Here is a 114,082-nt window from a genome sequence, read left to right as displayed (position 1 = left end):
AAAAAAATTCTTGAATGAGAAGTAAATAACTGATAACCCTGCTGGCTTCTGGAGAAGGGAACAGTTTTGCTACAAGAGATGATTGGGAAGGAGATTGTCACTTTACATCCTTTTGTATGTTACAAATTTTGAATTATATGACTTTATTATCTATTAAAGAATCTTTACAACTATAAATATATATATATGTTTACTTGTGTGTTAAAAAAGCAACAACTTAAATTCAGACATACAGAGGCTCATAAAATAAGGTAGTCATCTGATGTTTTAATCTTTTAAAATGTCTTCTTCAAACTGCAAAAAGGAAAAGTGTTAGATCTGTCGAAAATATAAGAACTCTTCAAAATCAAAACAAAAGAATCTGTCTAAAGCAAGAAAGTATTTTTCATGTCATTTTTGAGAATCACTTCAATTTGACAGGGTGATAATCCCACAGCAGATGAACTGAGATGCAAACCCTCAGCTATACTAAGTTTAGCATATCAGTCCACTTCATTTCACAGCACACCACCTCTGTACTTTTAAATGACTTCTCCTGATATGTTTCCCTTGTAAGACCTCAGTACTAAAACTTATTGCTGAATTCTTTCATCTTTTACATTTTATTTTAATTGCATTCAATGTTTTCTCTTTTTCGATGTTCAGGAACATTATACAGTTAGATATAGCTCATTCTTATTTCTGAAGTTTTGAAATAAAATCTTCAAACAATCAAGTAGAATCTGACCTACTTGTTATGAATATGGAATTTGAATTTGTTATTAAATGCATATAAAATCATATATATGTATGAAACCATACATCATTCAAGTAACCAACACAAAATTATCACTTCAGCTTTCCCAATATCTAAATAGAAGCATTGCTCTGTGAATGCATTCATTCAATCCCTCCTAATAGAATGGATTTCTGCTAAGTTTGAAACATTATAAGATGTCCCTCTCATCACTCCTATTTAAGATCATACTGGAAGTCCTAGATAATACAATAAGACAAGAAAAGGAAATACAATGTATACAAGTTGGGAAAGTAGACATAAAAAGTGTCTTTGTTCACAAATGATACACTGTTTATGCAGAAAGTCCCAATACATCAGCAAAAGACTCCTGGAACCAATTATAACTGATTATAGCAAGGCTGTAGGATACAAAATTAATATACAAACTTTAATTGCTCTACTATATACTAGCAATGAACAACTGGAATTTGAAAAAAAAGGTACACCATAATTTATATCAGCATAAAAAATGAAATATTAGGTATAAAATAAAATATGTATAAGATCTATCTAAGGAAAACTACAAAACTCTGACAAAAATATAAAGAAGATCTAAGTAAATATATATTCTATGTTCATTGATAAGAAGACTTAATATTGTTAAGATGGCAATTCTTCCCACCTTGATCCATAGATTCAGTTCAATCCCAATCAAAATACCAGCAAGTTATTTTGTGGATATTGACAAGCTGATTCTAATGTTCATATGGAAAAGCAAAAGACTTAGAATAGCTGAAACAATACCAAAAAAGAACATAGCTGAGGGACTAACATTACTCAAATTTAAGATATAATATAAAGCTACAGTGTTCACAGTGTGATCATATGAAATAACAGACAAATAGATCAATGGAACAGAAGAGAGAGCCCAGAGTAGACCCACATGTATAAACATCGACTAATCTGTGACAAGGGGACAAAGGCAATTCAATGGAGAAAAGATAATCTTTTCAACAGACGGTGCTGGAGAAACTGGAAGTCCAGAGGAAAAAGAATTAATCTAGGCAGACACTTCATCCTTCACAAAAATTAACCCAAAATGGATCATAGGCTTAAATGTAAAATGTGAAAATATACAGCTTCTAGAAGATAACATAGGAGAAAATGTAGGTGACCTCGATTTTGGTGAGGACTTTTTAGAAACAACATCTAATACATGATCCATGAAAGAAAAAAATGGTTAGTTGGACTTTGTTGAAATTAAAAACTTCTGCTCTGCAAAAGATACTGCTGAAAGAATTAAAGCAGAAGCACATAATCAGAGAAAGTATTTGCAAAACACATATCTGGTAAAGAACTTGAACCAAAATATAGAAAGAACACATAAAAGTCAAAAATAAGAAAATAAACAACCCATCTAGTAGAAACCTCACCAAAAAAAGATACACAGATGGCAAATAAGCATATGAAAAGATATTCAACATTATATGTCATTAGAAAACTGCAAACTGAAAACGACAATGAGATACACTACACACCTGTTAGACTGGCTAAAATTCAAAACACTGACAACACCAAATGCTGATGAAGGTATAGAGCAACAGGAACTCTCATTCATTGCTGATGGGAATGCAAAATGTTACAGCCAATTTGGAAGACAGTCTTGCAATTTCTTATATGATATAGACTTACTATATGATGCAATAATCATGTTCCTAGGTGTTTACTCAAATTAGTTGAAAACTTATATCCACATTAAAACCTGCACACTAAAATTTATAGTAGTGTTATTCATAATTGCCAAAAATTGGAAGCAACATGGTATCCTTTAATAGGTGGATGTATGCAGAAACTGTGATGTAGCCATACAATGGAACATTATTCATCTATACCAAGAAATGAGCTGTCAAGGTCATGAAAATACATGGAGCAACCTTAAATGCAAATTACTAAGTTAAGGAAGTCAATGTGTAAAAGTTAAATACTATATGATTTCAACTATATGACATTCTGGAATAAGCAAAACTATAGAGACAATTTAAAAAAAGAATCAGTAATTGCCAAGGGTCTGGGGGATGGGGAAGAGGAATGAATAGGTGGAAAACAGCATGTTTTGGTAAGTGAAGCTATTCTTCATGATACTCTAATGGTGGAAACATGACATCAAGCATTTGTTAAAACCATAGAACTGGATGAGCTCCTCCTTGCACCCATGCGGAGCGGAGTACTCATGTGTGGTGGGGAGCACAATCACACTCCGGGATGCAGGAGAGGGGGAAGGAAAGGAAGAAACAGTGCGCGGAAGCCCCAGCTCGCCCACCTCTGCGACAATGTCTCTGGGGTGGAAGTCCTCTGCTTCCAGCTGCCTGGCCATGAAACCGCTGGAACATGAACCAGCTCCACGCAGAGAAAAAGTTCTGCATTGTGGCCTACAGCCTCTAGTTCTGGCCACGAGATCATCCTAGCTGCCTGCTAGCCTAGGGGCGGAGAGCAGCCTGAGGTCCCTGCCCAGCGCTTTTTTTGGGTAGGATCCCCTGAAGAACATCTAGCGCACCAAGTTCCAAGAAGCCTTCCAAGGCGTGCCTGGAAGTGTTTCAAGGCGTAACCGGAAGTGTTCCAGGGTGTGGAGAAGTTCGTCTCCCCGTGCGGAGGCAACACTTCATTATCATGAAGCAAGCAGTTCAACCACAGCAGTGACCTCAACCACAACATAAACTTGTACCGCAGCATCAAGCCGCACTCGTGTGGCATCTGCAGCAAGAACTTCACAGAGAAATCCGAGCTGCGCGACCACCTCAGCCTGCACTGGGGAGGTGGGCCCTACAGGTGCTTCTACTGTGACATACACTTAGCCACAAGCCTGCAGCACCCCAGGGAGTAGTAAGGTAAGTCCACGGGCGAAAACGTGCTGGAGGCCAGAGTGGCTGAGATCAACGTCCACATCTGCTAGTAGGCAAGCACCCAGAGCTCGAGCCCCAGGCTCCTGGGATGAGTGGAAAGGGGCTTCTGATGTCCAGGAAAATGCGGGTATGGGGTGGGGTGGAGGTGCTGGGATAGGGAGGAACTTGGCAGACATACATCCTGACAGAGGAACAGAAAATTTCTTAGAGAGAAGACCCTTCCTCTTCAGAGCCAAAGAAAATCAAGGAGATGGCCTTTAAGAAGGCCAGGGGAATACAGGGTTTAACTTCTCTTAGAGGAGCATGGATATGTGGAAAGAGGAGAAGCATCCTATAGGATGAAGAGGAAAAAAGATAGGAAATTATGTTATCTTGGACTGAAGGCTACCCAGGAGGAGGTTCTGACATTTCTTGTGTAGGGTTTGAGTGGCTGGGAATCAGGAGGGAATTTGGCATGAGGCAGTTTACATGCTCCTGTTGAGAATAAATCCTCCTGACAGGGAGTGACGGGGAAGAAGATTACTGACTCCTAGAAAAGGAACTGGGAGACAGTGCTTGAATACTGGGGGAAGGGAACTGTGGGTACAAGGCTGTCCACAATTCTAGGGAGAACAAAGGAGCCAGGTAAGAGAATATGGAGATAAGCATCCTGGGTAGATATTGGGGAGCAGGAATACAATAGCAAGAACAATGTGAATAGTCACTGGAGTTGCAGCAAAAAATAAAAAATTATTTAACTCTGCTAAATAATATTTTCAGTGATTGGGATTGGTGATCAGTAGGAATGAGAGAATAGTTTAGATCGACAAAGTTTGAAGGTGACCAATATCACCTGAGTAAAGATATTAACCCTGGTTCTGTTAAGGTATGGTCCCTAGAATTTCGAGTTCTCTAGAAATGCTGGAGGAAAAGAAGATGAAGAACTGGGAAATTTCATCAGCAGATGTTTTACATGCCTGCTGATTTCTTTTACAGATTTCCAGTAGAATTAGCTTGATGGAGATGCTCTGAAAGTTGTGGTTTTTTGTACACAGCTAGTGGGACCCTGCCCATAAATTACACCAGTAAAAGCTAACATAGAGTAGCATCAATGAGAAAGACATGTAGGTGTGGAAGCACAAAGGTTTTCAGAGAAGTGGTTTGAAAAATGAGAGATGTGGTTTTACGAGTGATATACCTTCCCTCTTAGCTTGTGTCATAAAATGAAAATCCGAGTTAAATCATTATCACGATCTTCCTCAGTGGGCAATACTTCTAAGGAAATTAGGTAAACTAGCATTTCTCAGTAATATACCACGTGTGTGTGATGTGCATTTCTTTTTCAGAGTTATCTTGTATGGTGAGTCGTATATTTCTGCTTTATACATGAAGAAATTGTCCCTCAGAGTAATTGTGTAGCCTGCCAAGTGAACTCCCCAGGTCAGATGGGAGTCCCATAATGTCTGCCCACAACACCTGGAATTTTTCCTTTAAGTTAAACTATCTGTAGAATCCAAACACTGTTTCTTCTCTCCATTTGCAATTAGAAACAATTTTATAGTGATTAACTTAAGAATTTTTTAATTTAAAGAAACAGACAGCATGGCTAAATGTGACTTAAATGAGTCCAACGTTTAATTATCTCACATTGAAAGACTTCTTGAGATAGATGGTGTGATGAGATAAAGGTTTTGCAGTTGCTCAGCTGATGTTGTCAAAGACCCAGCTCTTTAATTATCTGATATACCAACCTCAGCATGTTGATAAGTTATGCTTACACTTGTCCCTGCATGGCCATATCCCTCATCCCAGGCAGTTTACCCTCACTCAGCTAAGTTTACAAGAAGAGACAGTTTTCATTGATCTTTTCTTTTGTTTGTTTTTTTAAACAGATGAAAATCCTTCTTAGGAATGTCCAGTGGCCATGCTGGATCATGTGACTATTTTTAGACCAATCAGTTACTGGAAAAGGGGAATTGTGTCACCAAGCTTGGCTTAGACTAATCGGTTTCACTCACCAGGGCTAGGCAATTAAAATTACATCTACTTAAAAGCAAAATGTGGAGGAAATCCCTGGGTAAGTAATCGACAGTGTCTGCCATAAATATCAAATTACAGAAAATGCATCCTTATGTCAACTTTTGATTCAAGGTGTTTGGTGCATACTTTATTTTTTGCAAAAGCATAAGAGGCAATTGCTTGAATATGGCCTCTCTTTCTCTCTAGGCCCAACTCTACAGGTGGAATCATTGCCCTCCCCCTTGTGTGGTGTTCAGGGCAATGTGGGATGTGTCTCCTAGGGAATGGCCTGGCCCTGGTACCGTGGGATTGACAATACCTTCCTGACTGTGGTTGGGGGGACAGAGAAATATAACAGAGTAAGGTATCAGTGGCTGGAGGAGTTCAAATAGAGTCAAGGGGCTATTCTGGAGGCTACTCTTATTCAAGCTTCAACTAGATATTGCTAATTGCCATGGTTTGCCAACCCCCAACTGACATTATTCCTGTTAACACTAAAGAACACCAAGGGCTCTGAGATCCTACAAAAGTTGCATGCACTAAGTTTACTTTTAGAAACCTAAAATCTTCAGATTGTTTCTAGGGCAGATAAGTCCGGAAAGCTAGAAGTGCCAGTCTGTCCAGGAACATCAGCTAGTTCTATACCCTCCATCGCATATTGTCATCCCAAGTGGGGTACCATTTTTAATGTGAAAAAAACAAAGTTAGAATGGGCATAACCCAAATATCCCTAAAGATTGGAAGAAGGATGAAAGGAGGAGGTGTTACAACAGCGAAGTTATGATTTAACAAATAAATAGGACTACTGAGTCATTACACTGATATTTCTTTTTGGTCTCCAGTATCTTGGAGCAGCAAGAAGGAAAACCTGAAGTTGTGGAACTGTAATCCACACCAAACTTTGAAATCAGTTTCATGACTACTTCTTAAATATACTTTGAAATATATTATTTTTTTTGTATGTATGCTATATTTCATAATAAAAATGTAAAAAAAAAAGAAGCAAGTAGAGACTAAGACAGGTTGATTTACTGAAAACAATTGATAGATATATTGATTTGGGTGGTACATTTAAGAGTACTTTTAAAATTAAGAATGATGATATTTAGATGAACCTGATTCACAGTTGGGTTCTCCCATCATAAAAACAACCCATTTAACCAACTATTAAACATTTGTGAAGATATGTAAAAGTAAACAGTTTTTTGATACTAAAATAGCATGCCAAAATCTTTTGGTACTATCCTGTCCACTGTCACTAATTGGAGATGCAGTTTCAAATTAATTTAGTGAGAAGAGTTTAGTGACTCAGATGCCTCTCTTCTAATGGGGAACTGGAGGAGCAACTGTGCATATTAAAGATTTCATTTGATCTGGGTGTGGGTGATACTGTTTCCAGGAAAGCAGAAGCATGGGTTCTTTGCACACTCTACTTCCTAGATTGGCCATGGAGAGATGTGTCTGTAAGTGAAAAGGTGGCATTTGATGTCTCTTTTTCAGACTGTCATTTCACATATAGGGTGACTCTAATGAATACATAAAATGGGCATAATAGCGCTATCTTACAGGGTTGCCCTCAGGACTTAGAAAACATGAAGAACATACTTATTAAAGGCATACATATTCAATAAATGCTAGCTAATAAAATTATGAATATCATTAATGGAACTTTGGCTAGTACAATACTAAGTAATTACAGCATGTTTTAACAATGGTCTTCGGCAACTTACCATAATATTTCTAAAGTTTCTTCCTCATCAATAAAATGAGACTAGTGATTCCTAATCCATAGGGTTGTTATGAGGATTATATAAGAAAAAATATTGAAATACTTAATACCTGCCTAGAGCATCTAAACATCCATTCATCCATCCTCTCACTCACCAAGAAAAAATTTATTAAATGTATACAATGCTTTTTGTGCTATTGTGTTAAATGTTGGTGAATCAGTCATAGATAAATCATAATCCCTAATTTCACAGACCACCATATTATTTTAAACTCTTCACAAAATATGAATATTGATCTAAACAAGAGTTTATTATGTAGATAAATTAAGGTTCTGGTGTGGAACTTGTGAATGATGATGAATAGGAGATGGCATGTGAGAAGGCAGTAGTGTGTACTAAGCTGAAAGTATTCAAAGACAGAGAGACCATCTAGCAAAGTAGTAGTCAGTGCAATGAGGACTTTCAGTGATATTGCATAAGCAGATGACAAGTTCCCCAGCAAAGGCAGAACCAAATTAACAGGCAGCTTCTGGAGCTATACTGTTAAGAACAATGCCTGGTGAAATAAACAATTGTTGAATGGCTTAATAAATTCATCCATGGAGAATAAATGCACTCTGGAGATACAGCAGTCAAACCAGGAAGGAGACAAAGGTGAAAGTAAATAGGAAGCCCAGAGATTTTTTTTGAATAGCAATGAAACTGTTTTTGGGTGCTAACCAACCACCAATAAGTCTTTTATCTTTCTTTGACAAAAGCTTGGCATTATTTGAGGAACTTTCTTGACTTCTTACTTGAAGAGGAGTGTTGGGTAACCAAAAAAACTATTACTGGTAATGAGCTCTGGGCTAAGGTCGATCAGGTAAGGATACTGCCTGGAAATGAGGAAGCCAAATCTGTAAGCACAGGGCTACTAAAGGGAGATGAAGCCAGAAAAGTCAAAAGCCAGGTGAATGTAGAATGGAGGATGAAGTAAGAAATTAAGGTTATAACCAAGAGAGAGTAACAAGACCATTTCTGTTAACAGTGTTGACGTGTCTGAAGCTTATTATAATTCTTTGCTTACCTGTAATAAATTTTCTTGTGATCCACCTTACCAGATGAACTTCCAAGTCCTGTGTTTTACTGTGAGTGTAGAGTCTACATATTTATTAATAGGGCTGGTAATTTAAGTTATGACATGTCACCAGAATGAAGGTTAAGTATATTCATTAGACACAGCTTATGTGGCTTTCAGCCAGGCATTTGGAAAGGTTTCTGTTGGCCGTATTGACCTGATGGAAGCTCATGATGAGTGATATTTGGAGGATAGTTCTAGCCAGAGGACACCCATTACTGAACTGTTTCCAAACAGGGAGCTTTTGGGTTGCTGGTGAAGGACTCAAACCTCTGTTCTTGTCTTTTGGAAAGTTTTTCACATATTGAACGAAGGAGCAGATGTCAGATTGCTGGAGCAAAGTAAAGTTTAGTAAAGATCAATGCAATGGTCTTCTCTTGGGTCCCCAGACACAAGATGGTGGAAGTTGTGTCTTGTATTCAGCACTTCAAAAAGCACCACATAACGAGAGACATCATTTCATACTGCAAGTGTTAGACACAGTTCTGGCTGTCACCCTTTAAAAAAGAGGAACTTAAGTAAAGTGAAGGATACTGAAAGCATAGTGACCAGGAGGATGAAGAATCATCATCATGTGAATACTATTTTAGAAGTTCAAAGCTCCAGACATGGAGAAGAGAAGATTCAGACTGGACAAGATAAATGTCATCCAGGATTTGCAGAACTCATGGAGAAAATGTGGGCTTAAACTTGTTTTTTAAGGCTGTAATGGAGGTAGATGGCAAGGGAAGGGGTAGATGGTATAGGAAGACATTTAGTTCATAAATAATGAATAACTTTAAATGTCAGAAGATGAGCAAGTAGAGACTCAAGGCTTATTTGAAAGGGTTTTTCCAGTATCAATGAGTGTTTTTAAACACTGAAATTCTATGCTTCAATGTTCCCTCTCCTGCTTTTTAAGTATTCAGCATGGAATCATTACCAATCTCATTCTTTTGTGGGGCTCCAATATTGAAATTCATTCCTTTTAGGTGTTTAAAAAGATTCTTAATATCTTGAGCAGAGTTCAACCAGAGTTTACTTTGTATATTGGACTTAATAGGTGAAAGCTGGAAGTTCACAAACACCATATCAAATTTGTTCCAAATGAGCTTTAAATATGGATATGAAGGTAATTGTTCTGGCACTTATTTCAGTGGGGATGAAACATTGACCAAACATATTTCCGAGTGAGGAAAAGGATATTTTAGCATCATATGCAGGAAAATGAGCGTAGCATGTAAGTAACTTGGAAAAGGATGTTCAATCTTTGAGGTCTCAAGGGAAAAAAGAGAATGTTGGCTCTCATAAATATAATGAATATTATTTGAAAAATAATAGAACTGTGAAAATACTTAGTGTTAAATCACTTTCAGCACTGAATTTCCAGTGGGGCCATTTTTTAAAAATATGAACTTTTATTATTTGAGTATAATGTGACCACCACCCAGATTAAGAGAGAGCACAGAAGCCCCCTTGTCTCTCCTTCCAGTCACTCCCCCTACTCTTTCCACTTTCCCCAGCAATAACCATTAGCGTGACTTATAAGTTTGGCCTGTCTTTAAACTTTATGTAAATGTAAATGCAATTGCATAGTGAATTTTTTTTTAATCTGGCTTATTTTGCTCAATACTGTGTTTGTGAAATCATCCATGTTTTTGTTTGTACCATTACTTCATTCACTTTCACTGCTGCAGAACAATTCTATACATCTCACAAGTTCCTTTTGTTTTTGAACCGTTCTGTTGTAGATCAACATTTGGTCTGTTTCCAATTTGGGACTGTTACTACACATACTCCTGTTATGAACATTCTTGTAACCTTTTTTTGTAAAATAAATCGGCATTTTCTGTCAGCTATATGTAATGGAATTGCTGGCTTAAGGAATATGTGAGTGTTCAGCTTTAGAAGTAAAGCTTTAGTTGTAGCACTTCTCCACTTCCTCTAGAAGTATATGAAAATTCTATTTGCTCCACATCCTCTTCAACACTTGACTTTGTGATTCTGTTTAATTTTGGGCATCTGGTGTATTTTAGGTGGTATTCCATTGCATTTATCTTCATTTCTCAAAAGGCTCATATGGTGAGCAACTTTTTATATGTTGTATATGTTTATGTATAGGAAACCTTTTGCAAATTGCCTAGTCATGTATTTTGTGTATATCACTGTTATTGCATTATCTGTTTATATCCTAATGATATATATTTGATATGAGTCTTTTGGCGGTTATATGAACTATAAAGACCTCTTCCTACTCTGTAGTTTGCCCTTTTATTCTTTTGATGATTTCTATTTGAAGGACATACAATCTTATATTAATGTAATTCATCTTACCAGTCTCTTGTTTTATGTTTAATCGTTTTGGTGGCCTTTAAAAGAAATCTTTCTATATATCATGATCATGGTATCTTCTGGAAGTTTTATTATCTTAATTTCACATTTGGAATAAAAATATATGTGAAACTGGTTTTTAGGTATGGTATGAAATAGGGAGTCAAATTTTTTTTTTCCCATTTGGATGTTTAATTGACCTGGCACCATTGATAGAGAAGACTACAATTTCCTGCACTGTGACCTTTGCAATAAATTGTGTTCATATATGTATGGATGAGTTTCTGGACTCTATATTGTTCAATTAATCTATTTGTTATAGTGCCAATTCTGGACTGTCTTGAAATATTGTTCCTTTAAAATAAATCTTGATATCTACTAATTCAGATATGTTCCTTTCTTTCACTGTCTTGGGCATTTTAGCCCTTTACACTTTCATGTAAATTTTAGAATCAACTTGTTAATTACCACAAAAAAACTTGCTGGAATTTTTATTAGAGATGTATCAAATATAGGCTATTTGGGGAGAACTGACATCTTCACAATAATGAATATTTTTAACTATAAGTAAGCAATAGTATTCTATTCTTTGAAGTCTTCTTTAATTTGTTTCAATAACATTTTATATTGTTCTACATAGAAGACTCCACGTCTTTTAGATTTATTCCCAGAAATTTAATGTTTTCTCATTTGTGATGCTAATTTGGGTGGTATTTTTTTATTAGATAAGTGTATGTATACAGAACAATCATGCATAAAATACAGAATTCACACATACTACCCTAATATTATAACATTGCATCAGTAGGTCCATTTGTTACAATTGATAAAATCATGTTCTTTATAATTGTACTATTAACTATATCCACGGTTTGATTTGGTGTTCCTTGTTTCTGTTGTGCATTCCATGGATATTTTTTCAATTTTTATTCTGGTCTCATATATACAACCTAGTATTTCTCCTTTTAACCACATTCAGATACATATTTCAGTGCTGTTAATTATACTCACAATGCTGTGCTACCATCACCAATATCAATTACTAAAACATTTCCATCATTCCAAATAGAAACTCTGTACATTTTAAGCCTTAATCCCCTATTCTGTATCCCCACCCTGCCCCCTGGTAACCTATGTTCTAGACTCTGACTCTAGAAATTTGCTTATTCTAGTTATTTCATATCAGTGAAATCATAAAATATTTGTCTTTTTGTGTCTGGCTTATTTCATTCAACATGGTGTCTTCAAGATTCATCCATGTCGCATGTATCAGAAATTCATTCCATTACAACTGAATAAAATGCCATTGTGTGTACATACCACATTTTATTTATCCATTCGTTAAGGGACACTTGACTTGCTTCTATCATTTGGCAGTTTTGGTAATGATGCTACACAGGTGTGCAAATATCTGTTTGAGTCCCTACTTTCAGTTCTTTTAGATATATGCCTACTAATGGATTGCCGGCTCACATGGTAGTTCTATACTTAGTTTTCTGAGGAACCACCAAACTATATTCCACAGCAGCTGCACTATTTTACATTCCCACCAACAATGAATGATTGGTATTATTATTAGTTTTTTTTTTGTATGCTGTATGGTGGGGTCACATTTCATTCTTTTTCCATGTGAGAATCCCATTATTGTAGCATCATTTGTTGAATTTTTGTTGTTGTTGTTTGTTCTTGTTGATTTCTTTTGTTTGTTTTGGGAAGTGCATGGACCAGGAATCGAACTCGGAGCTCCCACATGGCAGGCAAGAATTCTACCACTGAGCTACCCTCGCCCCCCCATTCGTATTATTTTTAAAATTTGTATTCCTATTCATTTGTTGTAAGTTAATTTTTGCAAATAAGCACAAAAGTAGTGGCTTTTCCAAATTAACGTGTATTTTATTAGTGCATCTATGAAGTCTTCAGATTTTTTATGTATTAAATAATACCACTTTCAAATAAAGACTATTTTATCTTCTGTATGTATGTTTATATATAAATAGTTCATGTATATTTGCCTGAAATGTTATTATTCATATATATATTTCACCAGATACAGAATTGCAAGTTGGCAGTTATTTTCTTTCATCATTTTGAAGATGTTGTTCCATTTTCTTTGGGTTCCATTGTTATTGTTGGGAAATCTGCTCTTACTCTTTATTATTGCTCATTTAAAAGTAATCCCTTCCCCTACCCTCAACTGATTTTATGGTTTTTGCTCTTAGTTTCAAACAGTTTTGTGTACCTGGGCATGGGTTTTCTTTTTATCTCCTATTTGGAGTTGAAAGTGGTTCATGAGCCATGGCTTAAAGTCTTTTGTAATTATGGAATGTTTTCATTTATTATATATATTTTTTGTATGCTGTATGGTGGGGTCACATTTCATTATTTTTCATGTAAGTATCCCATTATTGTAGCACCATTTGTTGAATTTTTGTTTGTTTCGGTTTTTTGTTTGTTTGTTTGTTTTGGGGAAGTACATGGACCAGGAATGGAAACTGGGTTTCCGGCATGGCAGGCAAGAATTCTACCACTGAACTACCCTTGCACTCCTCATTTATATTCTTTTTAAGCCTTGTTTTTGACCAGTTCTTTCTCTCCTCTCTTCTGGATCCCAATTATGGTCAGATCAAACTTTTCCCTGTGTCCTACGTCTTTTATGTGCCTTTATGTAATTTCATCTCTTTTTTTTTGTCTCTGTGGTTCAGTGTGATATTTTTCACTGACCTGTTTTCCAGTTCTCTTATTTTTTCTTTTCAGCTGTGTCTAATCCATTAGTGCCCCTCAACTGAGCATTTAATTTTAGTTATTTTACTTTTCAGCTTCAGAATTTCCTTTTAATTTTCTATAAATAAATTACTGTAAATATTTCTATAAATAAATAGTTGGGAAAGTGTCTGTAGTGTCATCTAATTTCTTGAAACTACTAATCACCATTATTTTAATATCTATGTCTGATAACTCCCAAATCTGTATCTTCTTGTGGATTTTTTTTTTTTATTCTCGCAGTTTTGTTTTGTTAGTCATCTCTTGGCACACCTGTTAATATTTATTCAGTTTTGGACATTGTGTGTAAAAATTCAAACATGAATTTGATGCACTGAATAGTGTTATTTTCCTCTAGAGTATGTCCTTTTCTTTGGATAGGAGCTGTTAGGATGGTGGCAAATCCCATAATCTAGTCGATGATTATCTAAGGGCCTAACCCATTCTGTTGATTTTAAATAGGGCCTCCACTTTTGTAATGGTTTACTTCTAATTTGTGCCTTCCCTTAACATATGGCCCTTCGGTGGTCCCACATGGAAGCTTGAGGGGGATAAGAAAGGTGCTACCTCCTGAATAAACTCTGGACTCCAGTTTTGTCCCCTAAACCTGGTGCTCTTCACATATGAGCTTCTCCACTTTTTCTTCTCAATTTCAGTCCTCAGTTCTAGTTTCAAATCAGCAGTATCTTGAGGAAAACGAATAATTAAAAATCAGGTTTATGTTTTTGTACTTTCCTTCAAGTTCCCACTGCCTGAACAATTTTCCAAGGCCTTAGCACCAGTAAGTTTTGTACTCTGTCTAGTTTTTTCAGCTGCTCTCAGCAGGAGGACGTGTCTACAACAGTCTTCTTTTTATCGCTAAAATTTGAAATCCTTCTAGCATAAGTTATTTTGAAGCATATCACTCTTTTACTCATAACAGAAAGAGTGCACACCTCTAGAAATTGAAGGCTTTTCAGATGTAGAGTCTTTCTTTTCAAAAAGAAAGCTAAAAGAAAGAAAAGAAAATCAGATGCACTTATGATACCATGTTTGGAATAAGAGATGTGAAAAATAAAAATAAAATACTTCACAAACTTCACCTAAAATACTAGTGCTGCAGCATTGTAAGAGAGACCAGAAATCCACAGAAATTTCCAAAATTATAATCCTAGTTAGGGTCTTTTAGAGTAAATCTAATCCAAGGCCAGTTTCAATTTGAGGCTCCCATTATTTTATTAAATGCAGAAATGTCGAAATAGGGTAAAAAGTTGGAGTATATTTAAAATGTTAACATTTAACACACTAACATTTTAAATACATACTTACATACAACATAATTATGTGATATACAAGGCAATTAAATATTAAATTTATTAAAATATTAATTTATACTGTTGTATTGAAATATATGCATGTTAGAGCATTTTAAGGAACTTATTTTTCTTTCAGTGCTTTCATAGTATCTCTATGCCTCTGCATATAACTTCTTTAGAGATAATGTTAGGAGGCTAAAACAAGCAAGAACCTTTGGACAAATGCACCCCCTTCCCCTACCACTCTGATAGACTCTGGCTGTTTCTTAATTCTTATTAAATTAGCTGATTACAACATTGTGTTTCAGTCTGTTATCTTTCAATGATGGAGCTAATCATCAAAATACAGTATAAGATCAGGAACTATAGATCCCCAGTGGGCTACAGAACAACTCTATAAATTTTCTCCTTATTTGAAGGAAAAATTATATAGATTATTTTGCCCTGAATTCAATACTGGTTATCTGTCCTGTTTTTAATAATATCACCCTGTCTAGTTTTTAAATTCTTTACAAAATCTAGTTTCAATGAAATAAGTCACACGACCTTAATAAATATTTCCTGACGGTTGGTCTTCCTGTAATTTTGAAACTAGTACTGCTCATCCTTACGAGCTTGGTTCTTCAGTGTTGTTGTATTTGAAATTCTTTTTTTTTTTTTTTTGAGGTTTTGCGGTTACTGTTAACCCTCAGGAAATTAAACTTCCTTTTGTTTGCTGAGCCAAGCAGGGCCTTTTTTTTTTTTTTTTTTTGCATGGGCAGGCACCGGAATCCAATCCAGATCTCCAGCATGGCAGGCGAGAATTCTGCCTGCTGAGCCACTGTGGCCTGCCCCAAGCAGGGCCTTTTCTAATGCACACATTCCACGTAACTGCCACATCAGTCTTGCTGTTGGAAAAGAACCCCCTTTGGAATTCAGACGGGTCATTTATCTCTTCTCCCCCTGAAAAACTTCAGACGGGTCATTTATCTCTTCTCCCCCTGAAAAACTTTGCTTTTCAAGGTATGTGTAAAAGGCTTGAGGGTGGAGTGGGCACATGAATGAAAATTATGCGCAAAGAATGTATGCCAAACTTATCATTACTGTTCTAATGCAGAATCTTTAGGCAGCCTTGTTATTAGAAAAACAGCACAACTGCGTCTTTATACAAAGAATTCTTCTTTACCTGTGTAGAACACAGTACTCCGAAGGTGAAACTCTGTTTTTATTTGTGGTTAATATAGACAAAAATGGTTTCAGAATTTGTCAAAAAAGGTACTCTGGCTAAAAACATCATAGAAGACTCCATGTGACCTGCTACTGCATTTGTATACTCAAATGCATTTAAATGAAGTTTTAATTTGTTTTCCATTATAAAATCTTTAAAATGTATTACTGCTAATATTATCAGGTTTAGTTTGAAACCATCTCTCAGCCCTAATCAATAGAAGAAAAAATCAATAGCAATCAGGCAGTTTGAAATTTCTAAGAGAAACATATTCAAAATAACAGATGAAATAATGGTTATTGTAATTCTTTACATTCTATTTTTAAAGGTCTATATGATAGGTACAGTCTGAAAATAGCTGTGAAAAATCACATACATAAAAGTTAAGGGCAACAAGGTCAAATAATGACTTTAAGTGAAATTCTTTCTATACCATCATTTCCTAATTATAAGAAGTTGTGTGTTTCAAATATGTGGAACTGAACATAACTGCAAAGTTTCAAAAAAGTCAGTACTCCACAATCTCAGTTTGAGAGTTATAATTTGCTTCTTTAACAGATTTGTTATGTGATTTTGGATGGGTCACAATTCTTTGAATTTCAGTTTCCTACACAATTGCATACTTTTTATCCAAGGAATTAATAAGTACTTCAAATTATAACCCCTTGTTTGTTTATTAAATTGGATTTAAATCAATCAATCACTTTTTTAATCAATGAGTAGGAATAATGGGAAGACCGATGGATTAGGAATCAGGTGGTACAAATTCTAGTCTTCTGTCTTTTAGTAATTGGCTAACATTTGGGAAATATTATCCAACCATTCTAGGCCAGAGGTTGGCAAACTTTTTCTATAAAGGATCAGATATTAAATACATTAGACTTGGCGGGCCGCGGTGGCTCAGCGGGCAAAGTGCTTGCCTGCTATGCCGGAGGACCTCGGTTCGATTCCCGGCCCCAGCCCATGTAACAAAAACGGAGAAACAGAATACAATAAAACCAGAAAATGTTTAAAAGATGTTTCCCTTTCTTCCTTCCTTCCTTCCTTCTATCCTTCCTTCCTTCTCTCTGTCTTTCCTTTAAAAAAAAAAAAAAAAAAAAAAATACATTAGACTTTGCAGGCCAAGAGACAAAATTGAGGATAATATTTAGGTATTTACATAACCATTACAAATGTAACCATTTAAAAATATTAAAAACATTCTTTGCTTAGAAACTGTATGAAAATAGGAGGTTAGCAAGATTTTGTCTGCAGGTCATAGTTTGTCAATCCCTGTTTTAGTTAAAGATTTCTACAACCATAAACTGGGAGTTGTGGACTAGATCAGAGAACCATAAGGGAGGGGATGCAGGTCTTAATGGTGATCTACCAAGTCCCTGAAATTGTACACAAAATTTTCAGTGCATGTGACTATGTCCACAGATTTCAAGAGATTTTCAAAGTGGTCCAAAACCAGTTAAGGTAAAGAACCACTGAATTAGCTGATTTCTAAAAGTGGTTTCCTAATCTAAAATTCAATGAAACTATGAAATGTTTTTTTTTTGAAACTGTGAAATGTTTATTGGGTGCCGACTATATGTAAACCATTGTGTTAGCACTGTAAGAGACATGGCACATTATTGACTGAAATAATGTGTCAAATTATGTTTTTAAAAAAACTAAGATGCATATATGCAAATCAGCATCTCCTTCAAAGTAATAACCTTGAAAACAATTCCATCATTGCTCAAACATTCCTGAGATATTACTGTGGAAATTATCTTCAATTTTAGTTTATGAGTTAATCAAATTATTTGCCAGATGTTCTTATTGTCCTACCTTGCTTTGGAATGCCAGTGGTATTATTCATGACAACAATAACCAGACTAAATCTAAGCAGGATTTGCCTTCCTTAAAACTGATTTCCGTAAGAAGAGGGAATGTGTCTTTCTGCCTTTGCATTTTAGAACACTATTTGGCACATAGTAAGTGCTCAGATCTCTTGAATGGATGTATGAGTGACTGAATGGATAAATGAATGGATGAAAAAATGAAGACACTGTTATTGAGATTATGTGCTGTAGGTGATGGCGGCTTGTAACCCTAAATGCTCTGAAAACCGTGATTACTAAATCCAAAGATTGCTTCTCTATTCTACTTGGACATAACAATGATTTCAAAATAGTCAACTAAAGATTGCAGTTCCTGGGGATTAAGTCACTTTTTAAAAAGTAAGTGCAGTTTGTTAAATTTAATTCACATGTGAGAGAGAGTACTTCTTTAAACTTTGCGAGTAATAAACTCTCTGGGCTGGGATAACTGGAGAGTGAAATTTTATTGATGAATAGCCACACCGTCAGCCTCCGAGCCCTCACAAAATGTGTAAATAGTAGTTTTTTTCTGGGGAATCTAAAAGTCAGAGGTAATAGAGTTTAGGACACCACTTTGCTTTCTAATAAAGAAGTTCAACACTGAGCTCTATTGCCTACCCAATTATGATACTCAAGTCCAAGCACTGTTGGTGGGGATCCTTCTCAACTACGTGGGGTATGTATCTCCCTTCTTTCGCCATAATGACTCCGTTTTTCTAAAAAAAATCAGTGTATAATATCTGGTTTATGGCTTCCAGGGCCTGTCCTTATTTACTTCTCAAGGGAAGTTTACATTTTTAATATTTTAAAATTTAGAACATTTTAATTAAATGTCAGCACATCTCTGTGTGTGTTGCGTGTTAGGTTGGAACCATCCTTTCTGAAAAGAGTTCATCCCACCTCTTTCTCCTCACTCCCTCTCCACCTCAGAAGCTATAATTATAGGATGAGCCTCTGCAGTATCACTCTATATTAAATAGCATCATTTGCTCAACAATTTTGCAGTTGTGTTGAGGATAAATTCCTGGGGGTTCTTAGGGATTGATATTTGTCCCAGATGTAGTCCAAAACCCCAAACCTTCATAAATGAGACCCCAAATACATGACTCAAATAAATCTCATGATCTGAGTTCTCGCTCAGTTGATGGCAGGAAGCTCAGTCCCTTGTCCAAGGATATCTGAGACTCATTGGCCATTGTTACACAGTCTGCAAATCAAAACACCAACTGCTTCCCAGAGCTCTAGGTGCGCTTCTGTACTAGGCATTACTCCAAATGTGGACTTGACTCTTGTTCCATGTCAAACCCCCTAACATAAATCTATGTCATGCTGTTAACTCTACTGGGGCTCAGCAGGCAAACTTACCTTAACCCTATGGTTATAGTGTGATATTAGCCATAGACAATGCATAAACAAATGAGCATGCTTTTATTTTGATAAAATCTTTATTTATGAAAACAGGTGGCTGGCCCACAAGCCATAGTTTAGTGACCCCTGAACTACACTAAAGGCTTGAAGACAACTAAAAAAATTACAGTGTGGTAAAAGGAAATGTAAACCTCAAAATTAGAGATCACTTCTAGAGGCATTGATATTTCCCCTTCCTGGTGTTTCCCAACAGCCAGCTCTCATTTTCACCCTGGCCTTTGGCCATCCTGGTGGGGCCTACCTATCATTCCTGAATAGGAATCCTCTCTTCTCCCTGCCCCCTCTTCTGTGAGTTAACATTCCCCCTTTTGGAGGTCAAAAACAAGTTCATATCTTCACTGTCTCTGACAAGAGGGAGTCCCCATTAAATAAAGATGTGGTCCATCTAAGTCTGAAGCATATTCGAAACTATGAGAGGGCACTTACCTTCTAATTACACTACTAAAAGTCTTGCCAAAAATGTCCTTTCTTGACTAAAGGGAGAATCTGCCCTAAAGGCAAATTTTTACTTCTGTTTTTGGAGTCACATAGAAAAATAAACTGCCCATCTACCCTGGGTTCCAGATACCTTTAGTTTGGAAATATAGAGATCTAGCCAGAGAATATCCCACCATGTGCCTTCCATTCATTTTCTCTTACTATTGTACTTGTTTTCCCTGCATGAGTTACCAAGGACAGGTTGCTTTTCCCCAACCACGTTGATTGAGAAATTACAGACTGAGCTGCAAGGCAACAAAAGTATTTATTTGGGATCATAGAATTGTGATTCAGGGAGCACAGATTCAGGTCGCAAGCAAAACTGTGTCCCATACTGGAGCTTCCAAGCAAGGGCTTAAAGAGAAGGAAAAATACTACATAAGCTGTTTGTAAAGAATCATGATTGGTGTATACGTGGGACTTTCCAAATGTCCTTCAAGTTAGAAAGTTTGAAGATTTCTTTATCTTGTAAGTATCTCATGGTATCTAGATATCCTCAAAAACATTGTTGCTTTTGGTTTTGTATACCTTGGCAGTTAATGATATTTGGCTGAGATGTGCATGAGAGTAACTTCCTGAGTGGCTCTCCGACTCCACTTTGAATGTCTTCGCCATAGTATATTCATTTTACTTTACCTCTTTGCTCACACACATTCCAATTCTCTTCTTTGAAGTATTGTGATTTGTTACTAGAACACTACAACCCAATGTTCCTCTGTGGACTCCTACTCATCAGACCTGGGAGGATGATACCTCCTTGGGGATTTTCAGGGAAATCAGCAGATGGAATCATGCTATCTCAGCACAATGGCACTCATGTGGTGCATCGTATACTGCCTTGCATCAAAGTTGATTTCAGTGCGGGTCTTATCTTTTCAGTAGATTATGATTTCTTTGCAGTGACTACATTTTCTTCAGTCTTTATTCTATGCAAATGTTACCAGGCAAAGGCCATGGATTCTTTTGCCCTATGCACTCAATAAGCATTTCCCAAGACACCAGGGTTTCGAAGAAAGAATGAGTTTATTACTAGGTAAGTAGTAGGAGGGCAGTTGGCCTATTGGCCCAGAATCTGTCTCCCCAAACTGCAATGATTCTGTTAGTTTTATTAGAGAAAAGATGGGCAGGATTTAGAATAATAAACACAATGACCCCAGATAATGTAATTAGAGGTGATTTAATTATTGAGCACGTGTGGATTGATTACATGCTTAGTCACAGAACATATATAAGAAAATGGCAAAATGAGGTATAGGTGATTTGTAGGTTAAAGTCTAAGATACCACTCGTGTCAGGCCCACATTGTTTAGATTCATTTATCAAGATAACTTTGGCTTTGGGGTGGGTTAGTTCTGGGCTGACCCAAGACCCTTCATTAATAAACATTAGGGGTTGTCTTTAGTGATTGTAAGACTCTAAAGTTGAAAAACTGGATAACTGGGAAGAAAGGAAGGTTAGTTACAAGGTTTTTGCAATCACAGGGCAGAGGATTTACAATCATTATCAGAGATCAAGGCAGCTAGATTACAATTAAGAGATTTTAGGAATTTCCCTCTGTCTACTCCAATATACCTGAAAGCAAGAAGGAATATCTATATAATGATTCAGTAGTCAAAAATTTCCCTTAAATCCTGATAAGCTTAGAAAAGCTTCTCAGTTGAATTGGATACAAGGTACAAAAATTGACACAACGACAACAACAACAACAACAACAAATTTTCTCCTTCATTTGATGGCTTCTCATGTTCTTTCCATACTTCTTGTATATATAATCTAACCTGTAAATGTCTCTGTCAAGAACAAAATTGTTGAGTTGGCCTACTTCAGATCTCTTCTCATGAAATAAGTCTTATATATACCATTTTAGATTCTCTTAAATTTTCAGAAGAAAATGTAATAGTGAAATAGAGATCATTTCCCTGCTTCACTGTTTATATTGTTACAAATAGATAGACATAGAAACATATTTAGAGATGTTTATGGCCCCTGCTGCCCAGGAGACTATACTCCAGTCAAAAAGACAATTTATCCAAGTGAAATAATTGCAAATAATATATCATTATGAAAATCTGTATTTGTTAAATGCTTTATGGCTTACAAAAAAGGAGGTAGGTGCTATAATCTTTATTTTACTATCTTTTTTCCAGAAAATTTGATTAAGAAAACTTGAAAGTTTAGTATCAAATTTGCTTCATGGGAAGAGATCTGCGAAAGGTCAATTCAAACAGTGCATTCCCAACAATCTCAAAAGTATGATTATCTATATAAGGTGGGATTTGAAGCCAGAGCTAGGTGATTTCTAACTACACAAGTTACTAGTCTGGTATGCTGCCAGCCTCTTGATCAGTGCTGTTGGCACCATTGGAACACGTAATGAATTCCTGCCCACCACTCTAAATGGATCGCCTTCGATTTAAAAGGGAAAAATAATCCTTTGACCTGGAAACAGAGGTTGGCAAACTTGGATTTTTGAAAATGTATTTTTTAAAATGTATCTGTTGGATGCCAGGTAGTAATAGTTTTGGTTTCCTGGGCAATACTGTTCTGAAATGACTTCTAAACTGCCATTGTAGCAGAAATGCAGCCATAGATCAAATGTAAGCAAAGTTCAGTGGCTGTATCACAATAAAACTTTATTTATAAAAACAGGTGGCAGACAGTATTTGGCCTTTGAGCTGTACTATGAAACCCTGGTCTGGATTATAAGTAGCCAGAAATCTCTATCAACTTGGATTAAAAAAAATGTATTTTATACTTTGAAGATACTTTTAATAATTAAATATACTCTTTAAGGTTCTGTGGTGTTTTATTTTTGTAGGGGTTTATTTACTTCTTTTAAATAAACAGCCAATTTTCTAGCACAACAGAATAAGGATTGTGTCTCATACCATTTGCTTCTCTGATCCCATATAGCAAAAGCCAGAGCTTGAGGTGCAAAAGTTATATCCAACAGCTGTTCTGTACTTCAGTTCATCAGGCACCGTGGTTGACTCTTCCTTTGGTTATTACTTGAAGTGTTACTCTTGTTAGCCAAACACAAGTTCAAAGATATTGAATAATTTGTCCTCAGTCTTTCAGATATTGTGATAGAACTGGTGTTAAGCTCCAACATTCTTTCCACTATACCTTATTTCTCATTTTTACTAAATTATCAAATGGATATTTCGATCCATAGCCTGGGGCATGAGAAGATCCTCCAACTAGTTTCTGAGTCATGACCGTAAGAAAAGATGATGAGAATAACATTAGTCACAGTGTATGTTCTTACAGTTCAACTTTATGTAAAGTCAGGGTTGCAGAGTGAATGTGGAAACTGGGATTCTGTATCATCGTATTAGGGGGGCATTGCACGTCCATCTTCAGCACGCTGACTGCCTCCATCAACATGGCATAACATAATGTATGCACACATAATCTACTACCACCATTCCAGATTATTTAAGGTGGAAAGATAAGGGAGACTTATAATGGGGGGAGATGTCCTGCTCTGAACCTCTCTAACCATATGCTAGGCACTGCTCTCAGTTGAAAGGAATTTCAAGTAACCAGAAACTCTCATTCTCCAAATATGCAGAACAAATGCAAGTTTGTTTAAGTGCTTATAAGTGTATTTGCATGATTTTATCTTTAAAATGAAACATCTATGATCATTTTTCATTAAAACAGCTTCCAAGTAGTGTAATTTTTACATTTGATGTATATTTCTAGCCTTCTGATATTTCTATGAAGCTATCTCTTTAGGTGATATTCTCTCTTATAAGATTCCAATTTATTATCTTCCCTTCCTACCAAGCCTAGTTTAAGATTATTACTGCTCCAGGAAATCTTTGGTTAATCCCAGCCTAGATGCTTCATTCTTCCAGTCCAACCAGAATTTGTATCCTCAGCTAATACCACAAAGCCCACGTAGATGTGATGATACACGATACTATGGCATTGTGATGGGTCATTGTTTTAATAAATATACTCCTAAGAGTGCCTTTTGCAAATTTAAGTACAATAAAGCTGATGATTCATTTGTGATCTCACAAGTAAAAAAAAGTCCTCCATAAGTGCTCTGGATGGAATATGGAAGAGGAAACATGAGTATTTCCCCTTAGTCTTTTTCTTTTCCCCCCTTTCCAACATCTTACATGTTATTTTTGTTTCATAATAGTAATATTAAATGTAAACAAAAAGTAGTAGGAAAAATGTAGTTCTACATATTTCTTTTCCATGTTTTTGAATAGGTCCTGGGAGGGGAATGGAGGGGACAGTAGTTTCATTACCTAAGGAGAGACCTTTGAGAGGCACAGATATCTCTCAGCTCAACTCTGTTCCCCTTTTATTTCACTTTCTACCTAGAGTTGCCAGACTTAGAAAATAAAAATATAGGACTTCCACTTAAATTTGAATTTCATATCAACAAAGAATTATCATTATTATTATTATTATTTTAGTTTAAGTATGTCCCCTGTGATATCTGGCACATACTTCTACTACAAAAATGTTCATTGTTTATCTGAAATTCAAATTTCACTGGTCACCCTGTATTTTATCTAGCAATACTATCCCTGCCAGGATTATAACACAGCTGTAGACACTTTGTGTGTTGAATATGATATAAACAGATGCCAAACGAAAGAGGCATTCCTGGGTCTGTTTGTGGTGAGACTTTATTAGAATCATGCCAATAGCATTGATTCCTCAGTGTTGTAGCCATACCCCCAGGTAGGTATTTGAAAGTCCTGTTCTGGAGTTCTCTGTGTAATACTCAGTAGTGGGTACCTGCCTTGTACTTGGGGTCCTTCATTTCTTTGATCAATAAACAAATGGTTAGGACTGTTAGAGCAGTATTTTTTTATCCTTGATTCCATTTGATCCATAATTCTGCCAGTATGTCTTATCCATCCTAGTTGAGACAAGTTGGATTTCCCGAATACAAGAAAACAAAAATTTCAGAAGTGAATCAATTAACTTTGCGTAATGCTAACCTTCCCATTCACCCATGGCCACCTTCTTCCTGCCACCCCAACCAAAATCCCACATGAATATGCATGCCAGATTTAGCAAATAAAAATATAGGTTGCCCAGTTAAATCAGAATTGCAGTTAAACAATGAATTTTTTTTAGTATAAGTGTGTTCCCAGTGTTAGATAGAATACTTACACAAAAACCGTCATTTGATCCTATATTTCTCCCCCACTCTTCTGACTTGGTATTGTGATTTTTGTCTGGGTCTTTCTATGACTGGAGCTCTGATGAGTAGCCTCTCTCCTACTTCCAGGCTCTGATAACACCATTTCAGGGTCCTCTCTCTCCTCCCATCCTCTGGTCACCTATCAGTGAATCCCATTGTCCAGAGCCTAATGTGAACCAGGACAAGGGATCCAGGTGATATAACCCCAGGGAAGGAGGACAGTCAAACCAGGGCACAGAGCAGGACTGAGAACGGCAGAGACTGGACCTGGGTAGGCACTGGGGAATCATCAGTGCATCTCATTTATCATAGTAGAATAAAGCTGTAACATCGAGGAATAAAGTTAAGGTGACATACACAAATGAAATATGAAAAAAAAAATCATTTGTTGTTTATCTGAAATTCCAATTTAACTGGGTGTCCTCTGTTTTATCTGTCAGCCCTACATACAAATTCTTAAGACTCAGCGTTTTCACAGTCAGTTTTCTAGTTTGATAGAACTGGATTCAATTTCCTTCTCAGCTACTTATGTGCCCTTAGCAACCCACTTAACTCAGAGATAATAATTCACATCACAGAAGGTTGTCACAGAAAATAACAAGGAGAATGCAAATAAACACCTGAGGTTAGGGGCAAGAATAAGCAGCTGCTCAACAAATATCAATCAAATTTTTACTTCCTTTTTCCCTTAAAAATCTTTTTCTTCCCTTAACATTTCTGGGAAGAATAAGGGGTCACCACATTTTCTCCCACAGCCACTTGTAGCTATTTCTTTTACAGCATTTATTATCCATGGCTTAAGACCTATTTGTTATGATGACAATATACACATATCCATTTCTTTTTTTCCTTTGTTAGTGTTTTTCTGGTATTTTGACTTTTAATTTTGAAATTATTTCAAAATTACAGGAAAGTTGCAAAAATATAAAACTCATAAAGAGAATTCCAATACCCTCAATCTTCCAGAGACCCAGGCCTCAATTTTAACATTTTACCACCTTTGCTGTATCATTGTGTCATCTGTCTACCTATCTAGCTGTCTATCATCTATTTTTTGTGTGAAAAATTGAAGCAGGTTGTACACATTATACTCCTTGAACACATAATACTTTCATGTACATTTCTCATGAATAAGGATATTCATAGGCTATTCATTTATGTAATCACTTTAAGTACAGTTATGAAGTTCAAGAAAATTTGCATTGATATAAAGTTTACATAGTATATTCCAGTTTTTCTTTTGTCCCAATAATATCCTTTTAAGTGTTTCTCCTCCATTTTTAGACCCCATCCAAAATTATGTACGGCATTTAATTCTCTCTATATCTTAAATTTTTCTGTTTTTCTGTTGTGGAAATATTTATAAAATGTAAATTTTCCCATCTGAACCCTCCCAAGCATACCGTTCATTGGGAAAAATTTATTCTAGTGACATATATAACCTAAAATTTCCCTTTTAAGCCATATTCAAATATATGATTTGTTGGTGTTAACTACATTCACAGTGTTGTGCTACCATCACTACCACCCATTAGCAAATTTTTTCCATCACCCAAAGCAGAAATTCTGTGCCAATTAAACATTAACTTCCCATTCCCTACCCCCATACCAGCCCCTTGTAACCTGTATTCTAGTTTCTGAATCTAAGAATTTGCTCATTCTAATGATTTCATATCAGTGAGCACACACAGTATTTGTTCTTTTATGTCTGGCTTATTATACTCAATATGATGTCTTCAAGGTTAATCCATGTTGTCACATGGATCAGAACTTAATTACTTTTTAAGATTGAACAATATTCCATTGTATGTATATACTACACTGTGTTTCTTCATATTTTGATGGACATGGGTTGCTTCATCTTTTGGCAATCATGAATAATGTAGCTGTGAATATCAGTGTACAAATATCTATTCACGTCTTGTTTCAATTCTTTTGGGTCATAGTAGGAGGGGGGGACTTGCCAGATCATATGGTAATTCTATACTTAAAATTTGAAGATAAGCCAAACTTTTGAACAGTGGCTGCACCATTTTACACTACCTACAATGAACAAGTGTTCCTATTTCTCCACATCCTCTCTAACACTTGCTATTTTCCACTTTTTAAAATAGTAACCATTCTAGTGGGTGTGAAATAGCATGTCATTTAGTTTTGATTTGCATTTCCCTAATGTTAACGAACTCGTACATATTTTCAAGTGCTTGTTTGTCATTTGCACATCCTCTTTGGAGAAATGTCCACTCAAGTCCTTTGCCCATTTTTAAATTGTGTTGGTGGTCTTTTTGTTGTTGAGTTGTAGTATTTCTTTATATATTCTGTATATTGAAACCACACTGGATGTGTGGTTTCCAAATATTTTCACTTATTCTCACGGTTGTCTTTTTGCTGTGACCCACAAAAGTTTTTAATTTTGATGGTCTCATTTATCTATATTTTCTCTTGTTGCTTTGCTTTTGGTGTATATTCTAAGAAACCATTGCCTAACACAAGGTCCTGAAGATGCTTCCCTATGGTTTTGTCTAGTTTTATAGTTGGGTTCTTATATTTATGTCTTTGATCAATTTTGAGATAATCATTGTATATGTGTGAGGGAGGGCTCCGCCTTCATTCTTTTGCATGTGGCTAAACAGTTTGTCAAGCACTGCTTGTTGAAGAGGCCATTCTTTTCCCATTGAGAGGATTTGGCATCCTCTCAGAAATCAATTGACCGTAGATATGAGAGTTTATTTCTGAACTTCCATTAGATCCATTGGGTCTATATGTCCTGTGCCAGTACCATAATGTTTGGAGTGTTGTAGCTTTGTAATATGTTTCAAAATCATGAAATGCAAGTCTTCAAACTTCATCCTTTTCAAGATGGTTTTGGCTATCTGGGACTTCTTACTTTTCCATATATTTTTGATAATTGGCTTTTCCATTTCTGCGAAGAAAGCAGTATGGGATCGCATTGAATCTATAAGTTGCTTTGAGTAGAAATGACATCTTAACCACATTTCACTTCCAATCCATAGACATGGGATGTCCTTCAATTTATTTGGGTCCTCTATTATTAGTTTTTATGATGTTTTATAGTTTTCCATGTACAAGTCCTTTACATCTTTGGTTAAATTTATGCCTACATATTTGATTCTTTAAATTGCTAAAGTAAATGGAAATTTTCACTTGATATCCTCTTTAAAATGTTCATTATTAGTGTATGGAAAAGCTACTGATTTTTTTGTGTTGATCATGTTTCCTGCCACTTTGCTGAATTTATTAGCTAAGGAAGCTCTGTTGTGGATTTTTCAAGATTTTTCTATATATAAGTCCATGTCATCTGCAAAAAGGGAAAACTTGACTTCTTCCTTTCTAGTTGAATGTCTTTTGTTTCTATTATTCACCTAATTGCTCTGGCTAGAACTTCCAGCACAGTGTTGAATAACAGTGGTAGGGCATCTTTGCTTGTTCTTATTTTGGAGGGAATGAATTCAGTCTCTTGCCATTGTGTATTATGTGATGTGAATTTTTCATATATGCTCTTTCCTGTATTGAGGAAGTTTCCTCCTGTTCTTGATTTTCTATGTATTCTTATCTGGAAAAAGTGCTGATTTTAGTCAAATGCCTTTTCTGCACGAAATAAAATGATCATTTTTTCCCCTTGTTCTACTAATGTTGTGTATTACATTTGTTGATTTTTCTTATGTTATTACCTTTCATTCCTGAGATAAATCCCACTTGATCATGGTGTATAATTCTTTTACTGTGCTGTTGGTGTCAGTTTGCTAGTATTTTTTTTGAGGATATACTGGTATATTCTGGTAGCTCTATTCTGTGACTTAAATCCAACAATCCTTTGCCTGAAGCTACTTCAATTTATTTGTTTCTTACTCTGTTTTAGTTGTCCACAGGCTATTTTTGCCTGCAGGGCAAGTTTTGGAAGGGCAAGTCAGTGACAAAATTCCTTTCAGTCCTTTAGGCTACAAACTAAAATGTTAGTTTGGCACCAACATCCAGGCTCTCCACTATGCACGTAGGGGTTATTCTCTCAGGGAAATCACAATGGGGGTACAGGTTGACTCCACACCAACCTGGGAAAAGGGTGGTAGCAAGGCCAGCCAGGGTAACACAAGCTTCCCCTAAATTTCTAGAATTACATTTTCCTGATTCAGCAGTTGTTCAGTTACTGCAACCCTTTAACTGTTTTATGGAGTTTTGCAGATGATTGCTTTGCCAATTTTTGGCAGTTGTTTAAAGATTCTGTAGGGGGCACAGCACCATGGAGCCTCTTACACTGCCATCTTGATTAACATGTTCCTCCCTCATTTTTTGAAACATGGGTTTTCTTGACATAGATTTCTTTCTTGGCTATTTATTGCTGTCCTCACTTTATATGTATCTTGCCACTACGTTCTTGTCTTTGATGAGAGATCAGCACTTAATTTTATTTAGTCTCCCTTATATATAACATGTGCTTCTATCTTGTTGCTTTTAGAATTCTTTATCCTTGGCATTTGAATGTTTGATTTTAACATGGTGTGGTGTAGTCTGTTTGGTTTTTTTTTTTTTTTTGAGCATCTTGTATGTGTATATATTCATCTCTTTTATTAAATTTGGGAAGATTTCAGCCTTTATCTCTTTAAATATTCTCTTTACCCCTTTCTTTTTTCTCCTTCTGGTACTCCCATAATGTGTATATTAATATGCTTGATGGTGTCCCAGAAGTTCCTTAGGCCCTGTTAACTTATCTTCTTTCTTTCCTCTTTCTTCCCCTCAGACTGGATGATTTCAATTGTCTTATCTTCAGCTTCTCTGATTCTTCCTTCTACCAGCTCCAATCTATTGTTGAACCCTTCTAGGGAACTTTTAATATTTGTTACTGTGATCAACAGCTCTGTTTGTTTCCTTATCATAATTCCCATCTGTCTATTGACAGTCTCTTTAGGTTCATCTCTTATTTTCCTGATTTACTTTGTCTCTTTGTCTATATTTTCCTGTAGCTCTTTGAGCAAAGTCTTTATCTGGAACGACTTAGGTCTGGTCCTCCCCATTGATGATTTCTAATGTTTTATTCTTCTCATTTGTCTGAGCCATGGATTCCTGTTTCCTTAAATAAATTTTGTAATCTTTTATTGAAACCTGAACATTTTGAATTTTAATGTGTTATCACCAGAAATTTAGTTTTAGGCATTTGTTCCTTAAGCTAGTATCCAGCAAGTCTTATAACAGAGCTTTCCTGGACTTTCTGGACCTAGGGGTAAAAATAAGAAAAAGTTAAAAAGAAAATACCTTTCCCAGTCTCTGAAGATTGACCTGAGTACTCTCCTTTGGAGCTTATCTATACAATAAGTTTAGAGAATAGCTACAGACCAAAGCTTAGTGGCCTCCCTGGTCCTTTCTGTGTATGCATCTTATCTTGGACATACATGACTGGTCTTAGGAATTCTCCCATTTACATAGACTCGAATTCAGATGTCCGCTTTTCCCTAGGGTACAGTTTTCTCATCGTCTGAGACATGGGACTGTATGTCCTACAGCTGGCAATCCCTTGCCCAAGGCAGCACAACTTGACTACTCTCCCACAGCATTCTGTAGGAGACCTCTCTGAGTTGCCTTCTATGGACAAGGAAAGTTTTAGGACAGCAAGTCCCTCAGGCCACCACTAGACAGATTGGACCAGACATACATGCCCCCAGTATGTGTATGAGGGTATTCTACTACCTTTGGAGCTGGAACCAGGGATCCATATTGAGAGCATGGGCTGGCTTCACACTGTGTCAGTGCAGGTTGAGGGGCCTGCCAGGACCCCAGGAAATCTTTCTGCCTCTAAGTAGTCTTTTAATTGATTCAGTTCTTACCTTCTTGAATTTCATGAAAAAGTGACTATAAAAGTAGAAAAACGTGTGTCTGATACCAAATCTCATGTTCCTCATATGTCACACCATTGTTTCTCTATAAGCTAGTAGCAGTGCTTTTTTTTATAGTTTTGTTTTGTGGTTTTTTCATATAAATTGCCCTGTTTGTCCATAGACCCTCGTGAAGAATCTGGGCATGGATGAAGGAAAACAAAAGATACCCCCTTCTTATCTTGGTGGTTCTCCCCGTGCTTCCCTTCTCTGAAAATTACCTTTATCTGGGATTCCCCACACCTCTTAAACTCCTTCTTCCTTCCTCTCTTTCTTTCCTGTGCTTCTCTAATTTTCTCTTCCCTCCTCTTTACCTTCTTCCTGTTAAAATACTTGGTGGTGGAGCTGGCATAGCTGTGGTCAGAACTGTGTGGGATTGCTCAGCAGTGGCCTAACTTCAGTGACTGTGCCCATGATAAAAATCACCCTGGAGGCAGATAGCTAGTCTCTGAATGTCCCAGACCTTCTCCTGTAGTCATAACATCTACCATTTACTGCATGCTAAGATGATTCTAAGTGTTTTTAAATATAGTGCTTAGAACCATGGTTGCACACATTTAGTACTATTACTGAAATACTCTCAACAACCTTACAAGATAGATACTCCTTTTGTCTCCATTTTGTCGAGGAGGAAACTTTAGGCTTTGAGAGATCAAATAATTTACTCAATTGCAAATAGATAATATCTAGATCAAGTGCTAAGCATTCCACTATAATTGAGTTTTCCTAACTATGAAAGTGGCCGGATAGTGAAGAAAAAATTCCTAAATTGAAGCAAATCTTGTAGTATATGACCTCTAAGATAATATATGACCTCTAAGATAATTTGGATTTAGACATTAGTTCATTTAAACCATCACATCAGTGTAGCAAATTTAAAGATGATAATTTTATAAGTGACCACACTGAAGCATGTAAGGAAAAGCGGTCAAACACAGGTACGGAACTAATTTAGTCATTGAACTGAACTCTGAATCTGGTTTCTGATTCTGTCAGCCTTTCTTTCAAACTGTCCCCTGACAAATTGCTTCTCAAAAAAATCGGCCAACAGCAGTCTTTGTTCCAATTAAGCAGAGGTGCTCTTCTTGAAGTTATTTTTGTAACAAGAAGATGCATTTTAATAGAAGTACTAACAAGAAAGCTATTAAAAGATATTCCAACTAATAATGCCATTTTTAGGGAGTAATGACAGCTACAACTGTCAATGTAGGTCTTTCCTAGTAAGACCTAGGAAAATGAATAATGATATCACATCTGAGAGAAAAGCAGTGAATTCAATAAAGTCATATTTCCCTCCTGTGAAAAGGCAGGTTACATCAGGAAACTGGTAACTGGAACAGGGAGGCATCTGCTGGTAATGACCAGATATTGACAGGGTCCTTTACTTGCATAAACAACAACTTCATTATATAAGAGCCAACCAGAGGATTAGATCAACATCAAGATGTCAAAGCCCAAATGCTTTGCTTAAGGTTCCCATTCAAATAAGTAATAAAGATGGCTGCAACCCTGTTTTTTTTTTGCAACACTTTATAAATTACAATGCATATCCTTATATAGTATCTAACCCAAGCCTTCTGAACATTTTAGATATGAAGGAAACTGAACTTAAAGGCTTAAAAAGGCTCTTTCATCTATACTGTCTCATTTATTTCATGAATGACTTTGAGATGGAGGTGTGATTGTTATACTTTCAATTAAGAAAAAACTATATATAATTGCACAAGCCATAGTGCTTATTCTGTATCTCTAAGACTGTTGTTTTGTATCTGTCATCAATGTCACTATCATCAGATAATTCAGAAATATAGAACAATTTTGCATGGTGGGGAATAGTAGAAGAAAAAATAAGTTAAAATATTTTCATGATTATAAAAATTATTTTATTACTATTGCAGAAAATTTGAAAAACATTGAAAAAGTACGAAGAAGGAAATAAAAATCATTTGTGATCCAACTGCCCAAAGCAATTTACCTTCAATAAATACATATATTCATATTGTATAGTAGAGATCATAGTCATAATGCTTATATAGTATTGTCTTCTTTATCAAAAGAATTTTCTGTTTGCTGAATATTTCTTTATGTGCATAATTTTAATGGCACAATAGATCATATAGGTGTAGCATAATTTATTCAACCTATTGTTAACAATCATCTTTCCATATAATGCAAATATGTTGTATATTTTCCTGATATTGTTTTCAGTAATACCTAGAGGAAGAATTATTGCCCCAATTAGCATGACTATTATTAGTGAATTCGCCACAGATTACCAGATTGATTTCTAGGAATGTGGTACAAAAATTCCACTCTAATGAAAAGGGTCACTTCATTTTTCCAGCATGGCAAAATATTTTGTGTGTGTGTTTTAAGTTTTTTTTTTAAACAGAGTTTATTTTTACCACATGGCTCTCTATATAGCCAGATCACAATTTGTACAGTTGCACACGAGTCTAAATGCACTACCCTGACCTCTGAGAATGTGAGAATGTCACAATATTTTAGTTCACTAAATTTAAAGATGAAAAAGAGCTTATTGTTTTCATTTTCACTAATTTGAAAACCATCAATAGGAAGGTCATCTTACCTTGCCATACAGGCATGGTTAAAGAAGCACCTGGAAAGGGCAGTCCTGAATTCCATGTTTCCCTCCAAGGGTAAAAGATCAGAGAGTGAAGTAACAGGCTGTGATAAATTCTTTCTTTCTTTTTTTTTAAAATAGTTTCATTGAGAAATATCCACATACACACAGTCTAATCACATTATACAATCACTGACTCACAATATTATCACATAGTTGTGTGTTCTTGTGATAAGTTCTTAAGTGTGAGAGAAATTTGGACATTGACAACAAATTCAAAAAACACAACCCCAGGGACTAAAGTATGTGCATTTGTCATCTTGCTTCTCCACTGAGTGAACAGTCATGGATGCCTGCTGTGGGCCCAGCGTGCCTTTGCTATGCATTCTCTTAACATTTGTTTCTCAACATGGATTCTCTCTTCATGCTGCTCCCTCTGCAGAGGATAAAAAAAATGGTGAGCTCCAAGCAGAGAAACCAAATGTGCTTGATAATTTGGAGGGAACTCACTGACATCACTTTTGAGACATTGTATTTAATCTTACTTTAGTCTTCATAACATAAAATAGAAGTATATCTATTGTTTAATTTTTTTGGAAAATGTTTTTCTGCTTATTCCTTATTTTCAAACTTCTGATTAAACTATTATTATAGAAAAATTTGAAATATACAGCACAATAAGAGCAATGCACTGCAGATATTCATCATCCGGCTACATTTACCTGATGCAAGGCTGCTCTGATTTGATTTACTATCTCTATTCCCATAATTGAAACAATTCGAATAAAACTGCAGAAAATCAAAGACATACTATTGTTTTAGCCATAAATATGGTATTTATCACTAGAAGATAAAAGTGATATTTGTCACTTAAAAGGTCAAAAAAACTTTTAAAAAGGTAACTATACAACTATTATCTTGCCTAAAATGATATTTTAATATCATCGAATAGCCAATTATGATTCAATATTCCTGATTACCTCGTATTTTTTTTCCAGTGAGTGCAGGTTCTGAGATGAATAGACTCGATGGGATAGAAAGATAGATAGATGGGAATGTAGATGGATATATATAGATTGGAATGTGGATGGATATATAGATTTATAGTTTAAATGTGGGGGCTGGGAAATTTGAAATTTGTATGGCAAGCCAGCAGGCTGGACACTCAGACAGGAGTTGATGTTAGTCTCAAGGTAGAATTTCTTCTTTTGGGGGAACCATCAGATTTTTCTCTTAAGACCTTCAATTGACTGAGTGAGGCCTACCCACATCGTAGAGGGGTACCTCCTTTACTCACAGTCAACTGATTGAGAATGTTAATCACATCTACAAAATCCCTTTACAGCAATATCTAGATTAGTGTTTGACCAAACAACTGGAAGCTATAGCCTAGACAAGTTGCCATATAAAATTAACCATCCCAGGTGGATTGGGACCCAAACAAGATCTGAGCATTACATTTGTGGATTTGTTTATTATGTATTTTTAAATCTATTACTCTCCCTCCTTCCCATCTTTATCCAGCAGGCAGCTCTGGTTCCTTTTAGTAGGAAATGGTATTTAATGCCCACAATCGGGGTGACTATATGGTCATTACTTCCGGATAGCGCTAAGGAGTTAGTAATAGGATGGTATTTTTGTTCTGCCTATACAATTTTAATTGCAATTTACCTATGTGTACAGCAGGATATCTTCTTTTTCTCCTGAACATCAGAACTCCATAGCTGTTTAATCAAATACTCAGTGTCTTCCTTGTTCCTAATGGTGTTCTAGGTTCTTTAGGGTGACTGTGAGACATGATCTGGCATACACACTCTTCTTTTATACTCTGAAACACCATGAATCAAAATAAAAAATCAAAGCAGGGAAGAGACTGATATTATTTAGAGTAAAATCATAGAATGACAGAGCTACAAGACCTACTGGGATTACCCAAATAGACCTTTTTCATTTTATAAATAGATATGCCAAGGCCAGAGAGCTGACTTGTTCAAGATGACCTCAGTGGTTCCCAAATTTTAATGTAGCCAAGAATCACCTGCAGAACTTGTTAAAACACAGATTGCTGGACTTCACCATCAAGATTCTGATCCAGCATGTCTGAGTGGGTGAGGTCTTGGTGAGTTGATATTGCTGACACATTGAGCAGCTTTTAGGGTTGTAGGTCTAGAATTTTTCTAATAAACTACCAACAGGACCATCATCTCGGCTACAGTTATATCAAAGTAAGACAAACCTACTTTGAACTACTTGAAGTTCAAGTAGGGAGAAGATGCTTGAAAAATCAAATCATGGGGCCAAGACCAGATAAATTTTGGATTGATGAAGTGTTCACCTACCTGGTGTGATTTATGGAAAGACTTGACTGCCTCCCAAATCTACTTCCTGTGCTTGTGTTTTCAATTTATCGTCATAGATTCCTTCTTCCTTTAAAGGAAAGTTAACTCCTCCTTTAAAAAAAATCATATTCTTTACATGTTTTAAATTCAAGACAAGAGTACACTGATTTGCTCGAATTGCAGGTTCAAAGCTTGATTGAATTCAGCCAGAAGTGGCAGAGCTTTTGACAGCTCAGTCTTCTCTGTATGGTAAATCGATGACAGATACCCCAAAATGCAAAATAGATGCCCTTCATTTAATAACAGTTCAGGAGTTTGGACTTTAACCTTCTTGGGAGCCTTGTTATTCTCTTTTGAAACAATGTTCTTCATCTCTTGCCTGTTAATTTATTAGTGGTAAAATATGAAAAAAAATCTAGGTCCCAGGGAGATTGGATGTACCATAAAGAGAAGTACTGAGGAGAATAGTGGGTAGGAGGTGTCACTGGGGGACTGAGACATTGGCTGGCTCCAGGACAGTAAGAGAGTGATTGGGCTCCCACCTGGGATCCCCCTGATAACCGATCGAATCTCCTTGTACCTTGCACTTGTCCTAACAGGTGGTATATGCTGTTGCAGGGAGGATGAGCCATACGTAGGGTAGTACTGGCAGTTAAGGGAGTCAGTGTGTATATGAGGGGGATAGGCTGGAAACAGTTATTAATGGCCATGAAAGAATTAAAAAAAAGAAAATAATATGGCAATCAACTTTGACCATTTAACAATTTTGCTTTTGGGCCATCCACAGACATTAGATTTCTACTCATTCCTCACACCTATCTCTGCTTCTTCAGATCAGGAAGACTCTGCTTCCCAGATCATGAATCAAAAACCTTTCTTTTTTTAGGCAAAGGAAAAGCCTTTTTTTAAAAAACAAACAAAAAACCAGCAACACACCTAGTATATTTTACCGTGAAACTATAGAGTATTTGACCTTCCGGTGGCAAAGCATGATGGAGACAGTGAGTGAGAAAATAAGACATTTCTTAAAAACATTATATCTGGTTAAGCTACTACTAACAAAACACTGTGGAAAAAGTTATCCCTAGACTCCATGGCATAAACTGGCAATCGTTCATCCTCATAGACCCTGCTTATTGGTTGAGCTCAGCTGGATGGCTCTGCAGATCGCAGCCAGGCTGGCTCCCATGTGTGGAACGTGACTGTGGCTGGGCTCACCTGCTCCATGTGTCCATCAGCCCCCTTGGAATGTTCTTTTCATAATAATGGCATAGGCATGGGAGAATGGGTGAAAACTCCATTTTTAGCTTTAAGGCTTAAGCTAAGAAATGGCATGGGATGGCTCTCACCTTAATCTTTTAGACAAAGAAAGTCACATGGCAAAACCTAAAGTCAAGGGACAGAGAAACATTCTGCTCCTACAGTGATAGGAACTGCTATCACATGTCAGGAGGTGGGAATGCAGGAAGAGGTGGCTAGCTAGGCAAATAATGCCCTCTAAGAAACAGATAAACTGTGTATTATCAAAGTTTAAATGCTATTACATATAAATACAAATGAAATACCATTGGATTTTGATGCTAATTTAAAATACTTTTTTATAGATAAACTGGTAATAAAATAATCAAAATTTAAGCCAGTGTGTCCAGGAAATATCTGTTTGGTCTTGCTCAGATTTATTTTCCTCTTTTGCTGTCTAGAGTCTTCACATTATTTTTTTTTGTTCCATATGTTATAATGCAGCTTTGACTTGCATTGAGCCTTATTATTCTATGAAAATTCTCAACTTCAATATGTACAGTTGCTTCATCACCTTAAATATAGACTGCCTTCAATGTTGTTGCTAAGAGCCTCCTATTCATTCTGCAAAAATACCCATCAGTTATATACTAATGTGACTGAAACCTTTTTTTCTCTATTTGAACGTGCTGCGTAATTTCATTTACCATTATTAAGAACCTCTTATTCTGGGCATCTGTTTGTCATCTCATTTTACCATCACAGCAGTTCTGCAATATTAATATAATCCCCATTACATAAATGAGGAAACTGAACTCTGGGAGGTTAAATGAATTGCTTAAGATCAAGTAGGTAACAGCATCACAAAGCAAATATAGTTTTGTTTGGTTGCAAAGCCAATGGTTTTTATATTATTTTCTTGTTTTGTCATCCTTTTTATTTCTTGGACGTGGGTTTCTAGATTTTCTTCTGAGATACAGCAGAAGAAGATAGGTTTTATGGCAGAGTTTCAGATGACACACTGTGGTGGTATGCCTTTTTACTGTATTAAGGCCCTGTGGGTTTACCTGGGTATGTATATATTATTATCCTCTATAAAGCTGAGTGGTCTAATACATTGATGTAAAGAGATTTACACACCAATAAGTGGCAGAATTGGTACTCAGTGCTCAGAATGTTTTTGTCCTATATCACTTTCATCCCTATGTTAAATCATGGTAGTTGAAGGAATGATAGTCCACAATTTTGCTAATGGAACTGCCCAGTTACCTTGGAATCCAAAGGATTGTATTTTCCCATAAGGTCCTAGGAGAATTTAAGAATAATAGTAGAATGGATGTTCCTCACATTGTAACATAAATAGTAAATCGGTAGAGGACAGTTATTATATCATCTTACAGTCATAAAGTTCTGGTGCGCTAAATTAGATTTATAGTAGAATATTTTAATAACCTAGAAGTCTTGATAGTTAGTTGCTTGACAACATGTTTTCTTCCATATTAAAGCACCAGTACCTATACCAGATAACCTAAACATCTCTCTCCAAATGGTATTAATATCATGAACTGAGTATGAGTTTAATATTTTGACTTCTCTTATGGCAGTAAAATGACTGCACTATTTCTAGGCCTCAAAAATAAATACTTCACTATTCAAAACAAAATTGGCTTTTGTCCAGCTTTCCCCAAAACAGTCCTGAAATTCATTCTGGTTAGACCGTCTTAGCTCATATTGTCCGTCCTCAACCAATGCCTGTGATTAGTGTGTGTGGGGGGGTGGTCGTGGTGGTGGTGAAATGTATTCTCAGCATAACATAAGCTGGTAATTCTATCCTTAAAGTTGAAAATGGGCGTCAACTTCTTCAGAACAAAATAGATCATGAAATGCAAATTATGGGCTTTGGGGGCAGAATTGGAGTCCAGGTAGGCATGTAAGCACAACTGTCCACAACATTATTTTCTTTCAGTGAAACATCTAAATAACAGTCAAACTTTCTAAGAACGGTGGGGAGAACTGAATAGAACTTGACATAGTTTCTGCTCTGGGTGACTAAATTTTATTAAGGGGAGGGAAGAGCTTAATTAATAACTAATCAAAACTTGAAATGATGTGACATAAAAGTAATGCAAGTAGCTGTTAGGGAGGAAAAGATCATTTCTTTTTCAGATAAATAATGGAAAATTCTTGGAGGAGGTGAACGCTGACTTACAGTTTGAAGGATTTGTTAGAATTTTTTTTTTCTGGCCATGTATGACATGTTGCTGAGAGAAACTGGGGCACAGGAAAAATGAGTTTTGATAGGGAATAGGATAGCGAAGAGTTCAGAAGAGTAAGTAATGAATGGAAAATATTGAGTCTCAAAAGACAAAAATTTTCCTATTTCACTGTTTTATTTGTGACCAGCCCTTCCAATAAGGATGGTAAAAAATTTAGGAACGTGTAGACAAAAGCATCATTTGTTATTGACTCAAAGTGGTAACTCCTATATTCTAACAGAGTATATTAGCTCTGTTAGCTCAGGAGAACAGTACACCACAAAGCTACTTGCTTTCATTTTACATGCTTTCCTTTTAAGAGTTTCTACTTCTGAATGAAGTTTAAATTATACTTATTTACTTATATCTGTTTTCTTCTAAGAAAAGCCATTAGATTGTTAAACTTTTAACTAAATATTCAACTCAAATGCTTTGTATCTACATATTAAGGGGGAGGGTTTCCTTTACAGACTAGAGATGTATAAAGTGCCTCCCATGAGGCCAAGGATATGATGAGCATTTGTTCAGGTCTAACTCACTATTACATGTCACTATTACATGAAGTGTGTGGGATGTTCTCCAGCCAACAGCTTCAGTTTCCCATGATGGATATGGTAAAAGGGAGTAAGGCCAGGTCCAACCATCGGTGCATCGGATTACAGATGCTGCTTCCGAATTATGCATTTCTCAGTCTATAGTTAAGACTTGTTTCAGTTGTTAAACATATAATAACTATTGGTAGAGAATGTGGCCAAGAAGGTGTGGATGAGGACCAGCGGGAAGAAAAATGAGAAGCTGATTTCTAATCTGTGAAAGGGAAATGCTATGCTTCTCCTCTAGTCTAACACTTATGGTCTAAGACTGAGCTCATAAAAGAGAGACAGATATTCCCCTTACTGTTACTTCCCCTCTCCCACCGGGGGAATTAGAGACAACTCTGAAAAACTAGAACTAGATCGTCCAAGTTTGTGTGGAGGCTTCACATTTGCTGATTGATATGCTCATAGATTAATAAAAAAACATGTTCATTAACAAACTTCAGTACTTGGTGTCTTTCCTTTGTGGCTCATGCTATTCCCTCCCATGACATTTTTTTCTCCTCCTTTTTTTGCTCCATCCCCTCTTTGCCAGTCAAGTCCTCTTTATCCTTCAATTCCAATTCAAAAGCAGCCTCTCCTATGAAGCCTTCCTGAATTCCTCCTTCTTCCTGTTTCACTTGTTCTCCTGCCACAACCATGGTCCCACAACATCATCATATTCTACTTTGATGCATTCCTATATACATGCTCCTGCCTCTTTCTGTGGAACACTAGCTATTTGGCAGTGTTACTTACAAGCTTGTAAAGAACTGTGTCTCCTTTTTATTTGTGTCCTTCACTCATTTCTACACAATCTTTGCACATCATTTGGGCAAAACACATGTATATTAAATTGAACACAATTGTTTAAAGGTAATTCATATACAAGGAAACTAGTCCCTTAGTCTCATAGCCTTGCAAAGTACCCCCCTCCTTCTGGACTTAAAAAGGTAAATTATCTTGAAATTCTGCATCAATGGGTTTTCAGCAAGTGAAAGACATTAAAAGCCTTGAGTTCAAAACAGTATGTGCTGAGTGTTTGCTATGGACCCAGCATCATAATCGTGATGGCCTGAATAGTCATGACTGCTGCCCTCATGAAGATTCTAGTTTCTAGAAGAATTTGGTCAATAAATATATAAATAAACTGTGTGTGCAATTGTACATTGTATTCAGTGCTATAAAGAGAGTGAGCAGTGCTTCAGTATAAAATGAAGGCTTTAGAGAAAGACATGACTTTGAGAGTCATTGCTGATGATGACCATTATTTAAGACACAGAGAGTGACATCATCATGGAGCATCATGAAAAAGTCACCGGTGGGCAAAGGGAGCTGACTGTAATGTTTTCTCTGAGCTGCATATGTTAGGAATGAGGGATGAACTGGCACAAGGGCCCTATCCATGTAAATCTTGGCTCTTCTGAGGTCAAACAGGTGATAGAGAAGATGAAGATCCCTCGGACTTGAGATACACATCAGCAACATAGAATTTAAAGATACAGAGTCTCCATATTGGCTCAAATGCTTTCTTCCCCAAAGTTTGTAAAGCCCAAACCTTTGCTTAGATTATAATACCATAAAAGCCTCCTGTTTTGGGCAGCCCTGCCAAGTGTTGCATGTGAAGAGGTGCAGTGCATTATCAAAACATGAAAAGTGGGTTTTGCTGTTTGCACATGAGGAGTTTCATTGGATGATCTTAATTTCCTCCTGTAATCTGGGAATGTTCTGGTATAGAGCACAGCCAATTTGTAAATGTGAACATTTCCATGCAGATCTGCATAAATTCTGGCATTTCAGAGCCAGGGGGCTCACTTGAGTTTTTTCCTTCTGGTGATAATTCAAATACCAAAATTATAATTTCCCTACTTAGAAAACATGGGAAGGGCAAAGAATTTTTATTTTCACTGTACCCAGTATTTGTAGTTATAAATAAATGAGTACATACTATTAAGAGTAATACTAGCATGTCATCTGGAAAGACCTCATCCAGAGGAAAACAATTTAGAACAAATCAATGCCATGGGTTGGAGACCTCTAGTGAATGCCTTTTCCTCTTGTGTCAGTCTTTGAACTGTAAGGCCCAAGTAAACCATTTTAAGGCCCCTTCAACAAGAGAGCAGGGCTAAGGAACATTCTGTGGCCAGATCCCAGAGAAGCTACTAGTACAAGTGTTTGGTAACTTTAAGAAGCTAAAGGGTGAACATAGAGCCCAGAAAGAAATGTCTTTGGTTGCTTGGTTACCAGAAATATCACAAGATAGTTCTGTTTGAGTTGAAGGTGGAAATCTGAGTGAGCTAAGAAATGGAGTAAGATATGCCTGTCAAATCCTAGAATCTTAAGATTGGTCATCTGACCATCAGATTCAGTGCTGAACTTTCTCTACAGCAATTCACCAAGAAGTTTTCCATCCACGTTTGGATACCTGCTACCACTTCTTCTTTCAGACAGCCTTAATGGTTAGTACCTTCTTCAAAGGAGGCAGTTAATGTATCTCATCTTCTGTTTAATACTTTACAAACTAGTCCTCACCCTCTCCCATTGAGGACCAAGATACTCCTAGCAACTTAGCCCATTTCCTCAAAAATATTGAAACTCACGCTTCTCCATACATATCTAAGAGGGACCATTCTAAGAAGGAACTAAATGCTAGTCTTAGAGACCACCTTGCCCCTGGTTAGAATGCACAGCTCAAGGACATCTAGGCAGTAAGTCAAGTGAACGGAGCTGAGAATTAGATTGGAACCTGGAAGAATTAGGAGCACCTCCTCCCACACACCTTGGGGATTTTTGCTGCAAATACTTCAGTCTCCTTTTGGGATAGGGTGAGGATAAGCCTTGGAAAAGAAGGGAATAAGAGTATAAATTAAAGCTTCAGTCTTTCCAGGGATTCCACTAGAAGTAAGACCTTAGAAGTAAGGGTGAAGAGAAATAGGAGCACATCTTGGAAATAGAGACCACCAGGAATAACGGATGAAGAAGGCCTCTAAAGAGTATCCTGGCCAGGCTGGAACCAGTATCTGAAGGTTGGATGGGGCTTGGCAGCAAGGACTTCTAGCAAGTAGAAAGTTTTGGGGGAGCCAGGGTCATCAACTGGTTATAGAGGTATATTTAAACGAGTGTAAGGGCCACGAAGTGAAAGAAAAGAGTGTCAGAGTGAGGGGAGATGGAAAGTGTTCAGGGAATCTTCAGACCCGGAACGGGCTAGAAGATGAACCAAGAACCGGGTGGAGGGAGTCAGTGTAAAGCATGCATGACTCAGAGACCGGCACACCCAGAAAATGGCTGCACCCCAGCTGCTCATCCAGGGTTCCCTGCCCAAGGGACAACATGCACTTAGAGATGCCAGCCCCTCATACCAAGCTGTCTGGATCAAGACTGGTAAAATTAACAGTTTTTTATAATTATCTTCATTCTCTAAAAGGGAAGTGAAGGATTGTGGGTCATAAAGTGAGAATAAATTAAGAAAAGGACTCAGGACCCTCTCCTTAGTACAAATCAAACTTGGTAAATTTTTAATGCGTTTTTGCTTTTCCTTACATTGAAATTTTATGAACTGCTTTTCAAATCTTTTTGGCTCTTGAAAATATTAAGTGCGCCTATTTTAATTATTTCTCCAAGACTCTTGCTATTTCTCTTTTATTCTGCAGGAATTGCCTTTAAAATAGCTCAGTTATTAGAGATAAGAATAAATGCAGTGGTGAAACAAGAACCAACTGTCTAGGAGAATTCTCCCCTCAGAAGGACAGTAAAGGTGGGTCAGGGAAGGAATGCCCATTTTTTTTCCACAGGAGGAATGCAGCTCTGTGATATGGCACTACACTTTTGGATCTTAGAGTTAAGAAGCTGAGCATTTAAGGCTACCATTTGTTAACTGAGCAAACCTGGAGGGTTGTTTAACTTTTCTGAGCCTCAGTTTCTTCACTGGACATTTAGAATAGTAACACCCATGTCATGGGAGCTTGGGAGGACTATAAGTAATGTATGTATATGTATGTATGTATTTCCATCATGGTAGCAGTAATCCATGGGGGACTGAGCACCTGATAGCTATTGTTTTCCACAAATCCTGCTGGAATAACATTACCTATTATTAATGAGTGTATATAAACCTGGAGGTACATAGAAGTGAAGATCAAAGATGGGCTCAATAGATTGGTCTGGCTAATTTCTCAATAGCTTATTCTTGACCAAGGTCTTACAGTTTGGGGTGAACTCATATTACACAGTCACCTTGGAAATAATGATGTTCTCTCACCAAAGATGGTGGTCAGTTCTCCACATAATGACCCGTCCTTCCCTTAATAAAGAAAATCAGCGTTTCCAAAAATCATTTTCCATTCCAGGTTTTCCGTGGCCCTGGCATCTTAACTTGTTGACACATTATAGTGGGCCCCAAGGCAGAGGTCACTTATTTCTCCAGGGGTTGAGCTGGATATAAAGAGTAGGAAATATTTGAACAGGAGAATGGCTTCAGCTTTTTAGGAAGAGTTTTCTTTGATTGTCAGCTGAGTTCACCGTGAGTTGAAAGCATGGTATATGTTTCAAGAAATGAGGAAAGTATTTACCCACCCCTTTTATCTTGCTCTTCTCAGGATTTTGCTGACAGGAACAGCGAGTAAAGATTGCTGGCTGACTGATGTCATCTGGATAAAATATTTTAAAACAACTTTATATTAATAGCCTTAATTTAAAGAGCAATTTGGCATTATGAATCTATACTGACAAATAATTTCATATTATATGATCCACTCTTTTCCAGGACATTATCTTATGGAAATAAATCCAAAATATGCAAAAAAAAAAAAAACTCAGTTCACAAAAATGTTTGTCATTGAGTTATTTGAAAATTGGCTCAACTAGTGTTGGGAGACATTCACTTGATGGGGATGTTATGCAGTCATTTAAAACTTCAGAACTATTAAAGCAAAGTACTTTGATATATCACCAGGTGAAAAATATGGTCTGAAAACTGAAGTAAAATGTGATTATATTCTCAAAACATAAATACAAAGAAAGAGAATACACTAAAATACTTTTAAAAGTAGAAAATTCTGTATATCTCATTTTTTCTTTAGTTTCTTTAATTTAGTTGATTTTTTGTAACAATAATAATAATAATAATAAGGTAGAAACACTGAGAAAAAAGTAGAAAAAAAGAGCCCAGGAGGTATTATGGACAAAAAGAAGATAATGGAGGAAAAGAGTGGACAAGTTGACGGTTACACATAAGAAATTATCAAAGTGCTGAGGAAGAAAAGAAATTCCACTCATGCAATTCTTGCATATTCTGTGTGAATCATGTGAAATTAAAATGAACAAAACAGCCTTCTTAAGCAATATCCTATTCTTGTTTCCTCTGTTTACGCTTCATTGGACTACACAGAGGCTTGGAAGCGAGGAAGTTACTAGCACTGTTGAATACAAAGATTTGTCCATCCTCCCTTAGCCACTCTCTTACACACTGCTTCTCTGACTTTTAGGGTCGGGTGGATTAAACAGGACAGAGCGTGTGGTGAGGGTTGCAAGAAGGCTGTGATGGCACAGGGCACTCAGAAATTCCAGTTATCACAATCCCTGGGCAACAGGATATTTCTGTGAAGCAAGATTTTCAGTTAGGAGATGGGGGACATATTTGAGGATCAGAATTCACTACTCATTGTGATAACTCTACACCTGCATATCTGTGAAACACTCCTCTTGAAATGGGAAAAACTCAGAGATTGTCTTATTTAGGAGGAAGCAGGTGGTGAAATAGTGTGCTTAAGTTCCTTATGGTGCAGCAGCGTGGCTCTCACTAAAAACACAACAGCCTCTCACTTTCCATCTCATAGGCCTTGGACCTCAGCCTTCACTTCCTTAAATAGATAAGCAGAAGTACCGTCACCAAGTTATAAAGTCTGAGGCAATTTTTAACTCCTCAAGTGGCTGGAGAAATAATAGCTCAAATTCAGAACGCTGCTCTTTGGTTGAAATTGATTTTTTTTTGTTAGTGAGGCTGCAGATCTAATTTTACTTGAAACTGCTTAAGCAAGCATTTTTTACAATGGTAGTTGAAGAACTGAAAGACTCCTATCAAATTTCAGAAATGGGTTGTGCAAAGGAAGATGACTACAAGACAGTGCAAATATGAAAAAAATAGAAACTTTTAAATATGTTACTTAGGCATATAATTCTCTCAAATGGATTTCTTTAGAGTCTGTATTTCTTCCTTGTTGTTTTCTACACTGCTTTTGATATTTTCAGACAGATTTTTTTTAGCTACCTTGAGTTGGAACTGTCATTCCACAGTCTTTTCTCATTGTGTTTTGAATAAACAGCTTCTTGATTTTCCCAGAGTGATTAAAACGGCTGTTCCTATTTGTATTCAACAAACATAACAAAGTATAATTTGCTCTCAGGATATCTGAAAGGCAGCGTAGCTATTTGTCCTCCAGCAACCTTCTCTGACTAAATATCAGTCTGGGTTCCTAATTCGTATTCCAGAAGGAGATTTCATGGTGTTGAAAGCATTGCTCTGCCACTTAGAAGCTCTCTTTAAGTTCTCTGGGCCTCAGGAGTCCTCCTATATTATTGCCATGTCAGTGGAATAGTTCTGACTGAAACATAGAGCCAGAGATTGATTGGACACAGTATTCTATAGGTTTCATTCAAAGGCTAACAGTGTGATTTTGCCTTCTGACCCCCTTGGCATTGAGTGGTAATTCAGACAGCTCTCATGGGTCTTTTATTCTTGGAGACAGGAGCAGGTATAGAAATGACAAGGAAAAGGTGAAATGACAGGAATAAGTGCTGTGAAGAAACTGGAACAGGCAGCTGTGACAGAGGGCACTTGGGGTTCCCTCAGGAACTGGAGTCTGAGGTTCCATCTGTTCAAGGTGCAGCAGGAGGAAGCAAATCCAGGGGTGGAGTGGGGAGCAAAGAAGAAGGAGAAACAGAAGGTAGAGGGAAGGTATGAAGGTATTAGGGTGCTGGCCTTCCATGTCAGTCACCCAGCATGCCCTGTTACTGGCATTGCGTCTACCAGGCCATCCCACCAAGGAACCCTTGAGCATCCTTCACTACTCTACTCTACCTCCCTGGTTGTCACTTGACCCTGTTGATGCTCTGTCTAGATTACCTGTCAATCTTGTTTCTCCCAATCCTTTCTCATCAGTCAGACACACTCTCTCTCCCCTGATTTCTTTCTTTGCTTATATTATAGCTTAACTGAGAAATATTTTACATACTATACATTTCAGCCTTTTGTAGTGTACCAGTCTATATAGTCATAGATTGTATACGTCTTCCTGTTGAAGAGAATGATGGAGAAGTCCTGGAGTGCTTGTAGAGACTGTTGGTGTAAACGGAACCACTCCCAACCTGGACAAAGGTGGACACAAAAGGGAAAAATTGAAGTTTGCAGAGTGAGAACCATGAGGTCTGAAGCCAAGAAACCTTGGCCAGGAGAGTGGGTCCACCCATGTATATGGAGAGGGTGAATTTACCCTGAAGGGCGAGAATGAGTTTCCCACCTCACTGCAGTGGAAGAGTCATGCAGCCTCAGGCCTTGGAGAAGGTACAGCACGTTCCTTGGGGGACTGGGGAGAGTCCGGTTGCCACCACATGGAGGGGTTTAACATGTGCTCCGGAAACAGCAGAGAACCCAGGGGTGGCCCTGATGCCTGGAAAGAGTGGAGCCGAGAAAAAGGTGGTCTCCTTAATGTTCCCCGAGGTTGATTTGGAAAGAGGCAGGCCACTGCATAGACCCTTGGAAAGGGTGGAACTGCCACTTTCTAAAGCTGAAGGATAAATGACTTTCAGACTTTGAATCCAATGGTGTTTGCCCTCCAGGTTTTCTTTCCAATTTCTCCCTATGGATCCTGTGAATGTCCCTCCTCTGCATATTGGCACCAGACAACTTGTTTTGAGATTCTCAGGTCCACAGCCAGAAGAGAATTTTTTTTTCACCTTAATATTATTTAAGGTGATGCATGTAGCTGCCAAGTTGACAAGGGGTAGACATGTGGTAGTTAGATTCAGTTGTCAACTTGGCCAGGTGAAGGTACCTAGTTCTGTTGCTGTGGACATGAGCCAATGGTACATGAACCTCATCTGTTACTGATTACATCTGCAGTCGGCTAGGAGGCATTCCTGCTGCGTTGAATGATGTTTGACTTAATTGGCTGGTGCTTAAATGAGAGAGCTCAACGTAGCACACAGCCCAAGCAGCTCAGCATACTTCATCTTAGCACTCGCAGCTCAGCCCAGGCCTTTGGAGTTGCAGAAAGGAATCACCCTGGGGAAAGTTGTTGGAACCCAGAGGCTTGGAGAGAAGGCCAGCAGAGATTACCCTGAGCCTTCCCACGTAAGAAAGAATCTCAGATGAAAGTTAGCTGCCTTTTCTCTGAAGAACTAATGAATAAATCCCCTTTTATTAAAAACCAATCTGTCTCTGGTGTGCTGCATTCCAGCAGCTAGCAAACTAGAACAATGTTTCATAAGCATCCAAGTGGATATGCAAGTATGTTCTTGGTGATTTAAAATCTCATCCTAATGTGTCTAAATGTGAGTCTTTTCTATTAATTCACCTCAGTACTGTGTGAAACTTTTCAACATAAAGATGTGATCCTTTTTGTTTGTGGGAAATGAGCTTTGGTTATTTTTCTGAGTATTGCATTCTTTCTTCTGTCATCTTCTCTGATTTTTACTAGATGATGTTGGAACTTCTAGATTTGCCCAAGCATTTTTTTTTTTTTTATCTTCTATCTCATCGCCCTTTATAGTTCCATCTGGGAGAATGCTTGTGAACATTCTTACAAACACAAATTGTGTGGTTCAGTACAATGTTAACTTCAATAAGAATTATAATAAATTATTTTTCACATCATCCTATCTTTGAAGGCATTGATTACATTTAAAGTTTTTTATTCTTTTCTTTTTTTAGACAGCTAGCTAATCTGTTAATTATTTTGCCTGATGAATTTGGTGTCTCTCATAAATAACATTTATTTTCCTAAAATGCTGAGTGATTTCTCCTTGTCTTTTTAACATTGTATTTGATATGAAGATGCCATCACCCGCTGATGGATGTATCTGAAGCATGAACCTAGTTCTCCAACTACAAGTCTTCAATCTTTGCTTAGTTTGGTAGACAGTTTTTCTCAGTGGTGCTAGCTTGCACCAACCCTTATAATATTTAAACTCAACCAAGCTAATATCCAGTTTATGGTATTACTTTCTGTCTTATCCTCCTCCAGTTCATTCTCCATTCTGTTGCCCAAATAAGATTTTGAAATTACAATATTAAAGTGCCACTTGATATTCCAAAATACCTCGCATCTCTCAGAATTTTCAGGATGAAATAGGAAATCCTCAGAGAGGGAACATACTGAATATTTGGCAAGCCTCATCTACTGACATGTATGTTGCTCTCATTTGCCCAATATTCCAGGCACATTGCACTCTTAGTAATTTCTGAACATGTACCCACACTTTGATTAGACACTCGTCTTTATCTGAGTATCCTACCTTCTCCTCTCTGCATCTGGAACTTCAGAGCCTCCTTCAAAATCGAGCCCTATATGTGGCACTTGGTGCACATCTGAACCCAAGTGTTCATTACTCCATTTTGATGCCTTCACTGTCCATTCTGTTAAATTATCTACTCCCTTTTGTAAATTCCCATGGCATTTTTTTTACATGCCATACATGTTCTTGTAAAAGCTTTATTTTCCTATTTCTGCCTTACCAGACAGAAGGGAATTTAAGTGCAGGGATGTGTTTTATTCATCTCAGAGTCTCCACTACTTCCTACTCCATAGACACTTAAAATGATGTGATTAGTTTAATAAATGATGTTAGAAATCCCCAAGTTGATCATAACTGCTCTTCTGTTTAGGAGGAGACCCTGCCATTGCTTAGCATCCGGGTGCTGCTTAGCATCATTTTGTAGGGCTCTAAGGGTAGGATTCTGACATTGGCTATGCTGTGTTTTCCTTATCAATCAGAGATATCACTTCCATATCTCACCTCTGACATCAGGGCAGTCCTCAGCCATGGGCAATAATCCCTGGCACCTGAACAAGACAATTAGCAAGGCAGAAGGAGATAGCCACCAGCTACACATCAGGCAACTCTAAGGAGCTTGCTTTTATGTGCAGTGAAATCACAGCAAAACTGTGATAAAATCAGGCTTGCAGGATGGGGGAATCCTCATGGTCCAGTGAGGATAGGGAAGGGCTGGATATAGAGCTACTGAATCTAGTACATTATGCAAAGAAGTGCACAAGTTTTCCACAGACAATGGGAGTCCAGAGAAAGTAGTTCAGAGGAGAAATGGAATAATTTATGATACAATATGGACTTCAGTCTAGATGCCTAGAACTGTACAACAGGAGTCTACAGAAAGAAGAAACAACCTGGAGAATGAAAGAGGATGATCTAGGAATGGAAAGCAGGTCTACAAATCTGGGTCATAAGTTATGGGTGAGGAAAGGGTCATGGCAGTAGATGCGCCTTGAGTTATAAATTGGTATCAGATTGCAAAGGGCTGATAGGAAATGGCAGGTATCTTAGTTTGCCAGGCTGCTGTGACAAATACCACACAATGGGTTGGCTTTAACTGCAGGATTTATTGGCTCATGGTTTCAGATGCAAAACATCCGAAAACAAGGCTATTCCTCACCCGTTCCCCCAAGTCTGTGGCTTTCTGGTTCTGGCTCACCCAGTCTTTGTGATTGTTGGCTTGCCTCTCTGCCTCCCATCACAGGGTAACCTCTCTCTCCTACGTCTGCTCTTCTGGTTTCCAGTGACTGGTGGCTTCGGTTTCTTCTTCGTGGCTTTCTGACTTTTCATATCCTATTCCTTTCCTTTATAAGGCCTCCATTAATACAGATTAAAGGCCACTGGGATTAAGTTGGCCACAACTTAACTGAAAATAATATCTTCAAAAGGCCATATTTACAGATGGTTTCAGACCCACAAGATTGGAATCAAGATTAAGAACACGTTTTCTGAGGGGCTACATAATTCAGTCTGCTACAGTAGGTGTTTGGACTTCCTTCTCTTTACAAAGAATAACCGAAGGAACAAAAAGTTTTAAGTAAGAAATGAGAGAAGGTAGGAGGAGAATTAGAGTTTGAAACACAGCTTCATGCTGGTGATCAGGGATCAATCACAGATAAAGAAGAGAACCCATCCCAAGGCAGGGTGGTCTATGGAAAGCCAGAAGGTCAGCTATGTTTTGGGGAGATATTGCTCAAATGTATAGTTGGTTTTTGGGTTCCTGACATCTATTATTGGACTAGATCCAATGTGGCCCTATTAAATAAATATCTAAAAAGTCATAACATTTTTTTCATCTATTCACTTAAGGACTAATGTCTGGTATATTAAAACAAGCAAAAATTAAATAAAAACCACATTGTACTAGTGCTGAAGAAATTTAAGTTAATAATAAGAAAAAACTTTTTTAAAGTGAGGAATGAAGGAAGGAAGAAAGGAAAGAATGACAGTCATGGGTTAAGTGCTTTAGGAGAATAGCTGAGAGTTTGTGAGGATCAGGAAGGGCTCCCGAAGCCAAAGGGATCAAAGGTTAGTCCTCAAAGATGTACAAGAGTGTTTGAATGAAAGAGGAAACACAATGAGTATATCAGTGAGATAGCTAAATAGAATCAACAAATAAATGTTGATTTATTTGTTTTTAATCCCCTGATTCTTTGCATTAGTAATGGATTGTTGCCACAGAAGCAGTAACTACATCCCTTACCTTCTTTCAGGTTTTACAGAGATCAGCAGCCCTCTTTGGCAAACAGTTCACATTATATTAGACAATCCATTGACTAAGTAATGAAGGAATTTGCATCATTTCCAGGTGTAATGAGCTTGAAGCCAGGAAAAGATAACAATCAGCTCAAGGACCATGAGTGAGAAAATTGCTGGCTAGAACCCTCCTTCTGTTTTTTCCTCTTTTCCTTCTCCTCCTCTTCCTTCTTCCTTCTTTCCTTTCTCCTTTCCTCCTCTCTCTTTCACCATTTTCTTGATTTCTCTTTTTTTCTTCTATGAACTCCATCCAATCATTACAGATATTACAAGCACATGCCATATACCAAAAAGTAAGCAAGTGCTCACAGTTTTTCATTCTACAAAAAATTGGATGTGATGTGGAGTCTTTAAAGAAAAATATTAACTCATGTCACCCAAAATTCTACCCAAATAGGGAATCTTCCTGGTTTCAGTTCTTAACCTTTTCGAGGTGCCTGTGCCCCAAAGCTTTGAGCAAATTTCAGAAGCTTAGCCTGAATATTGAGAAATCCAAACACATGTCATCTAAACTTGATATCTAGGGAAAGAAATAGAACCTCTGATCTATATAAACGACTATATATTTTGTTAACTGCGTTGATTATATAGCACTTTTCATGGTCATCAGCTGTCCTTGCCCTTGAACAAGGGGGCTGTGGCTGCTAGCTCATTTGTTTCAGGTCCTAGTTGTAGTGTTTGTTTCTCAGACAAGTCTGTCAAATAACCATGCAGGCCCACTACTTTCGTGCCTCTCAGACATTCTCCTGGCTTTCCCACAGTCTCAGGGACTGTTCTCATTAGCAAGCTATCATTCTGCTGCCCTGTTGTTGAACACTCTGAAAGGTCTTATTATTTTTTGTGTGTGCTCAATTTGTTTTCGCAATGAAGACATTTACTTCTAAGGTTTTTAAGCCTTGAACTTTCTGTCTTGTATAAAAGCTTGATATTTCCTTCATTCTTTGTGGGCTCCCAACTCTAACGCCCATATAAAATAATAGTTTAGGAAATATTTAACAGTCTAGGTTCAAATGAGTAAGTTTTTTTGGCTTAAATTCATGTTGCTACTAATTGCCATTGAAGTAAACCACTGTAAGAAGAATTCTTACAAAGAGAAATATGACACTGCTAAATTCAAAAGAGAAATTGTTTGTAGTGTTTTAATATTTCAGTTTCAATTGGGGGCACAATTGTCTCCTGAAATACTGCTAAAATAATGTTATTGATCCCACAAGCCCATCTTTTCTCATGAATCAGAGTACAAGCTTTTGTGAACATAAAGAAATGCTCTGGCCTCTACACAGGTGAAGTGAGTGTCCAACTCTGATGATGTGGTGTTGGACATGCTTGGTCACTGGCTGCAAGCAAGTCACGTCTGAGGGAAAGAATGAAGGAGAGGAGGCATAAAAAAAATTCCCCCTCAACTAATTAAAATTTTCTATCAATAGACTCTATCAAGAGAGTCACATTCATATTTAGGGGAATGCATCCAGCACACATACATCTTTACCCCCATCCCCCAGGAACACACTGGGGCTCACATTCCTAATCTTGTCTCCCTCACTACCTGTGGATCTCAAAAATGATTTTTGATTCATTGTCCTCTTCTTCTAGGCTCCTTCTAGCTCTTGCTTGGCTTTCAAAGGCTGATAAGACATCTTAACAAGGGGGAGATGACCCCAAGTGGTCTCACCCCATGATTGCATAAGATGGTGTAAATGGCAAGAAAATAATAAAAGACCAAGTGCCTTGTTGAAAGAGCCAAAAAGAAAGAGGAAGAAAAAATCTTGCGAGGAGATGGGGAGAGAGAAAGAGAGAGAGACTCCAGGAAGAAAGAACTTTTTCATCTCTCCTCTCTTTTCTCATTGCATTTCCTAGGCCAACAGAGCCCTTCTTCTTGGGAGTGATGAGAAGTGAATGAGTGCCCCCAGCAGGTGGGGTGAGAGAGCTCAGGACCTGTAGGCAGAATTAGTTTAGTTGTGATTGATGGGGCAGAGTGGGGGAGCTGTGATCTCGGGTGGACTATCAGTGAATCTTGCACAATACCCTCATAAGATTAGGACAGAGCATAGAGACAGGAAATCTAGAAACTAGCAACATGTGGGTCTAGACAGACACATAAGGCAGCCCCTGGAAAACCTATTGGGACCCAAGTACAGGGCAGGTGTTCATTGGCTGGTAGGGTCGGGAGCTTGGTCCTCAGGACTATGGTGCAGAGACAGCAGATAGATGATGGAGATGATAAAGGCTTAGTGCAGGTAAACAACACAACCAAGAGATCCCAGTAGTAGATTAGGACCACAGAGCAGAGAAAAACCTGTTGCAAAAACTGGTGGGTCATCAGTACAGAGGTAGAGTAGCAAATAGTTCATGCAAAATCTCCTGCGATGCCATAAGCCCTTTCTGGTTGGGAGAGAAATGTTCAAAACAAGAGGTGAAGCTGTAGACACAGGAAATGGGTAGAGGGAAATGAGGGAGCAGGAAATTAGAGATGGCATTATCAAGAAGGAAAAATTGGGCTTCAAATCAGGTTGAAGGGACATATTGGCAAATGGGCTTGAGGGGGAAACAGTCATGAGATCAGGAGAGCTGAGTTCGAGGCAGGGGACTGATGGGGAGTGCACCAAAGTGGTGTCAGGTCTGGCAGAGAATCCAACCCAACATCAGGTGGCAAGTCCACAACCAGTAGCATAAAGTTGTGGAGTAGACCTGGGCAGGACTAGGCTGATGTGGGCTTGGCCAGCTGAGTGGTCTGCACTGTAGCTATAGCTGCTTTTATTTTCATGCCTCTTGGCAAAGGAACAGGAAGAAGTCCTAGTTTGGGGAAATAACTGTAATGTCACCACAACATATGACCGAGGATGTGGGTACAGAAGGCCATGGAAAGATAGAGTAATGATTAGCTTCTCTGGCTGTTACTGTTTCAACTATTTTCAAATCTATTTCCTGTTTCTCTCAGTAAAGCAGAGGAAGGCTGCAGGATTTTTAAGCTGAAGGAGTATAACTAGGAGATTCCTGGAAAATTTTTACACCCCGTACTTTGGGTTCATTCTTTACCTCAGAGTAATCAACGGTAAAGATTAACTATTATTATGTTAGATAATGTTTTAACACTTTGCATAAATTAGCTAAATTAAGTTTCATAAAGATTAAATGAAGTAGGTAGGAATTATCCATATTTTCGATGTGGAAAATAATCCTCAGAAAGGTTAACTAAGTTGTCCAGGATAACACTGTAAACAGTAGAAGCAAGAATTGAAGAAACATACTGTGCATTAGCTACATGTTACAGACAGTTAGCTATTTCCATGTATTTAGGGGGCATCTTCTATATGTTGGCCACTGTTATGGATACAAAAGAGGAATAAAACAAAAACATATGCAGTCCTGGTCCTTATTGAGTCTATAACCTAGAGGGAGACACACCAAGTAACCAAGTAACCAGTAACCAAAGTGATTATTTAATCACACTTGTGAGAATTCTGAAAGACAATATGAGGTAGACCTGCTCTAGATCAGGGATCTGTATTAATTTACTAAAGGCTACTGAAATGCAATATACCAGAAATCGAACAGCTTTTATAAAAAGAATTTATTAAGTTACATTTCTAAGGCCATAAAATGTCCAAACCGAGGCATCCAGAGAAAGATACCTTGATTGAAGAAAGGCCAATGTCTGTCACATGGGAAGACATGTGGCTGGCATCTGCTGGTTCTTGTTCCCAGTTCCACTGCTTTCCAGCTTCTGATGCCAGTGGTTTCCTCTCCAAGCATCTATGGGCCTTTACTTAACTCCTCTGTAGCACAACTTGGTTTCTGGCTTGCAGTTGAAGACAGTTGAAGTGATTTATATTCAAGGACTGGCTTGCTTCATAGGAAGGCACATGGCAATGTCTGCCAAGCTCTGCATCTTCAGATGTTTGTGTCTAGGCTTCTGATCTCTTTGTTGGCACTCCAAGCATTTTTAAATGTCTGTGTCTCTTGGCTCTGAGCTTTCTGTAAAATATTTCCTCTTTAAAAGGACTCCAGTAAACTAATCAAGACTCTCCTCTAATGGGTGGAATCACATCTCCATCTAATCAAAAGGCCATTCCCACAATCGGGTATGTCACATCTCCATGGAAATAATCCAATTAAACTTTCCACCCCACAGTATAGAATTAGGATCAAAAGAACATGGCTGCCTCCATAAGATTGGATCAGGAAAAAGGACATAGCTTTTCTGGGGGTACATAACAGTTTCAGAATGACACAGGGTCCAAGAAAGCTTCCCAGAAGAACTGACAGTGGACCTGAGATCTGGAGGAAGTGGGGAGGATAGGGGAGAGAAGAGTTGGCAGTGCTACGGCAAGAACATGTTTGTAAGATCTGAAAAAAGTTCATTGTGACCAAAGCTCAGAGAATGAGAATGGTATGGAATGTGGCTCTGTAATTAGGGATTATGTAATGCACGACAAGATTTACAAAGCCCTTTGCTCTAACTTACTCGTTTGGTAGTAGAAATTCTACAAAAGTTAGAAAAGTTTCACCCACCAGACCCAAGGCCAGGACTGACCCTTCAGAGCCACTCAGTGCACATGCATTGAGATATTTGTTAGAGCCTGAAGCTGGCAAAGGAAAGGTGGTAATGAAGCTTAAGGAACAGGAGTCCAGTGTGAACAATGAGTCAGACTGGGCAAAGTGGTCCATGCTGCACAGGCAACTCAGGAGAGCATTCATGTCACTGACCTGGTAACCCACTTATGCCTAACCTTAGCCAGGCTGAACACTGTGGTTTATTTAATTTGTGACACCATTCTCTGGGTGAAGAATGTAGGGCTCACCTCTGGCATCAACAAAGAGAAATGGCGAATGTAGGCTACCCACCACTACTACTCATCTTTCCTGCTGAGCTTGGTCAGGGATCTGTATGAACTCTCCCTGCAAATGGGAAAGGTTGCACACAAACAGGACAAAGAGGGAGAAATCACAATCCCATAGTCCTCTTGGGTACAGTGTAGCTAATGGGGAAACAGAATGGCTTCAGTCCGTTTTCCTTCTCTTATTCCAGTCCCTGAAGAGGCAACCTCCCTTGCTCCTGGACACGGTGAAAAACTTCTCTTATATCCTGATCCCTTTGGACCAGCTGGGGATCAATCCTGACATCAGATTTGGATGTCTTGTGTCCTTTATACCAGGCATCATCATTGCGACATATTCTCAGGTGAAGCTAAGGGCCTGCTAAGGTGTTTTTAGGTTGAGGACTAACACCTGCTTTTAACAGATTACCTCTTAGCAAAATGGACATTTACAGCACCCACAGAGTAACGTCACACTGTGCTTGAGGACTTGTTCACATGAGCATTTAGTGACTGTGATGTGAGCAGAAGTGGAGGCAGGAAGGGAGCATGAAGATTTTTGTATATTTTTGTGAAAACTGGCGGGATTCTGAATTTCTGAGTGTTTCCCCTTCATTTAACATTTATTGAGTATCACTTACACATCTAGTAGAAGCTTAGTGTTTGTTGAATAAATAAAAATTGAAAGAGGGTGCACAGGTGGTTCAGTGACAGAATGCTTGACTTCCATGCAGGAGACCCGGGTTCAATTCCTGAACCATACACCACCACCCCCACCCCCCAAAATTGAAAGAGACCCAATCAGACTAATAGCTAAACACTAATGTATAGTAATCTTGCGGTTGTGTAGATCATTGGTTTCACCTGACTACAGTAAGTTTGAAACACTGCATTCTCAGATCTAGTAGGGACCCCCATTTTTTTCTGATCAGTTATTCCCCCCTCCTCTTGCACAGATGTCAGTGGCAGTATGGAGGGAAGCTGACTTGCAGCCTCTTAACTTGCACTCCTGTCCTCCAGAATTAGGATCAGAAAAGCACCAGGCAGCATCAAGATATAAAGTATGTCTGTAGGAAGAGATCTTTAAGAAGTACAGTGACTATGCAAAATCAGAAGCAGAGGCTGAAAAAGTTGAAGTGATTTACATTCAAGGACTGAACCTCCATCCTCTGACTCTCAATCCAGTGTTCTTTCCATAATATCTCACTGCCCTTGTGTTTGAACAGAAGTGTTAGGTTCCAGAATACTGTGCTTTTCACCTCTTCTCCTTCACTGGTCAGTAATTTGCATTCTGTTCTATGAGAATTAAAACCATATCTAGACTCATCAGCTGGACTGTTTTATTTAAAATGCTAAAACCAGTTTACACAGTTTAAAAAATTCACAAATATTAGTATAGGGGAGTCACAATTTTCTGTGATGCAAATTTTCATATTTATAGGGTGATTGGGAGAGGTAGAGAGGAGTATGTGAAGAGGACACTAGAATATTGAGTTAATGCCATCTACTCATGTTCCTACTTCCTGATTTGGGTGTTAGGTTCTTATTTGTGATTACATATCCTTTTCATTGAAAGAAGTAGGGTGGAAACATGGGATGCCTTCATGTAGGAAGTTAATGTCAGTCTCACCAGTAACACTATCTCATTTATCTGAATGGAAAAGAGAAAAGAAATGTGCACTAAATAAATTATATTTCCCGTAAATGTGATTGAGATGTTTAAAAGCTAGACTCAGGTCTCTATTTTTAAAGCTATCCATCAAGACATGGGATTTATTTGTAGAAGAACTTTTTGGGAATTTTAAGAGAAATGAAAGATGCTAGATCAGGGAAAATACAAAGTTTAAATAACAATTTTCCCCCTTGTCTAGATCCTCTATTGTATTACAGATTAATTAGGCCTAATAAATTTCTAAATGAAATTGAAAAAATAAAAAAAAGATGGACCAGCCAAAGTAAAAGGAATGGGAAAGTGATAAATGCAAAAAGATGGAAGAGCAACTTTAAAATTATAGTAACAAACAGACGTGAATAGAAACACATTTCTTCTCAGACTCTCCTCCTTCTTACTTTGAGTTAGGAATGTGGGCTTTGGGGATTCACAACTTGCTTTTCCATGATACCCAATAAGGAGTGTGGCGTGGGGTGTTTATGTGTGACTTTGGAGATGTTGGTCAAATGATTTATCTTTGCATCTAAAATTCAGTTCAGTACATAAACAACTCATAAGATTATTATGAGGGTTAAATGATACAACTGATAGGCAAGCATTTAGCATAATACTTGGCATATGGAAGATGTTTAATTTGTGTTTCTTGCATTTGAGTGGCAGAGGTCATGGCAGTTTATAAGAAGAAAGAGGACTCATAACAAGTGATTTGTGTATCAATTTTACTTTCTTCTTTCAGAAGGCCATCCTACAAGGTCAAAAGCCAATGAAAATGAGGAGCAGAACTTACAGTGGTACATCCATCTTTGACTCAGATGCAACACAATGTAATATCATGTCTACTTGATGGAACTACTTTTCTATGGGAAAAAATAAAAAGGCAAGTACAGAGATTACACATCAAATACAACAAGTATAACATGAGATAACCTGTTGTGGAACCCCTTAGAAAATGTCCAATTTAAGGAGCTTACAATTCTTTGAAATTGTATTCCATGTTCATGAAGTCAGAGGCTCTCTGAGATCAGGTTATTATAAATGTTTTAAATTAGTTTTACTGAAATATAATTTATTTGCAGCTAAATTCAATTTTAAGTGTATAATCTGATAAGCCTTAAGAAATAAGTACAGTTGTAATCAACATGATATAAAACATTTCCATCACCCCAAATTCTTGCATGCTCCTTATGAAATGTTAATACCAGAAATACAGTATATATCTGTTGATGCACTATGTGCATACCTACTTTATGCATAAAAAGAGTAAGAAGTTTTCATCCACCAAGAGCAAATTTTTGCTGTTTTTGGAGGCAATGTTTAACATTATAAGAAACTGCTTACCTCTTTTCCAAAGTGATTATAATATTTTACAGAAATATTCCAGAAATGTAGGAGAGTTCCAATTGTTGGACGTACTTTCAATCATTTAATATTGCTTATCTTCTCACTGTTATGCATTCTAGTAAAAAGGTAATGGTGTTCGTAATGGGTGCCGTATATTTTTGTATTCCTCTTCATATTCTTTAGCTTTATTATGTGACATGCTTAAAAATTGTATGAGGTTAAGTTATGTTAGATGGAACTAGGACAGCCATCAATACAGAGTTAATATTTCTTTCTACTGAGACCAAGAACTTTCTGTGTACCCTACACAATACCCATAATTCTTGAGGTTTTCCACTCTGGTCAGAACAGCCACTATCCCTGGACTTTTTGTGGTGTACCAGCCATTTTACTGCAAGTCCTTTTGTGTGGCTATTTACCCAGTCTCAGGTTAATTTCCTCACACACATGTGCTGATCAGTAATCAGCTGAATACTTAGAAGGGACCGTCGGCAGAACTTCAAAGTTGTCTTTCTGTTCAGTATTCTCCTCCCTCGTATTCTGTTCTGAAAACAGAGCCACTATATCTTCTACACCTTCATCCTTCTGTCCTCCTTTCAAGGATGATTTTTGAGTTGGTTCCCACATCCTGCCATGGTGACCTGGAAATTCTCTCAGTGTGATAAGGGGTGACCTCATTGATTTTCCATTTTCATAGATCACTGTCCTTCATTGCCTGTTGTAAACCATTGTTTTACATGTTTTGTCTGGTTTTGGTTGTATCTGATAAGAAGTAAATCCTGTGTGTGTTACTTCATTTTGGCCAGAAGTAGAAGTCCACATTTGATTTTAATTAACTGTGGATCATCTCATTCAGTCTTTAAATTTCTTCCAAAAGAAATTAATGTTTGCTTTCCTGAACTTCCAGAATTGTTGAGATCCTATTTTTACATGTATTTTACTCAGAAATTCTTTCTATATCTAAATAATTTTGTTTGTCCAAGCTCTAAAATTATCTTGGCATTCGTCCATCAAAGTGTCAAACTTTCAAAAGCCAGAGATGATCTGTCTTTCTACTGAATTTTAGTTGCCAGGGGGCTCCAGACTCAACTATATTTAGGCACCTGGGAAAGGGGAAGTATAAATTGGGAGAAGACCAGTGGGATAATTTACCTGCACAGAGGGGCTGGCCACAGAATTTTTGAGCAAATTCGGGGATTTAAGTATTCCCTGTCCTAGGAAGTTCTAATATTCAGAAAGGGGCATGGGAAGGAGTAAATCTAAATCAGCAATGTAAACAAAAACATTTCCAGGGTCAAAATGTAATAAGATCCATCTCTTAGAAAGAGATCTGAAGTTGCCAAGTGGATCCTGAAGAATTTACTGTTTATCAGGCCCTCTAGTCAGCCTGCAGAGAGAGGATTAACAGAACAGACCCAATCTCTGCCAGCAAGGAGTTGAGATCTAATAGAAAAGACATTCAAAAAATGGATAAGAATAGTTGCAAAGGTGTTACAGAGGATAAATAATGAGGAAAGAAACTTGTATTCTTCATGTATACCCCCTAGTTTCAGTAAACAGATTTCTAATAACAAAATTGTTCAAGTCAAAAATTTAGGAGTGATCAAGATGGTTCCCTTTCTTGCATTCCCCCACATCCAATGTATCAAATCCTCTATTTCCTGAAACTGGGCTCAAAGGATCAGCTTTTGCCACTGAAACACACAGATCATGATGTGTCTCAGAAACCATGTTAAAGATAATGATTTTATCCTAAAAGAAAGAGGAAGCCATTGAAGGGCTTTAAATAGGAAAGTGACATGAAATGATTAATTATTAATTTATAGATAGATTAGTAAGGCTACAATATGAAGAATAATTAGAAAGGCACAAGATCATTTGGGGAGAGGATCTTTCAGGAGTTCAGAGGAGAAATGATCGTATGTTTTTGTTGGTGGCTCTTTAATAACTTTGCGAGGCATTTGAGGGTAGGGATTGAATTGGGATAATTAGTACATTTTCAGTGGGGCCATGAGAAGAATTTACCCAAGACCATACTGCTAGATGATACTATAACTATAATGAGAAATTTGATTATATCCTCTTATTGATTGCTGCTGTTTTGACAGCTGATTTTTCTGCCCATTAATTGGTATCCTGTATGAATTATGTATGACTGTTCTTGGGTCATTTGCTGGTAAGTCAGAATTAGAAAATGATAACCATCCCTAAAAGAAAAAAAAATTACTTACTTGATTCATCCACTCATCTTTCCATCCGTCCTACAGATTTTTTTCAGTGTTTACTGCAATGCATGTATCCGTGTAGCAACTTCAGATGGTCTGCAGTCCTCCATGAAGTTTTACAAAAAATATTGTGTCTATGCAAATATATATGGGTCAGATGGTGCGACAGGGGCTCAGTGGTAGAATTCTCACCTGCCATGCTTTAGACCTGGCTTCGATTCCTACTGGCTACCTATGTTAAAATAAATATATACATATATGTCTCCGGGAGCATTTCAAAGAGGTCTTTAACCTATTAAAGATGAAAGATCACTGATTTTTTTGTGTTTTAGGTCCAGAGGATACAAACAAGCAAATGACATAGGCATCATTTTTAAGGCATATAAAATCTATGTTATGTAAACTGTTAAATTGCAAAGTCACATTGTCAGTGCCATGGAAGCATTATAAACAAAGCTCTGGAAAGTTGGTCAGTTACACTGGCACTCTGTCTCTTTCAGGTGACTTCTGCAATATGGTCGACCACAACGTTTCCACAAATTCTTCATGCAATCCTATACTGACACCCCATTTAATAAGTCTTTATGGCGTAGTACTCGTTGGAGGACTGGTGGGTGTCATTTCCATTCTGTTCCTGCTGGTGAAAATGAACACCCGCTCTGTGACCACCACTGCAGTCGTTAATCTGGTGGTGGTGCACAGTGTCTTCCTCATGACGGTGCCTTTTCGCTTGATCTACCTCATCAGGCAGACTTGGACCTTTGGACTACCATTCTGCAAATTTGTGAGTGCCATGCTGCACATCCACATGTACCTCACGTTCCTCTTCTACGTGGTGATCCTGGTCATCAGGTACCTCATCTTCTTCAAGCGCAAGGACAAAGTGGAATTCTACAGAAAACTGCATGCCGTGGCTGCCAGCACTGGCATGTGGCTGTTGGTGATTGTCATTGTGGTGCCCCTGGTGGTTTCCCAGTATGGGTCTTATGAGGCATACAATGACCAACATTGTTTCAGGTTCCACAAAGAACTAGCTCGTGCATATGTGCAAATCATCAACTATATGATAGTTGCTGTCGTTATAGCCATCGCGCTGATTCTTTTGGTCTTCCAAGTCTTCATCATTGTGTTGATGGTGCGGAAGCTACGCCACTCCTTGCTATCCCATCAGGAATTTTGGTTGCAATTGAAAAACCTGTTTTTTATAGGGGTTATCCTTATTTGCTTCATTCCCTATCAGTTCTTCCGGATCTATTATTTACAAGTTGTGGCACACTCAGATCAGTGTAACAGCAAAGTCGCATTGTACAATGAAATCTTCTTGAGTGTAACAGCAATTAGCTGCTTTGATTTACTGCTTTTTGTTCTTGGGGGAAGTCACTGGTTTAAACAAAAGACAATTGACCTGTGGAATTGCCTTTTGTGCCGTTAGCCACAGACTACAACATTCATCATTACTTTCTTATTAGAAGTGAAGAATGGACATGGGAGGTGGAAACGGTTGTTTATGATTTGAAAACCATGCCTTTATGCAGCCAACCAAATGGCCTTTAAAATGTCCAGAGCACTTATTCCAGTCCTTATTTGATCCCTGTGGATCACTGAATGATTCCTATACAGAGATCAGTGGTGGTTAATCCACCTGGAGTTGTAATGCTGTGTTATTTTTCAACACAAAATGTTTACCATAGAACTAATGGTTTCTTGAGTTTTATTAACTCCTTCTGTTGTTTTTTTTTTTGGCTTTGAACATGGTCTTTTCTTAGGCTTTTGGCTGGTGCTCACCCATCTAGCTCTTTAACCCCACTTCACTTTAAGTAGATTATCATGCCAGGAGCCAGCTCTTAAAATACCAGCTTTACTTGGCTAACTGCATGAAGTGGCCCACTTAACTTCAAGTCCTGCCAAAAGCATAAGTGAGGTGGTGTCATAAGAAACTACTGGAGATTATCATAACTTTGGCAGGAAGTCACTTATCTAGAAATCAAGAGAAACAGAACTCGTGGTCCTCTGCTATAACAAGATATTCTGGTTGTGTCCTTTGAAAGGTCAAGTTTGAGGACATGGGAAGAACTTCCTCAATATCACCAATTGCATTGTTCCTCCAAAAATCATTTTAAAAGCTTACTGAATAATCTGAATGTTGTTGAAACTGTAATTTAGAGACTATTCCTGATCAGTGAGATAGTAGGCCTTAAAATGAGTTCCCAAGGGAAGTGGCAAAAAAATTTCCCTTTTCTGTTGCTTGAGAGAATTTTTAGATACCTGGGACACAGTTAATTTAGATTTTCTTTGGAGACAGAGACTTATCCTTAAATCTAGAATTCCCTTCCATGCTGAAAACTATGTGTCTTTAAATCTAAAAATAAAACTCTTCTAAAAATGAACTTTTGAGGAGTATACAGAGAAACAATTACTTTAGAGTCTATTAGATTATGTTTTGTGAAGAAGATCCTCTGAGAATAACTGAGGAATGGATGAATAAATACACTTGAAATTAATAAAATTATAATATTATAAAATATTAAAGAATTTGGATTTCCTTTCCAATTTTGAGTAACTTTTTCCAATATTTGTTTCATATCTTGTGACAGTTGACACATTAGGGATTTCCTTTTCAAGAACCTTTATTTAATGGCGAGGTTGATACCTGGCTTGTTGTTTCATGGTTTTATGTTTTGTTTGTCTATACTTCTACTATTGTCCTCAAAGTTTCAAATTCTTGAAAGTTTCCTAAGAACTGATCCAAAATCGTACCAAATATTTCAGAAAACCTGAAGCAATTGGTATGTAAGTAAAAATGAATAAATTAAACGAAAAAAATTTCCCTATAATGTAAGGCTTTAGTAACTTGAAGCTTTTTATTAATTAGTTATCATTTATGGATCCACAAATTCATCAGATAAATATGAAATACAAATGTAATTTCCTATGATTACTAAAATTTCTGAATCATAGAGATTAATTTTCAGAAAGAAAAAGCAGCAGCATATTGCATATGTGACCTGTTTCCAATTTTTTTGTTTTAATTTTTCTTTCTTTTTTTTAAAGGTATACTTCTTTTATTTCTCGCTTGTCTTCATTTCCCATTTATTTTCTTAGTTTTATTTTCTTTCTTCTGCTAACCGATAAAATTTGTGAGAACAAAATAAAAGAAATATGGTAAAATATTTTTAAATTTTAAAATTGTTTGTGGGAATTAATCAACTCTCTTACCTTATATGTCTGGGTCTTAATATCATAATGTCTTTTACAGACTATATTGTAATCTCTTCCTGATTTTGACATGTCAAGGTCAGGCAACTTCACTTTTCTATATAATACTATATAGTATAGCACAGAGCTTATTTCCTGAGGGCCTATAAGGAATATTACCCAAAATACAGACATTCAGTATTCCATGATAGTAAATACCCTACTCATCTGTATTTGCAGAATAAAAGGAAAAATGTCAGTGTGACTATTCTTTATTTCTCTGCTATAGCAATGAATCTCATGAGGAAGGGGGTGGGAGGTGACACTGGCCTGTAGGACCATGTTTGAATGTCACAATTATAAAAGTACTACTGACATTTGATGGCTGAGGACAGAGACAAGACAATGTGTCTTTTATGCAACTGTCTGCACAATAAAGAATTTCCAGGTTGTGCCCCATATCTGAATTTCTGCCAGACATCCACAAAATGTATAATCAGAGAAGTTAGTGAGGCTTTATTCTGTTTTCTTAAATATATAGTATTTTCTTGGTATGGTTTTAATTTTCTGAATTTTCCAGAAATATAGCTATCATGGTTGTTGTTTTGGTTTGCTAATGCTGCTGGAATGCAATATACCAGAAATGGATTGGTTTTCATATAAGGGGATTTATTAGGTTACAGTTTTAAGGCCTTAAAAATGTTCAAACCAAAGCATCCAGAGAAAGATACCTTGACTCCAGAGAAAGACCAACTTCTGTCACGTGGGAAGGCACATAGCTGGTAACCGAGGTCCTTGTTCATGGTTTGTTGCTTCCAGCTTCTTATTCCAACGGTTTCCTCTCTCAGCATCTGTGGGCCCTCACTTGGCTTCTCTGGGGGAAACCTCTGGGTTTCAACTCTTAGCTTAGCATCTTCTGGAGCCAATGAGTTTCTTTTCAAGCACCTGTTTCTTGATTTTATAAGTGTCTCTTCAACATTCTAAGCATCTCCAAGTGTATGCACCTGAATTTTCTCCAAATGTTTCCCCTTTTAAAGAACTCCATTAAACTAGTTAAGACCCACTTTAAATGGGAAGAGTCATACCACCATCTAATCAAAAGTTCACACTCACAATTGGTTGTGTCACACCTCCACGGAAACATTATTGTAGGTCCCACCATACAATATTGGATAAGGATTAAGAGAACATGGCTTTTCTGGGAGTACCTAACAGTTTCAGACCTGCACAGATGTCCAAGAAAGATTTTACTCCACTTTCCTCAGAACTTCACCAAAAGATGTTCATCCTTTGGAAAATCACATCATCATTGGCAACACAATTTGTGGTATTAAAATATGCCATCATATACCTATAAGCAGTATATGCAGCTTTTGCATCCAGCTCAATATCGGATATAGGTGCTAGATATCAGACAGCCTCATCACATCGCCTTATGAAATCATACCTTACCATGAATTTTGGACAAGAGTCCCTAGCTGTGACTGGGCTCATCCTACATCATGTAAAAAACAAAACGTCTGGAATTGAGAAGAGAAAGAGCCAAGATGTCCCCTTGTATTCTCAGGAAAGTATCACCTTAAGTGTCCAGAGGAGATACTCACTAAACTCTAAACCCACTACCTGGTAGCCCTTCTTACAGTCTCCTCACTGTCTCAAGGGTCTGTGGAATCTTAAGCCCTGGATAGAATAGAGAAACAGCTAGACTAACTCTCTGGAAGATGTTTAATTCTGCAAACACAGCACACTTTTTTCACCAAATCCAAACCAAAGCATCCAAATCTCTGGATGCTTTGGTTTGAACATTTTTGAGGCCTTAAAACTGTAACCTAATAAATCCCCTTATATGAAAACCAATCCGTTTCTGGTATATTGCATTCCAGCAGCATTAGCAAACCAAAACAACAACCATGATAGCTATATTTCTGGAAAATTCAGAAAATTAAAACCATACCAAGAAAATACTATATATTTAAGAAAACAGAATAAAGCCTCACTAACTTCTCTGATTATACACTTTGTGGATGTCTGGCAGAAATTCAGATATGGGGCACAACCTGGAAATTCATCCAGGTGGTTATTGCAGTCTCTGATTTGTCCATTTCTTTTCAGAATTTCATTGCTTTAATAGTGTTTAATAGTGTTATACTTGGCAGTGGGGCACAAAGATGAAGTAGAAGAAGATAGTATGTGTGTGTGAGCTTTCCTATTTAAAAGATGCAGGGAAAAATCACCAGACTTATGAACTTAGTTAATAGGTCAAAGAGAAAAGCAGTGTCCCCTTAGAAAAAGACTATTTTATTATCTATTGTGGTAACTCAGGAACCAAGTAAAAAAAATGCTTTCTAATTTGTATCCTCAGGAAGATTTAATAAAATAATGCATTTATTAAAGAGGGATAGTCGATACGATTAGAGAATATTGCTTTTAGATTAAAGAGGACAAAAATATGTAGAAAGGGGATAATAGACAATGTAAGTGGAGGCAGCTGTACCAGTTGGAAAGCTCCTAAAAAATTGGTTTATTTGAAATCCAGCTTGAGGGAGTCTCTCAGGATTCAGAGGAGGAACATAAAGCAATTCACATGATGAAAAAAACATAAAAAGACATATACATTAAAATCAGGAGATTCAATAAATGAATAACAGGAATTTTAACAGGTAAGAACTGAGCATATTGAGGGAGTTAAAGCATTAAAAATAAAAATGCTACCATGAGATGTAGAAAGACTTCAATCCTTACATCAACAGGGGCTACTGAGTACCAGGAAAAGGTAATGAAAAGACTTTACTTCTGGACATATCCTGGAGAATGTTTTGAATACTGCCAAAGCCAGGCAAGGAAAAAGTTTACCAATAAAAGAAAAGCAATTAGCTGGGCATGAAGTGTTCTCCTTTCACAGCCCAAATCCCAGAAGACAATGTGGGCAATGCCTGCTAGATTTTGATTAACAATATGGTGACAAAGAACTAAGCATGCAAGCAAAATATTGACACAGGGGCTTCAGGGGAGCCCTTTGCCAACCTCAGGGTTTATCACCGTTGATCCATTGCTACTCAAGCTCCAGGATGATCCCTGGGTTGGGGAGTATCTTATTTATTGGTTGTGACCAAGTATCACAAAACTGGATGCCTTTTCTCTGGAGGGTAGAAGTCTGAAACTAATATGTTGGAAGGGCCATGTCCCCTTTGAAATCTGTAGGAAAGGATCTGTTTCATGCCTTTCTCCTGACTTCTGGTGATGGCTGACAGTTGTTGGTGCTCCTTGGCTTGGGGCAGCAGAAATCTAGCCTCTGCCTCTGTGTTTCCTTGCCACCTTCTCCCCTTGTCTGTCTTTTTCTCATCTTCCCTTCTTATTAAGATATCAGTCATAGTGAATTGAGGGCCCACCTTACTTCAGTATAACCTTATTTTAATGTAACTAATTCTATCTGTACAGATCTGTGATCTGTATGGATCACATTCACGGGTCCCAGGGATTAGGATTTCAACATTTTGGGGGAGGGGGGGCGGCATAAAATTCAACCCATAACAGAGAGAAACTTACTTAGCTTGAAGGCAAATAACATTTTCAGGAAGTGAATCACTGGCAAACCCTAAATTTCCTTTTAGAATATAATCTTTTTAATTTCTATTCTATAAAAAAGTAAAAAAATACATTTCTTCAATGGTTCTTTGAACAAGAAGGCAGCTTTCCCTAGCATCCTGTCTTCATGCTCTATATGTCCTTCCACTCCCATTTTAATATTTCCTTGGTAATTTCAATTGGAATTGGGAAAGAGCATATATTTGTTCCAACAGAATTATTTTCCCTTCATTTCCCAATAACACTTCATCAAATTTGTACCTTGCATTTAAATTTTCATTGAGGGTTTATTTTCACATTATTTCCTAAATAAAATTTCTGCCTCCTTTTCCATCATCTCTATTTTAATATAATCTATTGACTTATTACCTCACAAATTATCCTCTCAAGCTATAAAAAGCACATATTTTTCTATAATTTTATGGACGGTTCAATAAAACTTTGACCAGTACTATCTAAATTTCCCTTCAATCTCAGAAATTATTTTCAAATGTGCCTTTACCAGACATCCGAGTAGTTGAGATTATTTGGTCCCACATTGTTTGTTTTTCCCTGTTCACACATCCCTCAATTTCTTACCAGAAATTGGACAGACCTTGATTTTCCCTCTAACCTATATCAGTAACTTCTCACCAATTCTTTATCATTGATTGTGGTTAGAGGCTGTTGCTTAAATATCTTGGTAGGAAAATTTATTGCCTGTTACCAGATTCAGCAACCTGAGGGCAGTAGAGAGAGTGAAGGGATCAAAGAAATCCCAATCAGAGCTGTAGGTTCTTCCTCATGGTTATTAATGCCATTGTATAAAGTAGCCAGCCCTGTGCACCCAGAATGCCTTCGAGGTGAGAAAACTGCCTTGCCTTTTAACAAACCTTCTCCATGCAACTTCAATGAACCTATGAGTAATCCAGTGATTGGCAAATTCAAGGCATTGGTCCCTAATAAAATCTTTACCTCTCCAAGGAAATGAGAAAAGTAACAGCAATGTAGTGAATTTTTTGTAAAACAAAAGATAGTCAATATTATGTACTATATATATATACTATATATTTATACATAATATGTGCTCATATATTAAATTTAGATGTATTGAACTAAATGAAAATTATCAGAGAAATCATTGCACATAACATAAATGGATTTTTTTACAATGATGCTTTGAAACCATAAAATCTTTTCCTTTTTTTTTCAATTTTATTGAGATATATTCACATACCACACAGACCATCCAAAGTATACAATCATTGGCTCACAGTATCATTCCATAGTTGTGCATACATCACCATGATCAATTTTAGAACATTTTCATTACCCTGGAACAGAAACAAGAATAAAAAATAAAACCCAAATCCTCCAATACCCCTTACCTACGCCCATTGTTGACCTGTGGTATTGATGTAGCAAACTTGTTACTGTTGATGAAAGAATATTAAAATATTACTCTTAACCATAGTCCATAGCTTGCAATAGCTGTGTTTCCCCCATATATCCCTCTACTATTATATTTTTCACATTATAGTAGTTTATGCAAGAACTTAGATATGTAACTTTAAACAAGCACTTTCAATCAAATTCACCTACAATACATCACTATTATAATCCCAGTAACAAACTACCATCACCTCTTTGTATTCCCAAACACTTAAGTTCAAACTTATTAACAATTCTGTACATATTAGGTAACTGCTTCCCCTTTTCTAGCTTCTATCTATATCCAGGTACCCTATATTCTACATTTTAAGACTCTGAGTTTACATGTTGTAGTGAGTTTATATTTGTGAAATCATGAAATATCTGTCTTTTTGTGTCTGACTTATTTCAACTCTGCATTATGTCTTCAAGGTTCACCACACAGGCTTCAGGACCTTGTTCCTTCTTAGTGTTACATAATATTCCATCATATGTATATCTATATAATGCATAAGAATAACCTCCAGGATAACCTCTCAACTCTATTTGGAATCTCTCAGCCATTGACACTTTATTTTGTCTCCTTTCTCTCTTCCCCCTTTCAGTCGAGAAGGTTTCCTAATCCCTTGGTGCTGAGTCCCAGCTCATTCTAGGATTTCTGTCCCACATTGCCAGGAAGGTCCACACCCCTGGGAGTCATCTCTCACATAGAAAAGGGGAGGGCAGTGAGTTTGCTTGTCATGTTGGCTGAGAGAGAGAGGCCACATCTGAGCAACAAAACAGGTTCTCTTGGGGGTGACTCCTAGGCTTAATTTTAAGTAGGCTTAGCCTATCCTTTGCGGGGTTAAGTTTCATGAACAGACCCCAAGATTGGGGGCTCAGCTTATTGCTTTGGTTGTCCCCACTGCTTGTGATAATATCAAGAATTCTCCACTTGGGAAGGTTGAATTTTTCCCCCTTTCTCACCATTCCCCCGAGGGGACTTTGCAAATATTTATTCACTGTTTAAATCCTTCTGGGATTTATCAAGGCATCACTCTGGACAAACCTACAAAATCTCATGCCCTCCTCAAGGTTCCATATACTTATGGTGTTCAATTAAGCTGTCCACATAAGTTATATTAGGAAATGCACTAGTCAAAATATAAATTTTGTACCAAATAAATATATATGTTTAAAAGCGGCCATTCTTATAGGTGTGAGATGATATCTAATTTTGTTGTTTTGGTTTGCATTTCCCAAATGGCTAATGAAAGTGAATATCTTTTCATGTGCTTTTTAGCCATTTGTATTTTCTCTTTAAAGAAATGTATATTCATATATTTTGCCCATTTTATAATTGGGTTGTTTGTCCTTTTATTGTTGAGTTGTAGGATTTGTTTATATATACTGGATATCAAACTCTTATCAGATAATATGGTTATCAAATATTCTCTCCCATTGAATTGTTTGCCTCTTCACCTTTTTGACAAAGTCCTTTGAAGAATAGAAGTGTTTGATCTTGAGGAATTCCAGTTTATCCATTTCTTTGTTTCATTGCTTGTGCTTTGGGTGTTAAGTCTAAAAAGCTACCTCCTATCACTAGGTCTTAAAGATGTTTCCCTATATTTTCTTCTAGGAGATTTATAGTACTGGCTCTTATATTTAGTTCTTTATCCACTTTGAGTTAATTTTTGTATAGGGTATGAGGTATGGGCCCTCTTTTATTCCTTTGGATATGGATATCCAGTTCTCCTAGCCCCATTTATTGAAAAGGCTATTCTGTCCCAGTACTGTAGATCTGGGGTCCTTGTCCAAAATCAATTGGCCATAGATCTGAGGGCCTAACTTTGCACTCTCAATTCAATTCCATTGATCAATGTCTGTTTTTGTGCCAGTATCATGCTATTTTGTCCCTGTGGCTTTCTACTAAGATTTGAAGTCAGAAAGTGTTAAATCCTCCCACTTCATTCTTCTTCTTTAGAACTATTCAATGTCTCGTTCCCTTCTAAATAAATTTAATAACTAACTTTTCCAAGACTGCACAGTAGATTGTTGGAATTTTGATTAGTATTGCATTGGCTTTCTAACTCAATTTGGGTAGAATTGACATGTTAATAACAGTCAGTCTTCCTACCCATGAGCAATGAATGCCTTTCAACCTATTTCGGTAGGAAACACCTAACATTTCTTTTAGCAATGTTTGTAGGTTTCTGTATACAGGCCCTTTACACTCTTATTTAAGTTTATTCCTAGACACTTGATTCTTTTAGCTGCTATTGTGAATGCATATTTTTTTTCTTAACTGCGTCTTAAGTTAGGCCATTACTGGTGTAAAGAAACACTACTGATTTTTGCACATTAATCTTGTATCCTGCCACTTTGCTGAATATATTTGTTAGATCAAATAGCTTTGTCGTAGATTTCTCAGGATTTTCAAAATATGGGATCATGTTATCTGAAAATAATGAGACTTTTACTTCTTCCTTTCCAATTTGGATGCCTTTGATTTATTTTTCTTGCCTAATTGCTCTAGCTAAAACTTCTAACACAATGTTGAATACAATGGTGACAGTGGGCAGCCTTGTCTCCTTCCCAGTCTTAACGGGAAGGCTGTCAGTCTCTCACAATTGAGTATGTCGCTGGCTGTGGGTGCGACTATAAAGCTTTTTACAATATTTAGAATATAAAAGATCAGTGCAAATAATTTTTTGAATACAAATTCTCCAAAATTATAAAATCATAATTGTGCATGTTGGTATGTATATATCCACTTGTGCCAACCCCTGTATTTGCTCTCTGATCCTATTCCTTGTCTGTTCGAGGACTTTGCTTCTGTAGCTATGCCTTCACTTTCCTGCAGTATTATCTTGTTTCTTTCCTTCTGAACCATCCACTTCAGTATAAAATAGATTGTAGGAACAACGACAAAATAAAAATCATTCCCTATACTCCGTAATTCCCAATAAATACTATGCCATTGCATTTCCCATCTCTTTTACAGGATTTAAATTATTCTTTTAGAAATGATAAATTATTTTCTTGGCGAAATTCTATAAATCTGATGGCTTTGTAACTGAATTGGCCCAGCACAGCAAGGACTTACAGTAAGCCTTAGCCCTTTGTAGATTGTGTTCTTGTATTTAATAACCTTCAAAAAATTGTTGAGGACATTTTAATTGGAGAGAGGCTCTCTCAGTGGTTTTGTCATGTTGCAATATTTATGAGATCTCCAGGTAAACAAAAGATAAAGGCTAATAAAAACAGAGGGATCATCCTTGATCAGGTCTTTACATTAGGATGGGTTGATCAGATGCTCAGGATGTCAAAACATTTTGACCTAAGGGCCAATTCCACTTGAATGACATTGTCTGCCAGACCACTCTATGAAGGAAGACTGTAAACTTTCTTTGAGACTGACTGGGAAAGAAAGAATGATATGGGCATATCATATGGGGGGGGGGGGTGACTTTTGAATAGTAGATGTGCAGATCTTAAGCTAAATTTTTCTCTTATTATTGGTGGTTTTCAGAAAGAGGCATTCATGTTAATAGGGCAGTGAATTAAATTGAGAAACTGCAGTTGGATTTATAATACTGATACTTTCCCACCATTAGGTCATTAAGCTTTCAAATTTTACCGGACTAGTTTACAAGTGCCATTGTTACGCATTGGAAAGAGTTTTCCAGGTGTCAAAAGACCTGGGATTGAAAAATTCTTTCTATCGTCAGCTACTTGTGTGGCCTTAGTCAGACACTTAACATTTCTAGGCTTAAGTTCCCTATCTCTCATCAAACATTGCATATTAGGTGGGCTAGACTACCACAGATACAGGCATGTGGAAAAGCAGAGGATAGAGGGATCAGTATAGGTTGTACACCAACTCTGGTCTTCATCTTGCTCCAAAGCAATACTATAATTTTCCATAGCATCTCTCATAAAAGAACATGGCAGCAGCTTCTTGATGCAATTTGGAACAGGACCCTCCCTGTTGCATGAGCCACCTAGGAATATCTAGCATATTAGGCACATCCTATGTGTCAACGAGTATAAAAAGGAAATGATTTGATTCTTCCAAAGCACTATGACTTGAGGGCTGATGTTAGTCCAATTTTAAAAGTGAAGAAACTAGGGTACATGTAAATTAAGTAGCTTTCCCAAAGCTGCAGGTTAATAAGCAGAGAAGCAGAGATTTGAAACCAAGAGATCTTACTCGATTGCCCAGCTTGTATCACTGTGATGTCCTGCCTCTCCATTTTACCTTCAGACATCGTCTAATGATGCCAGGTCATAGTAGATGAAGAAATTAGCAAACTCACACTTATTTTCACTTATCTTCACATTCCAACTTTTAATAGTCAATTTAGTGGTAAATTATCTAGGTTTATAATATTTAAATTTCTTTCTGTAGTCACATTGCTCCCTTTATCCTTTTGCTAATGCTTATATAGCATTTGTAACATACAAGCACTGTTCTATACATTTATTGATCTTATTTAATCTTTACAACACTCTTATAAGATAAATACTATTGTTATCAGCCCCATTTTACAAATGAGAAAACTCAGGCATGGAGAAGTTAAGGAACATGATGAAAGTTTCTCAGCTAGTAAGTGGTATAGCTGGATTTTAGCCCTAGAAGCAAAAGTCTTAGCTTTATAAATAGGCTTAATGCTTATGACTAGTTGTTTGACCAAAGCGTCTTCATTTAATTACGATTTTGGTTAGTGAAGTGTTATTTTCCAGTATTATTAATTGAGTACCTGCATATTTGAGGATGTATGGCTTTTGCATTTAGAAGAGATGCCTCAGAAATTTGGTATCTGTGGAGTCTGGAGTTGGCAATCTGTTTGGGAGAAGGATTAGGGAACTTGTCCTTGAACTGAGTTTGACTATCAAGTCCACTTTTTTACTTAGATCATGTGTTTGGATTGCTTAAAGGAAATGATGATGATTAAGTGCTAAGGTGCCACTTTTACATGTCCTGTAGGCAAACCAGTTGGTTTTATTCCTGAAGAACAACGTAAATGGGTACAAAATCTTTGAGTAACTCTCCATTTACCCTTCAGTACCTTTTCCTGGAATTGAATATTGCTGTGGAAAAGAGTTAGACATATCTAACATTCTAAAAAATGTCTAAAAATGTCTATGTGAAGAGAAGTTGTCCACTGAGATGCTCATGTTTTTAAATAAACTTTCATTCAAATAGCTTTACAGGATTAAAGCTTAATATTTATTGTTCAGGACTCTTCTCTCTAAGCATGTGTGCTTCAATTTTCATATTCAAGACTTACTTCAAAATTTTCCTTATTATATATTTGATAATTTTTCTGTTCATTTTATTCTCCACTTCAGACACACCAATAATATGAATGTTGGATTTCCTTTGCCTTTCATACCTATTATAGTCTTTTAATATTTTATCCTTACTCTTTCTTAATTCACTTTTGTGCTATTTCCTTAAGGCAGTCTATTATTATACTTGTATTTTCATTCATTTCATTCTTTTTTATTGAAGCTAATGTGTTCTTCAACTTCATAGTATTTAAATTTTTTTGCCTTCCATTTCTTGCCCAAGATCTGACAACTTATTTTTTTCTTCTACTTTATAACAGTATTTTACTTAAACATTGAATTTTCTTGAACTCTTTTTTAGAGAGTTCATGTTGTTTACAATTCCTTTGAGACTCACGAAGTACTATTTATCTGAAATCTTCCTGCTTTTTTAGGGTAATTATGTTCTTAATTTGCATTTTGTTTAAATGCCTTTCTTCCTTCTGCCCACTTGGTGGTTATGATAAAGCCTGAAACTGCTGTCTTTTTTATTATTATTTATCTTGAAATGAGGCCATCTATTTTTTTTAACATTTTTTTTGTGTGAAATATAATTTAAATACAAGAAAAGCAATAAATTCCAAAGCACATTTTAACAAGTAATTATAGAAGAGATTTCAAAGTTTGGTATGGGTTACAGCTCCATGATTCAGGTTTTCCTTCTAGCTATTCCAGGACACTGGAGACTAAAATGAAACATCAGTATAATGATTCAGTATACTCATTTGTTACATCCTAACTTCTCTGTTATAACTCCTCCTTCTCCTTTGGCGCTTCTCCCAATCTTTAGAGATATTTGGGTTATGCCCATTCTAACTTTTTTCATGTTGAAAAGAGGTATTGACAAAATGGGATAGAAGGATGGAACTGGTTAACGGTCTTGGAGAGGCTGTTGCCTCTGGGTTTCAGGACTTACCTGGCCTAGGAACCATCTGAGGGTTTTAGGTTTCTGAAAAGTAAACTCAGTGCGTGAAACTTCTGTAGGATCTCAGATAGAATCTTGGGTGTTCTTTAGGGTTGACAGAAATGATGTTGGTTGGGGTTTGGCAAACCATGGCAATTAGCAATGTCTAGCTGAAACTTGCATAAGAGTAGCCTCCAGAATAGTTTCTCGACTCTATTTGAACTCTCTGAGCCACTGGTACCTTATTTTGTTATATTTCTTTTCCCCCTTGTGGTCACAAAGGCATTGTCAATCCCACGGTGTCAGGGCCAGATTTTCACCCCTGGAGGTCATGTCCCACATAGCGGGGAGGGTAATGATTTTACTTGCAGAGTTGGGCTAGAGAGAGAGAGAGAAAGGCCATCTGTTTCTTACAGAAAGATGTGGGACGGAGCTGGGGCAGACAGCCATCATAATATTGATTCCTCTCCTTGTAGACCAGATTCCTTGTAGACCAGATTCCTTGTCAATCAGTGTTCTTTGATTCCTTGATTGCTCTAGAATGTTTAGATTTGTTGATTTGGATTTTTCCTCTTATGAAAAATGGTATTTTATATTCTAGGCACATATGCCCCTTCAGTTTTCAGGCTCTTAGCAAAGTTTCTGAAGTCATAATTTTTCTGTCTTGTGTTTTGATAATTACAGTTTCCAGACTAGCCATATCCCCCTGAATAGGGTAAAATTTAGATTGTGTCAAGTAAAAATGTTGTGTCAGTTTAATTTCTTCTAAAGCTCCATCTTCTTTGCTATTCATTTGGCCAGTTATAAAAAAGAGTATATTGGCTTCCCATCATCATCCGCATGACCATATCTAACTGCATAGGGAACTGATAATATAGTCTAGTTGCTTTCCCGGGAAGAATGCTTCATGCTTCTTAGATTATTGATCTTGTTATTTTGTTGCTTTGATGTTATTGTTGTTTCCTTATTTCATTGATGGATCAGGAGTTGTCTTTTATAAAGAGCTTTATGAACTGATTTTACCTACAGTTACAGGAATGTTTTCCACCTACTTCAGGTGATGAAAGTGAGATTCAAGAAGGTTAAGCTACTAGCCTAGTGTCACACAGCTAGAATAGGAAAGAGATGTGATTACATACAAGTCTTGGTGGCTGAATTTACATTCTGTCCCTATGCCAGACAGGTGGAGGAAAATATCTTGTTACTACAGAAGAAAAAAACACACCAATGAAGCATAGGAAAGCAAAACCACCTAGAAAATAAAGTCAAACCTCCCTCCGAATGAAAGCTGAACTTCGCCAAAGAATTGAGACAATTACCAGCTAGGATAAGGTGGTAGAATTGAAGAATTGTATTCTCTCCAAATGTTTTTCTTCTCCCAAGAACAAAAAACAACCCCTTTTACCCCATTTTAAGTTTCTCAGCATGTCCTATTAGGCACTTTATGAATATTAATAGAGGATGATGACATCTAAAAGAAAAAGTTCTTGAATATATACATGGAAAATGGAAAAAAAAGGATTAGACTTAGCAGGGTCTGTTAAGTGTTTGAAAGATATTTCATAGTATATATGAGTTTCTATTTTGTGAAATCATATCCTAAATGACAATTGCTATTATACTGAGACATTAGAGGTTACATCTTATGATTGCTTTTCTCTTTTAGACAAAGTTGTTGGATTGAACACAGGATGTATATGGAACTGCATATAACCCAGCCAAACATACTTCCTAGAAGCCAAACAGGAGTGAGCGACCTTGTCACTCTCCTGCCTAAAATACCTTTCTGGCTTCAACTTCAGAGGCCCACAATTCTGAGTATGTTGGCAAATATTTATGTTAACTTGCATACATGAATTTACAGGGCCTAGTGTCCATAATTCTCACTATATTTTCAAAGTTATCTGCAATCCAAAAGAAGTTTAGGAAGCCTTGGCATAATAGGATGGATTCTACATCCTTATCATGGCCTATGTAACTTATTGACCTGGCCCTTATCTACTTTTCTATCTTCATCTAAGTTTGTTATGCATTAATCAGCATTATACAGCTACTGAATTCTTTCTTCCCCGCCCACCCCCACTGCCCCCTAGACACACCATGTGTCTTCATCCCTCAGTGTTCTTGTACACACTGTCCTCTCTGACTGTAGTGCTATTCTCCATTCTTTGCCCAGGTAGTTGCTAGTTGTCCTTTAAAACCAGAACAGAATTCATGCCTACAAGAATTCATCATTCCTTCATATGTGCAACCTCTTCGCATTATACATAGGTATTTTGTTTCATTATGCAGTTCTAAAAATGGTAATGCAGAATTATTAAGGAAAATGGTCATGAACATAAACAAAAAGAGCATGTGATTCCCACAGAGGCCCCATTAATGTTTTCTTGTCTTTTCTTTATCTGAGTATCCCAATGTAAGACTCTTGGTTATTTGTCCTTTTTCTGAGCATGCTCAGTTAAGCACCTGGGGAATATTTTATTTAAGGAAGGAATATCAAAATGAATACAGAACCTTCTGTATTGAATATATTTTTATCTTCAAGATCCAACCTTCCTTGTGAGGCTCAGTTGATTCTCTGCTCTCATTCCAACTGGCAGCCATTACACAACCTCCTAACCTAAAATCATCCCCTTTCTTTATCTGTAGCATAGGGTTCACTGTTATTAAAGTCCCTCACCACAAAAACTTCCATTTACAAACAGGAAGAGATGATCTCATGGTCTATCTTGTTTCCTCTCTACTTTTATTTGTGCACCAGAACTGGCCATTCTACCACTGTTTTGGTTTGTAAGCAGCCAGCATGCAATATACCAAAAATGGAACATCTTTTGAAAAGGGGAATTTATTAGGCTGCAAGTTTACAGTTCTAAGGCAATGAAAATGTCCAAACAAAGGCAAGTCTATAAAAATGTCCAAACTAAGGCATGCAGGGAAAGATACCTTGGTTCAAGAAGGCCAATGACATTTGGGGTTTCTCTCTCAACTGGAAAGGCACACGGTGATGTCTGCTAGCTTTCTCTCTGGCTTCTTGTTTCATGAAGCTCCCCTGGGGGCGTTTTCCTTCTTCATCTCCAAAGATCTCTGGCTGTATGGGCTCTACTGGCTCTGGTGGCTCTAAAGCTTTTCCCAAAATGGTTCCCTCTTAAAGGACTCCAGCAAGTGACTTCTTCACCTTGAATGGGTGGAGATACATCTCCATGAAAATAATCAAACCTACCCAGCAATATTGAATGATGATTAGGGAACTTAGCTTTTCTGGGGTACACAACAGATTCAAACTGGCATAACTATTAAATTCACCCTGTTCAAGATTGAACAGATTGCTTTCTTAAGCCTTAAAACATTACCTAAGTAATGCAAATTTAGTATTTCAAAGCCCATGAGAAATAAAGAAAAACAGCAAAATATATATATATAAAATATATAAAAATATATATAAACATATATATAAAATATAAAATAAAAATATATATATATAAATATATATAAAATATATAAAAATATATATATATTATGGCCAGAGTCAACTATAACTACAGTTAACATCACAACATAAATTCTTCCAGATCGTTCTACATGCAAAGGTATATACACACTGGATTTCTCATTTTTCCCGAGAAACCCTCTGAATTAGACTCGATTTGGAGATGCAACATGCTATATGACAACCTGCCTGTACCTTATAGAAAGTCATAGAGAACACATTCAAATCATTGGTTGTTAGAGCTGGAAGGTACTTGTAGTCTGGTGGAGTCATTCAAAGCTCTTCTTTTAACTGCTAGTCACAGGGATAGAGGGTGCTCATATGATGTGCTCTGTGTTGTGGTAAGATCAGAGGGGTGGAGGCTGTGGTAAAGCTCTAACTCTCTAATTCTACCCCTTCCTCCTCTGTTCACAAAAAAGATTTCGTGATAGATGCAACCTAAGCAAACGCTGTAAACCTCAAATTTCTAAAGTGGTTTTCTCCTCAGGGCTTGGAAGAACCAGATTTTATGTTTTTTGTAAGGTAGAGAACTGTGGTTTTCTTTAGTTTCAAATGTAAGCCCTTTTGCTCTCAAATGATCTTTGCATGGCCTCTTTTACTGGTGTCTCTGTAGGTCAAGTTCTGAAAGAAGCTGCTCTGAAAGAAGAATGTATCTTTTTTTTTTTTGGCTCATTGAGGGCATAGAACTTAGAAATCTTGTGTATAGTTAGGTGAAGTGTGTCCTTCATATATCAGTTTCAATCTGCAAAAACTTTTTTAGGGGCCATGGAGCTTTCTTGGAGGAAGGGAAATGGAGCATAAATATTATCTCTTTGAGGTTTAAAGTCATTGAATAAAACATCTCTGACATATCGGAGTGGTTGTATTTGAAACCAGCTATGAAGAAAGGTCAATCAGGCCACTGAGGGGAAGCTCAGTTTTTTTTTTTTGGTTTGCTAAAGCTGATGAAATACAACATACCAGAAATGGGCTGGCTTTTACAATGGGGATTTATTAGCTTACAAGTTTACAGTTCTGAGGCCATGAAAAGTTTCCAAATTAAAGCATCAACATGATGATACCTTCTCCCCAAAGGCTGGCTACTAGCGATCCTCAGCTTCCCTGTCACATGTTCAGGCACATAGCAACATCTGCTGTTCCTTCTCTCCAGGGTTTCGTTGCTTCTAGCTTCTGGCCTCAGTGGCTTCCACTCTCAGCTTCTATGTGTATCCCTCTCTCTCAGCTTCTCTGGGTTTTTTCTTATGAGCTTTTCTGGTTTTTCTGGGTATCCTTTATCCTCTTATAAAGGATTCCAATAAGAGAAATAAGACCTACCTTAAATGAGATAGGTCACATCTCAGTTGAAATAACCTAATCAAAAGGTCTCATCTACAGTAGGTCTGCACCCATAAGAATGGGTTAAAAGAACATGATCTTTTCTGGGGTATGTAACAGCTTCAAACCAACATACTCATCATCGGAAAGGGGTCCCAAGATTGGTGATCTGGACCAGACACCAGAGCCTGATGTTCTCAGAGGAGGCCTGGGTCAAGACAAAATTTGTGGCTGGTCTTATAATCATTTCTTATGCGTATGCCAATAATATTTCCTCCTATATTCTTGTGGGAAGAGACTGCATGTGCACATATTAAGAGAGGTGGTCTCTAAGAGCCCAAAGCAGTTGGATTTTGCTTATTGTTGTTGCTATGGGATACCCCAGACCAAGCATAAGTTTACAGAATGGAACCCCCACGTCTGTTTACAGAGAAACATTGCAAAATCTGCAGCAGTAGACAATGTGTTAAAAAGACTGCTCAAGTGCTCTGGTTTCCAAGGACGGCTGGCCTTGGTTACCATGGTGATTCTTTGGACAAGCAGAGCCTTGCCCTGGGACTGTGGATCGTGTTGGCTTACTGCACATTGTACCTCAGTGAGCACAGCAGTCCCTGCAGGTCATGGGGCCTTGAGCCATATGTCCAGAAGTTAGCAGTCACAGGGCTTAGCCATGATGGGGACAGCTGGTTTCTGCACTCTCTGGACAGGTGGTAGCAGTACGCAAGCACCAGAGAGAACTGATTTAATATAGGAATATAAGCCACACCAGAGATTCTTAGAAGTACCTGTGGAGGAATTCCAGAATAAAATTTAACTTCCTGATAGTGTACTTGAGTTTTTGTCTTCATAGTGTGAACATTAAAAGAAATAGGACAGTGTTTTAATCCCAGGTCATTAATTGGGACATTCTGGTTATAGAAACAACAACACCACCACCAAAACCCATTGCAAACAATGGTACCTTATTATTATTAACAGTGTAATTTTTATACAGTTCAAAGTCCACCTTGGCCTCAGTGGACTGCACAAATGGATGCTAATCTGCTGCTGTAATCTGCTTTTCCCAAGTACAGGGACAAAAGGTGTTATGGACTGAATCATGTCCCCTACAAAGACATGTTCAAGTCCTAAACCTGGTCCTGTGGATGTGAACTCATGTGTAAATAGGACCTACGAAGATGTTATTGGTTAAGATGAGGCCAAATTGAATCAAGTAGGCCTTAAATCAATCTGACTGGAGCCTTTATAATAGAGGAAATTGGGATGCAGGCAGGAGAAGACAGCTGGGGAGAAGGATGGCCACGTGATGGAGGAAGAGATTGAGTTATGGATTGTCAATGAGCTGCTACCAGAAGGCCAACAGCTTGATTCTGGACTTCTAGGCTCCCAAACTGTGAGGAATATTGTGTCTGGAGGAACACTGTGACTTCTGCTTATTTCAGATCTTGAACTGAAATTGATTTTGATGTTCTCTTTTCTGCTTCTAATTGTTCCTTGCGTTTCATTAGGTCAAAGATGAACAATTGCAGCAGAAAAGCTTTTATTGTGTGTCATTGTGCATGTATTAAGAAGATTGAAGATGAAGGTGAGAAAATGATATATTCTTTAGGAGCTAATGGAGTGCCAAAAGAAAAGTATATAGTTTTGGAGACCATATGTCTTAGATATCCTGGAAAGGGAGAAAGAGGTGCAAAACTAACTGGGAGGCTGCCATTTTTGACACTTTTCATGTTTTTTTCTTCAATCAGCCTAAATACCAAACTGCAAATCACATTGTCTAACTTGTTAATAACATCCTGTGCAGTTTGAGGTACATGATAGGGGATCAATGAATATTTGTTGGATAATTATTCAGTGCTCTCAGAGTTGAGCCCTGAGAAATATGTATTGTTAATTGCATCTTATAGATGAGATAACTGATGCTCAGAGTAACTTGTCCAAGATCACACAACAAAAAAGAAACACAATGTAAATCTTTCTTCCTAACTGGTACCTTTGAAACTTTGTACCTCACCTTGAGTCATGTCTAATTCAAATAGTCAGGTGATGCATTAAATGGTGTGATGGATATAGAATTGTGTATTACTTTCATATGACAGTTTCTTTAAATGAAAACAATCCAGTAAATATAAGACTGAATGTGAATTAATTGTAAACGCATGTAAGAATGATCATATAAATAAGCTCTATGATTCAGAAAATAAATCTTTCAAATCCTGTGTTTCTGTTTTGATTTAGAAAATAAGGCCATTATAAAGAGAGATCATGCATTAATGAGAAAATTTCCCTAAAGAGTTGAGAATACTGATAAACGTTTAATAACTGGCTGCCTCCCTTCCTGACTCCCCCAAACACATTTGTGTATGTATATGTATGCATACGTAACTTTACTATGAATTTTACTCATTTAAAGGATGTATAAGACACAATTTAAAAATAATAACAAAACATACACTACTCTTTTTTGCAAACTCCATATAGTCAATTGATTTTCACAGAATTCTTCATAGATTTTTGCCAAACTCTTACATCCATCATCAACCTATGGTTGCAAAACTATGTCAGGATAGTTTTGACATGACTGTTAGCTTATATGTTCATTTACATTAACAAGTAAGATGAAAGTGAACCAAATGAAGACATATATGAGGATTTCACTCATTTGTCTATGATATGAGTAGCTACTTTGCTGAATTGGATTATAAGTGGTCAAACACTGGAAAGCTATATTCTCAATTTTTGTGCTATTCACAAGGTAAGGGCTACAAACACAAGACACTTGTAAGTTTAATCTGCTTTATTAACATTTTATCTATCATTTTCTTAAGTCTAAACAATCAAAAAAACAATTGACCTATAGCATTTGCAAATTTCCATGATATAAAAACTCTCTCCAGACCAATTTCAAGTTATTAATGTGATGTTACCGAACACAAAGTTGAAAACAAATGTGATAGAACTTCTAATATACAGCTACGGCAGACACAAGTGACTTCAAGAGCATAAATAACAGGATAGCAGAGTAAAATAATTACTAAGTGATGTCTTTAGTGTTTATGACTTTTGCTGCTAATATAACTTATTTAATTGTAAGTTTGTATAATTTAATTTGTAATAATGGCTGGTTGGTAGGGAATGTAGGTTTAGTCTCTGCAATAGGGATATCAGATTCCAATGAAGGGATTGTAAAGGAAATGAAAAGAAGAAAGGGGAAAGGCAAATGTCTTTTGGGCACATAATATAGGCTACGTGCTTTCCTTACATTTCTCATTTAATCTGTGAAGAAAAGATTCTTTCCCCCACTTTACAAATCAAGAGGGTTTAAGGGACTTTCCCAAGGCTGCCTGATCGCAAAGCTCATGCTTTTTTCCACAACACCTTGCTGTCTTTGAAGGAAAAGCAACTAATTTCAGTCAATCCTGGTTGCTTATCTTTATGTTCCATGTGCTTGAGTTAACTGAAATTACTCTGGAATAATCTACTTCTGTTCTGGTAGTAGATCCATGATAGAAATTTGGGTCTCCCTGCTGCTAAGGAAGATAAATAACCAGCCTCTGTCCATCCAGTCTTCCTGGCAGCAGGTTAGGGCAGGTGACCTAGCTGTATCTACTGAGGCATCTGTGCCAGGACTTGGATGCAGAAGCCAGGAACTTAAAGAAGCAGAGATAGGGGATAATTCAATCTGGGGAAAGGTGGTCAGCCATTCTGGCTTGCCTGGGACTGATGGGGTTCCCAGAAGGTGGGACTTCCTGTTTTAAAAGTAGGGCAGGCCCAGGCATACAGGAATGAGCTGGTCACCCTATTTCGGACTCCAGTGTCCAGGGTCAGCAGTGCCTACAGGGCAGTCTGCAGTATCTGGTTGGTGTTAACCATAGTGGCGTCTGCAACCTCAAGGGCAGGTTCTGTGTCTTGATTTCAGTTGTGGTTCTGGTTGCTCTGCATTCATATCTATTTCCAGAACCTAGTTCTGAAACTTTCTAGCTGTTCTATAAACGAACCATTAGCCTTCCAATATTTCCTTTCCTATTTAAAATCAGCTAGGGCTGTTTCTCTTGCTTACAGAGAATGACCCTGCATAGATACAGAATTTCCCTCAGCTTGTGATACAGAAGTTCCATTTCCCATCAAGAGCTGTCTTAGGAGTTCCTTCTTCTCTCTGCTCTGCATGGGTAAAAGATTCAAGGGACATAAGGTTTAAAATGTACAGAGTTGCTATTTGAAACTATTTGGAAAAGTTTTGGTAATGCATGGTGGGGAAAATAAAGACTCAAGGAAAAAGTGCTTCTTTCTAAGGTGCTTTTGGATGTTGAGAAAGGATTGATTTAATATGAAAACTGACACTGATGACTTCCAACCAGTTAAATCTGATTTCCCCCCCAGGTACAACCAAAAGCCACTCACAATAATATTAATTAGTTCCCCATGCTTAGGCATGGGGTGCAGAGTTTAAGCAGGACTTGAGAATATCACCCGTATGATACCATGTAGGTGGTAAAATATTATACCTTAAATTGTCTGACTTTTCATTGATTCATGAGATTGTCTCACATTGAGTCAAAGGAATAAATAATGAATAAAAGCAATTAGGAACTAGCTCTACCCTTCACATCCGATAGGGTTAGTGTTAGGTGACCAAAAAAGCTGAGGGTCTATGCTAGCATACTACAATGGGAATACAATTCCAGCCACAGGTTCAAATTTAAATTCTCTAGTAGCCACATTAAAAAATGGAAAATAAGGTAAGATTAATATTGTAATATATTTGATTTAACCCAATACATAAAAAATATTATAACAATTTGTAATCAATGTAAAATATTAATAACGTATTTTCAGTTTTTCCATACTAAGTCTTTTAAACTCCCAGTATGTTTCAGTTAGCATTCGCCACATCTCAGGTGCTCAGTAGTCACCTGGGACTCCTGGCTACCATGTTGAACAGTGCAGGTCCAAGCAATAAGCCTGAGGAAGTTGAGTAATCTCTGCAACCTAATTCAGGTGAGATTTACTGGCTCTGATTCCTGATTACTCATGGTAAGATTAAGTGGCTGCATGAACTTGTCTAATTTATTTGAGAACTGATGTTTTTGTGATTCTATATTTTCCCTCAACAGTTAGGCCTTTGGAATTAAAAAAAAAATTCAGCTATCAGGACTTCTATTTTTCATAAACTGTAGAAACATGACTAATTGTTCTGCGATATCGTTTTCTTATTCCTATAAAAAGGTCTGGCCTAACTGTGCTGGCATATTCAAGTTTAAAATTGGTTGATACTAAGATCACATTTTAATTTCCTTATTTTAATTTTGCCAAGGGAAAGGGAAAGAAGAAAGACAGTTGTCAATTAAGATATTCTTATTGCACTTATCTATTCTCTTGAAGTGGCTTTAAAAAGCATAAAATAAACGATACAAAATGAATCCTATTGGAATTTAGCAGGATGCGCATATGTTTTAAATAAATGATTTTCACAAATAATGAGGCATAAATGTTTTTATGGGCTTGTAGAAAAATGTGACTTTCCTTGTACAGCATTTCCCAAGAACTTTCTCCTTCCAGAAGGAAATATCTTACAAGCACAATTTCTGAGATGAGCCTTAATCAAAATGGAACGGAAAGGAGGCTGGATGAAAGATTCTTTTGCTTCACAAAGGGAAAGTGAGAAAACGCCACCCATAAGAAATATGGATAAGGTGTCTCAATCTAAGGACTGAGGTAACACAAAGAAAAGGCCCATAAGGCCCTGTACGGAGGGCATATGCTGGGGATTTATCTGTATCTCAAAGGAGGGCGGATTGGGGCAGGACTGATTTATATTTAGGGCTTACTTATTTGACCATAACTTTACTGACATCATTTGATAATGGGCAGACCATCAAGAATTGCTGCATGGATCAGTTCTCGGCAGTTAGAAGCTTGATTGTGTTCCTAGGAAGATAGGTGAAGACGATGTGAGCGCCTTCGTTGCTCACTGCCCCCCCATTCCCCCGACTCTGCTGTCCCGGGGGGCGGTAGGCAAGGAGGGGGCCCTTCCCCAGCCATGGGGTATGAACCAGGATGGTTCTAAGCTAGTCCTTGTCATTCCGTCCCCCTTCGCTGATGGGTTTAGGAGTCCACACATGACTCAGGTGACCTGTAAAGAGTGAAGTCAGATCTGCTGGAGGTCTTCAGGATATGTTTCCTTCCTGATATGAAGAGGCTTCCGGGGAATATGGTCACTTTTTCTCTCTGTCCATGAAGTTTGTGTGAGGCTATGTAAATGGCAGTGACAGCAGGCCTTCCTGAAGTCAGGAAAGCTCTGAGAACCGCAGGGAAACCAGCTTAGAGTTCTGCCATCACTAAGGGCTAAAGAATAACCTGCTCTGGAGCCATCCACCCTGAATGCCCTGTAATATGAGCTAAGAGATTTCTTGTCTTCTTCAAGACACTTGCTTTGGAATTGTGTTCCTTGAAGGCAAAATCCCTTATTATGGGCACACAGTAAGGCTGATCCAGATGTGGTATGTCCCCACACCCCACAATTCTCTACATTTGCATCTTCCTTGCAGCCTTTCTCTAGGACCCTAGCTCTTGAGAAAATTATGATCAGAGGAGCAAGTGTGACAGGAGTTTCTGGCAGTGTGTGTGCAGTAAACACACCTGCCTGGCCCCAGAGTCAGACATTTTCTGTTGCAGGCACCATGCGACTGACTCCGCTTCATATTTTTTTCTCTGAATGTCAGCTTCCTTTCTAGCCTCTGGTCCTGGAATGGATTCCGGTCCCTCTATATGCTCTCCTGATCCCTGGAAGGAAGAGGACTGCTTCCACCCTCCTTAGAACGGTTCTCAGACTGGTTGCAACAAGATAAACTGGTCAATGGGTTGCTCCTGTCCCCACACACATAACACTGGGAAGTGGCATGGTGTTATGCTTCCCAGGTGACTCTGATGCAAACTAAAGCTGAACTTGTACCAAAATCCCTGACAACCTTTCCCTTGCCCTTACAGGAATGAGCACTATGCCAGGTTCACTGCCTCCACCTATCTGAATTTGGATTGCATCCACTGGGATTTCCTCTTGTCTCCTTGTCCTTCTCAACAGGTTGAACATGCCTGAGTCTGTCACTGCCCCTGCGCATGACATCATTTCGTCCAGATGTCCCCATGGGTAGCGCTCCTTAGGTGGAGTCCATTTTCTCAGTCCTGTCCTCCCTGGCTCAGTCTTCTTCCCCAGTGACCATCATAAAGCCAAACTTAATTATGACTCCCCAAATCCCTGTTGAGGGATTCAGTCACACATGTGACTGAAATCTGTTACTTATAAGAAGTTCAGAGATGTTTTAATTCCTTAAACAGAACAATTCCCAGCCATAAAATTCGTGAATGCTGGGAGTATGAGATAGGACCTTACCATGCAACTATCTTATAAATCAATATGCTTTTGATGTGCCTGCCAGTTTCACATTTCGTTCCTCTTAAAAAAAAAAAAAGAAACAACAACCCTGATTTGGGGCTCAGATTAGCCCAAACTCCAGTATCTCATCAGTCCCACAATCCAATTCAAGTAACATGTCAGCTCACTTTTGTGACCATATAATGCAATGATGCAATGGTTTGTTAGCAATTTGGAGAAATAGAGAAGGCAATATTCTCAAAGTAGCAGGGGGCAACACTGCCCTGGGGAAATTAAGCCTTGCCTGCCCTGGGATTTGATGCATGTCATTTTCCTTGAATGGGCTTTCCTGCATAAGTAGAGGGAAAATATAATCAGCTTTGCCCATCATCAAGTTCTATAAGCTTTTGTATCTTTTTTTAAAATTTACTAATAATAGGACAATTAATGTAATTACAAGAAGTTTTATATCCTTTAGAAGGAGTCTGGATGTGCACCTAATTATATCTGCTTTTCACACTCTGGACGAGGTGTCAAGTTTCAATTGGTAAACTCCTGTAGGGCTTGGCCTCCCCTTGAAAAGCTTTATTTTTAAGGGTCTGGTGAGATTTTGAGTCAAAAGTGATTAGCAAAATTGGTCTTCATCTTGAAGGGAGTTTGCAAAAGAGGGACTAGTTCTGTAATAAAAACAAAGTAATTATTTTGCTATGTAGCCAGAAGGAAATGTGAGTTTTCTTTGAGGGTAGCGATCTGCTCCTTAGAATTGGAGACCCCGAAATCTTTGATGGTTAATGATATTTATTTGAGTTCTTTAAACTGTCAAAAACACAAACAAGGCCGCTGCAGGGCCCAATTTAGCTTGAGAATTCACAGCTAGTGAATTCTCCTTTATGACCCAAGATATGCATTTTCAAGTTTCATCATATAAATAAGCAAAAATCTTCCACCTTAGATAAAAACCTTGGCTTTATCTATATTCCTCCAACTACTGGCCTTTTATTCTCCCTGCCCCTTCATGGTCAATGAACAGTTTCAAACCTTAGGTTATTTGTCCTCCAAGCAACATTTGAATGGGGTAGATCAATCCCATTCAAATTTCCTTTATACTGTGACTCGCTTAACATTTCTTCCCGTTCTCTTCAGCTCACCCCCAGTACCAAATTTACCTGCTCATTCCACCAGGGCTTGCTGTTCTTCAAATAAAAGCTGGCAGCCTATAACTAGAAAAAGATGAGGTGAGGATTAGAAACGGTTTAATCAGTTCTGCTTTTTTTCCCTTGCAAGATGGTCTTCTATGAGCAGCATGCCCAATAGAGCTTTCTGCAATTGAGCCCTTGGAGTGCAGCTGATATGACTGAGGAACTGAATTGTTAAGCTTTGTTTAATTCAAATTAATTAAAATGGTCACATCTGGCTAGCAGCTACCATGTTGGACACTGTTATTCTTGCTACCCAAAGTGTAGTCCTTGATCACCTGGGAGCCTCTTAGGAATGCAGAATCTCAGGCCCCATCCCAGACCTGTTGAATCTGACCTAGGTTTCAAGGACCACTCAGTGATTCATACACATTTGAATTCTAGAAGCATTGCTCTAAAGGTTCATTTTAAAGCATGCAGTGACAGACACCTGTGTGTATCCGAGCACAACTTTTGGGTATTATTTTACCCTTCAGAAGGCTATCTTTCTGTGAGCTGTTACCAAGTCCTTGACACACTGGTCAGATTCATTGTTAATCACATCTTGGTTAAAATCTCTCTGGATGTCAAAATACCTAGATAATTCTCATTTTGGAAAGGAGTTGAGTTTAATCTATTGATTTGAGTTACACATCATTCTTCAGTCCAGTGTGAAACGCGCATTAGTAAAATCACCATTCCTTTCCCACCCTCTGAGAAAACGTTATCTGCCTTTCATAAAGGAACAGAATAAAGAAGAGAAAAAAAAATGCTATACTCCATTGTACAGTAACCTCTAAAGAGGTACCCTGCTTTATCTGCCCCGAAATCCGACTGGCACACACAGGCATAAGAGATGCTTCACACAAAGCATTTAGAGATCTGAGGCTAAAAAGAGAATTATGAAAATAAAATTCTATGTTTAGTAAAATGTTTACTTTTATTCGTGATGGAATGTATCCATGCTCCAGGATCCTTCCAAAGTGTTAGAAATAGATGCAATCTTCTAAATAAGGACAAAACCCATTGCAATAGTGGAAGCCTCCAGCTGCAGCAAGCCTGGAGTGCAAGAAAGGAGCAGTAGGCTGGGAGCATCTCTGTGGCCTCTACTTAGCTGCCCCTCTGAACCTCCATTCCTTCTTCTGTAAAATGATACAGCTGGAGTTGATAGAATCTCCTTAAGGTCAGTCCCAGTTCTCACACTCAACCCTGGCCCCAGAAGACTTGTAAGAATGAAATTAAAAAGATGTAAATAATTATCTCCAAAGGAAAAATTATTCCAGAACCATGCTTTGAAAATGATGCATATTTATACATTAATTCAACAAATATCAGTTAAGCACCTGGTTTGTGTTAGATGCTGTTCTGGGTGTTGGAAAGTAACAATAAACCATCCAGTCAGACTTAGGAAAGTGGTAAATGAATCAGGAGCTTCTAATTCTCAAGCCTGCTTATACTCACAAGTCATTGACTAAGACTTTGAAATGTCAGGCTTGGTGCCCTGTTTGATCTAAAACAAAACAAAACAAAACAAAAACCCAGGGTCTAAACTAACTGAGATACCTCAGCAGACAAGAAGGCAGATAATAAACCAATTACAAATAATGAAGCAATAAAAACATCTGGTGGGAAATCATATGCAAAGAATTTAAATAGGGCATTGTGATAAGGGTTGGGCAGTGGCCTTACAAGGTATAGTCACAGAGGGCTTCATCAGCACAGAACATTGAATGACAAAAGGCAGCCTGACATGCAGAAGTGAGAAAAATCCTCTAGGGAGAGACCCATTGGTGCAAAGGACATGATATTTAAAGGCCTGGTGGGTTTGAGGAGCAAAAAGAAGTTCCAGGGGTGGAGCGTGACATGGTATGAATCAAGGTTGAGCAGACAGACAGGCCACAGATATCAGAAGGCTTTTCAGGCCACTATAAATCTCTCTCTGCTTTCATCAGTTTTCCTTAATGTCTTCTCTCAATCCCTCTTGCTCTATGTAAAATCATTCATCCTTTCAGCAAACATAGAGAGCTCTCTAGCAGGACATGATATATGTTTTTCATATTTGAAGACTAATATTCATGACTCTCAATCATCCATGGCTTTGTGTACTAAATTTGGTTTCATTTTCTGAGGTGATATCTATACAAATAAAAAAGATATGTAATTTGGGTTTTTCAAGATATGTAAGTAAAAATTCTTACAACATGGTTGTTTGATGCTCTTCAGATTGCTGAGTCATCTTCTTCCTTGAGTGGAGTGAGAGGACTGAGACGGCCTTCCTGGATCTCCACCTCCTTGCCTGGAGGGAAGGAGTAATATAGGAACCCTGGACCCTTCTCAGTTCAAATTTCATGTCTCTGTGGAAAAAAGTTATGTTGAGCCTGAGAGGAAGTGAGGCAGAGGGCAGAGTGAGGCACACGTGCACACACAAACACACACACAGAGGAAGTGAACACATGTACCTAGAAGAAGGAGAGGCCCAAATCCCTAGTTCTCCCTCCAGTGCCTAGGTCTCCTTAGGCCCTGAGAATTGGGGCACTTCAAGCTGTTGATTCATGATCTGTGTGGTAAATGTGTTTGAGATTAACAGTTGCAGATTCTCAACCATTTCCCTAAGGATATTTCACAGTAACAATTTAACAATTCTGGAAAGACAAGATTCCCCCACCCCATTCTTTCAGGTGTGGAGGGTGTCAACTAATGGCCAACTTCAAATAGCCCAGGATGGTGTAGAAGCAAACAAGATGGCGGCATCTCCAGCAGCATTTGCTTCTGACCTGTCCCTGCAGAAAACAGATATCATTTGTCTTCTGAAAATCAATTCAGGCTAATCACTAATGTGAATGTCTTCCTTTAGTGGTTTAAAGATTTAAAAAAGAACTATATTTAAAGAGGAATTTTAATTGTCAAGGGTTTAAAATAGACTTCTATTTAAATATGATGGCCACTTCCCAAAATAAGATTATACACATATCACAGAAAAGAAGGTGAGAAAATTAAGCCACTGAGTATTAACGTGTCTTGCAAGGGCTATCTATCACAAGTTCCTTGCAACAGATGCCTGATGGTGCAGAGGAAATGAAGGCTTGAAACGGGGACTGTGGTTTTCATTCTTATCTGTTCCTATTTCAGCCTGGGGCCTTGTGATTTTTTAAACTCTCTGAATTGGGGTGGCTTCATCTGTGAAATGCAAGGGCTTAACTCTCTGGACTAGATGGTTTCCAAGCTCCCACATAAGGTTTTGTTATTTTTCTTTAAAACCTTGGCACTCCCCATGGAAAAAGAGCTGAATTCTGAGTACGGTGGGGGAGAAAGTGCAGAATGTATGCATTCTTCTAGCTGTGCTGTAAATATAATACACATGCATTTTAGTACTTTGAAATCTTCATGCCGTTAACTTGAACAATTAATTTGTGTGCTGGCCCTAGTTTGGAATTATAGTTGAGTTTTATTTTTATGTTCCATTGTCGGTCACATCTAAGTTATTTCCCACTTAGTACTTCATCAGACAGGCAACCCTGAATATAGCATGGTTTCTATGGAAACATATTTTATCCTGCAGATTCCAGGAAAACATTTTATCTGAAAAATGAGGACTGTCAGATAATATGCCCAAGCCCAGGCCTATAACCCAGATTTTGTATTTTTGAATTAAGTTGACTTCAGGGAGGATTTTTTAAATTGGTGAATTATTTCCAGCTGAGGTGAGTTAGTAAGCACTTGCTGTTGATAATGAATTGAAATTTTATCTTTTATTGCGATTGTTCTTGAAATAGTTAAGCATATGGCTCCATTACTTTTAGATTCCATTGTTTTCTATCTCTGTGGCCACAAAAACTGTTGGATTATTGTGCAGCAGATGGCAAAGGTAGGGATATTACTTTATTACAAGGCAAATGAGAATTTTATCAGGTGTTACCTAAATGCAAGCCTTAATGAGCTTACATTACAGGTGATAAGAGTTTGTGTCCTTTTGAATTCCTGTAGCTAAATAGTAATATCATTTGGGATTAAGTACAAAAGCCACTGTGTTTGGTATCTTTACATATACTAAACCTGATAATGCCTTAAAATTATGCCTGGATGTCTTAGCACAGCTCAAGATGATTATGAAATTAGGCCAGAAGGAGAAAAGAAGGTTGGTGTAAGACTTGAGAAAATGAGTCCTCCGGTTGAAGTTACATCTCTGTAGGGTCAAGCTTCAGAGGAATCTTATCTCCAAATGGTAGCTAATCAGGGAAGGGCGCTTTTAGAAATCGAAAGCCAGAGAGAGAAATAGTTTGAGCCTACTGAAGAGAATATGAAGATCTCATTGAAAATACTCCCCCGGGTCACTCTGAATGTGAAACATTTTGAGTAATACATCAAAGATTGATGAGAAACAGCATCGTAAGTGACTCCACAAGTTTTTCCTTTTCAATAGAAAAATTCATGCAAAGAAGTGCTTGTAGTGAAAATGAAAGGTTTTAACCTCGGAATACTTTTGTATCTGTTTAACCACTAGCTGTAGATATAAACATCCGTTTGTGACCTCCTCTGGGTGGTTTATCTGAGTCCTTCATCTTGACTGCTTAACTTGGTGAGGCTTCAGTCTAAAACTGGAGATATTTGCCAGTTCCTCTTGCAATCCATGATGTCGCTTGAGTGATGTGGAAGCCGAGTCTTGATTCTAGAGAAAAGCTCTTATCTCCTGTCCTCATGTAGACAATCAACAATGACCGCAGTGCCTTGAATTTCTACAGAAACAAATCATAAGAAGAATAGAGCAAGTAAGTAGTTTGGGTGGCCATTTGTTCCAGGTAAATTGAGGATCTAGAAATTTCAGTACTTGGTCTTAATGAGCAAAAGGAAAAATACCTAGACATTTCAGATGTTTGACAGAAGAGACTGAGAGGGTTGAGGATGGGGGGTGGGGCCAGAGGGGGAGTCCTGAGGGAACTCCCTTTCTCCCTTCTCTATGAAATTATCCCTAAAATTAAAATGTTCATAAAATGATACTGAAAGGAAACAAAAAAGGAGTAAGGTCCTTATTTGCATTTTTGAAATATCTTTTTTGTATTAAAGGAGGAGATATGGCCTTGACACTTTGATGACTTATTATATGTTGGGGACTCTGTTAGATCCTTTATATATGCAGTCCATATACAATATTGCAAAATAGAGATTATCATTCTCAGTTCTAAGCTGAAGAGACAGGATGTGTGGATGTTACCTGTTTCTAACTATCACATTGCCTTAGAAGATTTTCCCATTAAAATTGTGGAACTGACAAAAAATTAAGGTTTTGATTACTTTAAAATAATCACAAACTTAAATTTTGTCTGCTTGGATGTGAGGACTGCCAAATTTAAAAATTAAATCAGTGTCATATTTTTGTTCATAGAGTGATGTGAAACTCTTCCATGTCATGCAAAAAGCTTATAAGTATTTTATATTTTATACATATGTACTTTATTAAAATGCATATGTAAGTACATAAGATTTATGTACTCATACACATTGTAAATTATGTTTTAAAGTAATAATAAAATCAGATTTAAGGGCAGCAAATATGTCAGATTCAACATCATTTTTCAAAAACACAAAATTTAGTTATTCTTTCTAAGTAGATACTGGAGAAAAGCTCCAAGATATTTAGAGTTCCACTGTGGGATTACTTCTTACCCACACACAAGTGATAAAACCTTGCCTCTGGCCAGGTAGGCAGGTGATACTTGAGAAAAATGGGCATGGAGCATTCCAGAAAGAGAACTCTGAGCTGTTGTTGGCTGAGTCTTGCACTGGCAGAGCAAAGGTCCAACAAGTATTTGCTTTAATTGTCAGATACTTATTAAATACTTATCGATACAACAATAATTTCATGTGACCTAACCACACATTGGCCTCTTTTTAGAGTAAGAAGAAAGAGATCAATAAAATCCTTTTGTTGTTGTCATTTTACCTTAAGAACCATAGCATTTACACGGCTGTTTTTTTTTTTTCTCAGTTATATAGAACACTATATAACTTAGTAAATCTTTCTAAGATTTACTAACTTAGTCTCAAGAACACTAACTTAGTAAATTTTTTTTTTTGTATGCTGTATGGTAGGGGTCACATTTCATTCTTTCTCTATGTGAATATCCCCTTATTGCAGCATCATTTGTTGTTTGTTTGTTTGTTTTCTTGTTTGGGAAATACATGGGCCAGGAATTGAACCTGGGTCTCTCGTATGGCAGGTGAGGATCCTACCACTGAACTAACCTTGCACCCCCTCAATTTTTGAATAACCCTTTAATACAGGCAGCATTACTTTTCTCGTTCCACAACTAAGGCTCCAAGAAGCTATGTGACTCACAGTGCTCCTCTAGTGATTGAATAGCAGAGTTGGCACTTACTCAGGACAGCAGATTGTCAGTGCTCTGTCATTCTGTTCTATGCTTACTGCTCTGTAACCTCCCACACCTGAAAATCACAAATAAAACCTTAACAGAAGCTACCCTCAAACACCAACTTTCCCACCAAAATGCAACACACCAGTCCAGAAAAAGAACACAGGGCTAAGAAGAAAAAGGTAAAAGTAATATGTGTATGTAGTTCCCTGCCCAAAACAGCTGTCTGATACACCTTCTTATGATAATTACACTTGATGGAGGTGGTTTTCTCTATGTTGTCACAAATCAGATTGCTGGAAAATAGAAGGGATGTTCTTTTTAGGTGTGCCATGAATGTGGACCAGGTGTACACTGATTCTGTCTTTATTGAAAATGTTGCTATTGTGTTCACCATGAATTTGGGGGCATTACTGATTTTTAAAAATTGTATGAAAATATTTGATTACTGTTGGACACTTCCTTAAATTTTACTGCCATAGCTAACTTGACTCATGCTAGTCCTAGCCCTGGTATGTGGACCTAAACATATCTCTTTATAGAATATCTGGGTGCAGAGCTCTGAGTTTTATATTCCAACAGATGTCTTGTATTATTCACCTCTGTCTCTTTGCTGTAATGGGTTAATTAAGTGGAGCTCTGATAATATTTATTTCATTCACAGTTTCTGGTTGGTAAATACCTTGGCTGGGATTGCAAAATTCAATACTATGCATGCACATGTCACTATATAGTTTTAACATATCCATCATAATTTGTAACATGTTTGATTTAGAATTCATGGTTTTCGAAGCTCTTCGTGGCAAATCATGGAGATGAGCAATATGACCATCTGGTCAAATGCCTCAAACGTGGACCTGGACCACTGTGACTCCTGTTGTAGGATGATTTTGATAATAGTGTACAGCCTGGTTTTGCTCGGAGGCACCGCTGGAGTGATTTTGATGTCACACATGATGTTCAAAAAGAATAGCCGATCAGTAATTGCCGTGATGGTCACCAACATCATAGTGCTACATTCAATCCTCCTGGTCACCCTTCCTTTCCGCCTCAACTACTACATCTCAGTCGTTTGGGAATTTGGATCTTTTGCCTGCCGTGTGGTTAGCAGCATCATATACTGTCATATGTACTTTTCTTTTGTTTTCTATGTGGCTATTGTCGTATTCCGATTACTCATCTATTTTAAAAAACTCCAAATGCAACGGTTAAAAAAGTACCACGTGACAGTTTTAAGCATTATTATTTGGTTGGTGGGTGGTCTCATTTTTCTGCCAGTTTTTTTTTTACACTATGGCATAGATCCAAGTCACTCAGAACAACAAAGATGCTTTGAGTTCTACAAAGATCTCGGGCGCTGGGAGATCATCGTCATAAACTACTTTATGATTGCCATTATGTTAACAACTGTCCTGGTCCTCTTTCTGATACAGGCAATTGTTATCTTTCAACTGATAAGGGCTCTTTGGCCTGATATGTGGGCCCATCATGAGTATAGAGCCCAGATCAAGAGCTGCTTCTTCCTCCTGGTAATAGTTGTCTGTTTTATACCCCACCATGCATTTAGGGTGCACTTTATTCAAAATTATTCAGAGATAGAAAATTCCAAGTTAGTGTTTTATAATGAAATCTGTGTTGCTTTAACCACCATCTGCTGCCTGGATATGCTGTGTTTCATAGGTGGAGTCATTCATTAAACATGCCTACCTCACTCACTTTGTAATCAGTTCCCCCACCATTGTGGATAAATAATTTCACTTGGTAGAGTGCTACTGCAATTTAAACATTTTTTCTAGTTTTCTGCCATTAATGGTCATCAAAATTATTTTTCCATGCAAAGATAATGAGGATTGTGTCACTGTCCTCAGAAAACCAATACCAGCTCTCCATTAATGAAAGAATTTCTTCAGCCTCCTTAGCCCTACCCAACTTGACCCCATCCAACCCTTCTAGATTCAACCCCAACCACTTTCTTTCATGCAGGATTTCTCCAGTTGAAACAGCTGTTAGCTTTCCCTGTGTACTCTTCATGCCGTTCCCCAATATGCATTTGCTCTCATTTAGCTCTGACTCTGGAATGTTCTTTCCCTCTATTTCTTCCAAAGCCAGAGAAACAAGAAGTAAGAACTAGATGAACTGAACTCTAGAGAAACATCAAATCATTCAACTTATGCTCAACTTCAGATAGCTGCCTCTTGAAAACTACTGATGGCTAGTAAAGCCACAGCAGCTAACTGCAACACTTGGTGGATGGTGTTAGCGCAGATGTAGAAGGCAAGTGAATCAGAGGAAACACTTCTAGGGCACTGATGTGGTTTCTTTCTGTTTGAGACATATTAGGTACTCAGGAAACTGAGGTTACCTCCCAGATCTTACCAACCCAGACAAAGATCCATTAAGCAAGGAAAAAAAAATCAAGGAAGGTAGAAAGCAGCTGGACTTAAATTTAATCTAAGCATGCCAGTACAATGTATTTGAACCCAAACTTTTGACACTCTTGGACTGTTCTTATGTTTTTTTTCAAGGGCCCCCATATGACCAAGCAATGTGACATTATTAAAATCAACACTGGGATGGACTAAACTAAATAAAAAGAACCAAGACAACCAACTTGGATTCTAATTATTTGACGTGGAAATGGCATCCTCTTAAGTTTTGCTTATAATAATGCTCCCTTTGAGACTTTATATTTAATGAATCAAATAACCAAATAATGCCTTTGGTGGCTAAGAAAGCAGCATAGTTTTGGAGTCATCAGGACACCTGGTATGCAAAATTCTGTTTTCATTTCTATGGATTCTTGGATGAGATATTTATACTCTGAGCCCCAGTTTCTAGCACTGGAGGATTTTGGTGAGGGCAAAATAAGACAACGTGTGTTAAAAGACTGGTATAGTCTTGGGAATTTGTTATTCAAAATAATAGTAGTTCTCTTTCCTAATTCAAGTATAACTTTTTGCTAGAAAACTTCGATGCAGGCCCCAAAGCTCATAATAAGTTCGTCTGTGTGGAAAATGTATTTTAGAGGCTTGAATGTTATTAATCATGATTGCATGCTTTGTATCAATATTATATCCATTATTAAATCAGTAACTAAATGGATGCTTATTCCTATTTTTGCCAAAAAAATTTGCCATTATTATTATTACTATTATTTTTGTCTACTTCAAAACATTCCAGTAGAACCATTTTAAAATTCCTGCTGCCACAGGACAAGATAAATACCACTGTATTTAAATTATATTTAGTCAACATTTTAGGTAACACATTATATCTTAAGTAATAATCACTTCAAGATTGGTTGTCATCAGGACATAGTCAGTATTCAAGAGTTAGGTTTCAAAGGTTTGTCTTTTTCTTGGGTGCATGGCCATGAATCGAACCCAGGTCTCTTGCATGGCAGGTGAGCACTACTGAACCACCCGTGCACTCATAGGTCTGTTTTTAATATGATAGGCAGCCTCCACTGATTCTGCCTACTAAAGTCATGCCCCTGTGTTAACATCTCTTGTATTGACTTGCTTCTAATCAATAGAATACTGAGGAGTGATGGCATGAGGTTATAAAAACATAGTGGCTTCCATCTTGGGTACTCTCTCTGCTTCTGTCTCTCAGACTGTTTCACTCTGGAAGAAGCCAGATGCCTTGTCATAAGGCAGCCCTGTGGAGAACTGAGGCTTGCAGAAAAACTGCCCTGCCCAGTCCCACCTGAATTCCTAATCTATACAATTGTGATAGACAATGAAATGATTGTTTTAAGTCACTAGATTCTGGGGTAAATTGTTACACAGTAATAGATAATTGGAACAGATGATGACTGACTACAATTGAAACTCTAGCTCAGCACTGCCCAATAGAAATATAAAAAAGCAAGTCACAATTGTAAGCTAAAATGTGTGTTAAAAAAATAAAAATAAAATCCTGCCCATGCAAAAATAAGAAAGATAGAGAAAAATAACAATAAAAAGAAATAGTGAAATTAACTTTAACATAAGCATATTTAACCCATGCTACCCCAAATATTATTTAAACATGCAATCAACATAAATATTATTAATGAGAAAGTTTACATTCTGTTTTTCATACTGTTACCAAACAAAGACTTTCTTTTGCCCATGTGTTCATATGACTAATTTCTGAGACACCAGCGTTTCAAGGAGAGAAAAAGTTTGTTACTAGGTGTGAAGCAGGAGATCAGATGGTCTATCGGCCCAAAAATCTATTTCCCCAAATTTTAGTAATTCTCATGGTTTTATAGCATTAAAAGATGGGCAAGTTTAGGATGATGAGCACAATGGGCCCAGATGATGTGATTAGAGGTGATTTAACTATTGAGCATGCACAGATTGATTATACTTAGTCACAGAATGTATGTAAAAAAAAATGGTGGCCTTAATATGATGATGGGTATGAATTTTAGTATTATAATCAGGTATAAGGGATTTATAGGTTAAAATCTAAGCTACTGCACATGTTAGGTGGGCCCATTTTGGTTAGATCCAGTTTCTGTTATCAAGATAACTGGACTTGGGGTGGGTTAATTGTAGCCTGACCCAAGATCGTTTTAATAAACTGTAGGGGCTATCTTTAGTGATTACAAGACTCTAAAGTTAAAAAACTTGGTAAATAGGTACAAGTGAAGGTTAGTTGGATGGTTTTACAATGGGCACAAGATAAAGGCTATACAATCATTATCAGGGATTAAGGCAACTGAATTACAATTCAAAGATTTCAAGTATTTCCCTCTGTGTACTCCAGTATGCTAGAAAGCAAAAGGAAATATCTATATCATGATTCAGCACTCATAATCATCCCTTGAGTCCTAATTTATCAGTGATAATACTAAATTCTTTGAAATCTCATGATGTTTAATGCTTTTACCACATCCTGATTCAGAGTAGCCACATTTCAGTAGACACACAAGGCTTGTGGCTACCACACTGGAGAGCAAAGGGCTAGGTTATCTGGAGATCATCTGAAGGTATGCCTTAGTGGGGCCGACAAAACCCAGGGTGAGGCCAGTGGCCCCCTGGCACCCAAACTAACAATGTTGAATTCTCTTTATCCAGCCAACCAAAGATCAGGATAGAAAAACAAGTCAAAATAGCTGTCACAGGGTGCAAGGGTAGTTCAGTGGTAGAATTCTTGCCTGCTATGCGGGAGACCTGGGTTCAAGTCCCAGTTCAAGCACTTCCCAAAAAACAAATAAACAAGCAAAAACAAACAAAAATAAACAGTTCAACAAATGGTGCTCCAATAACGGGATACTCACATGGAAAAATAATGAAATGTGACCCTGCCATACAGCATACAAAAACAAAACAAAACAAAACAAAAAAACAGCCATCAGTATCCAGGAGCCATGGTCAGTATATACTGGTCAAAACCTACAGCTGCAATGCCGATTCAAACTAGACTTCAGAGCAAACACCGAAAGGACTACCCTGTCCTAAGATAAACTTTGGCTTATTATCATAGTAAATTTCCCACCTCTAGGAGGAGTTTAGATGCTGTTTTTTTTTTTAACATGCTTATGCATATGCAAAAGGATAGAGTGATAAGCAAATGTGTGGTGAGCTGGAGAGAAGGTAAGGTAATGGGGTATAAGCAGAATTAGAAATTAGCTGGGGAGTCAGGGGATTGCAGCATTAAGCTCAGCTCCTGGCCCCTTACTTCTGCAGTTACAAATGATAAAGCTGCCTCCCTCACCTCGGTGGTTGATTCCCTTTGTCAGTGGCACTGGTGTGGGTTTCGTGTTCAGGTGCGAGTGTCCCCAGTAACACTAGGGTCCTTCCTTTAAAGGAGAGAGGGTCCACATCTCTTTGACATCTGTTTGTCTCTTTGTAGAATAGGAATAATAGAATCTACTTCGGAAAGTTGACATGAAAATTAAATAGGATTATATAAGCTGCAAATAACAGTGCCAGTCTGCAGCAAAGATGTGACAAATTGAATGTTATTTGTACTGTCATATGTATTGGAAAAAGGAGGACTAATGACACGTCCCCATGTAGTCAGAGTCTTCAGTGCTTCTGGGATGTTTGGCTTGGACATTCCCATCAGGGTAATTTTCTTCCCTCCTCCTGACACCTCCTGGTGTCTATCCATCCCACTAGCATGCCTGATCTCACCAACCAGTGACCTCTGTTTTACAAAGTAAGCATTTGTCTTATAGTTTGGTCCCCCTTAGGGAAAAGGACTCAGATTGCACCTCACTGGGGGGTCCTTTTAATCACTTTTGCATTGCCCTATTTGCCCAACCAGATCTGTTCTTTGATTTTCTCTACCTTCCCCTGCTCCAAGCACACCAGGAGGCTGACCTTGTAAACTGGGTTATGAATGAACATCCTTGCTAGCTGGCTTCTTGTGAATTTGAACACTGGGAGGTATCAGCAAGAGATTGACTGGAGGGAGGAGAGTGCCTGAGTCTATACTTGCTGCCTCCTCCCTGCTTTGTGATTAGCTGCACCTCCAGATTAGAGCTCCTGCCAGGTGGCTGGACTCTCAGGAGGCCCCATTCACAGTTTCCTCATTTTGTTCCTTCAGGCCTGTGTGTGTAGCTGCTAGTCTCTGGGTCCATCAGTACCCCTTCATTAAAGTCCCTTTGCTTATCTATCTGAGCTGCTCTCTATTTCCTGCCAAGAAGCTGATGATGTTCCATAAGAGCTTAAACCTGTTCCTTGGAGCAGAGAAACAGCCCCTCTCCATCTTCTCGAGTTGCCCTAACTCAAGCTTCCTCTTCTCCTTGTCTCATAAAATAAAAGCCTTCATGACTATCAGTATATTTGAACAAATAATGGAGAGGGGAGAAGAGGAGATGTCAGCTCAAATATCATCTTCCTCATAGATCTAGAGGTAAACAGAGCCCTTTCTGTATAGCATGAAAAGGACTTACCACCTCTTCCCCCACCCCCAGAGACCAAGGCTGTAAGGCTTTAGGTCCTGCCAGGACAACTTCATACCCCAGCACTGAAGAATCCGGCAGGAGGTTTTGATTGTCTCCATCACCTCTTTATTCACATCTCAGCTTCTTCCTTTCTGACAAACAAGAATGCACTGGGCACATTTCTCTTTGCCAATATACAGAAATGTGACATCTATTCTGAGGAGCATTTCACCTTCTCTTCTCAAACACCCAAATTCTCTGTTTCGAATGCCAACATTTTCCCATATTTTAATTTATATAGTCAGTGCCATTTTTCCTCTCCTACACGGTTTTTTTCCAAAAAGACACAGTAATTATCCTCTTATCAAAAATCCTCCTAAAACTATCCTAGGTTTGGGAAGGTCTGAAACAATTCACCAGTAATAAAAGATGTATATGTGTCTTCGAACTGGCTTTCAAATTTCCATTTTCACATGGTTCTTCATTGGCCCTATCAAGGCAGAAATAAAAAGTAAATTACTTGAAAAGGAGAAAAAAAAATGGCACCCCCTTAAGGAAAATTGACCAGGAGGAACGAATGTACCCCAGAGCCTAAGGTAAGTAGCACATACCTGTTGCATGGGGAAAACTTAATCCTTGAGCAGTGATCTTCAAGTGGCTGCATGCAAAATAATTCATTGGGATGCAAAATCAATAATAATGGACATTCTGTACCTATTTATTTTGTGCAAAAATTAAGTAAACACATTGTACTGATACCTTGTAGATGTATTATCAGTAGTGAGTGCTGGGTATAAACAATGAATAAATTCATATTTAATGAGAGATATATACTAATATTTTTACTGAAAAGGATGCATGATCAAAATAATGGGAAACCCGCTGTTCCAGAAGACCGTTATCTGACAGATAAAATTGCTCTTTGCTTAGGGCAGCTTTTTTACTGTGATGGAGGTAGCCAAGAAAACTCCTCCAGGTCATACAGATGGAGGAGTAGGAGGGTGCACTCTGTGTAATCGAGTAGCCAGAATTAAGGCATTGTCTCCTGGTGATCTTAGGGGACCCAGGAGCTCAGTAAAAAAAGAGACAGAGAAGCGTGTTACTAGGGAGAGTGGGCACCTGCAAGATTTCGTTAAGGAGACCTAGAGGAAATGGTGAGTCTGAGACAAAGGTAGTTGGGCACAACGTAAGATGTCAAATACTTAATTTGTCTTCATATATCTTATTTTAAGTTGTTTCTTATTCTGTGCCATGCTACAATGCAAGAGCAGTATACCCACACCAACCTTGGATTGTCAGTGCTTTGGGGCATGGGCGCAGATGGGACTGGCTCGGCTAAGTGGGATGGAAGGAAAACAGGTGCCACCAGATGCAAAACAACAATTCAGCTGACTCAGGAATCTAGGTCAAAAGCCAAGAAAAATCCATAAAAGAATAAATGTTTCAGGGTCTGTGGAAATATTTGAGACAGCCCTGAATAACCACAGGACATGGCTAGAAAAGGGGTCTATGTCAAATTCAAAGTTAAAATTTAGGGCAGATACCAGTCTAAGGACATCTTGGGCAAACAGCTTGGATCTCCACAGGACATGCTCCTTAGGATTCTCAAGTACGAAGTATAGGTGCCACTCCATTTGATGAGAGCCTCACTAGGTTAAAAAGGGAATTACTTTATAACACTTAAAATTGATTAATTGATAGACCTTGGGTATATGCAGAAACTTTCTTAGATCCTTTAACATTTTCCATCTTCCTTTCTGTCTGCATCCTCAAAAGCAACCAATACCACTCCATATGCTGTCTGCAATTCAATTCCATATTTGCACGGATCCTTTCAGTATTTCCCTGGGAACTTGTTTTCATTCAAAAATGTTTAGCAGACAAAGAAATTAAAACAAAAATTCATCAAAATAGTATAAGAAAACATATCAGAGATTGCTGTTATATGCCTGTAAAATAAGTGTAATTATACTTACTTCTATTATTGCCTTCATCCACTGTCTTATAACTATTTGCCCGTATGCCATTCTTTCTTATGCATCACTTTTCCCAGGTCATGAGGTACTGGAGAATAAGGAAGATCACTTATTTTTTTTTACATTTTTAGTATCTAACCAGAAATGAAACCATTCTTTAAGGTGGCAGTGAGTAAATCAGGCACTAAGTGTTTAATATTGTGAAATTTAGGGTTCTGTCCTGAAGTAGCAATTACTTATTCTTAAGCCCTCTGTTCAGGAGAAATGCTGCTTAAATAACAAAGAAAAAGCCAATGGCCTTATAAATCTGGGTCAATGGGAGTTTGTACACAACATTTCTCAATCTGGATGATAAACATTGATATTTTAGAGTGAACATTATCAAGTTGGAGAGCAGAGTAGATCTTAACATTATTCAGATCAAGAACAAATTTTACTCTTTTGATTTACAGATCTCTGGTCATTTTCCTCTCGACCAGTTATTTTGCAATTCTGATAGCAAATAAATATTTATTAAAATGTTATACCTAAAAGGTCACTGTCAGATTCTCCAGCTACAAGAAACTATAAGGAAAGTAAATAGCCCACCTACTTTATTAATACTAAATCCAAAGTCTTTAGTACTTCAGACTTGGAAAGAGGATGTCAGCTAGATAGGCAGGTCCAAGTTTATCTTAATCAAGGTTCCTTCAGGAATCAGATGGTCCGCTCAAATTTGGATAATTCAAGGGAGGTTTGCTTTAGGGACTGGTTATAAACATGAGGCTTGAAAGAGCAGTGCTGTTATTACCTCCAGTTCTGAAGTGACAAGGGGAAGGAGGGTTGACCAGAACCTGGAAGAATGGAATGAGAAGACTTCTTTGAAAGAAGCTGACTTTAGGTTGAAGAACATACACATCCAAAGGCAACAGCACAGAAAATAAGCCAATGAAATAAATACCACAATCTCACTCTCCTCCCTCCCTCCAAATCAGTAGTGGTGTTCCCCATTGGGTCAACCCACCAGAAGCTAGGAGACGAGGGAGCTTGTTGATGTAGTTTGTAAGATCAGCATATCTGGGAAGAAAATAGTGTGGAAAGCATGGAGAAATATTTGTTGAAAAAGTCCCTAACAAAAGCAAAAAGCTAAGATAAAACTTTTCAGTTAGGTATAATAAGAAAACAAAAGGCGATAAACTATGAGCTGGGAAAACACAAGTGTGTTAGTAAGGGTTTTCTAGAGAAACAGAACCCACAGGAAAGATCTGTAAATATGAGATTTATAAAGGTGCTTCATGCAACTGTGGGGATGGAGGAGTCTAAAATCTATAGAGCAGGCTGTGAAGCTGGCAACTCCAGTGAAGGGTCTGGATGACTCCACAGGAGAGACTCACGGGCTGAAGAAGCAGTGAACAAATCTCTCTTCTTCCTTAAAAGCCTTCAACTGATTGGATTACCTTGTTGTGGGAGATAAGCCTTAGTTGATTGCAGATGTAATCAACCACAGATGCAATCAACTGACTGATGATTTAATACATCAGCCATGCAGTTTATCAACAAGCCACAAAATATCCTTGCAGCAGTGGTCAGGCCAATGCTTGCCTAACCAGACAACTGGGCCTCAGCACTTGGCCAAGTTGACACCAGAACCCAACCATCACAACAAGGAAAAGCAAAACCTCAGAAAATAAGGCCATATTGAACACATCATAGAAGAGAATACTTATTTTGAAAACATGGCAAAGGAGGCCAGAATTGAGGAAAGCAAATGTAATTATATGGAAATTATTTTTTAAAAAAAAGAGTTAAGAAGAATTAGGAATAAAATGATAGTTGTAGAACACAGCAAAAGGAGATCAACATACACGTTCATGTCCTCTAAGAAGTTTTTATTTCACTTTCATTTTCAAAAGATACTTTCACTAGGTACAGAATTCTAGATCAGGAGTTATTTTCTTCCAGGAATTTGAAGATGTTGCTCCACTTTCTTTTCACTTGCATTATTTCTTGTGAGAAATCTTCCGTCACCCTTATATTTGTTCCTCTGTATCTTACGTTTCCTCTTTTCTCTGGCTGCTTTTAAGATTGGCTCTTATCCTTGCTCTTGAGTTATTTGATTATGGTGTGCCTTGGTGTAGTTTTCCTCATTTTTCTTATCTTTGGAATTCATTGAAATTCTTGATTCTGTGGGTTTACAGTTTTCACCAAATTTGGAAAAATTTTGGTCATTATTTCTTCAAATTTTTCTTCTGACACCTCCTTGGCTCCTCTGTGAACCTGTGCTGTTCCCGAGTCTGTGAACATTGGGCATGGTACCCACTAATCCTTCCCTACTGCTCTGTCCCCAGCCTTGGGTTGTGTCCCCATATGCACACTCAAGGAGGGTTCTCTGTGAACCTCTGGAATTATCTCACTGCACAGCTTTCTCCTGTCTGTTACCCAGCCCTGCAAATTCTAGCTGCTTCAGGCTGCCTGGATTTGAGAATCTTTAGAATCTTCAACCCAGGAATTCTGCCTGGCTCATCCTGGGCTTCTCTCTTCTATGTTGCAGTCTGAAAACTTTTACGAGGTTATAGGTAGGGCAACTGTAAGGCTTATCTCATTTTGCTTTCCATCTCTCATTGATCACTGTCCTTCTTTGTCTGATGCCCAATGTCTTGAAAAACCATTGTTAAATGTATTTTGCCAGTTTTTTGTTGTTTCAGATCATAGGGAAAATCTGATCCCTATTACTCTATCTTGGCCCAGACTGCAGGAATTTAATATATAACATGTCATAGCTATTCATGACCTTCTTTGCTATTCTGTGGGCTAAACAATTTGTTTCAGATGACATAATAATGTTAAGATGGCCTCAATACAGATGCTATAATCAAATTTTGTTTCTCTCATCTAATAATCAGTCACTAAACCATCAATATAAAAGGGTATCAACTAAAAGCATTTCAATCATGTAATTCTTCTCCCTTCACCACACCCATCCTTATCTCCCCTACATTCTTTCTTTCCCATCTCTCAATCAATTTTTACTGAACAGTGATAAGACATTTTGTGAAAAGATAGTTTTGTAAGTTTTAGATAGATTGGAATTCCACATAGAATACTAATCAAACTATTTTAGAGTGAACATCTTTGCATGACAATAGGTAACATTTATTTAATTCTCACTATAAGCTAGAGATTGTTCTAAGCCTTTTACATATTTCATTAAATCCTCGGAGAGCCTTTGAAAGCTTTCTATTATTATTTCTGGTAAAGACATGAAGTTCTTTCTTAACCTCTTGGGGAGGTTAAGAAACTTGCCCAAGGTTATATAGTCCATGATAGAAAATGAAGGTGGTGGGGAGGTTGACTAGAGGAAACCTTGCCATAATAAGATTTATTTATTAAAAATGACTGATCACATGGAGCAAAGTTGACCCTGAATGTTCTTTTACTCAAGCCCAGTGCTACTGTGCAAAATGACTTTTGCCCTGATTATTTGTTCCCTGGGGATTCACCTTATCTGGATCATAATCGTCTTGGTTTAGTTGTCAATAGTGGCTATTTTGTCATTTCCAAATCCTGAACTCATGGTCTTTCTTCCAGACATGATTCTTTTACATTCCCCATTCTTGCAAAAAGGTGTCATTCATTCACTTACTCTTGAAACTTATGAGTTTTCTGTGGTTTCTCCTTGCTCACCCCCCAAATCCCATTGTTACTCACCCCCAAACATCTCACCAATCTATCTCTTTTGATCCATATTTGTGGCTTCTGCCTTAGCTTTGACCCTTAACCCAGCTCTCCAGGATGGCTGCAATAGTCCAACTCATCTATTTCACTCTCCCAACCACTTTTACTTCAATGGCCACACTGATATCAGCATGGTTTTTCCAAAATTGAAACCTTTTCATATGATGTCTCTTTTAGCTCTCCCTGCTTTAAACCTTCAAAAACTTCATACTGCTTCCATTTAAAGCCCAGATTCATTAGCATGCTTGCAAGGACTTTTGTGGTCCTGCCAGAGCTCGCCTTTCCAGACTCATCACATCTCCATGTGTATCTTTCAGCTCAGGCAGAATGTCCCATTCACAGTTCCCTTGCTGTCAGGCTCTCTCATCCCTCTCTGACTTCTCACATACCCTTTCCTCTACCTTGAAGTCACCCTTCCCTCTTGTCCTTCCCTCATCCCCAAATGCCTCACTCCATGCTCCAAGCTTAGCTCTATTTTACCTTCTCTTAGTCTCACTTTCAATCCTTTTGGAGAGAGGAAGGGGGTAATTAATTACCCCTAATATATTCTGAAAAGGCTCAAGTGTCAGAGCTTTATAATGACCCCATGCTAGCTCCAGGCTGAGCTATGCACCTCCTCTTTAAACATCTCCACTGTACCCTGAACACTGCTTTTCTTAAACTGCCTTTCATTTGGCATGCTATGACAGAATATCAAGCAGTGAGATTATGGAGAGAAGAAACTGTATGATATTTATTTCTGTTTCTTCAGGGTCTAAAATAAAATAGCTGTTGTATAAATGTTTTCTACTGAATAAGTGAATGAAATAATTAGTATATCAATTTCCCAATATTTTCTCCATCAGACAAAAGAAAATAGGCAAGGGTCTGAAATACTACCTGAAGTAAGCCCAGTTGACCATTTCTACTGATAATACTTGCATTTCTATCACAATGATAAAGAAGGAAAGACTGAATGAATGAACGAATGAATGAGAGAGAGAAAGGAGGGAAGGAAGGAAAGAGAAAGAAAGAAAGAAAGAAAGAAAGAAAGAAAGAAAGAAAGAAAGAAAGAAAGAAAGAAAGAAAGAAAGAAAGAAAGAAAGAAAGAAAGAAAGAAAGAAAGAAAGAAAGGGAAAGAAAGAAAGAAAGAAAGAAAGGGAAAGAAAGAAAGAAGGAAAAGAAGGGACGGTATGTTAGTGAAGGCATCTCTGTTAAACTAATAGAGATATAACCTCATAAAATAAAACCTGGGTTATAAAGACAGGAGCTTGAGAGGCCAAAGTACTGAATATGGGAGAAGTGTGAATATTGCTTTCCATTGAAGTCTGAAAGGATTTGACTGAACAAGACCTGTAAATGAGATGTGTTACTTTTATCTGGGATTTTTATATGAACATCAATTGGATGTTTCATCTCTTTTGCTCTTTTCCCCTTTTTTGTTTTTGTATGCTGTATGGAGGAGGTTACATTTCATTATTTTACCATATGAGTATCACATTATTGCAGCACCATTTGTTGAATTTTTTGTTTGTTTGTTTTTTGGAAAATGCATGGACCAGGAATCAAACCCCACATGGTCTCCCACGTGGCAGGTAAGAATTCTACCACTGAACTACCCTTGCACCCCTGATGATGCATCTCTTCTAATTTTTCCCCTGAATTTTGTAGAATTGCTTAAATAGTTGAACATATACATTGACAGGATAAAAACATAGCCTACGGATACACATTTTTAAATGTTAACATGTTTGGACCCCAGGGATCCTCCAAGATACTTATCATAGAAAACCTTTTCATGAAGATTCCAGAAAAGTCACTGGTAAGGCATTTCAATAAAATGGAGAAAAACAGGATAAATAGAAAGATTTACTATATATTTTCCTTCAGTCATGCTGGGCAGAGAACCCTTCCCTGCTCTGAGGCTATTCCCACACATGTGTCCTCCAAGCTCTTCAAAAACTACTCCTGTTCCTTCCACCACTCCTACTCCTGATTTTCTTCTTACGTAGCCTTTAATTACAGTGGTGTCAGATCTCTTCCAGCATATTAAAAAGAAAAGAAAAGTTCTCCACCACCTCCATCTTTTTGCCACCGTCCCTGTTCTTTTGACTTTCCTTCACCCTCAGGTTTCTGGAAAGATGCCCTGTCTCTACCTACTGAGTTTACACTCTGTCCTCAAGTGACTTACCCAGGCCACTCCACTGAAAACGCTCCAATAAGGTCAACACTGACAATTTTGTTGCTCAGTCCAAAGGAGTGACATTTTATTGGCCCTTTCCTTGTTTTGCTTGGCTTTTTTGTAACAAATGTCAATATTGACCTTTGCTACCTTAAAATGGTCTCAATCTTGGATTTCTCAGGTATCTCCCCTCCTGGCTCTTCTCCTACCTTTTTGGCTATTCCTTCCCATTTTCCTTCATGAGATACATACTGCATCTACCTGTTCCTAGATACTGATGCCCTTAGTGCACCCACACTTTTTCAAACTACACACTTACCTTGAATATCACCTCTACTCCTATGCACTTCACATGCTAATTAACCCAGATCTCCAGCCCAGATGTTTCTCTTGGATATCTCGATTTTATATCCATTAATCTCCAATGGGTGTAAAACAACCCACAAGTTTATAGAAAGAGAAAAAAATCAAGCGTTTCTAATCCTGCTAATTTCTGAAGGAAATTATGCTTTATTAATGTTTGGTATACGCATCATCCGTGGGGACCTCAGTGGACTAGTAGATGATCACATGTCTGGTATGGATGGAAATTCCACAACTTGGCTAGCTCCACAATGCACCTCTTATTTGTTTCTTTGTTTTGAACATATTAGGTTGCGTTGATTGTAAGTAAACTGCTTTGTTCAATTGCTGAAAGGACTCACAGCTTTGTTGCAGGCGAAAGATATAATACAGCAATTGTAGGTGAGGGGTATGCGTTGAAAAGTGTCTCAGTGGCAGAGTTCTTTGTTCTCTGACCTCTGGGAGCACATCACACAGGATGTGCTTTGTCTCCAAGTCTTTAGTCACCACCAGCCTGTGCTGCCAAGGCACCAGGCATCCAAGGTCCACTGGGTGTCCCTTATGATGAGCAGGGCACATGTAGGCACATACCAGCTTTGTGCCAGCCTTAAACCCTGGACCTCCACCCTTCCACCACCCTGGGGTACCAGCAAAGCCAGGCAGAAATCCTAAACCAATTATTATCATTAAAAATGCTGACAGCCTTTTCCTTCCTTGGAGAACAGCCACACTCACCCTCTTCGAGCATGCACTTTTGCTATGCATTAAACTTTTTGTCTGACAGGCTGGTTTGCCTGCTCTGACACAACTCGCTGGCCCAGGGGTACAGAACATCATTTATCTTTAGTTCATGTATTCCATAGGGTTGGTCAAGACCCACTACCGTGCCCCAGGCATGCGACCAATCCACGTCAGCAGAGATTAAACCCTGTGATACATGAGTTACATGATGTGACATAGGATGTCATCCAAGAGGTACTGTCATTAAAAAAAAAAAATAGAAGACCTTAAAATAGCACAATCTTTGCAATGCATTGTACGGGATGGAAAGTAACTATGAACATATTTTGTTCCATATAGAATTTCACGGGTTATCTCATGGGAAAGTTCATTTGTATTTTGCAAAAAGAAAGTATTTTAAATTTGAGGACACATGGTTGTCAGTATTTTCATATCTAGCAGATATATTTGAAAAAAAATTGACATTATCTGTTGCTTCAAGTTTAGAGTTATGTCTTAAATCAGTGTGAAAATTCCTACTTTTTGAAACAACTCAGGATAAGGCGAGAGATCTCTATGAAAGTTAATATTTTGAAATCTTTCCATGATTAATATATTTTAATGCTGAAAATGGGCATTACCAATAAATCCTCCCAAGCTTGCACTCTTAAAGAAAATTTCACATTTATAATTTTCTATTCCTTTCAAAAGTTTTTCCAAAAGATTCTTATAATTTTTTAGGTCATTTGTTAAAAATAATGAATATGCAAATCCTCCTGAATAATTTGCCTGGAAAACCAATTGGTATTTTCTACAAAAATGAAAAATTACAGAGTAATTGTAGCAAAAGTCTTTGCAAATTTTCTGGATGATATTAAAAGGTGGATATTAGAGTAAGCACAGTCAATGAGGCACTTTTTTCATTTTAAATGACTTATTCTTATGAAGAAGCATTTCTAGCATTGAAAGAAATTAAAAACTTAGAAGCAGACATTTAAATCACTCTATAATAAGATATTAAACCAAGGTTTCAAAAATAATCATGGCCTAGTCAATCATATTTCTTAAAGTTAATAATATTAACATTTCAATGAGACCATAGAGTTTTTTAACTAGCAATTAATAAGCAAGATAAAACAATTTTCTAAAATATAATGTTTATTTCATCAGGTTCTAACCTTTTAACATTTCCGTTTTTGTGCAAGCTTTATAAATGTACAGAGGTCATTAGTAATAGGAGATGTGCATAAACTATAAATACATAAATATACCTAATTAGGGGTGCAAACAAGTTATTTTACTGATGCAATTTATTATCTAGTATTTCCTAGGGATCTTTTTTAAAAATACTTTTGACATATCTTCCCACACATACAGTCCATACATGGCGTACAATCAACGGCCCACAATATCATCACATAGTAGTATATTCATCACCATGATCATTTTTAGAACATTTACATCACTCCAGAAAAAGAAATAGAAAAAAGAAAAAGCTCATACATTCCATATCACTTACTCCTCTCTCTCACTGAATGCCCTACCTAGGGATCTTTTTAATCCATCTGTCCTTCCACTTAGATTGCCCTGGTGGCCTCCCCTGGCCTCTGTTCTCCCATATTAACCATCTCCTCCCACCCATTCTCCAGTCTCCAGCCAGAGTAGGCTTTCTATAGTGCAAAAACCATTAGGTCACTCTTCCCCATAGAAACTTCTAACCTTCCCCTGGCCTCCAGGGCTCCCACAGACATAGCCCCCAGCTCACCCAGCCTGCCACAGCTCTCCCCACACTGCCACTTCTTGTACCCTGGTCCAGCTACGTTGAATCACTTGGGTTTTCCTAAAGTGGTATGGTCCCTCTCCCGACAACACCTTAACAAACGCTTCCCCTGTGGGGGACACGACTCCAAACCCTCCCCGTTCCTCAGGGGTCGTCTTGAGCAAACTACTTCCTCAGGAAGCCTTTTATCACCCTCAATTCCCCACACCCTTGTTGTCCACACATACCCCAGCACTCACCGTACCATATTTGCTTCATATTTTTCTGGATAATTACTCAGAGGTAAAGTCATAGAGAACAGGCGATCCCAGGGAGAAACCGTTAACCAGCAGGAAGGATTTTGATGATATTTTGTGAATGATACACCAACCTCGAGCTGTCTACATTCACACTTATTTCTACCCTGAGAAAAATGAATACCTAAGCTTTTAAATACTTTTCATTTAGGTTGCACTTAACATGCAGCTCAAGGAAAATCTCACAGATAAAATGCGATCTGATTTTCATATATACGTTTATAGAAAATATGTAGAGGGATTTACTGAGCAGCTGAGTAATTTTTCCTTATCTGTATGCACTACGATGAACATGCATTTATCTATAAAAATTATTAATCAGGGTACGCTGGAACATGCTAAAGTAATAAGAGAAATGCCACATCTCAGTGGTGTAGCCCA

The 114,082-nt window shown here is 37.7% G+C and overlaps 2 protein-coding genes and 1 pseudogene across 3 annotated transcripts; all 3 read left to right on the top strand.

Moving 5' to 3' along the window:
* The first annotated feature begins 3,350 nt into the window (after window positions 1-3,350).
* LOC143685046 (putative G-protein coupled receptor 141) lies at window positions 3,351-64,698 on the top strand. Of its 2 annotated transcripts, none has more exons than XM_077162620.1 (3): window positions 3,351-3,603; window positions 58,874-59,014; window positions 62,204-64,698. In XM_077162620.1, exon 3 carries the CDS (start codon window positions 62,218-62,220, stop codon window positions 63,133-63,135), a length of 918 nt encoding a protein of 305 aa, XP_077018735.1. In that variant the 5' UTR covers window positions 3,351-3,603; window positions 58,874-59,014; window positions 62,204-62,217; the 3' UTR covers window positions 63,136-64,698. The 2 variants fall into 2 exon arrangements, with proteins under 2 accessions (XP_077018735.1, XP_077018726.1); XM_077162611.1 differs by lacking the exon at window positions 3,351-3,603 and adding an exon at window positions 15,780-15,830.
* LOC143680982 (peroxisomal membrane protein 11A pseudogene) lies at window positions 46,623-56,851 on the top strand (annotated as a pseudogene).
* Window positions 64,699-93,883: 29,185 nt separating the features above from the next.
* Window positions 93,884-98,909, top strand: GPR141 (G protein-coupled receptor 141). Its single transcript, XM_077162598.1, has 2 exons — window positions 93,884-94,224; window positions 96,602-98,909. The coding sequence occupies exon 2, from the start codon at window positions 96,636-96,638 to the stop codon at window positions 97,521-97,523; it is 888 nt and encodes a 295-aa protein (XP_077018713.1). The 5' UTR covers window positions 93,884-94,224; window positions 96,602-96,635; the 3' UTR covers window positions 97,524-98,909.
* The last annotated feature ends 15,173 nt before the right edge of the window (window positions 98,910-114,082 follow it).

The sequence above is a fragment of the Tamandua tetradactyla genome, chromosome 1, assembly GCF_023851605.1.
Source record: "Tamandua tetradactyla isolate mTamTet1 chromosome 1, mTamTet1.pri, whole genome shotgun sequence".
NCBI lineage: Eukaryota > Metazoa > Chordata > Mammalia > Pilosa > Myrmecophagidae > Tamandua > Tamandua tetradactyla.
This window is presented reverse-complemented; position numbering and strand designations above follow the sequence as displayed.

What these genes read in the sequence shown, in the direction of transcription:
- LOC143685046 (XM_077162620.1), top strand. Translation starts at nt 62,218, where the DNA reads ATGGTCGACCACAACGTTTCCACAAATTCTTCATGCAATCCTATACTG.
- GPR141 (XM_077162598.1), top strand. Translation starts at nt 96,636, where the DNA reads ATGGAGATGAGCAATATGACCATCTGGTCAAATGCCTCAAACGTGGAC.